The 144,179-nt window shown below is 33.9% G+C and overlaps 2 protein-coding genes across 6 annotated transcripts; one reads left to right on the plus strand and one right to left on the minus strand.

Annotated features, from left to right (window-relative positions):
• Window positions 1-29,765: 29,765 nt before the first annotated feature.
• Window positions 29,766-47,574, minus strand: LOC118189157 (small nuclear ribonucleoprotein Sm D3-like). Its single transcript, XM_035359705.2, has 2 exons — window positions 47,126-47,574; window positions 29,766-30,019 (listed from the first exon to the last, which is right to left on the minus strand). The coding sequence occupies exons 1-2, from the start codon at window positions 47,442-47,444 to the stop codon at window positions 29,970-29,972; spliced, it is 369 nt and encodes a 122-aa protein (XP_035215596.1). The 5' UTR covers window positions 47,445-47,574; the 3' UTR covers window positions 29,766-29,969.
• A 355-nt stretch (window positions 47,575-47,929) lies between these two features.
• On the plus strand, window positions 47,930-112,420 carry Rad17 (Rad17 checkpoint clamp loader component). Of its 5 annotated transcripts, none has more exons than XM_085817735.1 (16): window positions 47,930-48,225; window positions 48,544-48,627; window positions 52,197-52,338; window positions 61,543-61,664; window positions 63,259-63,311; window positions 71,377-71,502; window positions 75,617-75,680; window positions 75,788-75,899; window positions 78,649-78,786; window positions 79,845-79,930; window positions 80,006-80,152; window positions 86,919-87,050; window positions 101,670-101,709; window positions 101,799-101,879; window positions 101,997-102,051; window positions 111,832-112,420. In XM_085817735.1, exons 1-16 carry the CDS (start codon window positions 48,112-48,114, stop codon window positions 111,911-111,913), a joined length of 1,578 nt encoding a protein of 525 aa, XP_085673861.1. In that variant the 5' UTR covers window positions 47,930-48,111; the 3' UTR covers window positions 111,914-112,420. The 5 variants fall into 5 exon arrangements, with proteins under 5 accessions (XP_085673861.1, XP_085673859.1, XP_085673860.1 ...); XM_085817733.1 differs by lacking the exon at window positions 111,832-112,420 and adding an exon at window positions 110,116-110,631 and having other exon boundaries at window positions 47,932-48,225; XM_085817734.1 differs by lacking the exon at window positions 111,832-112,420 and adding an exon at window positions 110,116-110,631 and having other exon boundaries at window positions 47,932-48,225; window positions 75,617-75,662.
• Window positions 112,421-144,179: the final 31,759 nt, after the last annotated feature.

Below are 144,179 nucleotides of genomic sequence, written 5' to 3' on the forward strand. Positions count from 1 at the left end.
ATTGTAGATAATGGAGGAAAATATATAATTGACTAAAATGTTAAATTGTGTTTTTTTATATTATTCAAAAATTTACCAAAAAAGTGCACGAATTATGGACCAAAGACGTACAGTGATAATGCTCAGTGCATATTTCGAAACAAATGATCTGTCTTCTTCGAGTGCAAATTATTCTGCACAAGTACCTCAAAGTATTCGCTTGAACTGAGTGAAAATATAGATATTCTTTGGCATATATTGAATAAAATTGGAAAAAATGAAAATTATAATATACTTTACACAAATACTTCAAACATTAAACAACAGATTTAAAACCACTTTAATGCTTATTTGTAATACATATGATTTCGAAGGAATCTAGTTTATCAACTTGTAGATAGATTAGGTTATTTTGAAACAGGAGGCCTAAAAAATGTGCAGTGCCCTCACTGCGACTCCAACTTCCGACTTCTGGAATATGCCCCGAGTGTGCTGGCCATGAAGCCATGCAGAAACGCGGGAGAGAATACCTTATACACTCTCCCTTTTAAAGGGCGACTGGAGATTAGGAAACCCAGTCGCCAAATCCTGTTACCGTACCACCTTTAAGTTCAGGCCCCACTGTAAGAGACATCAGGATTTTGTAAGCAAGAGAGGTGAATAATGAGCAGTGCCATCTTCGGGATTCGAACCTGGAAACCTCGAATACTCGCCGAATGTGCTAACCATTGCACCACAAAGGCATGCTGGAAGGAGGGAGAAAATACCTTATAAATTAAAGAAACTTTTTTCAATAATTCTAAGCCATTTCTAGATGAATATGAAAATTAGTTTGAAAATATTACGTAATTTTCTGTATCTATATCTTCTACGTTTGAGTAACTTTTATAAAAGTTCTGGTTTGTTGTATAAATATTTTCATTTAAAATCTTGACTGTCGCAATTTCGGGACTAATAATTAAACATAAGTTTTTAAACTTTAATAAGTGGAAAAAGTAATTAAATTAATTGTATGATATTTATGTATGGCATCATAATTAATAATTAATTTTAAGTAAATTTCGAAAATATTTCAAATATTATCTTAATAGAATACTCGCAAAATGTTTCTGAACATGTAAGATGGAAGGCAATTTTCCATTATCTGATCGACAAACATGAAAAAGTGTAAGCAAAATGATATAAATGTTTCATATTTGGCTTTGTTAATAAAGAATCATGTCTAGCATTTCCTGAAGTTAAATTATCAACAAGTTTGTTTGATCAATTAGAAGAGAAAATTCGTGCAGGTCAGATCATAAGATAAATTATAAATACTAGTAATTTATTTTTATATTGTAAAGTTCCTTATTTATGGGAATTCAGGATTTGTTGCGTCACATTTTTAAATATCCAAAAGGATTTTTCATCATATTTCTCTCTAGGAGTTCCCTTCTCATTCGCATTTTTACAGGACAATTTCATTAGCTTTACTGGCCTGTACAGAAAATTTATATACAGAATACTGACAGTAATTATTGACTGTAGAAGAAGAGGATGGTTTCTTATTTAATCCAGCTGGAAAGGCTAAAAGACATGATCAGCTTCCTCAAAATTTCCTCCTTGCATCATAACTACAGCTTCTTCCAAAATTAATATAAATCTCTTTTTTTAGTCCAAAGGGGCAATTTACGCAGAAGGACTATTAATTTCGTTTTGGAATTTTGCTTTGATTCACTACAAGCGTTGTTTCACTTTTCAAATTGTTGCCACCAACTATTACAGCCGTGTATTATAGTTAAATAAATTAAATAATGAAGAATCTGCATGTTTCTCGCTCTGTGATAAAACAACGATATCTAGAGCCATCCAATTTTGAATAACGGAATCCTCCTCCGAATATGAGCATCTGGAAGCCCAAATTCGAAATTTGAAATTTGTTTCATTATCAATTTCATATTTTGTAAAACTTTAAGGAATTTTTGCTTAACAAACTCAAGGATTTCAAAGCAAGCAACGGCAATGTTGTACAGAAAAAACATTTTTATCTCCAGCGTGCGAGACTGTGTATCGTAAATTTTAAAGATATGCTCATTTTAAAATTATTTTGCGATACTGATGTTGAACTGAATTTCATGGTTTAAGTGCGAAGAACATGATATTTAATAAATTAAATAAAGGTAACACACAAAATGTTAAAAAAAAAAACGCCTCTTTGTACGTAATTTAAAATCTGAAACCTTTCAAATTTTTTTATTTTAATTTATTTATTTATTTCAATTTATAAAGGTTTAACTTTATAAATTGAAGTTCTTGCGAATGAAATATCGATTTCAGTAGTTAAACCTTAAACATTGTTAATCGTTAAAATTCGTTTTGTTAATTAAAATAGTCACCATTAAATTCAATATACCTTTTCAAAAAAAACTACAAGTGCATTTATGCAATCTCAAGTCCATTATTATGAAATTTCTTAAAGGCATTTTAATAATTTAATTATTTTTGAACTGTTTCCCCACCAAAACATTTTTTAAAAGGTTAAATGCATTATTCATAACTAATGACATATTAACAGGATCTCTGTTAACGGTGATGTATGAAAAAGTCTGAAACTGCAAGTTCTGTATTTTTTGGACAGTTGTTACTGACGCATATCATTCGCGCATCACTTAAGACGGTATAACGCCACTTTATTTGAGAAATCCCAGCAGCTTTACGCTGAGTTTCAGATGCATTTCATCCAGCCGAGTGCAAAACTTCTCAGTATTAATTGCTTCACCATATTTTAGTACAGAATACCAGTTGCATATTACCAAACAGTCGCCATGTCTTTCCTACAGGAAAGTTCAATTTGGGCACATGTTTTACAGCTTTATTGCATCTAGCCATTGAACAGATTTGCAGCGATTATAGTACAAAATCTATTTTCTATCGCGTCACGATCCTGATCGAAAAACTGAACATTTATACTCCAGGAAAGCAGACATCCATGCGATGCATCAAGTTTTTTAGAGTGTTTTGCATCAAGGCTGCTAGAATGAGTTCATGGCGAAACCATTTATCAAGATTTTTATCCTTTGCAAGTGCTTCCACAATAGAATAAGCTCAGTTGATTTATCATGAGCTGATGGCGAAACCATGAGCTCATGGCGAAACCATTTATCAAGATTTTTATCCCTTCCAAGTTCTTCCGCAATAGAATAAGCTCAGTTGATTTATCATGAGCTCATGGCTAAACCATTTATCAAGATTTTTATGCTTTCCAAATACTTTCACAATAGAATAAGCTCAGCTGATTTATCATGAGCTTATGGCGAAACCATTTATCAACATTTTTATCCTCTGCAAGTGCTTCCACAATAGAATAAGCTCAGTTGATTTATCATGAGCTCATGGAGAAACCATTTATCAAGATTTTTATCCTTTCCAAGTGCTTCCAGAATAGAATAAGCTCAGTTGATTTATCATGAGCTCATGGCGAAACCATTTATCAAGATTTTTATCCTTTCCAAATGCTTTCACAATAGAATAAGCTCAGTCGATTTATCATGAGCTCATGGCGAAACTATTTATCAAGATTTTTATCCTTTTTAAGTGCTTCTACAATAGAATAAGCTCAGTTGATTTGCCATCTCCTCTACTGTTTAGCGAGAGGCATTGTATAACCTGTCTTGAGTTCTATTAATTTAGCTGGCTCGATTTCTATCATATAAGCTTGTAATGTTCCTCAGTACGTTGTCTATGTTAAAATGTCGAGGAACTTAGTGAACTAAGTAGCGAATTATCGCTCAGTTCAAGTGTGACAGAATCTTGAGAAAGGATAAAATACCCTTTTATTCACTCAAGAATAATAATAACAGATAAAGAATAAGAAATAATAACAGATGGCCCCCTTCTCGGGCTTGCAGGAAAGCCTCCACTCGGGCTTTTAAATGAGGATAAGAAAATAACAAACTAATCTAATACTAAACTGAGCTGACTTAGCCGAAGCTAGACACAAATGCCTAACGTAGTTGGCCCCTAATTTAACCTAGCTGGCGATTATCAGCAGGCACGTACAATACGACTGAGCGTTGTAGATTTAATAACGAATTAGCCTGACGGCAGACAAGCGCCTCTAAGAACTCCTAAGAACTCTCTCTTAAAGTAAGTTGAACTTTCCTTAAATTTTCCTTCTAACTCATTTGCACAAAACGTGATACTAAAACCTCATTCTGTTAGCGAAACGATAATAGATAGTAAAGCATTTTTAAACTTAAAATAAGTGTTAGAAACTTAAAGTAACCTCTAGAAGGTGTTACGAAGAATTTGTGAGGTAAATTATTACCACCAGAATTTCTAGTCTCTTAAAACAAACAAACAAACACAGAAATATGGAACTTTAAATTTATTTGCCTCGTTACCTATGGGTGTTGAACTTAAAAAATACAGCACAAAACTGACAGTCACTTGGACCTGGCTGCTAAATATTTCTTCAGACTGCTAAAATATCGAATCAGAGGCTTCAAGCTTTGCCGAGATCGAGACAGAAAGTGAAACTTACATCTTACCAACAGAAACGTAGGCTTTCACTACAGCAAGTAATTCAAGATCAGCCAGCAGAGAGAAAAGTTTTAAACAGAGAGGCAGTTGGGTCTAGAAGGCCAAAAGTCTCGTGCACAGACAGCTATTCGCAATTCTTTTAAATTTATAATAAAACTGCTTAGCACTCATATCGACATAACTTCTGAAATGAGCTACCTTCCTGGAGAAATGAGGCTGAAAAGTAAGATGAACAGTAAATAATAATAATAATATGAATCGCAAATAAAACTGAAACATAACTATCGCAACAGACTCCACTGGAGTTGGCAACTCATCGTAGTCGATAGATGATACTAAGTGTCCATGCTAATAACTTTCAAGCATCATATAGCTAAACCCAATTTTTTTCTAATCTTCGCAGTACGGATAGTTCATTTAATGTATCAGCTCGAAATTATGTGTTGATGTTCTAGTTGCCTCTGTTGTATACTGCCCACGTTTTAAGCTCTTAAAAAGAAAATATTTGCTTTTGCCTCATTATCATGCTTTGTCTTTAAGTTCATATGATAGTCAAGAACTGAAATGATCCCATGAGAACCCAATACACTAGCGCCATTTGATATTGTTTCTCAAACTGAAAATCATATTTTTTTCAAAATCCGACATTTCCTGCGTAACATGTTAGAAACCGAAATGCGTATTCACACAGTAAAAAAAAAAAAAATCTAATGTGGACACCACATGACTTCCTTGTACGGCCTGTCAAATTACACACAATTTTTGCTGCATTTTATTTAAACTTATATCCTCAAATTTCATGAAAAATACGTTTCTCGTTCAATTAATTCAGTTCTTACTTCACGGCAAGGTAAAAATGCGTAAAAACTCAAAATATCTTCATTAAAAATTGAAAAATATGAAAAAACATAATACGCCACATAGTTAACATAATTAAAAAACAATTTTTACAATTAACTAATTCTAATGAGTAAATGAAACTCTAGTGAGTTTGCACGCAAACAAGCAATTCAGCCAGCGGGCAAGAAGGCGGATTTTTCGGTGCACAAAACTGAAAGGTTTACTTTTGGTCCCACTCGGCAAAAAGGCACTGAAGGTGCAGAAAGTGACATAATTCACCGTTTTTCTAAGCTTCAAATGTAAACAAATATGGCTGTTCCATTAGGCTTAGCCGCACTTAACCCTTTGACTACGGATTAAAAAACATTTTACCCCGTTTTCTATCCAGGTCAAAAATATATGTCAATAAGGTAAATTTAGTTGGACATATATGTCCTGTTAGTAGTCGAAGGGTTAAAGAAGAAACCTTGTATTTGGCTTAGATTTAGACAAAAATCCCAATCAATTTCGAGGATAAACAGTTTCCTCTTAGTGGGACGGTTACAGCCGAAAACATCGCGGACGAAAACGTCGCAGAGAAAACAGCGCAAGGCGAAAACATCGTAGTACAAAACATCACAGGAGAAAATAAAGCAAAGAACTATCGCAGTTCTAAAACATCGAGGTACAAAATATCGTCGTCGAAAACAGTTCAAAAACTTCGCAGTTTAAAAACATCGTCGTCGAAAATATCGTGGTAAAAAATAAAGTACCTACAAATCATTCATTGCCTGACGATAACATCGCAGACATGCGTTTTTCAGGCTTTAATAATTAAAAATGGATATTCGCATAATGATTTGTGAGCGCAAGATAAGAAGGATAATTTTTACTTTCATATTTTTTATTAAGTAATATTTTTTTAAAAAACAAGAAATTTAAACAAAACAAGAAATAATTTTCACTGTCAGAGTATCAGATTAACTAAAGTTTAATAATATCATAATTAACGTAGCAATTTTTTTATAGATATGGTCATGCAGTTACTTATCGTTCTTTTCTATTCTTTTTTAGGTTATACTTTTCATGAAAAATTACCTGTAAAACTTTATAAAAAATAATTTATTAATGAACATTGTTGGTTAATGATGTCAATTTAAAATTCTATTAAATGCTATAAGTTGCAGTAATTTTTTATGCTTATAAGTTTCCATTTTACATTTTTAGCAAATAAAATATTATGAAAGTAAAAATTATCTTAATTTCAATCTCGCGCTCACAAATCATTACGAAAGTTTTTACAATTATTAAAAATTATTGAATTTTACAATTATTAAAGGCTGAAAAACGTATCCTTGCGATGCTATCGTCATGCCATGATTTGTAAGAACTTTATTTTTTACCACGATATTTTCGACGACAATGTTTTCAAACTGCGAAGTTTTTGAACCGCTTTATTTTCGACGACGATGTTTTGTACCACGATGTTTTAGAACTGCGATGTTTTCTCTTTGCTTTATTTTCTCCCACGATGTTTTGTACCACGACGTTTTCTCCTTGCATTGTTTTCACCGCGACGTTTTCGTCCGTGATGTTTTCTGCGGACACCTAGTGCGACACATATGTGCCGTTAGTAGTGAGAGGGTTGAAAAACTTTAACTTGTTGATAATTCTACAACTATTGCATGCAGATTAACTAAAGGCATAAAAAAACGTAACTGGAACATAAGAACAACACAATTGAATCTTTTTTATTTTGTAATCTTCTATGTTTATTTCAGCTTTACTTTGAATTCGATTTCATAATGACAATTTCCAATGTTTAATTTTTACAAATAATATAGAACTCAAATGCATAAACATGAAGATGTCGGGGACGGTTACTCGGGTTATTTCGGATTTCTCTACAGAAATTGCTTTTTACTCCAAATTGAATTGACTAAAATGCTTCTTAAGAATAAGTTCTTTGAGTATCAGCATTGGTTCGTAATCCCTTCTATTCGCGGAAATATTTGGCCTGACTAGAATTGCCGGTTTGGCTTTAACTTATAACTCGAGTAAAGACGAAACACCTTCGTATTTACGTATTTTTATCAATTATTGTTCATTGAACGGGAGTTGGTTTGTTCCCCTTGAAAAGTCAACTAATTTCCGATCAATGACAATGATTACATGTTTTTAATTTTTCCTTTTACAATTGAAATTTTATTCATCATGATGATTTAACTCCAGTCCCCGTTAAAACATTATTAACATTTTGCTTTCAAATTACTTCAAAACATCTTTCAGAATATAACTTACCAGTATGGATTCACTCTTTTAAAATAATTCTACTTTAATTAAACTTAGGAGATAATATAATCAATTAATCAATATTGTTTAGGAAATAAATTATTATTAACTAACTTTGCAGCAATTGCGCAAGTAGTAGTAACTTGTTTTCGCACTAAATGAATTTAAGATCATACAACATTATATATATATATATATATATATATATGTCCTGTTAGTATATATATAAGAAAAATAAAAAATATGTAAAAGATTAAATTACCAGAGAAAATTAATTATGTTTTGAACATTATGAAATTTGTGATTATTCAAAATACGTAATGTGTGTGCAAAAATTTTTACAAATGTGATATTGTGTGCGAAGCCTTCCCTGAAGAAATCTAATTATGTGGGCTCTAAAACACAAAGACTTTTGGGCTGAAAAATTTTAACAGGACTCTAAAATCTTATCAAAGTTCATATTTTGCAACTATGGGAATAATTATTTTGCTCAAAATTTCAGGATTTGTATTTTTTCAAATTATCTCTCTTCATGTGCGAATGCTTTCTCTCTAATGCTTTTTCTTCCGCCCTGCTGTCCCAACCTTTCTTTTGAAGGAGGGAATATGTAAGAAAAATAAAGAATATGTAAAAGATTAAATTAGCAGAGAAAATTAATTCCCTTCTGTATTCTAAAAATAGAAACCTATATTTGCACTGCGTCGTTCGAGAAAAATCTATGTCATATGACTCTTACATAATTCTGATGATATAAATGAAACTAAAAAAGGGAGACGCACAACTACTTGTTATAATAGTTCAGTATACAAAATTTCAACGCACTGAGGCTACTCGTTTTTGAGTTATACGAGATACATATGTACGTATGTACAGACGTCACGAAAAAAACTTTTCTGAAATCATTTTTAAATCCATTTCACAATTCGTTTTGTGGAAAAGAGTTCTTTACTATGTCCTTATGTCCTCGCAAAAACATCGTTAAATTGCATTCGATAATAGTCAAAATGGATATTTTTGTTGAAATATGATACCCGAAATTTTTCGCGATTACAATGTTTCCCTTACTTCGTACAAAGAAGTAAATATACGAACGTCAACACTTGTCGGTGAATAAAGGTTGTGAGTTTTATAAAGTAAAATTTTCATAAAAAGATTTATAACACAATTATACTTTCATTTAACGATATTGATCTTCAATAACTTAATGTTTGATGAGGTATAATTAAAAATGGTGAAAACGTGTTATGAACGAAATGTACAAATAGTGCAAGACATGACTTGCACTCTGCGATTTCATTCCCTTATTGCTATTCCGAGGAAAGCTGTACAAATTCATTGGATTAAATTATCGTTTAAAAAAATTTAGATGAACAGCAAGCTGAAAAAAGCAATCGTAGATGGTAATTTGAATCACATATATCATAAAAATTACATATATTCTCACAACTAGGTGCATTAAAAAAAGGAAACTTACATAAAAACAATGAAATTAGCAATATGTTTCGCATTTTCTATAATAAAAGTGATGTATATTTTTAAGAAATTAAATACATTACAAATTTAGAATTTGGTATTTAAATCCTCTTCTTTTAAAATTATGCACAGTTAGAAAATGTAGAACACACTGAGTGGCTTTTTTCTGGCTTTGATTTGAAACTTTTATTTAAAACGAATTTTTCAAACAAAACATCTCTGGATAGATTTATTAGACATACAATGCTGATGTGTCTTACGCAAACATTTCTCGAACTTTCCTCTTTGTTCTTTCGAATTCATCCTTCCAAAAAAAGATACGATCAGCAATAAGAATTCCTTTTCCAGCCATTTACAGCATTCGAATTTGATGGAAATTACGACCAGTATGAATCTTTGATCTTACGTACGACAACGCAACGTCAGAAGGTAGTTTTATTTTCACAGATTAATTTCACGGAATAAAACGAGTAGAATTGCGTGGAATAAAAAAATTACGATCTCCAGCACTTACGCTTAAAATTGCAGCGGTCGCTGTAACTGTAACTTCATAATTCAGCAGAATCAGAAGATCCAATGCTGTTTGAGATCGACTGTGCAACATATCGAGCAAATATGGAAACCTCTTCAGACAAAAGAAAGTGCGGTTAATTTTTACCATTTTATCTTTTGAATCATTTCAGTGCCTTTAGCATTTATTTCAGGAGCAATGTGTTATGTTACATACATTGTCTTCGATGAGTCTATATAAACCTATTGGCTTCTGTTTTTCCCCTTATACAAATAAATAAATATTACTATTATCATTTTAATCAAATGAATAAATCAAATATTTAATTGAAATAATTAATAAAATTTCCTACAGGAAAATTGTCTGATTCAAGAACATTCTCAGGCTCAAAACTCTTAAAGAAAACTACATCACGTGGACCTTTTACCTCAAAATGAAGAATAGTTTGTTGAACTAACTCACTTTTATTTTTGTTTCTTTTACATTAATGCCATACATTTTATTCCACATGCTTAAGGCTTCAAATCTGAAGGCCGTGCAAAAGTTCACCAGAGTTGGAACACAGCTTTCACGCAACATCTATAAGCAACATCTAAAGCTACATCTAAAGCACAAGTATAGCCTTTTCGAATAAAATACTCTGAAGATTTTTAATTTAAAATATGTGAAATGTTTATGCATCATTTATCGCTTCCATGCTAATTACATTTTGCACGTTTCTATATTTTATTACTTAACTTTTTTTGGGTAAATATACTTAAATTAAACATGGAAAAGCTTAATAGTAGAAGAAATATCATTTACCTTTAGGAAGCTAATATTTTGTTCTCATGTCTTATTCTAAAATGTTTTTTCTCTACAACTTACTTAAAACTGATAGCACCTTATAGAATTCCTCTAAATGATCCACTATGGAATCTCACGATGTTGCGATACTCTATATCCTAATTTGTTTCCGATTCAATATTTTTGTATGAATAAAAATACTATGTAATAAGTTTGTTTAGTTGAATTCATTTCTTTTTACAGCGAATGTACCATAATCATATGTTCACAGGTGATCACATTTCATCTTTTTTGCAAGAATTTGCCATCTTAGAGTTACAGTGTAACACCTAGCTGGGGTTTAAATTAGTTTACTTAATTAAAAAGTGTTACTTAAAACACTTGGTTGAAATTTACCATGTAACATCTTTTCTTTCACATATTCTACATAAGCTGTACAAACAAACAGACCAAGATATTACATTAAATTAAAGTTAATTCTGCCTCACCACTTGTGACAGTTAACCTAAAAATATCACAACACAAAATTGCCAGTTACCTGAACCTTGTGGTAAACACAAAGTCTTACTTTAAATTTCTTATAAGTACAATATCTAACCACTTCTGACAGAGGCTGCAAGTTCACAGATGGCAATTGACAACAACTCAAAATCGGAACTTGCCAGCCAAATAATCTTGAAATTTCACTCTTACACAAGATAGCGGCTATTTGCCAAGTACAAGCTGGACAGCAGATAGCCATAATTAATCCAAAACTCTCACATAGGGTTACGAGCTGTTCCTCTAACATTACACTAAACTGTTTGCCACTCATATCCGCTTAAATTTCCGGAATGAGCGAGTCCGCAATGAAATGAGACAATTGGAAGGATTTAAACTAAAAAATCAGTTAGACTGGTGAAACTAAATATACTAGCGCAGCATCATAAATTTAAAATGCGTATGTAGTTTTTCCAATGATTCAGTATTAACATACACAATTTAAATATCTGCAGTAAAAAAAAAGTTAAATGCGAATCAGAACAAAACGTCTTTTCTTTCTGGATTTTCCGTTCTTCAGAACTCAGTATGTATGATCGATATTATGTCATAATTAAAATTAATTAAAATCTAATGATATATAAAACGATCATAGTTAAAGACTAGATATTTAGAGCTCAATAATCAAAGATCTCTTGGACTATACTCATATATATTTGATGTAAACATTTCTTTTCTTTTGGTTTCTAAAGTTTAAAATATATATAGATTTTCTCCTTTGTTATGAAAATGGTGGGTCATCTAATATGCAGAATCTCACTTGCGAAATAGCTATTTTGTGCAAATTCCAGGAAACTGAGCCTATAATTCAGAAATAATATATGTATACATATATTCCCCTTTGTTTGGAAAATAGTGAGACACCTAATATGCAGAAATTCACTTGAGAAAAAGCTATTTTGTGCAAATTCCAGTAAACTGACTCTATAATTAAGAAATAATATAAATACATATATATTGTTACGAATTTTGTATTTAGATAGATAATTTTAGTAGAATTCTAATTAAAATTGTTGCATTTCCCCGTGCAATGCAGCGCGAGATAAATTTTAAGAGAAAGCTATGCCGGAAAAGTAAAAATGCATTTTCACGTGCATTTTAACATTGAATAAATCTGCATCCCGTTAATTTGTTTTGAAATTAAATAAACGTAAATATTAACCACTATGTTAGCTGTAACCGTAAACACTTCACCGTTGCCGCAACGGTTGAAGTGTTTAATCTACCCCCTTTTTCTGGTCACTCTGACCAGGAAAGATTACAATAAAAAGATCTACAATCTTCAGTTTCTGCCAAGTATGAATATTCATACTGAACGATATAAAGGCCGTGCTGGACACCTGCTGTGTTACCACTGCCAGGAGTCTCATCATTCCCAATCACATTGTCATCATGATCTCAGATGTGTTAAATGTAGAGAAGCGCATCAATCTTATCAGTGTGTGAAAGATCCTGCCACTCCCCCGTTGTGTGCTAACTGCCAACAATCAGGACACACAGCAAATTTCAGAGGTTGCTTGCAGTTTCTTAAACCTAAATCTCATTCGCAACCAAAATCATTCAATGGCAGATTTATTACAAATAAATCGTACGCCCAAGGTCTGTCCGGAGATCTTGCTCCTGAAACTTTAACTGAAGCTAAAAACGTTTTATCTGAGCTGAAAATGCTCGTCTTTGTGATTAAAGAAGCTGGTCTCTCTATGTTATTCAAGTAATTAACAGAATACAAAAAATTTGCATCTCAAGAAATGACGCGCTTTGCCCCATCCCATGGAAACATTATAAAGTGCTCTACAGTCCCTATTTCTGTGTAGAATGCCTGCGGGCTTCCTACTCCTCTACAAGAACTCCAACATTTTATGATTGAAAATGACACGGATATCGCCAATTGTTTTAAAATTAGTAGTAATTATTAGTATTTAAATTTAAACTTTCATGTTCTAATATACGATTTTCTTGTGTAATTTTATTTCAGGACTGTTTTACTTTCAGCGCCATCAAGGCACAATTACTTCAACCGAGCCGGAACACAGATAGCAAATCTCGGCATAATAAAGTCATGTCGAGTTCGGTTGCTTAGTTAATGTTGTTGCTAGTTGTAGTTCGATAAACTGGATTGGTTTTCTCTTTAAATGCGCCGTGCATTGCGTTCTATTTAACGTTTCTACTAGTTTGAAGTATAACTAGTGATTATTACTGTGTGATACTGTGAACACTTGTACGAATATCGCTGAGGAAAATTCCAGAGTTCTGATATATTTCTTTTGATAAAAATAAATTGTATTAACCTATTATCGGACTTCTGCATTCAATTTATCCCGAACGAACGAACAATATTATTACGAACCCGTAAGCACGCAACAATATTTTTCTTTATTTTGTTTTGTGTGAGCGTATTTTTAAAGATACACAATCTGTGTTAATCTGTTTAATCTGTATTTTAATTGCTTGTCTGCGTCGGGTGTGCTGCGATGCCGATTATTATCTCGGCCAGGAAGGTTGCAGCATACTGGTAAACTAAACTAAACTCAACTATATACATGTATATTCAGTCACTGTTATAAGAAGATGTGGAAGCCTTGGCTATTGACTGGTTCTATGGTATCCTTCATGTCACGCATGGAATTCTTTTGCATTCCTTAATAATTACAATCTGATATTTCTTTTAGTGCCTCCCCTCATCCATCATCGGTCCAAATAGTTTAAGGGATAAAATAGATCAACGGGGTTATCGTTTGTTCCGTGAAATTCTAATGAAGTTATACTGTTCCTAACTACTTGGTCTCTGCTGAGTGAAGAGGAATCTATTGAACTGTGTAGCGACTTATAACTGAGTTCAAGTGTAACGACAAAGTCCAGAGAAGGGTTAAAATACCATTTTATTCACTCAAAGGAATAAAACAGTCGGCCCTTTTTCGGGCCTACAGGGAAGCCTTCACTCGGGCTTCAAATCAAGATAAGAAACTGATCTAATACTAAACTAAGTTGACTTAGCCAAAGGTAGATGCAAATACCTAACGTAGTTGGCGCTTAAGTAAATTAGCCAGCCATTATCAACAGCCACGTATAGAGTACGGCTAAGCGTAGTCGGTTTAATAACGAAATAACCTAACTTCATTAGCAAACACGCGCCACTAAGGACTCTGAAACTCTCCTACTGAAACTAGCTGAACCTTCCTTAAATACTCCTTCTACCTCATTTACATGCAACGCGAAACTAAAAACTCATTCTGGTAGGGAATTCTAAGTGGAAAACAAGAACTGAACGGAAAGGGCCGCGGAACCGGTATAGCGATTAACGTCGCTGACTGCTGTGCCGGAGACCCCAGGTCCGAATTCCGGAGAATGCATGGATGTTTGTAAATGTATAGTGTCCGTGCGGCATCCTATCGACCGTGGCTGAGACTGCCTAGGCCAGTAGCTTCGCAGAATTCTCTACCTCGACTCCCGGGGGGGGGGTGACAATAGGTCAGACAAGTGAGCATTAATTAACAATAACAAGGGAAAGGGTTTCAAAATTAAAAATAACTGTTTTTAAAATTAAAATACGCCTTGAAAAGCTCTTACACTTTATTAATGCTTTAAATGTTTGCCGTTGTCTCAACTTGTTTTGTTTGCTAATTGAAATTTAATTCCACAAACATTTCAGTTGTATTTTATTAACGAGGAAGAATAGGCAAAAATAGATCATTCGTCTTTCAATAAATGGCAATAATATGTAGCTTAAACTTTTATAAAGAATACCTTATTAGAGATGATTTAAATTCTAAATGTTAGACGTAGTTCATTTCCCTAAGCTGTGTAGATATTTTTAATTTATATGTGTCTTCGTCCGTTTAAATGTGTTGACAAGCAAGAAAGTGCAAAAATATTTCATTGAACATTAAATGATTAGTAGAACATTTTTGTAAAATGGATAACCTATTCCCTTTATAACACTCCCTAAAATTTGTGGTACATTTTAAACGTTTGGATTAGAAAGGACAGTTGAATATTTAGCAACTTCGAAGAATCGAAAAACTTAGCATGTGCGGTAAATCATAAGAAATTTGCTGTATTCCGCAGTAAAAAATATTGTTTTGTTCATGTAGGTAATTAGAAATTTTTATGGATAGCTTGAATGCGAGATGGTTACATTAAAATATTCTCCACAAAAGCATCTCTCCTAAAGAAGATAGCATCGCGTGCTTTACTAACCGCGTTATTAATTAACGAACTAGACTTATATTCGCACATCAGTCAAATGAACGCTTACTGCAAGAAATGCTTCTTTGATCTTCAGCAGATATCTCAGCTCAAATAAATATGTCAGCACATTATATGCCAAATAACCGTAATTTAAATATTTCAATAGAACTTTTGTCAGATAATATTTTTAGGCTATCGGTGTCATCACACCTCTACAATATTAGCGCAACTTTAAAATTAATAAGATTCAAATCAGAACAGAAACGCACCAAAGTGAAACTTAAATTTAGTCAATGAAACAATCTTGTATTTGGTATAGATTTCGAGAAAAAACGCAATCGCTTTCGAGGACAAACAGATCTCGCTTCATCAGAAGCAAAGGAATTTGCAAGACTGGGAAAGCAGTGGGTTTGACGGTTCTACTTATATCCTACTGCAGTAAAGCGAATAGGAAGGTAGCGTCATCTGTCGGTAAAATTAGTAACGAAAATTGAAAAATTAAATTAACAGAATTTTAAAAGCATTAGGAAGCACTGGATTGGACGTAAAGTCATTAACTAAACAAGATATATTTTTGCGAATGTGTAAAGTTTCAAGAAAATCTAATTTGCCAATGTGAGAAGATTTTTGGATAATAGTACATTTAATACACTTGGCTAAAAGCATATTTTGGATAAATCTAGAAGGAATGCAGATAGATGTTAACACATTTGCTGCAGAAATTCGCATTATGCGAATGTATATGCTGTTGATGTTCACGTCCAGCTAATGCATTACAAATTAGTTATATACACTGGGCTCATATCTGGTTCCGTATACTCGCCTTTTTTATTAGCGAAGAAACTTCTCCTCAATGAAGAACTAACTACAGACTTTTTTCCACATACTACACTGCAGTTTATCTAACTCAATACCTGGTTGTTATAAAACAAAATTATGTCCGAAATATTTCTTAAAATATAATTAGTCAGTAGTGCTGTAAACTAACGTACTCAGACATCTAAAACACATAGTTATTATTTGCTGTTGTTGCTTATGCTCGCTTGTCTGACGTAGTCCGCACAAGCTCACGAAATTCCTCGTGGCAAGGAGCGCTAGATTACGCCTGCCGTTGCAAACAGCTTTGAGCACCATTCAGGTGACAGTGCGATTTATCTCAGTTTCGCCCTCAGTTTTAATGGACAGCATCCGGGGGGGACGGGACTAAGGGTCTCCCCCCTTCTGCCCATCTACCAAACCACACGAGTGGACTTTCGAAGCGCCGCATATTTGGATTGTCACCATGCCACGGCACATTTTAAAAAATAACACTTTTTATCCCAAAGGGGCAATTTTCCCCCTACTAATTTCGTTTTGGCTTTGGCATTTTGCGTTGGTTCAATATAAACGGCGTTTGACTTTTCAAATTGTTGCCACCAAATATTAGAGCCCTGCATTATATTTAAAGAAATTAAATAATGAAGAACTTACATGAATGATTGTATGTTTCTCGCACTGTAAAAAAACAACGTAGTTAGAGGTATAAAATTTTGAATAACGTGGTCCTCCATTCGAATATGGGCATCTGGAAGCCCAGATCTGGAGTTTTTTTTATTAGCTATTTCATATATTGGAAAACTTTAACGAATTTTTGATTAACAAACTCAACGATTTCAAAGCGAGCAGTGGCAACACAATATTTAATCTTGGCATAAAAAAGCAAAAACTGACGGAAGACTATATATGCTTTTCGGAGAAGTCAAACAACAAGAATCATTGAAATATTTGTAAATTTTTCAGGACTGCAAAATTTACAAATATTACGCTGATTCTTGTTGTTTGACTTCTCTAATCATTATTATTTGGCGTGTTATTTTAACCTAAACAATATATGCTTCTCACGAATAAAATTCTGACATGTTTGCAATAATTCTAGTTGTATATTTGTAAATAAAGTCAATATACTTTTAAATTGTAAATATTATTTTCAAATCAAAAATTCCACTTAGCACTTTATTAACCACTGAGCATCAGACTTCAAAAGAGTTTCTATGTTAGGAGTTAGATGGCAGCACCACACAGAAGAATTAACACTTTTCTACAATATTCTTTTGGCAATGTGCAATACACTTCATTCTATTACAAGGAACACAAATATAAAATTTAAAATATTTATTATGTGCATAAAAAATTCCGTATTAAATTTATCTAATGAAAAAAAAATAAAATTTAAAGTAATAGATTTCAAATCACCTAAAGTAATTTCAGTGCTCATCCGAAATACTGTTTAATTATGATTGATAGTTTTACTCTTTAAACAAATGAAGAAGCAAAATTTAACACGCATAGGATAGCGTTAGTTGTATTTTATGGTGAGGTCTATTAATTTTTCTCAGTATCCAATTGTTAACTCAAAACTGTAAATTTAAATACGGTTCCACTATCTAGCACTAGATGGCAGCACATTCTAAATGTTTCATTAACAGGCTAATGGTCTTAATATTTCAGGATAAAACGATCCCGATATTAAGTTAACGAGACGTCTAACAAAAATATCCGTAAAATTACTTATACTATCAAACATATAAGTTGATTTCAAAATAATGGAAATAATATTTAGATGTTTCACAAAATAATAGATTCTTTAATGACTCTTAAAATTAAGAATATGAAAACCATGTATTAAATCTTCTAAGCTACAATTAAAAGTAGGGAGATCAAAAGATATTAGTGAACAAATTCGAGCAGCGTAATGTTTACGAGTAGGGAAAAAGAATGTTTCACAGAAATCGGAAAAAAAAATCTCGTTTCTGCGATGCCTTTGTCGCGCAATAATTTATAGTTGTTTTTTAAGGTAATTTTTCATGATACAGTATTTGGGAAATACGTACCATGCAGAGATCACTTGGCACGAGAGACCTCAGTGGCTTGGAGTATTGTAGTTGCTCAGAAAATAATGACCTTTGAAACAGTTATTGCTATTTTCGTGACTTTTCCTTAATTTTGGTGTGGTGTGGTGTGGTGTGGTGTGGTGTATTTAATTATGGCAAAGCACACGAGGGCTATCTGCCTAAGGGAAGGGATGCCTTAGTGGAGGACTTTCTAAGGGAAATTGGCTCGTATACACATTACACATGGGGAAAACCACGAAAACGCCCATGCAGCCAGCCCGTTCGCGGGATTCGCACCTCGGACCCAACTACCAGTGTTCAGCGACTTTACCGCTCGGCCGCTGGTGGGCCCCTTAATTTTTGGAAACCAGTGTATGCAGTTTTTTTTTTAATATTAATATAATAATTAGTTGGATATAGTGGCACTTAGAATATCTTTAGCTTTTCTTTTGCTGATAATAATCGACATCATAGTGCTCCATTAGTAGTAGTGCGTTGATTGTTGTAAAAATTTTGAGCCAGGTTAAAATAAAATTAGAGAGCTGCATAATATTTGATTTTTTAAAACCCTATCATTTATTATATACCATAGAGCATTTATAGTCTGTCGCAGGACGCAGTGCTGTGGAGTTTGCATGGCTTTGCGATTAGTTCTACATGCAAGGCAGGTATATATAGCATGGAATGTAGAATGGACTTATAAATGAATTACTTAAGATCAATAGATTGAACTCTTAAACTTATTGATAATAAATGTAACGTGTGGTATGACGAACCTGCATTTATCCATGGCGGCCCGTAGAGCAAGCACAAAACATCCGATGGTTCAGTTTTCTAATGCTATTTATTATTCGTTATATTTACATATTTACAACTGTCCTATTGTTAGGTGGACTACCTTCACAGAAATCATGTTGCCTAATCAAACGACATTTCGTTTCTACTTACATGCGTTGCGCTACTGCCAAGCAGCGCCCTCTACTTCTCTCTTTACAACACTCCCCACCTGTGAACTCTTTAAGTTCACACAAACCGAATACAAAATAAACCAGTATTTCTAAATCAAACACAACATTTGAATACTCTATAAACAACATAAAATTACAAATAACAATTAAGTAATGTTTAAACACGTTAAATCAACTTATAAAGTAATTATTAAATAAGAAACATTATACTAAATCAAAATTCGCAAGAATTATATAAACTAAACTACATTTAGCAACAATCAATAAAGATATTCAGAAGATGACATATGTGCAAACAATAAATCAGATTATTACACTGTAACTCTTTACTACTAATTATGCACTTCAAGGTTGTACAGCAATTGTACTGGTCTCTTTAGATTACCTGTTTGAGTTTTAATGAGACACGAGCGAACCTGACCATCTCTGCCAGGATAAGTTTCTATTATCTTACCTAGTGTCCACAAATTCCTAGGTAAACGGTCGTCATGTACAAGGACTACATCATTAACATTAAACTGACCAGACACTTTAGTAGGTGGACATAAATTCACAGATCTTAAAGAAAGCAAGTAATCCTTCCTCCACCTATTCCAAAAGTGGTTTAACAAGGTTTGTTGATGTTTATACCTTTTGATCAAGGAATGTCTAGACCCAATCAAGTCTTCTCTGCACACTCTTGTAACTGGAAGAGAAAGTAAACGTTTACCAATTAAAAAATGAGCAGGAGTTAGCGGTGAGGGTTCTGAAGGGTCATTGTACACATACGTTATGGGTCTTGAATTAATTATAGCTTCGATTTCTACGAAAACTGTTTCTAGCTCATTCAAACAGAGACTAGAACGTCCAACTATTTTCCTTAAACAAGTTTTGATCGTTCTAAAATGCCTTTCCCAGAACCCTCCCCACCATGCTCCTTTTTCCACAATAAACTTCCATGTTATACCGTGGGAAGAAAACAAATTTTGTACAGATAGGTGTTGAATACACTTCCAAATTTTTCGCAACTCTAGATCAGCACATTTGAATGTCTTGGCATTGTCAGAATATATCGTTGAGCACAATCCACGACGAGAAATAAACCTGCGAAACGCAAGCATGAAATTCTCCACGCTCATAGAAGGGACAAGTTCTAGATGTAAAGCTCGAGTTGTAGCACATGTAAACAAAAGCAGATAATGTTTATTCTTGCTGTCCCTTATAAAAAAGGGACCAGCATAATCCAGCCCTGTTACAGAAAATGGAGATAATTGAAGAACACGATCGGGTGGTAAAGGAGCGGTTTCCTGTGTACCGGCACGCACCTTGTATCGTTTACACAAAAAGCACTTACTTAACGTGGACTTGACGAATTGGCGTCCTTTTATAATCCAAAACTTTTCTCTAATATCGGCCAAGGTAGCTTCGACTCCAGCATGAAACAATTTGTTATGAGACTGAAAAATTACTAGTTCACTGTATCTATCCTTATAAGGTAACAGCCATGGGTGTTTTTCTTCGAAAGAAAACTCTGAGAATTGAAGTCTGCCCTTTAAACGCAGAAGATCATGGGTATCCAATTCTGGGTTAAGTGAATAAATCGACGATGTCTTTTCTAAGCATTTTCCACTTGATAGATCTAGAATCTCTTTCGCAAAGTATTTTCGCTGTGTAACTTTTACCCAATAGAACTCAGCTCGTGAAATCTCAACAGAGCTTAATGGACCTTTGACTTTCACTGAATTTCGTTTTATATTGTTGGTAAACCGCATAACATAAGCCGTAATTCGATACACCTTCAGCAGCCTGCTGAATCGCGTTAACTGTAGTAATGACGAATATTCTACGTCTTGAACAGAAACATGAAGAGATGTTTGCACCCTTGCTTCGTTCTGAACGCTCTCCTCGTCGATGTTGGTCTGTTCATTTACTGGCCAAACACTCTCAGGTTGAGACAGCCAGCTAGGTCCCTGTAACCAAAGGGAACTTCTCACAAGATTAAAGGCATTTTCTCCTCGAGATAAAAGGTCAGCAGGGTTTTCACTCCCACTGCAGTGAAACCAGTATTCAGGATCCGTGAGTGACTGAATATCAGAAACTCGGTTTGATACAAAGGGTTTCCAATTTCTTGCACATCCCTTTATCCAGTAGATAGTTATTTGGCTATCACTCCAAAGAAACTTTTGATGACACAGTTCAGGAAACAGCTTTGTCAAATACATAGACAATTTGGCGGCTACTAAAGCAGCCATCAACTCCAAACGAGGTAAAGTCATAGTCTTGAGTGGAGCTACGCGACCCTTTGCGGTAATGAAACTGGTGGAAATAATGTTTTCTGAATCAAGGTATCTAAAGTATGCTACTGCGCCGTACGCTTTAGGGCTAGCGTCAGCAAATACATGAAGACTAACATTTGATTTTTCACTACTACCAAAATATTTTCTCGGAAGAGAAAACTCCTCCAACACCTTTAATTCAGCTTGCCAGCGACTCCAGTCCTTAATTGTTTCTAATGGAAGGGTATCATCCCAGTCCACACCTAATGTCCAAATTTTTTGTAACAGAATTTTCATTTTCATCACAAAGGGTTGAAACACACCAATTGGATCGTAAACTTTGGCCACCCTTTGGAGAATAGTCCCTTTTGTGACCTCAGCACTGTCATGGGATAAATTTCCTAAAAATTCGCAATTCAACTTGATCTTATCTGCTTCAGAGTTCCAGATCATGCCCAAAAATTTTGACTCTTTAGCTGGTTTTATGTTATAACCTTTTCCAATCCACCAGGAATTAAGTTCCTCGGAATTTGACCTTAATTTTCTCAAATTCATCTCAGCGTCTTTAAAAATCTTAACCGCGTCTGAGGATAATCGACATGCATCTTCAATAGTGTCTGCACCGTAGTATAAATCGTCTACATATAACGAGGAATCTAACATATCATAACTCTCTGGATTTGTGCTTTTATATTTTTTAATGTGGAATTTTATCGTCATCGCTAAAATTGCTGGACTACAGCAAAGTCCGAATGGAAGACGTTTAAACCTTAAAACTTTATATTTTTCCTCACTATTCCCGAACCAAAGAAATTTTAAATATTCCCTATCCTTTTCTAAGATTCCTATCATTAAAAAGGCCTTAGCTAAATCTCCGCTGAAAGCAATTTCATATTTCCGAAATTTCAAAATTATGTCCAAAACCACGGGGATCAAACTAGGTCCAATGTCTAAAAAATCATTTAAGGACTTTACACCTTTAGTTCTAGAAGAGCTCGCGTCGTAAACAATCCTACAACTTGTGGTTTCCTTAGGTTTTATTATTTCCCTGTGCGGCATAAAATACGATGCCTCCGTTATTTCCTGTGAACACTTCTCAACTATACCCTCCTTCATTTGCTCTTCAATTACGGATTTATACTGCTGATAAATCTCAGGATTTCTAATAAGTCTATTTTTAAGACTTTCAAATCGTCTTAATGCGACTCCGAAATTATTTTCTAATTGCCCTGCTTCCGATTTCCATAATAAACTGACATAGTACCTATTACCTTCTACCCGTATTTCCTTTTCAAAGCTTTGAATCATTTCTCTCACCTCGTTAGAAATCGCTGAGTCATCGGTAAGGCCCATCAAATCTAAAGTCCATAACGATCTCAATGAATCAGTTACGCAAGAAGAAAGGTTTACTATTGCCGTGTTTTGAGATACTATTTCGCTCTCTTTATCTTGAAGGCCAACTGGGACCCATCCAAACATAGTAGAAATCGCATAAATTTCCTTTCCTAATTGAATCTTTTCCCCCCTTACCATCTTCCAGTAATAATCCACACCTATTAGAATTCCAACGCTTCCTTTACATAAACAAGCAATTCGCAATCCGCACTCATTCATCATTTTTAGTATTTGGTTTGACGGCGTGGTCATATGCGCAGCCGTAATGGCGTCAGTGACGAGACAGCTGATTTTTATTTTGTTCTTTTGCTTCGCATCCGAAACACAGAATTCGACAACCTTATATGTTTTAGGTACTGCGTATTTCATTCCGAAAGAATAAATAGACAATGTTTCTTCTCCAACAAATTTTAAGTTTAATTTCTTAACTACACTAATATGAACAAAACTTCGTGTAGCACCACAATCGAAAATTAAATTAGTTAACTCTGACTTTCCCTCATAATGAGCTAACACTGAACAGGTTTGCAATAAAGCATTTTTATTCAATGATTTATCACAAGGAACAACAGAAAGCGTGTGTGTTCTTTTGGGGAGTTTTGTGTTTCATCTACTGAATTGTCTCGCGAGCTTTCGCACAATTCTTTTATGTTTTGATTTGAAGCCGTTCGCGCTTTGTTACGATTTGAACTACTCGTACATAGTGACTCATGATGCGACTTAAACCCGCATTTTAAGCAGTTAGTTTTATTTCTGCACGATTTCCAAATGTGATATTTTCGAAAACAAATAAAGCATCTATTTTCAGTACGTAACTTACACAATTTTTCTTTAATGCTTTTATCACAAGAAAATGAATTATGGGACTTTTCGCAGAAGATGCATGCACGATTATCAACAGTATTGAAACTGGCAGCCGTAGGTACATTTCTGTGATTTTTTTTATAATCAGACTTAGCATGTTCGAAACGTGGAGGCAAGGTATTTCTTTTATCTCGCGTCAATAAACTCGACGCTTCACGACATTCAATTTCCCGCTTTATGAAGTCCAACAAGTCTGAAACATTAATTTCTTCATTTGGGTTTTTCCTTCGATTAAATTCCAGAACGAACTCTTCTGGAATAGCTTTTAACAACACAGGTATTAATAACTGACCAAATGAACCTTTCGTAACTCCTTGCGCTTCCAAATTCCGAACTGCAATTTCGATTTCATCATATAACCTACGTAAAGCTTTAATATTATTTGAATTCCTTACTGGTTCTAAATTTAACAGTTTGTTCATGAATTGACTAATTATTATTTCTTTTTTCCCGAATCTATCCTTTAAAGATTTTATACTCTCATCGTAATTTTTTGCATTTAATTCTAATGAAGATACTACATTACTCGCGGCACCTGTGAGTAATGTTTTCAAGTATGCGAATTTTTCTATCTTACTAAGACTTTCGTTTTTGTCTATAGTGCTTTCGTAACTGTTCCAAAACTCCATAAACTTTTCAGGATCACCTGAATATTTCTCTAAAATTAGTTTTGGAAGTTTTACCGTACTTTGTACATTTTGCAGTCTAACCAAGTTTTGTTCAGGATCTTTAATACTTATTTTATCCTCTTCCAACATTCGATTAATAGCTCGAGAACATTTTTCCTGATATTCCTCAGAACTAACTACATCCGCTTCTAGAGAATCTATCTCAATTACGGAATGAATTGCCTCGTCTAATTCTTTCAAATTACTTTTCTTTTCTATTAATAATTCAAGCACTTCGCATAATTCATCTGTATCTTTCTTTGCTACGCTATCCTCGACTTTCTTTAGTAGTTTAGATACTACCGTTCTCAATGCGGTTCTCTTTCGTTTTAATCTATCTAGTTCTGCCATTATTTCGCGTTAATACACAAATGTACCCAAGACTGCAAATTATCAAAATTCAAATCAAAGAAGTTCAAAATTTAGTAATAATCATGCTCTTACCTAGGGCATGGTCTGGACACATACTTCCTCGTGAAGTTCACTTTAACAAATCCAAACATTTCCGTAAGATGCACCATTGTGACGAAACTGCATTTATCCATGGCGGCCCGTAGAGCAAGCACAAAACATCCGATGGTTCAGTTTTCTAATGCTATTTATTATTCATTATATTTACATATTTACAACTGTCCTATTGTTAGGTGGATTACCTTCACAAATCATGTTGCCTAATCAAACGAAATTTCGTTTCTACTTACATGCGTTGCGCTACTGCCAAGCAGCGCCCTCTACTTCTCTCTTTACAACATGTGGCTCCATTTCAGCGAAATTTGTGAGTATCGCCCCTTAAGGTTACTCCGTCCCAGAAAAGTTCCGAAGAGTTTGAGATAATTGCTTAGTTTCTTTTTTTAGATGACCATTATCAAAAATGATTTCTCAATAGATTCAAGATTTCCTTTTTGCTATCGAAATCTCAAGTGTCTGAATATGAGTTTGTAAGTGTTGCGCTGAACTGCAAAATGAGTTTTGTGTCAGGATCACTATGCTGTCGATATACATTGCGTGTTTGGTGCCAATAAAATGCTGTTCACATAATTATTAAATAAAGTGGGTCTGAAGAGGGACCCTTGAGGAAGGCGGCTAAGATAGCTCGATGGGTAGAATATTTGCTACAAATGGGAGCTACAAAGTGTCTACCTGACAAGTAGGATTTAATTATTTTTGTGACATATCCTAGAAATCCCAAGATGAGTATTTTGTGTTTGACTCTGTCCAACCAGATGCAATCAAAAGCTTTGTCTGTATCGAGAAAAAGGTCTCCAGTGTATTTTTTCTTATGATGGCCCTCCCAAATTATTTCAGAAACACGGTAGAGATGGTTGACAATCGCTTTCTGAGTCCAAACTGATGCAAGATTAGTACATCATTTTGATTCAAGTGGTCTCTTATTCTCCTCATGATGACTGCTTCCATAAATTTGAATGACGAAGGAGAGAGGTTGATTGGTGTCTAAGATTCAGATGCACTAGGCACTTTGACTTCAGGAGCAGTGTTATCATTGCCGTCTTCAAATGTCACAGAAATGCAGGTGTTCTACAGTGATACTGAATATGTTCATCAGTTTAAATATCACTTTGGTTGAGAGCATTTATCATCTTATTCTTTAGGTAATTAGTTCCCGAGTTCTTTTTAACTTGTAGAGTTTTTACGTAGCCAAAGATTTCCAACACAGAGATTGTAATAATGTTGTTTGTGGGTAGCATTGTAAAGTATTCGGACATGAAATTCGAAACGCTGAGCTTTGTTGCAGTGACTGTTATTTCTGTGAAAGAGACATTTCAGATAAGGAGATAAAAGATCTGCTTTATCAGCTTCCGATTCCAGTAATGACTCCTTTGAAAGCCTATAAGAGGCAGAATTTTACAGTAGAATTTAGAAATTTCTTTCCAGACAGACGAATCATTTGCGGAACATGAATTGGTGTAACAGTCTTGCTGAGATGATCCTCGACGTTTGTTAGAGCTGAAAAAGTGTGCCCCTGATTCAGACGATGTTTGTTGTTTGGATGTCTTATACGTTGACAGTGCTTCCTGGCAGCACTTCTCTCCTTAACAAAGTTCTAAGTTCCTTGATTAGATTTTCAATGTTATTCTCTGAATATATTATATATATATATTATTGGCATTATACAGAATGTAGCAAATCTAATGGTCACAACTGTAAAGGGTGATAGAACTTTCCAAAACAAACAACTTTTACAACACAATCTGTGGTCGGAAAACAAACGCCAAGCTACCAGAGGGTGTCTGTTGGGGGAAAATGGAGAACACAGCAATAGAGACGAACAGTTAAAGGATAAGTAATCTTTATTACTGTAAATTTTACAACAAACACTTAAAGGAGGGACCACCAGCTGCAATATGAGCATCACGCCGGCGAGGAAGGATTTACACATATATTGGAAGTTTCCTGGCATTTTACGACCTTCTGCAGCTGTGACTCTAATTCGGGCGACAGAGTCTTCCGGTGTCTCGATCAACGTCTTTTTAGCTGCTTTTAAGAAAAAAATCTAGGCAGAACAGATTGGGAAACCCGAAAGAAAACGAACCGAATGAGACAAATTATCTGTTCGGTAAGCCAATTTATCTGTCCATGTTGTTTCGCACAAAACTGAAGAAATTTTGTGGCTCTCCATCTTGTTGGACCACATAATTTTTAAACATGTGCTGGCACATTTTGCAATAAATCAGGCCAACATCTGCTAAAGGAAGTGAGGTATTTCTGTCGGTCCAGGCGATCTGGTAAAAGGTATGGGTCAATTAAGTGATCGAGGATACTCATTGCTTGCTGGCACCATCTTGAACATGTAGCATGTGGAATTACTGTGACACACACGATTTTTGTGCGTATTAAATATGCCGCCACATATGAATGTAGCCTCGCTCATAAACTGGGAAGTTGCTCCAAAATATAGATACAGTATATGTTGCAGGAACCAACATGCAAATGTTACACGTTGTGGGAAATCCATTTCATTAAGGTCTAGATCCACTGGAGGTGGTAAGGGTGGAGCCTTTCTCCACGTCATACTTCACTTATATATATTGTCATACGACTGACACCTTTGTCATGAGCCATTGGTCTTGTGTTTCATTTAGGTTGTACCACTTTTATTTATTTATTTATTATCTATATGGCGTGATTAGACCGGTTATTCCCTGCCTTGAGAATTGTTTCTTTGACTGACCTGTGTCATGTATGGCCTCTAGAACGAGGCCGTCTCCAAGAGTTATCTGTGCAGGCATTAAAATAGTCTCTGATCGGGCAGTGCTCTATTCGGAAGTCACTCCTGGTAAAGTCTTGCGACTTGTCCTGCAACTGTAGCTCTGTATATAAGGTGCATAACAACCTTCTCCATATTTGAATATTGCTGCAACTCTGGCGACGATTAGCAGCTGAATGGTGGATTCTGCTAAAATTTCATCCACTATGGAGAAGCATCTTCTCGCAGCTCACCGCTTGCGTTTCAACCTTACATTGTAGGGTGAAACTTGTTCTGGAAAGTTCTATCACCCCTTGAAGTTCACCGCGGGGGGTCAACGCAAGAAAACCTGTGAAGCTACTGGTTAGGATCTGTACCTTGGCAGTCAATACTGTCCTGGAATATAGGTGGTTTCAGCCCTCCGAGTAGGCCAGCTCTTCGACTTTTCGCCCTGCGTAGCGCGTTGAGCTTTACGATCCCAGACCCCTAGCTGAAATGGGGAGTATTTATCTGGGAGAGCGTTATTATGCGTCCTTGAATGGATTGGGGTATAAGTAACCTTGAATTAGTTACCCTTTACAGTTGTTGCTATAAGTTTTGTTACAACCTGTATATCGAATGTTATCAAATAGTATTCGATCTACCGCTTTCATTCAATTGTTTTTTACCTAAATGGCGGGATTAAAATTGATTGTTATTTGAATCATTTCCTTTTCCCATTTTTTGCAAGCTCAAGTTTTAAAATTCTGTTTTAGTGAGGCCATCTAAGAAACGAATAATTAAATAAAAGCAGTAGATTGCATTCTACAGGATTACCCCGAGATTTAGACAGACTTCTTCTTTTATGGTGATAGGGGCCAATTGACCCTCCTCTTGGGAATATATTGCTTGAGGTGCAGTTCTCAAAGAAGGAACAAGATTGTTCATTTATACAAATATTTCAGCTTATTCATTTCTTTTGCTTTTTTGCAGTTAACAGCTTGTGTTTGTTTTCTAAATATTATTGCTCATTTGTTTTCATCTTGTCTGGTGTTTTATTATAATAGCATATTCATTTGAGTATTGTGAAGTATTTTTAATTTTGATCACTAAATGTATTTGTGTATATATGTTTAACCAATTTGTAATTCTATGTAAACAGACAGATTAAATCTAGTTTTATTAGACTATGACAAAGCACACCGGAGTTATCTGCCTGAAGCAGTTTTGTTTATGTGATTATGGCAAAGGCTCAGGAGCTATCTGCCTAAGGGAAGAGATACATTCATGGAGGACTTTCTAAGGAAAACTGGCTCGTATACCCGTTACACATGGGGAAAACCACAAAAACGCCTAGGCAGTCAGCCCGTTTGCAGGATTCAAACCCCGGATCGAACTACCAGTGCCCAGCGACTTTACCGCTCGGCCGCTGGTGGGACCCCCTGCCTCCACAGTCTTTCCAGGAAAAGTGCCTCATGTATACATTAAATATAGGGAAAATTATAGCACTCAGCCTGCTTCAAGGAATTTTAAACCATGCTGAACTACTAATTGTCAGCAGTCTCAGCCACAGCAGACACTGTAATCGCAAAAATGTTTTAAGGCATTGATGCACAACTTTTTAAGGGTAAATGCCAGCAAAATATAATTTTGCTTCTTTGTTAAAGGCATAATTTAAATGAATGAAAATAAAATTATTCTTTTGTGTTTTAATAGCTTTTTAATTGTAAATGATAAGTCAGCATACTATTAGTAATGTAAACAGAGCACAGAACATTATATTGTTAAAAATGCTGCAATTACAAAACAAAAGTATACAGAGAAAAGCTGCACCCACACAACGGGACAGTTTCTTACAAATAAGAAAAAGATTTGCATCTTTGAATAATTATCCCTTTCAAAATGATATCCAAAGGAAATCTACACAATTTTTCAAACAGTCATCGAAACATTATCATTTTTCATCAGGTCATCAAAACACTGTTTACAGTCATTAAAACTAATGCTTCTTACAATACGCACAACATTCGATCAGAGAAGTCTCCAAATCTCTGTTCTTTCATAACCATTGGAAAAAGGAAAAAATCATTTGGCGGTAAGTCAGGAGATTATGGTGAGTGGTTTATCCCTGAAACTAAATAAGCAACACACTGCTGTACAGACAATGCTTTATGATATTCAGCATTATCGTGTAAAAGAAACCATTGACCAGAATCCTTCGTAACTCACTTTATCCTATTCCTTAATAATAATAATAATAATAAACAATTCCTTGAAGAAATGCTAATTAAATGAATATTTTTTTAAATGCAAATTCATGATTAATAAGTCCTTTGCACTTTGCAACCAAAAAATGCAGTTAGCACTTCCTAACTCTTTAATTTCGATATCCGTGTTTTTTTTATGAAAAGAATTTTCAGAGTTTATTGAATCACAGTCTTGCAAACCAAAGTTTTACCATAATAATAGTAATTATTATTATATAAAGAATTTATTAATTCCCTTTTACAATCACAAGTGCAGTTAAACCTCATTAATCAGATGATGATAAAATGCACTTTAATGAAGAATTTACGTACAAAATGTTAAAATGAAAACTGAATAAAAAACACAGAAATAAGCTTCAATATCTTCCCCCAAAAATATGAAGATGTATCTACTTATGACGTTGGAATAATCCTCGGGCACGTCCTCGACCTCTTGCAGCTAAAAATAAAATATTCTTTATCAAAAACAACTCAAAATATATGTCAATAATTATACTAAATAATTTTTTTAAACAAATAAAATCTTACAATGCATAAAATATAAATTAACCGGGATAATACAGAGCAAAAACATGCACAGTTAAAACAAAATCATAGTTAATTTGACAGCAGTTTAAAATAACATAGAAATGAGAAATAAACCATAGTATAAGTAACACCGTTCTGCATGAACATGCCTCCTGCCAGACTAATGTGTTATTTCGATAGTTTCTGCCTATGTAACACTTACACTGACCTGTAAATTGTTGTATCATGTACCAAAATCTAGAGAACATCAACAATATGTTTTGATTGAATATACAACAAGTACAAAAGATGCACCTATGTGATATATAAAATGTTATAGCATACCAGGGTGCAACGTTGTCAAGTCTTTGTTTTCTCTAAGTTTAGGGAAATTGTACACAATCTGGCAATACAGTGACCAGTGACGGTGGACACGCGCACTTCCCTCTACCATAATGGTTAATCAGTAGAGTTCACTATAATCTAGAGAACCCCCTTAGACGGAACACACGGGTGGCTCACACAGCTGCCAAAAAATCTGACAATACAGAATTTATGTCATTGCTGCTGGTATTCTCAATACCCGATGTTTCTAGAAAACACCAGGTGTGCGAAATGGGTAAATAAGCAGTCAGTCAGTCAGTCATCGGAGGATCAGTATTGGATATGAGTGAAGTATAAAAGAACCAGTGAATAGTGATAATGTTGTAACAATGCTATTATTTTTGCTGTGCGTAAATGATGTTGTCACGATCCTGTGTCAACAACCTGAACAGTTTCTGTTATATATGCATATGGTGAAGTGACATTGAAAGCTCAACGAAAGACTGAACCCACTTGTAAGAAAAGCCTACGAGATATTTTGCGAGTTAAATTGACAATTAAGGGAAAACTCGGGTTCCCAAAATTTGCTGTCAGATTCACTCAAGAAACTTGACAGGATGGCTACATGTTACTCACAAATCTATGAAGTTGAGTGACAATGATTTGGCAGGAACCTCAGAATCAAGTTGATGACTGCTACTTTTGTGTAACAAAAATCCTGGAGTTTTTCACTAAAAGCAAACACAAAACTGAATATTGCAACATCCCCTCAGCCATGAAATTTCATGATGCTTCTAGCATACCTGTCCCAAAGCTTTCCCCAAATAAATACAAAATCGACTCGGAATCCGATGAATTAATAATTTTGAAACAAAAGCCAGTTCAAGTTTTCTATAGAAAGACGAATACAAATGTAGCAGAAATTAAATAGCCCCATTTTATGTCTCAGGAAGAACTAAACGATCTTATTCGTGATTTGGACTTTCCCAAAACAAATGCACAGCTGCTTGGATATTGTTTACAGAAGTGGAACTGTTACAAAAAGGAGTGAAAATTTCAAAGTTTCAGAAAAGGCAGTCTATACTGGCAGAATTTTTCAATGGCAAAAGATTTATTTTACTGTCATGTATTCCACATTTAATGAATAAACTTGGGCTTTTCTATAAATGTACAAAGCAACAACTGTTTTAACTCTTTGAAAACAAGTCTAAAGACAGTATTATTGTTTATGGAAACGAACTAACATCCATTCCCATGTCTCATACAGTAAATATGAAAGAACATGCGTATATTACTTCAAAGTATAAAATACGAAGATCATACATAGAATATCTATGCTCATCTAAAAGTTCCTGCATTACTTACAAGACTGCAGCGTAGCTATACCAAACATTGTTTTATGTGAATAGGACAGCAGACCCAGTAACATATCATTAAAGAATGGCCGTTATGTGAACACACAGTAATCGAAACACCTGGCAGCAAGAAGATTTATGCCCAAGAACATCTTGCTAACAAACATGCTCAGACATTACTGACTATTTTACATGAAAGATTTTGAAAGGGAAAAGGACTATCTAGAGTGTTATCACAGAATGCTTAAAATGTAAAAGGCAAAAGGTGAAACATCTTGAAGTACCTTTTCTGCCTCTTCCAAAAGATCAAACAGAAGTAGCAACAGTTTTTCCAGTATCGGGTGTAGACACACCTGGACCTCTGTTGACAAAATCTAAACAAAAGGTGTTGATAGTACTTTTTACTTGCAGCGTATTTAGTGCTGCCCATCTTGAACTAATACCTTCACTTACTACCAATGACTTCATCCAAGCTATGCATAGGTTTATAGCCAGAAGAGGACGGATTTCTGTGATGTATTCAGGCAATGGTAATAATTTTACAGGACTAAACAACACTCTGAAACAATTATATTGGACCCTAATTGAAAGTGAATTTAGAGTCAACAAAATTCATTGGAAGTTTAACCCACCATCCTCTCTATGGTGGGGAAGCTTCTGGGAACACTTGATTGGAATTTTGAAAAATCTTTTCCGAAAAAATCTTCAGCGCTCCCATTTGTCTTATGAGGAATTGCAGATTCTCGACTGTGAATGCGAATCTGTCATAAATAGCAGACCATTAACTTACGTATCCAAGGAACAAGAACTGAAGACCTTGACCCTCTCAACGTTTTTCAGGACATTCCAATTCAATGATAAGACTAATATAATTGAGAAGGAAGAGTGGAGATACATCACTGGGGCTCCAGGATCATGGCACTCGTCTCACCAAAAAGTTGATCTCCTGAAAGGCTAGGGTACCTCGAGATTGCCACACTTGTACTTACAAAAAGTGAGCCCCTGAGGGGTTGGATCAAATTGAAAAGACTAATATTGTTTTGAGATGGAGACATATTCAGAAGGGTTCAGAGGTGAAAATCTGAAATAAAGATTTAAAAGGGAGTATCTGGATTTCCTTCGTTCTTCAGTTACCAAAAGAGAAGATAAAATAAATGTACGTAACATAGTGTTAATTGTTACAGATGATGGAAAAAAGGCTCCATTGACTGCTATGGAGAGTACTGGAGAACTCTTTCCAGAGAAAGATGGAGTCATCAAAATTGTGAAACTACGAACTGAAAAGGGAAACATATTATGACCAATCCAATGACTGTACCTTGTACAACAAGAGCCCCGAACCCAGTTCTATCAACAACAGAATGATCAAAAGATTTCCTGTCAAAATTATTCTTTACCAAGATCATTAATAGCATCCTGCAATGGCAAACACTTTCCTGAGAAGTGGAAGGTAGCTAAAATCACTCCAATTCTCAAGCCTTGCAAGTCAGCCTGCCTGAGTCCTATCGAGCTATCAGCTTGCTGTCATCATTAAGTAAAATCATGGAAGCTGTCCTGCTGAAGAGAATTAATGAACACTTAGAACACAATGACATCATAATACCTTACCAGTTTGGATTTAGAAGCAAACATTCCACAGTCAAACAACTGTACACAGTTGTTGAATACCTCAGTGAAGGATTTCAGCAGAAAAAAAAAAAGGCCCAGGAGGACTATTTCTTGACATTGCGAAAGCTTTTGATCATGTATGCTAGACACACTAATCTACAAGTTACACAACCTAGGTTTCCCAGGTTACATCACAAACACAATTCCTACCTGGCAGATAGACACTTTCTCGTTCAAGTACCAAACACACTGTCTACACACAGAGCTATCCTTGCAGGCGTACGACAGTGTTCTTTGCTTGGACCCACTTTAAGCCTCTGAGCGGCCAGGGTTTTCGCTAAGAAAGCACAAATTATCCAAAACTACTGCAAGAACAATTTTTTTAATTTTATTATTATTATTTTTTTTATTTTAATGTAAAAACTCTGCTGGTATTTCATACCTGGATTCGCGTACTTTTGATATATTGCCTTAATTTCTTTGACATATTTTAATATACATGTATATATAGGTTCGTACAGATATTGCAAAAATAATCCAGCAAGAATCGGAACCTCTAAGCAGCAAGGCCATATGTATATGGCCTTGCCGCTTGGAGGGTTAATATATACGTGAACAACATTCCTATTACAGATAATACTACACTTACAATGTATGCTGATAATACTGCGATCCTTACTCAAAGTACATTTCTCAGCCCAGCAATACAACAGTTACAAGAATACATTAACATACTTGAGATTTGGCTGAAAAAACGGAAAATCAAAGTCAACATGGACAAGACACAGGCAACCGTGTCTACAAAAAAAGAACAAGTTCAATACAAAACTTCAATTTTACGGACAAGAAATCCCATGGGCCAAACAAGTCCTTTATCTAGGGGTGATCCTCTGTAAAACTCTCCCGTGGACCCCACACATTATAACTATCATCCAAAAGTTTTGAGTTTACTACTAAGTTACACTTCACCCACCAATTTCTCTAAACAGCTTACTTTCAATAGACAACATGTTGCTTATTTACAAAAACATTTTGCGTCCCATCCTATGCTATGCTTGCCCAGTCTGGGCCTACTCTACTACTAGAAAAAAGTTGCAACAAGTGCCAAACCTTATCTTAAGGCAAATTGCTAATGCACCCTGGTATGTCTGTAATCGGAAAATAGATGAGCAGTTAAGGCATTATTACTGCCGGCTTGCCCGGAAATTTTATGATAATCTTGATAACATTAACAACTCAGTTATCCGGGTTTACAATTATGATGTCAATAATGTAAACAATAGTAAGAGGCCAATGGCCATATTCAGCAATAATATTGATAAAATTTTTATCATTTTTCTGTCTGTGTTGTATGCTATATCTGCATATTCTTCTCAAAGCACCAAGAGATCCACACTTACTCTATGTTTTTGTTGTGCTTAGATATTAAGTGTCTTTTCAGGTTTGTCACCAGCTGTTTCCTCTTCACAGCTTTCCCAGTTTGCTTTTCCCATCTATGAATATCTGATATTCGGTATGTCCCAGTTTATTAGTATCAATGTTTAATTTCCCTTAGTATAAGAAAAAACTTATGTAAATATGTACACTGCTCAAAAAAAAAAATGGGACAGTGCTATATCTCCCGTTCTACTGGGCCGATTGACAAAATTCAAACTACGTTTTTCATGTCTCGAAAGCGCGACTTAGGATATATATTAGATTTATATATAGTACTATTCTAACATAGGTATTTTGACACAAAATCGGACTTTTTCTGAAATAACATACCAATTTTTTTACATATTTCGATTCTACGACTCAAATTATGCCAGAATACCAAGTTTTGTAAAAATCGTACGAATAGTTTTTAAAATATTAGCTCTCAAAATTTTAGCTCCTCAATGTTAATTGAATTTGGCAAATATTTATTAATATCTCTTTTTTTATTAAACTTTTTTGATTTTTTCTCTCACATTTCGAAATTTTGGTTCATTCCAAATAAAATTTACCCATTTTTTGCGTTTTATTTTTTAAATTTCTATTTTTAAATAATTTTTATAGATTTTTCGAAAAAAATTTTGAATTATAACCTATAAAATTTTTACCATCATCTTAAAGTAGGTGTATTTTTAAGCATATCTGCAAAAAATTAGACTTTTTTATTCAAAATTTTCTAAGATATACACGAATTTACATAACTTCGCGTTTTGAAATTTGGCACCTTTTTTTGGAGCGATAATAACGCCAAATGTGGTCTATGGATTTTTGTTACACTGAATTGCCACAGCTATTTTTAACCTTAAACTTCAAGTAAAATTTTACGGAGAATTAATTATATGACAATTTTTCCCTCAATGACACGTAATAAATATTTATTAATACTATATGAAAGGCTTTTTTTTAAATTATAGATGATATTATTCAAATTTTTAACTATTTCTTTTTAAATTTCTCTCGTATCTTTTCTTTTTTTAAAAAATTTACGAGTAAGTTTTTGTAAGAGTAAATTTTTACCTTCGGCGTTTTATCGTCTGCTACTTTACTTCGTTTAAATCGAATTGTCTAAAACTGAGAATTTTCGTTTGATGTTTTTATTTGAATTTTATGAAAATATTTTATGACATTAACTACATAATTTATTTCTAAAGAAACTGTTGCTTATGAAGTGGCTGAAAGAGCGGCTGATACTATCATCCATATTTTTAAAGCACAGCATATTTTTATAGAAACATAAGATTTAGAATAATCATTTTTATAAAAGTCAAATCAGCATATAAACATACAACCCTCTAGAGACTGAATTAATGGAATTTCAATGGTTATGTAGAAATGATTTGCAGCTACTTAATGGCTGGATAAGTCAGCAGCTTCTGTGGACAAGTAGGAATAATTATATAAACGACACACAACATTCTGGATTCAATTAACAACGAGGATACGATGTTTACTAAATGAATTTAAGAAGTTTTAAAACATAAAAAATCAACTCATTTTTTTCCTACAGTGTATTTTTGTGCGTAGCGTATTTTCATTATATCCTTAAAATTCTAATTTAGAATGTAATTAATTGTCAAGAACTGAATCCTAATCATCAGTAATATAATAAGTAATCATTACGGTTATTAATAAATCCTTCTTACAAAGTAATTGCAAATATTTCAAAAAACTTTCTGTCTGAATGCAAACATTTTTCTATGCAAATATTTTTAATTTTATATTAATCAAGATTGCACACCATATTACTTATTTCCACTTCAATTCTTACCGTCAGTTCTAGTAGAATTTACAAATCAATTATATTTAATTAAAGATTGGATTGGATTCTTTAATTATGGCAAAGCACACGAGGGCTATCTGCCTAAAGGGAGGGATGCCTTGGTGGAGGACTTTCTAAGGGAAACTGGCTCGTATACACGTTACACATGGGGAAAATCACGAAACCGCCCATGCGGCCAGCCGGTTCGCGGGATTTGAAACTCGAACTGAACTACCAGTGTTCAGCGTCTTTACCGCTCGGCCGTTGGTGGGCTATTTAATTAAGGAATGACAAATTGGTCATTCCTTAAGTTAAGAACTTAAGTTAAGTTCTTAAGTTAAGAACTTAAGTTAAGTTCTTAACTTATTCCTTAAGTTAAGAAACAGCGTACAGTAACAACATTTCAATTATTGGTTCCGTATCTTTCATGTTACTCCCGATTGGCTAGCTACATGATTTTTAATGAGTATTCGGATTTTACTAGTAACTTCACTTGGAAATCGCGCTTAAACTATGTTAGTTGGTTATTTGAACATAGAAAGAACATGGGAGCTATTTGATTAAGATGCTTTCATAGAGAATCTTTGTAAAGAGAACCTAAAAAACTACGAAAACCAACCATGCAGCCTGGGTTAGACTGAGTAGCAAATAATTAATATTTAACAATCTTTTCTTTTTCAAATGCTAGGCAACTGATGAGGCTCCAATTAAATCTCCAATTTAATATTTTATTTGTAAATATTTAAAATATTGTTGTATTCTTTGACACAAAAAGCAGAATTTAAGTTTTGTTAACTCGTTAGTAAACTACCAAGTCGTAGTGCAAATGAATATTCAATTTCTTTGGCAATAATTGTATTCACTTAATATTCTTGGAATATGAGCTAAAGAAGGAACGTTCTCGGAAGATTAAAGAAGTGTTTAAATCCAGTGATATTAGGTTTGTCTTACAAGCTCAGGATCAAAACGATTCTGCAATTGCCCGAGTAGTTGACTTGTAAATGGATGTGAATTAAGCATATGACTTTTAATCTTACGTTATTCAGCCAGAAAACGTATTCCAAATGTTTTGTATTGCATGACAATGCATCTTTTCATTATTCAATAACCAGTCGGAGAACCGCTTGTGTTCGGAAAATAAGTATGTATATTCAATCGTCCTGCATGTTCTTCAAATTTGTCTTCTTGTGATTTTTTTTCTTTCTCAAAAACTAAAGTTGCCTCTCAAAGGAAAGTTTTTTGACATTGAAGAGACAAAATTAATATGACATCTACTTTTAGAGGCATGTCAAAAACAGATCTCTACAAACCTTCTTTTCCATTACATGTTGTGCAGTCAGACAAAAGGTTACATCAGCGTAAATTCTATAATCTATTTTTATTACACTCTGATCACTTTATTAACATACAGTGAATATATACTAAATCTTTTACTTTAGCTTAAGTAATTCGGAATTTTTGACGGAATTGTTGTCGGAACTAGGACTTAGAAGATAAGTCAAATTAAATATTTCGATAACCCAGTAAATTCAAGTTCGAAATTTCAATATTTTATTTTCGGAGGGAGGGGAAATGTTTTCAGTTTTGGTCCATTATACTAAGTATATTTGCTTCGATTTTTTATTTTTCCATAAAAGCGAAAATTTTACGCATGGTATACATATAACGCATAGCTTCAAATTAAAATTTAATAATATACAGAGTGGTTATAATATTGAAACGGTCATAAAAGGAAAACTACTGGATCAAATGTTATCAAACTTGGAAATCGTGTAAAGGAGGTCATGGGAATTTATTTTCCACGAAAAAAAGGAAGTTCGAAACCTCACCACCAGGGGGGAAATGGCGCTGTATGCAATATCGTTAAACGAAATATGGGTCGGAATCTAACTTAACCTTTTGTTAAACGGGTTTAATATGTTGTATACCCTTAAGAAACTTTGAAGTAAGCAAATTACCATTTAAAGACGTTAAATTCGATAAATGTCGAGTGCGCCATCCCTGTAAGTGAAAATTTCGTCCGTGAAAACCACGAATTAGCGATTAGAAAATGTGAGATCGCAAATCACTCACACAAGTGCGTACAATCTGGAAATCGTTTTCTTACAGATCGCTAATTTGTAATTTTTTAAGCCTGAATTCGGCACTAAAACATGAAGATACTGATTCAAAACGCTTTTAATCGATTTGGGCCAAAGAAATCTCTCATGTTATCTATCTAGTTCCATTGCATTCTCCTACTGCATTCGATTGCATAACAGTCATTTCACACCGTTTACTGTTGAATGACAGCTAGTTTTATAACTGAACCATTTTTTTTCTGAAGAGCAGTCGACAGCTGGACCACTGCGATTGCAGCTCACTTAGAGCCAATATTAAAATGTTTCGTGATACATGAACTGCAGTAACGTGGCATTTTAGATACTACGATTTTTATGCAGGGCTGGGCACCACCTCAAGAGTGTCGCATAGTTACTTAGGCAACATTTCACGAATGAACATCTTATAGACCAACACTTCCCCTCTTCCCACCAGACCTCAACCTCTGTGACTTTTGTCTATGAGGTTATCTCAAAAGCACTGTTTATGGTGATAATCTAAACAATTTGGCAGAAATGAAAAATGTGATACACTGATAACATTCCTCCTGATATGCTATGTGTAACGTGTATACGAGCCAGTTTTCCTTAAAAAGCCCTCCACGAAGGCATCCCTCCCTTAAGGCAGATAGCCCTCGAGTGCTTTGCCGTAATCTAATAAACCAAACCAAAACCAAACCTGATATGCTAACAGCTGCTGTTGAGAATGCAGTAACATGATTTAACTTGCTTTCGGAAAATGCTGGACGCTACATTGAACATGCTTTGTAACACGTTTCGGAAAATATTAAACACATTTTAAACAGATGTTTTCGTGTCTTATTTCATTTAACAATATTGTATACAGCGCCATTTTTCCCCTGATGGTGAGTTTTTGAACTCTTTTTTTTTTTCCGCCGAAAATAAATTCTCATAACCTCCTTTACACGATTCCCAAGTTTGATAACATTTGGTCCGGTAGTTTTCCTTTTATGACCATTTCAAAGTGGAACTTTAATAATAACCACCATGTAAAATAAGCTTTAAAAGTCTGACAGTTTGGTTCAAGTCCCAACTTTAAAAAATATATATATAAATAAAAATTTTTATATTAATTCTCTTAGAAAGCATGTTTTAAGAAGATAATTTTTCTCTCGCGTTATAGATTGTATAAAAAAACATGATCTTTAATATGATTTAGATTGTTTCAGCCGATATAAGAATCGGGTTACTCTGTGGTACAGAATAAACCCTGCTGGACTGTTTTATTTCTTTGTCATTTAGCAAAAATCTTTTAATTAAAATATTTATCCTTTGGACTTCGCTTTAAACTTTATTTATAGCTAAAATGACTAGAAAATGAAAAGCTGTCTTTAGCTGAAACGCAATTCATATAATTGATATTTTAAAAAATTGACAAGAATGCAAATGTATGGAAGTCTAGCAGTCGAAAAATCTTAATTTTCTTGTGTGAGCACTGAAAATAACTGTAGAAGGAAAGAAGAAAATTAGGGAGAAAAGTAAGCAAAAATTTTCAGGGAAATTTGGCTGTCAGACGTACCAAGATGTTCAAAAAGTTGGACGCTTTCGAATATACTTTCAGGATACTTCAAAGAATTTAGGTGTTCAAAGAGAAAACACTTGGACGAGTACACCAGCAAATACCATCAATTGAGCTTGTGTTAAAACAGAAAAGACAAAACGATATCATTGCAGATTAAAGTGAAGAGCGACTGGTTTTAAACTATATGGTTGTGTAAATTACGTTATAGAACATCATATCGTATCATAAATGGTGAATCCCATGACTTCCTCAGTCGAATTATTTGAAGATTCAGGAGTTTATCCAGTGATGTATGTGGATGTCACTTAAAGATGTTTTTTTTTCCCTTCCTGATGAAACAGCGGCCGAGCGGTAAAGTCGCTGAACACTGGTAGTTCGGTCCGAATCCCGCGAACGGGCTGGCTGCATGGGCGTTTTTGTGGTTTTCCCCATGTGTAACGTGTATGCGAGACAGTTTCCCTTAGAAAGTCCTCCAGGAAGGCATCCCTCCCCTTAGGCAGATAGCCGTAGTGTGCTTTGTCATAATAAAATAAACCAAAACCTTTTGATGAAACCAGTCTTTCCTTTCATCTCACACCTTCAAAATGTTTAGCCTCTAAAGAGTGATAAAGGCTCTGACGAAATACTTCGTGAAGAACTTTCTAAAAGAAACCAGCTGTCATACGCGGTACACATGAGAAAATCCATGGAAACGTCCATGCAACCAGCCCGTTTACCGGGGTTCGAACCCCAGAGTGAACTACCAGTGTTCAGAAACTTCACCGCTCGGCCGTTTGTGGGCCTTTATGAAATGGAAGGCGATAACTTTATTTAAAATGATTGTCAGAACTACCCAAAATGTTTCGAAAAGTTGGATACTTTTCAATATACTTTCAGGATGCTTAAAGAAACAGAGAAGAAAAATAAATTTTTTCGTAAAATTTAGTATTCGTATTTTTTAAAATTTAAAACTTTTCAATCTTATGATATTTGATACTTGCGATTTCAAAAATAAAATATTTGACTAAAATATGAATAACATTTTAAGAAACCAAATGTAGGATAAAATTGTGTAAAGCAATGGGTACAATGATAAAACTGTTTAAAGCAGTGTATGCAAGTCATCCTAAGTTAAAATATCGGTTATACATCTCTCTTATTTATATATATTTTTTTCTGAACGGAACATTGAAAGGCGTGTAAAACTGTGCTTTACTGTATTTTCTCTTTTAATATAGTATGCAGTTTTCAAACGCATCGTAGTCTGGGTTACAAAGTATTCTTCCGAAAAAAACGCAGTTCAAACAAATAAAATCAAATTCTGGAAAATTGATATTAATAAATATATTTAAAATGCTCAGTTCGAAGGAATAAAAAGAAAATTTTAAAACAATTATCTGAAGAGACAATGCAACACAAACAATTAAAATAAAAGTATAAAAATTTAAAAATGACCTAAAATAATAGCTATGACGAAAAATGTATATAAAGAAAACTATCTGAAAAAAAAAAAATAAATAAACGCTGCACTTTTATTTACGCAGTTCGAGTAGGTAAATAGAAATTTTTAAAACAGTTATTCGAAGAAAAAAAAAAACAAAACAAAAAAAAAAAACGTGCAACTTAAACAATTAAAATGAAATTCGAAAAAGAAAAAATTACTTAAAATAATAAGTTATAATTAAAAATATAATATAAAGAATATTATTTGGAAAAAAGGAACGATGGTGACTTTTTTTCCTAAGGAAACTAGGTTGCAATATATTCAGAAGTTCGCCAAGTGAAGTATTCTTGGCGCAAACTGACAAAAAAGTGCCAACATAAATTTGTGAATTTCTCCGTAAATTTCGCTCCAAATTTTACAAAATTTCATATTTAGGCGTAATTTGAGTCGTAGAATCGAAATATGTAAAATAATTGGTATGTTACTTCAGAAAAAGTCCGATTTTGTGTCAAAATACCTATGTTAGAATAGTGCTATATATAAATCTAATATATATCCTAAGTCGCGCTTTCGAGACATGAAGAACGCAATTTGAATTTTGTCAATCGGCCCAGTAGATCGGGAGATATAGGACTGTCCCATTTTTTTTTTTGAGCAGTGTACATACATGTTATGCTTCTATATAAGTTATCTCTTTGACATAATTTACAGTTGCTTATTGTTCTACAAGCGGTAGGGTTCTTGTTTAATCCAGGCACCCTTGTGCTACACCATTTTCTTTTGTATCGTATTAATTTGAAGTTTCTGTACGATTTGGAAAGAGAGGGAAAAAGAGTATTACTTGACTGGTGTATAAAAGAAGGTTTACTTAGTAGCCATTATTAAGTGCCCTGTTTCTAAGAAGGAAATGCATATGGTTGGATAACACAGTGCTACGGAGGATATTTTTTACTCTTACTTTGTGAATTTATATGGCGATGCCAGTAAACAGATTATAGTTCAGATAATTTTAGGAAGTTTTTGGATGCTGTTAAGGAATTTTGTTTGATTGAAGACGTGTTAATTCGTAAGTGAGGTAAGAGGATATTTCCTTTGTGTAGAGCAAAGATAAATTCCCTTTGTTATGTTATTTCATTGTTTGATTTAAAATGTAGTTTACTGAGATTATGTTTTTTTTTTGGCTGCTCCTTTGACTTTTTAAGTAAATATAGTTCGATGTGTACATGAACAAAGTCAAGGGAGTGCGCAATGCCTAGTTTGTGCAATTCTATGATTTTTTTAACTGAAAATAGGTCGATGTATATACGGATAAAGTCAAGGAAGTACGCAATGCCAAGTTTGTGCAATTCTGGGATTTTTTTAAAGTGAAAATAGGTTGATGTGTACATGGATACCAAGTCTGTACAATTCTTTGTCTTGTTATTTTGGCTTTGTTTATTCAAAAATCAGCACTACACGAGCCAAAATCACAAGTCAAGGAATTGCACATGCTCGATATCCATGTACCACCAAGTTTCACCAAGGGGTACCCGTAAATATACTTACATAAAAAATTTAATATAAATTTGTATTTATTTTTTATCTACTATAGTATAGTAAGCAATTTATTTAAAATGAACAGCATATATAGTGGTGTATTTAATTACGGCAAAGCACACTAGGGCCATCTGCCAAAGGGGAGGGATGCCTTTCGTGGAGGACTTTCTAAGGAAAACTGGCTCGTATACATGTTACACATGGGGAAAACCACGAAAACACCCATGCAGCCAGCCCGTTCGCGGGATTCGAACCTCGGACCGAACTAGTGTTCAGCGACTTTACCGCACGGCCGCTGGTGGGCCTGAACAGCATATATAAGTGACGCAACTTTAGACTAGTTAATGAAAAATAGATGACTATGGCAATGAGAAATTTGCCGAGGTAGAAAACATCCTCAAAAGCAAAAAAGTTATCAACAGTTTAAGAATATACTTCTCAGTGAGCAGCTGAAATAACAGTTTATGGATTTAGATCAAAATCTTAAAAACTGCATGCAAATTCAGTGAATAATGAATGCTACAAGGAGGAAAAGTATGCAAGAAAGAGTAAATAAAAACATGTCCAAAGCACCTTAGAAATGATTACTTTCAGTAAGTTTCTGGCCAAAAAATTGTACCCCTAAAAATATTCATATTTCTTATTGTTTCATTTTCTTTTCTTTAGATAAGCAATTAAAAAGAAACAAAGAGAAAGACAGAGAGAACGGGAAAGAATTTAGGAAAAATTATAATATTTTTTCCTGAAAATTTATATTAGATTTAACACTCTTTCATTTAGCGGAACATTCTATCCATATAAATTAAGGGCTAATCTTTGGAATATGGTAACAGGTAATTTGGCGACATTTTGGTAAAGCAATAAACATTACTAGCTAGAACTTTACCAGTGTACATGGATAAAGTCAAGACTACGCGCAATGCCATTTTTGTGCAATTCTGGGATGTTTTTTTAAGTGAAAATAGGTCGATTGATGTGTACACGGACAAATTTAAGGCAGTGCGCAATGCCTAGTTTGTGCAATTCTAGGATTTTTTTTTTAAGTGAAAACCGATTGATGTGTACATGGGCACAAAGTTTGTGAAATTCTTTGACTTCTTATTTTGGTTTTGTATAGCGGTCATCTTGAGATTGTGCCTTCCTGGCGTCGATCTTGGCATCAAAAAAGAATCGCCAAAAAACAAGGGGCACCCTATTGTAAACTTTTACCCAAGTTATTATTAAAGGATAAGTAATTTTCACTCTTCACTCCTAATTATAACTTCCTTTAAATCAGATTCAAATAAACTACCTGACAGTAGCTGTTGAATTTGAAAAGTTACTATAACAATGCTATATAACAAATATAAATTCAATATGCTATATAACAAATATGTACAAATTCAGTTCTGTAAATGCTATTCTGCATATGAGTTTTGTTAGAATTTTACCTGTGTTTGTTGTATTTTAACGAAATAAAGTAAATTGTATACTCTGATGAGTTCGTATGAAATCCAAATTAAACTTGTGCATAATTCCACTTTATGATAGACATGTAAGTACATATACTCTTTTGAAATCGATGCACTTCTGTATACCTGATTTCGTGCTTAATACTTAATTTGGTTAATCTTTAGATTATGGTAACTTGGCGATTTTTTGGCGACAAACCCTGCTACAGCAACCTACTAGTTTTTGTTTGGATGCCATTTTGTTTTCACGAAGTAAAGGCATGTTTTCTTTTTTTTTTTTCCTACTCAACATTTTTTTTCCAACAATCTGCTAGCCGAATTATGCTTATGCTAGAACTTTTATGGAACAAAAGTGCTTAATCATGACGAAGATAAGGTGCAAAATTGGGAGAATGTGCAGAATCGCAAACTGCTTGCCGCGTTTTTAAGAATTGCACATGCATGGTACCCATGTACACGTTGACTTATTTTCACTTAAAGAAATGGAAGCACTTCCGCAGAGAACCCGGTAAATGTAAACATCGCCAACTTTGGCGATAATAGTTCAAAACCTGGTAACCTAGCTAATTCATCCTATTTGTTTCTACGAAGGTTGTTGTTGTTGTTCGCATTTGGAGATTTATATTATTCTTCTCTTATTTATTGTTATTTTTTCTGAGTTTTTTAACAACGAATAGATAGAAATATTTTCGCATAATTAAAGAAGTTTTTGTTGAAAGATGCCGGTTCTCGGCTCGTCAGTTCGGGATCAAAGGAAGAAAATATGGCGGGAGGGGTGAATGCTGATTTGTAACATGCTGTTCACATTATGTTCTTAATTATTAACAGCTGTAAGCAGGCAGAACCATGACGTTTCCAAATCCTAAAATAATTTTTAAATGTATAAAGTTCTAGTTTTATTAACAATGCTACTGAAAAAAATTTGATTACTGTTGAAGGTTATTTGTATTGTGAAATATATTATGAAAAAGGACAGGTATTTGTTTCAACGTAAAATGCTTTAAGCAAGTAACTTGAAAACAAATACTGAAAACTATGTAAAATGGATGTATTAAAGGTCATGCATTCATTAATTTATTACATGGGCATGGCTCTTACCGAAATACATCAATCAACAGGCAAAGTACTTGATAATGAAAAATGGGTACTTTTCCATTTCGCCGGCGCAAATCTCGCCAAGCAGACTTGGCGACAACATACAGTATACACATAAAAAATATTCAAAAAATTTTAGTTCTAAGAATTCTTTTTTTGAAGGCATAAACAACGAAAATCTAATGCTCTCAGTAATTATTTACATTAATTTCAAGTTAAATCCTAATTTGGAACACAAGTTTAAATGCAAGAAATATTTCACTGCATACGAATAGCTTACTCAGAAATTATGTAAAACTGCAGTGCTTTACTTCACTAATGCATTCTCATTAGAATTGATGAATTTAACCCTTGACTTTCCTTTTCTATATTTTCAGCTTCGGGTAAGAGCTGTGATTGCATCCTAATTGACTTAATAACCGAAAATGGCCTTAGACATAAAACTGAATTATCTGATAAAAATTATATGCCAGTATTGAAAGAAACAATCAATCTGGTAAGAAATGGTTGCGACTTGTTTTGAAAATGAGGCGTAAAAGGTTACCAGCGAGAATATTCCATCTGTCATCGGTTGTACCATTATTGGCGACTTTATTGCTTGCGCCGGCAAAACGGAAAAGTACCGAAAAATGACACTTGTAATAGAAATATTAGTATTCTATATGAATTAGAGAAAATACATTTATATGTATAATGTAAACGTAAGTATAAGAATACTAATATTTATTTTTTAAATGAATTTCTACTTCCCGTTATGCTTAATACATTGTTTTATGTGCTAACTTGAATTTAATACAAATTTATTTTCGTATATCACGTTTAACCTGTTAGTTTTACATCTACATACTTATTATCTGTGAATTTTTACTACCATTGTCTGCTAACTTGAATTTACATACACTAAAAACCACGTTTACAAAATATCACGTTTACAGCTCGCCTCATCCTGAGCTTGGCGAGTAAAAATGCAACGGCGCCAACGGGTTCTCTGCGGATGAAAACCCAAAAAAACATCCCAGAATTGCACAAAAATGGTATTGCGCATAGTCTTGACTATATCTATGTACACTGCTAAAGTTCTAGCTAGTAACCTTTATCGCCTTACCAAAATGTCGCCAAACTACCTGTTACCATATTCCAAAGATTAGCCATCTATTTTCATTTAAATAAAATCAGGAAGCTAAAACAAAGTTAAAACTATCATGGTAAACAGAACTGAGGTTTCATCGCAAAATTTAAAAAAAGTTGTCGCTAACCGAAGGGGCACCCAATTCTACACTAGAACAATAACCTATTCCCCAAATTAAACCATTATTGGTAAAATTGCATTTAAAAAAAGGAAAGAAAAGAAAAACTATGATATACTGACCCTGAGCACGTAAAATGGCTGATTTTCCACGACCACTAGCAGTGGCACTTGTTCTAGGTCCAGTTTTCTTAAACATTGGTGCATTTTTTAGCATGTCTGGTAGTATTAAAAACCGTATTTTGCTTCCTCTGATATAGATATTTTCTAACTGTGCAACTCGGCCGTCTCGGTATGTCACTGTGATTCCAGACATCTGACAATTCATATTATCTTCTGCTTCTACAAGTTTACCACGATACACTTCGCCCGTATTGGTCTCAAGAGTAACTATATGACCTTCTGCCTCGTGAAGAACTTTGACTGGCACCCCTAATGACATGTTCGTTCCTCTAAAAAAAGTGTAATTTATATGATACAAAGCAAAGAGATCTCTGCCTCAGAACCTAAAATCACGTTGTTTAAGCTACAGAAAATGAATTCGAACCTACAAACACTTCTTAAAACGTTATGCTGTTGCCAACCACGAAAGAATTATTTACAGGAAATTTTGGTCAGGAGGCTCAGCTCTGTTTTCAGGAGGTTGCTTCTGTTCCCTCATCCAAGATATTTTTATAAAAATCGCTTTAAAAAATAAAAGGAAATCGTGGTTATTATCTATAAATCTAAAATTTATCTTTTAAATTAAATATGAATATAAAAATATGAAATCATTCGACTGATGAGAAAATGCAGAATTGCTTTATAAGATGCCTTCTTTATTAGTATCATAAAGTTTTGCTTATTATTTAAAATTTTTAATAAAAATATTTTTAATTTGAAAAATGAAAATTGCTGCTGGCTGAAAAATATGATAAAACCTGTATAAACTCGCGCAGTGTGCCAAAAAATATCTTTTAATGTTGGTGACGATCTTTGCGCGGTTTAAATTAACTTAATAAATGAGTAACTGTGAAGAGTTATAATGTTTACAAGGTGGGATGATAGGTGTAATTTTATTCGAAACGCGTAATAAATATAGTCTCTCGCATTAGGAGAGACATTTACACATGGCAAGGAAAGGAGCAAATTGTAAAAGAAAATTTCCATTTAAAACTATAGATAAAATATTAACAACAGATTGTGATGTACCGTGGGTCGTAAAATTCGCACCTGAAACACTTGTACGTAAAATCAATTTTTAAAAGCTGCATAAATCTTATTTTAAAGAGTTTTTATTATTGTCTTATGTTGATTTTTATATCACACTTTAACAATCAACGTAAGAGTGTAATAAAAACAAGACCTCTATTTTTTTAAGCATATTTCTTCAGTGCTCGAGATTCGGTATTAACATTATTACTGAAATATTAACGCGTATAAAGTAATAACCACAGAAATTTTGTGTGTAACGTTTTATCTCTTCAACCCCTGAATTGTAACACTTTTTGTCTAATGAAACCTAAATTAGAGTTTCCTTAATGTATTTTAAATATTTGCAGGAGGATCTAGCTGTACATAAGAAGAAAGTGGCAGAAGTTGAAACCTGGTTTCAAGATTTTTTCTCCCAACATGAATCTTTCAAAGTAATTAATAAATACCAATCGAAAAAATTGGTACTTTTTCCTCCCTAGTACTATAATACTTAAAAAATATATTTCATCATTCTTCTCCCCCCCCCATAATTATGAGTAAAATTAATCATAAAACTTTAATCTTTCAATCCCAGTGTAAAAACTATATCCTTAGATATAGCGAAAAATGCAAATTTGAATATTTTTTTTTAAGTGTTTTCTTTTTAGATTCAAGAAAGTTTTGAGCATTGCTATATATAGTAACTTTTCAAATTCAACTGCTACTGTCAGGTAATTTATTTGAATCTGATTTAAAGGAAATAATAATGTAGACAAACTGTTTGATATTTAAGCATTTAGTTTGGTGAAAAAGAAATGCATATTTATCAATACTATTTGCAGGTGTCATTTTTGAAAACTTATGTTTGGCAAAAATATCTTTACATGTGCCCCTTGGCAAAAATTGGCAAGTTTTGGAGGTACATGGACACCAAGTTATTTTGGTTTTATGATTTTTGTGCCTTAAATTGCCACTACACAAAGTTAAAGTAACAATAAAAGAATTGCACAAGCTTGGTATCCATGTACACATTAACCTATCTTCACTTAAAAAAGCATCAGAGAATTGCACAAACTTAGCATTGCATACCCCCTTGGCTTTGTCCATGTACATATCGATCTGTTTTCACTTGAAAAGTCGGCCGAGCGGTAAAGTCGCTGAACACTGGTAGTTCAGTCTGAGGTTCAAATTCCACGAGCAGGCTGGCTGCATAGGCGTTTTCGTTATTTTCCTCATGTGTAACGTGTATACGAGCCAATTTCTCTTAGAAAGTCCTCCAGGAAGGCATTCCTTCCCTTAGGCAGATAGCCCTAGTGTGCTTTGCCATAGTTAAATAAACCAAATCTAAACCATCACTTGAAAAGTCAGAGGAACAGCCAATCTACACTAGAGCTAAACAAAAAATATATAATCTCAATAAGCCATGTTTCGAATCAAACAATGAAATAAAAAGGAAATTTATGTTACAGCATCTAAGCACTACACAAATGAAATATCCACTTACCTCATTTAGAAATTTCTGTGTCTTCAGTCAAACAAAATTCCTTAACAGCATCCAACAGCTTCTTAAAATTATCTTAACTAGCATCTGTTTATTGGCGTCACCATATAAATTCATAAAAATATCCTCCATAGTGCCAGTATCCTCTGACCTTGGACCATATGCATTTCCTTTGTACAAACAGGAAATTTATAAGGGCTACTAAATAAACCTTCATTTACACAAATCAATTAATGCTTTTTTTCCCCTTTCATTTCAAATCGTACAGAAAATTTAAATTAATCTTGCCACATTCACCCATTTTACTGTATAAACCACAAAATAAGCAACGTACTTTCTAACCAACACACAAACAAGCCCTTAGAAATCTTTTCCCCATCAGTCAAATTCATTGCAGTCATGCAACCAATTATGTCAGAATAGAGTTTCCATAATATTGAACTATTCGTGTTGCCGTAAATGAAACTTAACGATAATCCAAGGGCATCCTTAAATATAGTCTAACCCTTATATTAAAGTCCTCTCAGTGAAAAAAATCAAGAGAGATATCTAATGCAGAAAATAAACTCTGCATTATTATTATTATTGCAGTTGATTTGTATATTTCCTAGCATACTTTCCAATCGTTCATTTAAGTTTAAAGAAATTATCATTGCTTTTTTCTAATGTGGTAAGATGAAAGCTTAAAATTACTTTCCTAAAATCTTTATAAGCATGAAATTGATATTAGTTATCTGTGTTAAAAATTTCAGTATTTTTCGTGCAGAAAATTTCAAATAGAAGTAAGATATTTTTTAGTTTTGTAAATGCATCTCTTAATTAGCAAGTACTAGTAAATGTGGACAGGACATCATAATTTCTAACTGTGCAGCTCCATCTGAATTTTGATGGTTCCCTGGGAATGGATCTAAGGAACTCTCATCTTCCCTACCACTAAACCCCTTAGGATTTTTGGCACATCTGTATTTTAAGGATCTTCTAGCCATACAGACCCTATACTAGTGGTTTTTAACCTTTACTGCCCATGCACTTCTTTCAGCATTGCCAGAAGATCATTCTCCATTCTTTTTTAATATTGAAAAATGCCTATAAGTTTATTTAGATTTAGATTATTTTCTAATGTCTTCTAAAAATCAGAAAGTATCGGAAATTTCTCCCTTTAAACTGTTTCATTTTTAGAGTTCCAAATTATGGCTGAATAAGTCAACACAGTGTTTTTGTAAATACAAAGTAAGCTTTCTTGTCCACTTAGTTTGTCCACTTTCTTTTCTAAGAAGTGTAAATTCATGATATGAAAAGTTTGCATTTTTATTAAACTAAACTTGTCTTTGAAGTCATATATACAGAACCTTAAAGATGAAAAATCTTATTAGTTAATTGATAATTCTCTTGTCATCTGACTACAGATCTATCAGTATATGCATTGATACAGTCTTTACTCATGTTATCAGAAGGCAAAAGTTTCAGATTTCACCAGTTTTCACTTGATATAAACAAAGTTAGGAAAAAATATATTTCAGGGTATTATTAAAATATATTTCCCTTAGCGAAAATTGGCAATATTTTTTTAGCGCCATTCTTTTTTATGTGCAGTGCCTCCCCAAGTAAGATGGTGTCCAAAACATAACACAATAAAACATAATACATTAAAAATTTATAATCTCAATAAACTGCATTTTAAATCAAAATAAAACAAGGAAAATGCATAAAAACAGAAATACATGTTATCTAATCTGCACAGTAAAAAAAAAGGGAAATATTGACTCGCCTTATTTAAAAATTTCTGTGTCCTTGGTGAGGGGCAATTCTTAACAGCACCCAAAAACTGCTTAAAATTATCTGAACTAGAATCTGTATACTGCCGTCACTACATAAATTCACAAAAGTAAGAATCAAAATTATCCTCCGTAGTGCTGGACTGTTGGTGGCATTTCTTTGGAAAATCCCTTTTTATTACATCCCACATACTTTCGATAGTATCACAGGTGCAAAGCACAAAATAAGCAATGTACTTCCTAACTGACATCCAATGCAGAAATAAGCCCTGAGATATATTCAACAATGAAAATCAGCATCATGCATTGCAACCAATCATGTGATGATAGAGTTTCCAAAACATACACTGTAAAATACTCAGGTTATCATAAATGAAACAACAACTTGGCAATAAATGGAATAACAATTATGCGTTAATCTAAAGGGTACCCCAAAATATAGACTACCCTAAGATTATATCTAATTAATGAATTAAAACAATCCATATGCACATTTAAATACATAATACTGTGCATGTATATCTTCTGCCTGTTATATCCTTATTTATATGAAATTGCTCTGTTTTCATAGTATTTAATTTTGGTTTTAGAAATTTTAATTTTCTGTAATTAAAAATGTTTTTCCTTTCTTTTATATAAATACTGTCATTATTTTAGTTGTTTAATATCTGTGATTTTGCATTAAATAATTTCACAAATATATAATAATTATATATATATTGTATATAATATATAATAATTTCAGAAAGCTCCAATTTTGCTGTTGACTGGTCCTCCAGGTGCTGGAAAAACAACAACAATCAAAATCATTTCTAAAAAATTAAATGCTGAATTATTTACTTGGTCAAACTCTAAGCAAGAAAATTCTAAGGCTATTGCTTTTAATGGTAATATGACATCTTTAGTATTTCTTTTTCTTCTTATTGTATCACTAAAATTTGTATCTCCTTCTTAAAGCAACTATGGCATAAGCCTTTGGTGACGTTTAAAATTTGCGTATTACAAATTGGACAGTTAAGTATGCCAATTTTTAAAACTAAGTATGATGAACACTTTAACAAGAAAGTACCATAGAATTGTACGAGGACCAAAAAATTTATTCTTACAATAGCATAATTGCAACAGTATACACATTATATGTGTATTGCATATTTATTTCACATCTGTCAAATTAAACTTTTGTTTTTATGTTATAAATATTTTTTAAATTCAACTGAAATAGTATGATGACAATTTTGAAAATTAAAGACATTATTTATTTAATAATTTATTGTTTCCATATTATGAAGTTTAATCTAACTATTTAAAATTTTTATAAAATACTGAACTATTAAAATTGCCTTTAACTTTCTTATTTTAAACTTGAAATTTTTTAATTTGAAGAAATAATATTGTAGAGGTTTGTGATGAGCACTTGTGTGGATTTTCAGGTATTCAACACAGCTAACTGCACATTTATCTTTAATGTATACACCAACTATCTCATGTATGTACATTATATTTATTATTTTCATACTTGATTGTTACCTCTTCCCTGTAGCATAACATATTCATACATACTTTACTTATATTGACACCATCTCATAATCAGAATACATTATGTGCATTTTCCATTGAATGAGCATAATGAGAGAGCAATAAAATATCAACATTAAATAAGATACAAAGTGTATGAAAAATAAATACAATATATGAATGTGAATTGTATGGATTTAAAATAATTCTTGTATAAATGTGAAGTAATATTTTTTTTTTTTTTTTAATTTTAGTGTATTCTGTGCATAGGCAACTGGATTAATATTGCTACTAAAATCTTATAAATACTGCTAGAATTTAATTTCTATATTTATAAGAAGAAAATTTATCCATTCTTTATCATCTCGTTACTGTGTTTTCTATTTTTAATGCTCTTTAACATACTATTTTTAAGAATTCATCCCTATTTGCTCTCAGTGTAAACAAGCTTAATAGTTGTGTGAAATATAAACAAATCAGCTACAAGGTGCATTGAAGGTGGAACTGTCTGAAAAATTGAAGATAAATAAATTCTTTATATATCTTAATGGCAGAAATTCAAAAACTAATGGAACTTACATTAAAAAATAATACAATAAAACCCCGCTTAATGTGGAGATTATGTTCCATCAAAATAGAGCATTATATGAATAGCATTAAACAAGGTCATCTCATCATGTAAATAATGGGGTTAGGGGAAAACTGGTATAAAATTTTAAAGAAATTACCGTATTTGACGGCATATAAGACGCACCCTTATTTAGAAGGACACACACATGTAGATGTAGAAAAAGTTGTGTGTCTAGACCTTTATCCGGGCTAAAAATAGCATTCAGTATTGAAAGTTAACCTGTGTCCTTCACGTATAAGACGCAGGTAACTTTTTTTTAAACCAAATTTAGGAAAAAAAGTGCGTCTTATATGCCGTCAAATACAGTAAGTATTTATTTACTTAAGTTTATAAAATATGTTTTTTATAACAATACAAAATAAAAACTTATTTCTTACAAATATTGAAACATAACAAATGAATATATAGAAATAAATAAAATTTTAAGTCACCATTTATATTTTAGATCATTCAGATTTTTTTTTTTTTTTTTTTTTTTTTTTTTTTTTGTCAAGAAGGTATCTAATGTCATTTGCATCTTTTGTGCTCCATAAGAAGTTGTCGATAAGGTGACAAGGCATACATGACACCCCGTCTTGCCTTTGAACTCCTATGAAAATTTGTGTCATTTTCAATAAATAAACCCATAATTTCTGTTATGGAAGCTAAACTAGCTTTTAGAAATGCTGTTTAAATTTTTTGCTCTTCTTCAGAATCACTATTTTTAATAGTTTTTGTGTTCTTCCTGATCCGCTAATTCCTTGAGCTCATCATTAGAAAGACTTTCTGCTGTTTCTTGCAAAATTTCTTTGAGAACTTCCACATTTACTTAACCACATTACTTCCACTATTTCATTCATATCAATAACAGAATCTCTAGTGTCATCATCCTTGTTTAATTCTAGCCAATGTTTTTCCACACTCCTTTCAAACATTTTTCTGTTACATCATTCCAAGAAAGATTTATATTTTCTGTAGCATCCATGATATAATATTTTCTCCAAAAATCTCTTATTGATTGTTTATCATCTCCATCTGTTTTTTCAAACATTTCCCTAAATGTTCACTGCAGTTAATAAGCTTTAAAATCTGAAAAAAAACCTTGATCCATCGGTTGAGTTAATGCAGTTGGGTTAGGTGGCAAGAAAACCATTTTGACTGGAATGCATGTTATTAAGACAGATAAATTCATTGGGTGGCTTGGAGCATTATCCATTAAATGTAATGCTTTTGATTCAAGGTTTTTTTTTTTTTTTTTTTCTTCTTTTTTTATTTTGCAATAGCTTTTAAGAGGCAAGCAAAACTGTTCAGTGAACTAATTCTGGCATTTCATAGTTATCCATGATTTTTATTAGACTCCCAAATTGCAGGTAAAGTTGATTTTGATATTCCTTTCATTTCTGTTGGGGTTTTGGAATGATAAACAAGAAATAGCTTTAATTTGAAGTCTCCAATGGCATTAGCACCCAGGAGAAGGATTAAGCAATTTTTTGAAGCTTTAAATCCTCATGCATGTTTTTCTTCACAGAGTAGAAATGTATGTTTTGGTATTCTTTTCCAAAATAGGCCCGGTTCATCGACATTAAAAACAGGGCTGTGGAGTTGGAATCGGAGTCGGGTAGATTTTTGGGTAAAAAGAGTCGGAGTGGGGGGTCGCTAAAAAATGCATCAACTCCAACTCCAGTTTTTGTTAAACAGTTTGAATTTGAAATGAAATTAAAGTAAATTGAAAAAAAATTAATGACAAACTGAGTTAATATTTTTATTTATGGACTATATACATTAATAAATAGTTATTTTCTATTTTATTGACATATCAGTAAATAAATATAAGGAAGCAGGATGGATGTGATATTTGTCATTATTGATTAAACTGATTCATTTAGTTACTAATCTCATTGATGAATTGAGGTAAGCAGCAAGAACTCCCAAAATTGATGCCATTCTTAAGAAGCGAGCAGGAAAAGGAGCAACACAATGGAGAAGTACATATTTGATGATATAGTGGTTGTTAAAATTAAGAACTTTTTCAGAAGATGTAAATAACCCTAATATTTCACTAACATAAAGACTGTGGAATGATCTTGCAGAACTGGAAATCCTTCTTTCAACACCATATATAGCCACAAAAAAAGCTACAATCTGAAGAATTAATAGGAGACGAGAATGTTAAAAGATGTAGATAACCTTAATGTTTCACTAACAGAAAGCATGTGGAATTATCTTGCAGAATTGGAAATTCTTCTTTCTATACCATATATAGCCACCAAAAAGCTACAATCTGAAGAATTCACAAGAGGCAAGACTGGAAGAATGCAATGTCTGTTCTTTCTGAAATGGAAGGTTTATTGCAGAAGGAATCATTTTTTCAATGAAGAAAAGAGAAACTAGTTTGCTAGACAATGAAATCTTGCTGGGTTCGATATATGTAGATCCAAAATGCTGAATTTTGTTGGATGACAAACAAATTAAAAAAGCAAAGAAAGCCATCTATGAATTTTCATTACGAATGAAATTATTCTTAGAGCAACTGGAGTATTCAAATCAGGACAGTCAAACTGCAGATATTGCAACTGAGTCTGTATCATCTTCTTCCACTGATGAATTAGATTTTGAGAAATATTTGGATAATATTGAAAAGGCTAAGGCAAAGCGAATGAAAATAAAGAATCAAGAGCCTTTAGATATAAAAATGAAAAAATACAAACAAGATTTATGCACGGCCTTTGAAGAAATAATAGGGGGACCGGAAAGTAATGTTATTTCTGTGCATGTCGTCAACAACATGCTAAGGGCAGAAGTGGAAGCAAATCCATGTCAAACACTCTTAACCAACCTTGGTCGACCATCCAAGAACATTTAAAGCAGAAGGGAAAAATAAGCAAAGCAGGTGTTTGAGTCCCCCATAATCTGTCCGAAGACAACAAAGCCAACCGATCCATTACATGCAATGTATTGCTTCAATAGGACCATACAGAACTGTGTTTTGATCATTTAATTAGTGGACATAAAAAAATAAGTCCTATAAGATAATCCAAAACTCAAAAAGAAGTTTTAATAGGGGTTACAAAGGGTTTACATCCTGAAAAGGCGCTTCTGTGTGTTTGATGGAGTATTCGTGGAATTGTTCATTTTGAATTGCTGAAACCTGGACAAACTGTTAATGCAGTTTGTCCAGGTTTATTTATTGTGAGCAATTGGATGGAGTGAACGAATCCTTAATCGAAAAATATCAATTGTCAACAGAAAAGGCGTCATTCTGCAACACGACAATGCAAGACCACATTGTGCAAGAAGAACACTGGAAAAAATTAATGAATTGTGGTTGGAGGTACTGCCATACTCACCCACCATACTTGGTCAATATCACAGCATTGGATTTCCATTTATTCGGATCCCTACAACATTTTCTTAGTGGCAAAAAATTTGAAAATTTGGATGATGTCCAAAATGTCCTCTCGAGATATTTTACTCAAAAACCAATTAATTTTTATCGGTCCGGGATTGAAAATCTGGACATTAGAGGGCAAAAGGTTGTTGATAACGAGGGTGATTATATTATTGATTAAAAATAAAAACTTGTTAAAAATGTATTCGTTTGAATTTAATGTCAGAAAGCGAGATTACTTTTTGGTCCCCCTAATAGATAAATATGATTGCTCTTGCAAGACACCTCTTTTAGAACTTACAAAACTCTAACCTGAAAAGTTAAAGGAAGTAGCCTTAACAGTAACAGCTCTTCTTTCTACTCATGTCATTGTGGAAAGACTCTTCTCAATTCTGAAGGTTATCAAATCAGATCTATGGTCCTCTAACAAAGAAGATCTTGCCGAAGTTTTACTGTTTCTTAGAAATTACCAATGCTATTTTTTCCATTTCATAATAAATGCTAATTAATATAAAAAATTTGCTATGCATCAGTTTTTACCTGTAGCATCTACTATTTCTTTTATATTAAAAAAATAAGCTGTACCCATGTTTATATATTTATATATATATGAAGGAGTCGGAGTCATTAAAATTCCAGGAGTCTGAGTCGATGCCGGTCATTTTCCCTACCGACTCCACAGCCCTGATTAAAAACTAGTTCTGGAGGATAGCTTCCTTATTCAATTATTGTTCTTAATGTCGCTGGGAATTCTGCCTCCACTTTTATATCTCCACTTGCAGCTTCTCCTGTAATTTGTATGTTATGAAGATTATTTTGATGTTTAAATATATTAAACGATCCTCGAACTGCAGTGAAATGTTCAGTTGTGTCACCTGTTTCAATGTGAAAGTGATTAAAAATTCTTCTCACTTTTTCCATTATAATAGCTTGGCTTAATGACATATTGCATTCAATTTCATTGTCAATCCATATACAAAGTCATTTTTCCATCTCCTCTATCATATTATTTTTAAAACAGGTTATTCTAGTTGCAGAGGTTTTTGTAGTTGTAGTTGCTGATGGCACTATTTTTTCTTTATTCTTGAGAATTATCCTTATTGTTGAAATTGACAAATTCAATGTCACACCAATTTGACATTGACATTCACCGCTATCTAATCTTCTAAGCATTTGCATTTTAGTTTCTAGTGAAATGCTTTTTCTTTTTGCTTTATTTTCATGTTTCTTATTATCACCCATATTAAAAACTAAAAATTATAATATTTATCACTATAACAATCATCACATTACATAATTTATATTTACAATAACAGCAACAAATGTTTGAAATAATAATAATACATTTGTGTAACCTTACAGTGAAGAAGTAATGCAGATAAATTACTTTTGTTTTCGGGAGTGCCCAGTGCTGCGCACAATTTTCAGGGAATCTCACTATTCCAATAAAAACATGTTAAACCAAAACAGTGTTAAGCGGGATCTTACTGTAATTTATCTAAGATCAAAAATCTGTGAAATTATTATTCACATTTGCCATGAAAAGTGTTCTGACAAATATGTAGAAAATGTGGTACTATTCTGTTTTGAGGACCGTAAGTTCTATATTTCTTAAGATGCTATTGAAATACTAGTTTAATTTTGATTACTTTTTTGATTTTAAATCCTTTTTTGATGTCCTATGAATTTAACAATTTGGGAATTTCTCATGACGAAAAGTCTGTAATAGAATTTTGGGTAAAGTGCAGAATCACCCACTGCTTGACACATTTTTAAGAATTGCACATAATCTGTATCCATGTACACAGCGACCTATTTTCACTTTTTAAAAAATCACAGAATTGCACAAAAATGGAACTGTGCACACCCTTGATTTTATCTATGTACACATCAACCTATTTTCACTTAAAATGTAAAAGAAAATTGACAAAAATCCAATTGTTTTTACCCTTGTAAAAAGTGGCAAACAAATGAGTTGGTGATTCTGCATTTTACCGAGAATTTTTTCAAAGAAAAAGTATCATTCATTATAGAAAATTATGTTTGAACAACCAATGAGATGAAATTATGCTTTAGCGATAACTCAGTAGCGAAATAGCGATGCAGGCATCCATTCAGCTATGTTTAGCAATTTTTATGTAAATTATAATAATGATCTGAAATACTTATTTACTCTTATTTTTCCATTCAGCCTTTTTATATAAATTATAATAATAAAAAGTATTATAGGAAATTAACCTTTCATCTAAATTAAAACATCAGTCTTAAATAGGTATTTACTATTATATTAAATAGGTATTTACTATTATATATTATTATTATTCCTTTCTTGCAAATGTCGCAATTATTTTTGGCAGCACTGGCATCAATAGTTTGGCGATTTTTTACGGCCCTCAAAACCGAATGTTACCGAAAATGTTAATGAAAAAAATTCTATTCTTCAATCAAAATATGTTGTAATTTATTAATTTATTTGCATATTTGTTTAAAAAAATTGCCTTACTGGATTTTTTTTTAAATTGAAATTTTGTTTGCTTGTATCCAAAAATAAGTAGGGATAAACAAAGGCAAATTATTGCAATTCTGCTATACGTTACACTATTCCTGATGCAAAAATTGATTTGATTTCTTGAAAGCTGCCTCATTGTGTTTTCCCACAAAGACCAGAGTTGTTCACTTATGTTCATTTCTGATGATTGTGGAGGCCAATGAAAGTCATCTTCATATTCCATATATCAGGAGTAGACATTTTTGGTTGTATGAACTGGGATGTTATTCTTTTCAAAAGAAGTGGATAAAATATGTATTCCATAGTTGTCCTAGATACTGCAAAATCACATCTAGTCATCCATCATTTTAAGCTGTTAAAATCTGCAATATAATTGCTCAAAGCATACTGGAACCGTACAATGGGATGAAGCTGTCTGTATACTTCTGCCAACTTTCTCTAGAAGTAAATGCATCCTGAAATGAGGAAGTCATGTGCAAATTGATTAATCAGATCTTATTAAAAAAATTGCCTTATTTGTCATGCACAATGCTTCTTGATGCCTAGAACTCCTTTGTAACTGCTATTGCCAACTACACAGACATGTTTTACCTTGTAAGGTGTATTTTAATTTTGAAACACTTCCTTTCATTTCTGTTTCCCACTTACAACTCCCTGCCAGAATTAGTTTAGAATTACGTTGAATGCAAATGAGTAGAAAAGTATTAAAGGAAGTTCTACTTACTTCAAGAGAGAGTGCTTAGGAGTCCTTAGTGGTGACTGTTTTGCTCGGCCGTATTGTATGTGCCTGTTTATAATCGCTGGCTAGTTTAAATTAAGGGCCAACTATGTTAGGTATTTGTGTCTAGCTTTGACTAAGTCTATTTTAGTTAGTATTAGATTAGTTTCTTATTTTCTTATCCTGATTTGAAAGCCCAATTGAAGTCTTTCCTGTAAGCCCAAGAAGGGTCCAACTGTTATCATTTCTATGAATGAATAAAAGGGTATTTTACCCTTCTTGAGCTACATTGTCTACTTGAACTCAGCAATAAGTCACTACTTAGTTCACTAAATTCCTAGACATTTTAGCTTAGACAAAGAAGCGAGGAGTGTTATAACCTCTTTTCAGCTGTGTTGGACTGCTTATTTTATCTTTACCTTGAACTAATTTTTATAAACCCGAGTATATGAGTAATTATTCAGAAAGACATATAAAAACTTTTACATTTATTCTAATCAACAAAAGCAAAACTGGCATTTTTAAGCTAGTACTTTTTCATTATTTCTACAGCCTTTCTATTTTATAATAGGTGAGTATTAATATCATGTTTTATAATAATACTTATAATACTTTAAAATCCAGATCACCATGTTTCTAGATTAGAGATGTTAAGTGATCAAAAACATTTCAAATCGATGAGCTAAGAAAAATCACAACATATATATTTCATATTTTAATATTTTGCCCTTAATTTATTAAAAAATAAATAAAATATAATTAAAAAATCCAGAAAAATGTGAGGATGCAAATTGTTGAATCAAAAAGAAAAGTCAAGATTTTATTTCAGCCTGATTAAAATTATTTATTATTTATTGTGATTTAAGGCAATGTTATAAAATTATTATACCGATGTAATAAATTAAACACATACATAGCACACTGGCCCCAGTTTAAGATATCTTATCTGAAAAGAATGCAGTTCCATAAAGCAAAAAATTACGTAAAGGTATCATATAATTTGAGATTATTCTGTGCACAAATTTATTTTAAAACTGTTTCAAAGATAATTTTTCTTTTATAAATTTCTACATTATTTAAAAATTAACAAAAAATCATATTACATTTTAATATAAAGGATAATTATGTTTCAAGGAATGTATTGAAATAACTCTTTTTTTCAGTGATTAAAAAAATATTAGTAATTATATCCATCAGTTTCTTTTAATATTTAAATTTTGAACTACCATATTCATAAATATGTTTATCTTGCTTTTTAATTTTGTATAGTTTGTGTGCATGCATTTAAAAATTTCACAAGAAGATAAAACCATAGCTGCAAAAATTTGTAATCCAAACAAATATTTTTTAGAACTGATGGTTCAGAAAGATGCATGGAATGATAATGAAAGCCAAGTGTTGGTATTCAGCCGTTTCCTTCTTCGTTCTACTAAGTATTCTCTTTTTAATTCCAAAAGAATAGTTTTAGTGGAGGTAAGTTTTATGTTTTACACTCATGTGAAATTAAGAGAATTTGGGTATTATGTCAAACTTCTGAAAAATTAATAGACTGATTTTAATGAAATTGGTATGAATATGCATTTACAATACATAAAGAGGTGTACCATTCAGAAATTGTTTTATGTACATGAATATCAGTAAAGCTCATACTAATAATAACCCATGTTGTGACATCAAATTGAAAAGAGTAATATATGATGTGGTCCCCTCTCACAGTCGGTCATGCAGCGTGACAGGATGCTGGACATTAGGCACCTGAAGAGTCCCTGTGGCAGTCAATCCCACTTTTGCAACTACACAGTTTTTAAATGGGGTTGGTTCTTGAAAGGGAATGGCAAGATGAAATTGGCTTCCCAAGATGATACCAAAATCCTATCTAGGGTTAAGGTCAGCAAAAGGAGATATGGCCGACCAATCCATGCAGTGAATGAGCCCTATGTCGACAAGAGTTGTCGTCCATTAACGGGAACCCAAATTTCTGTTAATTAACTATTTCATGGACACGCCATGCCCCTGAAAAGTGGCACATAGGGCTCTAAGATCTTTTGTCTATACCTCATAGCAGTCAGTGAGCCTTTGTCAAACAAATGTAGATGTGCACACCTGTCTAATATAACGCCTCCCCATACCATTACCCTTCCATAATGATCCATTTACCTGATGAGGAAGAGATGGTATTGTGTTCCAGGCTGTCTCCAGATATAGGCACACCAAGAATCCCTGTCCATGCTGAGTCTTGATTCATCTGTTAAAAGCACGGTGCTCCAATGAAGTCTAGGCCAAAGTGCATGTTGTTTGCACCATCCTAAATGCACTGTCTTTTGTGCTGCAGTGAGTTTGTTGCCAACAGTGGGTCTTCTAACATTCAGCCCTATCTCATGAAGCCTTTGGGCAACTGTAGACCATAAACATGCGTTTCAATGACAGGCATCACAGCTCATGTGAGCTGTGAAGCTATAATAGTCCTGCATTACCATGTTGAACATTCAAAATAAGGATCTGCATTTGTCGTTGTAGATCTTGGTCAACCTTGTCCCGATCTTGTCTGTATAGATCTAGTGTCCTGAAACTGTTTCCACAAATCGCAGACAACACTTAGCATTGCACTAAGCTCTGTAGCTACCTGTGCTTGGAATTGGCCTGTCTCCAGTCTGCAAACAATTTTCCATCTCTTTCCATCATCCATATGCCTGTGACTTCTCATTTTACTTGATCTAACTCTTGCGAAAAACACGGCAAATGTTGTGAAGGTGCGCACAAATCACCAAAAACCCTTCATGTGCTTATATCCTCTCCACAATCACAGCTGTGCAGATATGCATGTGTATGGTTACATATTCAACTCTGAATATTTGCATAATTCTTCAGCAACATATAGTACCTTTTAGTTCAATCCTGCTCATAAAAATAGGCTTAATTTGCCAATTTCTTAATTTTGGATCCAAATATAATTATATGCATGCTGTAGCAATATAGCAGATGAAGCTAGCTTCATTTTTTTATATGTTCAAATGTTTTCATACATCCTGCACATGATACTAAATTGTTTTCATAATATATTTTACAGGAATTTCCTAATGCCCTTGTAAGAGATCCTTCCTCATTTCATAACATAATAAAGTAAGTAAAATTGTAATTTATCCTTGTTTTAGCATTGCTTGATGTCACTTTAGGTGAAATACTAAATTTATGTATAATCCTATGCTTATTTTTTATACACTGTGGGGACCACAAGAATACAAATAAAATGTGCTTTTTATTGAAATGATATTGCCAGTATTTTTATTGAGTTGATATTGCATGTTATTGCCAGTACCATATAGAGGATCTGTGGAGCTTGGTGCTGATTGTGACATGGTCACTAAAGCTTGGTATAAGAAAATCAACTTGATGGTCAATTACTTTTATGAAGGGATGCATGTTTGTTTTAACAAATAGTAGGAAAACATAAATAAAAATTGATGGTCATAAACCCCATAATTGGTACATTTCACTATTAAAAAATGAAATTTTTCCTCTTAAATGGCAAACAACAAAATATTTAAAAAGAAAGGATTAGAATATAATTATATATATATATATATATCCAGTTATGGGTCCTTGTTCTAAAACTCACTTTTATAAAGCAATTTTGATAATTACTTAAGAAACTGTATGCTGAAGAACCAAAACTTTATAACCACCTATTCTTGCGCTGTGTGACCTGTGGCCTACAAAACATCTGCAACTGACCTTGGTGTGGATATCATGAGTTCTTGGTAGATGACTGGAAGAAGGTTGTACCAAATGTCTAAACAGCAGTCACACAAAGTAAAAATATTCTGACATGGTAGTGTTTGAGCTCTGAGCTGCTGCCCCATGACATTCTAAATGCGCTCTGTCAGGTTAAAATCGGGTGAGTCAGGTAGCCAGGACATTAACTGGAATCCAACCTTATGCTTCTCGATATAACTAAAATATAATTCGAGCCTTGTGACATGGGTCATTGTCCTGCTGGAAGATTCCATTTCCGGTTGGAAAGACAGATGTAAGGGTGCAACTGATCCACAGTTATGTTCAGATAGTCTGCAGCTTTCATGGTCTCTTCTACCACAACTAAAGATCCCAGAGTTCCCCATGAGAGCATCCCCCAAATCATAATACTGCCACCACCAGCCCGTGTATGACCTGCTGTATAGGGAGGCAACAGTTTGTCTGGAAGATGGCATATCCTGGCACAACCATTCATGTGATGAATGAGTAATCAAGATTCATCTGACTAAACAACCATTTTCCGATTATCCATGGTCCAGTCTCGATGTTCCCGGGCTTACTGTAGCCATAGTTGACAATAATGCTGGGTCAGTAGAGGTATACCAGTGGGACGTCTGCTGTGCAATCCCATATACAACAGTGTCCGCTGTGTTCCAAAATACTTGCACGGACCGGCATTGTATTGGGCTGTCAGCTAAGGCATTGTTTGATGCTGATTTTGTTGTATGAAGCAGGATAATCTCCAAGGTAATTTTTCTTTGATGATGCATGAATGTCCAACACCTTAGCATCTGCTGATTTCACTGTCATTTACCCACCTTGCATAAATACTAAAAGCAACAGATGGTGAACAATCTACCAGTCATGCAGTTTCGGAGATACTCATTGCAAGTCTTCAGGCTATTACAAACACCCTCTATCAGATTCGCGTAGATCAGCAACTTTTCCCATCACTCGCAAAAGTAAGAGCAAGAATGATTCCTTACCTTCTCCAGCAGCAGTTAAATACCATTTTCACTTAATTACATGCCCTCCATGTCATTCAGACAACTTCGTTGAAAAATATAGGATGGTTATAATATTTTGGCTCATCGGTGTATTACATGTACAGCATGCATTTTCTGAAGAGCAAAATACGTTTCTGAATATTTTTTCTGTAAATTTTTTCCTAACTTTAATAGTAGCAAATAAATTCATAATTTCCAAAAGATAGTATTTTTTGATTAGTGCATTCATAATGCTATATATAGCAAAAATCAAATCCATTAAGTATAATCCATTATGTTGAGTGTAAACTAGTCTTAATTAACATAATCCTAACAAGGTTGCCATGCTACCTGAGAACCTGGAAAAAGTCAGGGAATTTAAATATTTTAGTCAAAATCTGAAAAGTTAGGGAATTTCATACGGCGATCCCAAAAAAAGCAAGTTTTGCGTCAGCATTGGAAGCGATCACTTTCTTGGTGAACTGTGTATGGTGTGAGCATCATTCAGGCAACTGACATAGAGCCAATTTTCTGATTGACATAGAGCCAATCAGATTGTGTTGTAGAAAAGCAAAGTAAATATCCAGCAACTTTGGCTTCCAGTAACCTCGAGAATCAAGAGACTCGCGTGTGCAGTGCATGTTGAACTAAAGAAAATGCCTTCCCATTCTCCTATAAAACAAAATCAGTTTAATCCTAGTAAACGGTACACACGGAATTTGGTGACATTATGATGAACAATAAGCGGGTCATTTTGGTATTGGTGACAGTTTTCAAAATCGTGCCAAGGCCTTTGCGTATGCTAAGATTTTACCGCAAAATCTTTTAAACCATTTTTTTTCTTTTTAATAAATGCCTTATTTGTCATTTTGCAGTAAAATAAAAATAAATAGTAATCAGTCATCTAGGCTAACCATTTATATAGCTATATTCACCAAGATATCATTGATTATTGTAATTCAATTTTTAAGTAATTAACTGTATTTTAATATTATTTATATCATTTAATATGGCTTCTTCCCTCTAAATTTAGTTATTATTGGTTAATAATACTTTTAAATTTCAGGCAATTTTCTCTGCCATAATACTGAAACTAATTCTAACAGTATGATGACACACTATCACGAAATTTAATACACATTTTTTTGTTTATGTATGCTGCTAAATAAATATAAAATATCTGAATTTATTTTAAAATACCATTAAATAGATTTCTTGTGTTTAGCTACAAAATGTCTGCAAAAAAAAAAAAAAAAAAAAAAAGACTTTTTTTAATTCAGATTGGGCAGATTCTAATCTCGATCTTTAGTGGAAAAAACAACTCCTATTATAGTTATAATAGTAATAGTAATGCTTTGGGGATTATATTACCTCTCAGCATAGTCAACGCACACTGCATGGATAGACTGGAATTTTTTTTAAATGCATCTGCAAAGTCAGGGAATTTTCATTCTCCTGTTCAAGTGGCAATCCTGTCCTAAATAATCTTTCAGCCCAAGCCATTGTTGCATACTTATATGCATGCAGAATTACCATGCATGCCAAACCATTGGATGCCAGATTATTGAACATACCTTACACGAAGCATGCTTACAACAAGAACAAGTCGTATAAATGTGCTTCCATTCTGTTTATGATTTCATGGCTAACACTTGCTGTAGTGCAAGCCTGTATTCCAAAATTCTTTATTCGGTTCTGTAATTATTATGCTAGTACATATGATGGTGAGATGGTCATCATCCTAGTATACACCTGATAGAGCAAAGGGGGTCAGGATAGGCTTCCTGATTAATAGTTATATCAGCTACTGTCAGATATTTTCCTTTCCAGAAAACAATATCACTTCCAAATTTGTGAGTCCATGCTATTAAATAACAATAACACTACCTTGTCTATTACTATATAATTTTCCAAAGAAAAACAACTTACAAATTTGCGAGTCCACGCCGCTAAATAATGACAATGCTACCTTGGCTATTACTATATATGTGGCTAGTGAACACAGTTCCTGTATTCATGAATTTGTAGCATGGATTTATACTGCTTGCTATATTGTGTAGCTAAAAGAGGGACCTGTATATGGTAACACAATTTTTGGGAGCATTTTGCATGAACAAAATTATATTATAGGAGTTAATTATATAGATGCTCAGAGTAGAATGAAAGATTAGGATATATTGGATTGTATCAAAGCTTACCAATGCTTATCTGCATAAGAGGAGGGATGCTTTTGTAGCATTCTCTACAAAGGTCATAAATCCTGAGAATTGGCTCATATTCATATTACAAAAAGAGCTCTAGCTCGAATTCACATCAAGCAGCCATGAATAAAATGTTATACATCCCACATTACTCATGGATAAACTATGAAAACACTCATGTAGCCAGTCCATCCTTTGAGATTTCATCGCAGGCCAAAGTACCAATCAGCCTTTCTATCCATTCATGTTATTGCTGAAGGCAAGAATCACAAAATGTTTAATTGTCATTCAAAATTGAATCACGGAAGAATTGTGTCTACAGTGGACAAAGTATTGAAAGAAATTATAATGGGCTTTTAACATCTTCATGTTCTGGCTTTTTGTTCACTGAAATTTTTGAATGACAAATGGAAATGTCAATTACATTACAATCACAATGACCTAAATCAGGAAGAATCCCTGACCAAGAGGAAAATATTTTAAGCTATTTCTATTACTGCTTACTTCCTATTAAATTTTATTTCTATTACTACTTGGGAAAATGAAACAGAAGTACAAAAAACTGCTTTAAATTTTTGCAGTTTATTTTGTAATAGGATCTCCAAAATGTAGCTCCAAATATTTTAATATTAATGCGTATTTCTCTCACAGTTTCTGTAATTGTTTGTTGCAAGAAGAATTTTTCTAAATACAAAGTGATTAAGAAATACCTATGACTTAAAAATGAGTGAGTTTCAGAGCAGCAACTGGAATAATGAAACAACTAGAATGTCGTTTATTTTAACAAAATAAAAATAAGTAAAAGAACAGTTCAAGATGTTAGAATTAAAGTTTATGTCAAAAATAAATACAGAACTTTTATTTATTATTCTATACATTGTTTTGATAGAAATTTTGATGTTCAGGCAAAATGGTCATTGACTACACCGAAATAACAAATATTATTTAAAGTACTAATGTGAAACTTATATGCAGTTTCCGAACCATGGAAACCTATGAAATGAAGTTGTCAGTAAATGGTACTTGTGCACAAAGAGGTCCATTAGTAGTATATTATCTCCCATTCTGCTGGGCCGATTAACAAAATTCAAATTGCACTTTGCATGTCTCGAAAGTGCGACTTAGAGATATATATTAGATTTATATATAGAATCATTCTAACATAGGTATTTTGACACAACATTGGACTTTTTCTGAAAAGACATGCCAATTTTTTCCATATTTTGATTCTACAACTCAAATTATGCCTAAATATTACATTTTGTAAAATTTGGTGTGAAATTTATGGAGAAATTCAAAAATTTATCTTGGCATAATTTTTTTCAGGTTTTGCCAAGAATAATTTACTTGGCTAACTTCTTAATTTATAGCAACCTATTTTCTTTTTCTTTTTTTCATTGTAGATGAGTGGAAAAAAAGTCATCATTCATACTTTCAAATGATTTTAACAAATTTTCTATTATCGCTCAAAGAAAAAGATGTGAAATTTCAAAATGCTCCAATATGTAAATTCATGTATATCTTACAAAATTTTGAATAAAAAACTTTAATTTTTTTCAGATGTGCCTAGAAATACATCTAATTTAAGATGATGTTAAAAATTTTATAGGTTATATTACATTTTTTTTTGAAAAATATATAAAAAATATTTAAAAGTACAAATTTTAAAAATAAAACATGAAAAATGTGTGAATTATATTTGGATTAAGCCTAAATTTCGAATTGTGGAAAAAGGAATCAAGTAAGTTTAATAAAAAAGATGTATTAATAAATATATATCAAATTCAATTATATCATTGATCAGCTAAAATTTTCAGAGCTAATTTTTTAAAAACTACTCGTGTGATTGTTATAAATCTTGGCAGTTTGGTATAATTTTTGTCGTAGAATCAAAATATGAAAAAAAATTGGCATTTCATTTAAAAAAAAGTCAGATTTGGTCTCAAAATACCTATATTAGAACAACGCTGTATATAAATCTAATACATATTCTAAGTCATGCTTTCGAAACAGGAAAAGCACAATTTGAATTTCATCACTCGGCCCAGTAGAACGGGAGATATAGAACTGTCTCCCCCCCCCATAGTGTACCTTAGCTTTAACGTTGTAACATGTCAGTTAGCTTTCATACCTCTTTTGGACTGTGAAATTCATTATCCATTATGTTTTGGGTCTGCTAATAAGTTCTGATGAGTGAAATACACCATTCATTTCCCAGGACTGTATTTCAAGCCACTGATACTCTCTGCAATGCCTGCTGCTAATGAAAACCACTAATATTAACACCCAAAAGCATGCCTTTCTTAGTAGTAACCTCAGTCATGCTTTGCTGTCTTCATTCATACTTCATTCAATTATACAGACCCACCAGCAGACGAGCAGTAAAGTAGCTGAACGCTGGTAGTTCGATCTGGGGTTCAAATCCTAGCAAACAGGTGGACTGCATAGACATTTTCATAACTTTTCCCAAAATGTATAATATTGGTATGAACCAGTTTCCCTAAGGACAAAGTCCTTTAGAAATCCCTCGAGAAAGAACCAGTGTTCCATAGAAAGTCCTCCATGCATCCCTTTACTTAGGCAGATAGTCTTCGAGTGCTTTGCTATAATCAAATAAACCAAACCAAACATTCAAATTGATAACTGAAAGTGATATGTGAAAGCTTGAAGCTTGTTTTTATACTTTCAGAGGGTATACCTATCAGTTGCGGGCTATGACATGCTTGCGCATTTGATTCCAAAGAGGTGTCCAGTGACATTTTGTTCATATGTTATACTAGGTGTACCCGCCCGGCGTTGCCCGTGCATTTAGAAAATGCAGATAAGTGAATAGCGCAGGAATAGTAGTGTAGGACATGTAGACTGTCTCTCTCTCTTCCCCCCCCCACAAGCTACAAAAAAGAAATGAATTGTAATTAATCGATTTAATGTATCGTCAAAACAGCAAACTAACGCTAGAATAAAGAAATCAATTGTTACAATCGAACGTTATTTGAAAACAAATAATAATATCAGTGAGTCAAAAAAACCGTGATTAATTAATTATAAATAATTTTTTTTAAATTTTTCTAATTCAAAAATCGAAAATCGGGCTTCGAGGTCTGGTGGCCAGCCCCTTTGTGCTTCCGTATAAAAAATTCCAGGTCCCTGCGTGCGATAGATTTGGCTGGAGAGCTCGGTCAGACAGACAGACAGACACATTACACTTGCTTTTATTATTATAGATACCAAGAATAGCTCGCAGATCAGTTGCTATCATCTGGTAATAAAAAAAAGGCACAATTTGAATTATTATTTAATAAGAATAATAAGAATAGCTCGCAGATCAGTTGCTATCATCTGGTAATAAAAAAAAGGCACAATTTGAATTATTATTTGAAATGTTTTTTTTTCTGCATTTCAGAAAATTTAAATTAATTTGTATAAAGTGACATAGCAGATCAGTTTAATTACATAGATTATAAAAAACATATTTATTATTACTATATTCTGTTTATTATACATATACAGCAATATTATATATATACATAAAACATGAAAGTTAATTGTTTATTACATCGCTGTTTTGACTTACAAATTTTAGATTCAGTTGTTTTATTATATTTTAATCTTATTCTCCAGCTAATTTGATTTTTGTAAAGGTAAATGCCTCATGAAATGAGCATAAAAGAAATTTTCCTTGTCACAGAGCTGTTTCAAGATACATTTGTGCAAAGCAGGTTCATTGGAATCTTCTAAAGAGCAGCTTAAATCTATATTTCTTAGAGCTGAAAAATTAAAACTTATCTATACTGGAATAGTAATATGTTTTTTCCAAGCATTTTTACTAGAAGGCTACATACGCAAAGGCAAATATTCCTAGAAGGCTACATACCAAAAATTATTTGTCGTTCTTCTATATCGATATATAGTGCATTAAATATATGGAAGCTAATCAGTGGTGTTCAGTTTTTCAGCATATAAAATGAATTGCAGTAATAGGCATATAAATACACAGTAACAGATGTTATATGTATGTATTGTAAATATATATATATGTAACATCTAATTTTATATATATAAAAAACATCTTTTTTTTTTTTTTTTCTCTTGCTATACTCAAATGTTTATTCTGCTACAATCTTAATAGCAAAACACTGTTCATTGTCATTCTGGTATTGATAATTGTAAACATGTATAAAATATTTTTAATTCTTGAACTTTCTCATTATTTCACTAATAAAAGTTTAATTAATTCTTTATCAGGAAATGCATAACTAGTACAAAATATCCAATTGTGTTCATCATCAGTGACAATGTTAAAGGTGAAAGTGTAGAAAATAGCCTATTTCCAAAAGATTTTCAGGTGTCATTGAAACTTTCAAATATCAGGTAAAAATATATAAAAAATATTTAAAGATCATCTTAGAGCAAGTCAATAAAAATATTCATATTTTCTGTTATATGTTATTTATAATATTAGGCTTTTTTTTTTTTTTTTTTTTTTTATTTTCCTAATATATTTGGTTGTTTCTGATTATCCACTCATCCCTCCTGAAAATTCTTCAGTCGATAGTGATTAAATTTTTGCCAATCTAAGAGGTGAAAGTCACCAGCCATTTTTAAAAATGATGCCACACTTGAATTGCATAAATCAGCAACCAATTAAGAAAATTAAAAACATAAACATCCATAATAAAGCACTTTTTTTTTTTTTTAACCTGCTCTCCCATGTGTACAGAGATCTGTTTTAGCTTCATTAAACACATCATAATACAGCAGAGACTTGCAGAATCTTTGCATTATGGAGAAACTTGGCACTTTGCAAATTCTGATTCTGTGCATGTAAACAGCAATCTGTTTTTCAGTTAAAATAACGTCAAAGAATTGCGATTGCACAAATGTGACAATGCACTTACTGATGTTTTCACATGTACGCAGCAGTCTGTTTTTGCTCTTTGGCATTGGCACATTTGATCCATCAAATTTGATTATTCATGGAATGTAAATTTTTGAAATCTTTACTACAATACAAAGTCAGAGATCTGGAATGGTCGAAACACTGGCAATTATAGATTATTAAAATTTCCAGATTATTGGTTTAAATGTAGTAAGATGATATATAGGATATGATAAAATTGGAGTTTTACTTATTGTTTAGGTCACTTTGCCCCCCCCCCCCAAAGGGCCAGTGCAAATTGGACAGAAGAATTTAGGAGATGGTAAAAGTCAGAATTTACAGTAGCAACAAGAATTTGGAATAGCAAAATTTTTAAAATTTAGAAGAGGTAATGAACAGCAAAATTTTTAGAATTTAAGGAGCTACTGGGCAACAGAATTTAGGACTTACAGCAGCAGAATACATTTTGTCAGCCCTGTCCCCTCACACCCACTCAATTATGGAAAGTGTGATCTTGGCCAACATCAATATTTGGACAATCAACATACTGTCTTTGGCCAGAGTGCCACAAATTTTATGGCGAGCAGGTGTTTAAAAATGAGATATAGAAATCTTAGTTGGGAGAAAAACTGCACCTACCAGCTTCATATTGTTGAATATTATATTCTTAATTCCTAGGCTTTGTAAGGAGGGAGATAGTTTATTTTACTTATTTTTTATTTGGGAGGGGGGAATCTAGTGCTCTGGAGATCTGGATTTCAGACTTTGTACTGTGTATGTAAAACTCTGTATTTTTGAAGAAATGCTAGGTCTTTCCTTTTTTCATCAGCTTGCAAACTCCACAGTTCCACTATGGTTCTTTATAAGTGAAAAAATGCATTCTAATCACCAGTGCTCATCTGCTACATGCACAAGCATGCCACATAAATGCATTTTGGCAACATTATGGGTTGCCTATTTTGCTGACATAACACATTAACTGGAGAGTTCTTTTCAAGGTTGAGCAAATAATCAGAAGTTACCATATATTTTTACATATTTCCAGGTGTAGTAATTTTCAGATAAATTAGACTCTCTAAAGAAAAATTTATTTCTTGCAAATGATGCAAAAATTATTGCCATAAAATATCAGTAAAATGCAAAACCATCTATGAAAATACAAAAGAAGAAAAATATATGTGATAATTACAGTATTAGTAGATAATGTCATGATATTTTGGAGTTGTTTTTACTTGCAATGCTTTATTGTTGCGTTTACACTTTGCATACATATGGGTTCGTAGTGGATTGGAGGCACACAGTACCAATGATGGCTTTAAAAATTTCTTTTTACCCCCCCCCCAAACACAGTTCTGAAACTTTAAAAAAAAAAAAAAAAAAAAAACTTGTACAGCTTGTCTGAGTATCTCAGGGTACAATAAGTAGTTACACTTCAAACTACTAAGAATGTTAACTCTCTTGCTGTATACCCTGTGATTTCTATGGGGAACATAGAAGTAGCAAAATTTGTCCGCTGCAATGCATTTTTACCATCTATTTAACTGTGCAACCCACTCTTTTTGCTGCTCGTGGATTTGTTTTATCTTTTCTGTAATGTTTATTCAGATCTGGTTTAACAACTGACATTAGTTGTTCATATTTCTGCGAAATACACAAGCATGTTTTCCACCATTTTGAATGCTCTTGTCAAAGTTCAAAGATATCTGTAGTTTGACTCTTAATCCCATGAGACTAACTGCTTGACATTTTGCTAGCCATATGCCCCCAAACCCAATCAAAAAAGATCCTCATAGACAGTGTGCTGTATATTGCTAAAAACTGAAACTGGCAAAAAAATTTGCAAAGAAAAGCAAATTTGGTGCAAAGATTATGAGGTAGGAGTTTGCCTCAAGCCTTGTTTCAAAGTTTATCATACTAAACTTCATTTCTAATAAATGTTTTGTAAGTATTTTGCATATTTTTATTAATGTGTACATTTTACCTTTGTATTTCATAAAATAAATCATAATTTAACCAAGATTAATTTTCAAAATTTTGCTTTTATATGATTATTCTTCAATTTCAGTCTTCTGATAACTTTTATTTATGGTCTAATTCTGTACTGAAAAAAAAAAAAAAAAAAAAAAAAAAAATGTTTTTACAAACTTTTTTACTTATTTATATTTTAACTTTAAACATTATATGGATTTGAAATATGTAATATAAAAATACGTGATTTTTGAACCTGTTTCCATAAAAAATGACGCAGTACAATGCAAAGCATCTGAAAAGGTCCCATGCCGATCTTTCAATACTGCTAATCTCATGCTAAACTAAACAACTGAGAGCTGGACCGTGGAACTTGATGGCAATGACTGGCGTTTAGTATTTTAATACTTTTTACCAGTTAACATGGCGAAGATATTGCCCTAAGGCTTCGGTTACAGTTTTTATCACAGCATAGCACGCTTCGCTGAAAAGCAAAATGCCAAAGTACTTCAAAGTACTCGTTTGATGGTGAGAAAATAGGAAAACTTGCTTTGATACGATGAAAAATATTCTAAGTTCGAAAGCCGTGGAGTTTGTGTGGAGAGAAAGCTGGTTCATTGAGGTCAGTCACATGGGTGGTCACCCTCCCAAGTACTGACCTCGAAATGAGCAGCCTGAGTGGAGATCGGGTGAAGTTCTGAAAAATAGTGAAAAACAAGTAATTAAGTGAAAATTTCTTCAGTTACTACTGAGAGCTGATGTTTTGTCAGGTCTTATATAGTTTTCCCCCAGCTTCCAAGAAATCTCTAGTACCTTTCATTTCTCAAAATTTCTGGAAGACATGTACAGTTAAAGTTACACATAAGTGCAGAATATGGTTACAGTTACATATAAAGATCAATCACAGTTATACAGAGACCGGACCAACTGTTGCTGAGTTTGGCAATTTATTGGCAAAACCATCGCAAACTTGCCAATTTAGCAAGATAGCCATTTATCTCCTTTAAATAGACTTGCCTCTGTATTCTTATTTTTTCGGCAGAGCTTCATCTCTTTCAAGCATTTCATGTTACATTATACAAAAAATAGTACAATTTTATATTTAATTTCACTAAAATTATTTACATATATATTCAAAATTCATAACAATATGATTTAATTATATATTATCTCAAATATACAAAATTATTAAATCATCTGTTAAAAATAAATCACGTGTACAGTCTATATCTTCTGTTTCACATTCATTTCAATTTAAATAAAAGGGTAAAGTAAATAAAAACATACATCTGTGTTCCTTTTATTTTTAATACTGGATTTATCTTGCGGATTAATTTTCGGTAAGCTCTTAATAGTTTTTTCTGCTAATTATAATATGGATTATTCCTTTTTCGAGTGGTTTTGAATTAACTGTTGACATCATCCGTGATAAATCAAGAGTTCACTGCATTCTCAAATTTACTATATTTATAAATGTATGCATTCTATTCTTCAAATGTTGTTTTCTGTTGACCCAAAGCAAGATATCTAATGTATATAGTATCAAAATTTGAATAAAATTATATGCTTAATGCTGATAAGTACATTTACCTTCTGACCTTTTTTTTTCTTTTTTTTTTTTTTTTTTCAATGGGTTAGCTTTAATCCTGTAGCTCCTACTATGATGATGAAAGTTCTTAACAGAGTAAGTGCTGATCTAAAGGTATTTAGTTTGAAAGTTTTATTAATTATTTAAATATGATTAAATCTTCTGTTCTCATTTGTTTAAAAAATGCAATTAATTGTTATAAAGTAAATTTTTTCAAATAGGTTGGAGCATGTTACCCAAAATTAAATAAATGTGATTTAGAAGCAATTGTTGTCGACAGTATGGGAGATATTAGAAATGCTATAAATTCCTTACAATTTTTGTGCATTTCTGGTGAGTGTTTTATACTAGTCCTATTTTATACTAATCTTGTTAAAAAATGTTTCAGGGTGTCTCTTCCCGAAAATTGATGATTGGCCAGCAGGGCACAATTTCAAGATGGCCGTTACACAAAACCAAAATAACAAATCAAAAAATTGCACAAACTCGGTGTCCATGTACACATCAATCTATTGTCACTTCAAAAAAAAAATCAGAGAATTGCACAAACTCGGCATTACACACTCCCTTGATTTTGTCCATGTACACATCGATCTATTTTCACTTTAAAAAAAAATCAAGGGAATGATGACAGCATATAATGTTAAAACGAAGTTACTCGTCACCAAAATTGAACAAAATGTGTATCCAATTGAAGCTCAATAAACTGCATTTTAAATCACACAATGAAGTAACATACAAAAGGAAATACATGTTATCACATATACACGCTGCAAAAACGAAATATCGACTTACCATATTTAGAAATTTCTGAGACTTCAGTCTGTGGCACACTAAATTCCTTAACAGCTTCCTTCCATCTAAAATGATCACAACTAGAATATGCATATTGCCGTCACCAAATAAATTAACAAAAATAAGACTAAAAAATATCATCTGTAGTGCCAGACTGTCGGTGGCATTTTTTGTGACAAACTCATTCAAAGCCATTTGAATGATCTTTACGTTCGACTGTATGCATTTCCTTCATACAAACAGGATACTTATAATGAGTACTAAGTAAATCTTCATTTACACACCAGTCAATTAATGCTTTTCCCCTTTCATTCCAAATCATACAGAAACTTCACATTAAATTTCTTTTATACATTGTTTTAGATTTATTATGGTATTTGAATATAATGTGTGGTAATTGTTCAGAGGATATAATTTTTGTGCACTCTGAGTTATTAAATGAATGAGATGTAATGCTGTGAAGTGAACCTAGCGCCGAAAGTGTGGCTATGGTAAATATAATGAACTTTAAAGAGTGCATTTATTTTATCTCTTTTATTTATCTCTTTTCGAATTAAATCTACTTTGTCAATAGTGCATAAACATGCACTATTGACAAAGTAGATTTAATTCGAAAAGAGATAAATAAAAGAGATAAAATAAATGCAGAAAATTGCATATAATTTAATATTCTGCACAAGGAAGTCATAGGGTGTACACATCAGATTTTTTATTTGTTTAATTTCTTTTATACATTGTTTTAGATTTATTATAGTATTTGAATTAAACATGTGGTAATTCTTGAGATGATATAATTTTTGTGCCATCTGAGTTATAAATGAATGAGATGTGATGCTGTTAAGTGAACCTAGCACCAAAATATCACTATGGTAAATAAATACTATATTGAACTTTAAAGAGTGCATTTATTCTGTTGTGGTTTATGTGCTATCAACACAACAGATTTAATTCAAAATTTGTTAACTATTAATTCAATATGTTTAAATGAAATGAAGGAAAATTGCGTATAATTTAATATTCCATACAAGGAAGTCATGTGTATACATCAGTTTTTTTTTATAATTTATTAATTTTCAGGCAGCGCAGTTTGTGAAAATTTGTGCATAGTCAACTTATATAAGAGCAGCACTCATAAATACAATATACTACATTAATGTTTCAGTATTAATTTAAAAACAGTTATTTTAAATTCAAAAAATATTTTGCAACTTTTGTGCTTGTAGAATTTTTTTAATTAAAAAAATAAATGCATAATCAATGAATTGAATAATAATATTTAGTTTATTTATATTTTCACATTAAACACTTAATTAATTTATATTGAACACTCACATAAAAGTTATATACATAAATATTGGGTAGTATAATTACTTTCCAGTTTGATCACATTCACATCTTTTACACACACATATAAAAAAAAAAAAAAAAAAAAAAAAGTGTGACATTTTGTTCTCTTCTTTAGTACCAGAAAAGAGAGCAGTCAATCAAAATATCTGTTTTTGAAGCTCTTAATAATGAGAAATATATGCCTGACTTTTTCACTCTGTTGCATCTAAAGGAAGCGATTTAAAGAGGGCATTGAAGGACATTAAAAATGTGTGAAGTGCATTGACCTCATATCAAATTAATAATTAATTTATGATCTCTTAGCATGTTGCAAAAACTTTCAACTGATTTCTTTATTAAAATTTAATTTAAAATCTGTCTTTTAATGTAAAATATAATTTTATTTTTTTGAGGAAATCAGTGAATTAAGCTAGCTAAAATTGAAAATCATAGTAAGGAAATTGTGCTTGCATATCAAAAAATAGAATTTATCCATGAGCCATTTCAACCTCAAATTCTGTTTAAACAAGTATATGAGAATTTTAATTTAAATTCCTCATTCCTTCAAATGACTTAAATATAGGTATCTATTTTTCTTAGTCTCATCTTCTATTGATATTTTTAATAATATAACCATTTAACATCATCAATTTATGTAATTAATAGTACAAAACGCGGCTAATTTTGTTACAGCTGCAATAAAATTATTGAATAGGTTAATATTGTTATGTGAATAGGTTAATATTGTTATGTAAATATGTATAGTATTTCAATTTCTTCCTAATCATGTTCTTTCTAATCCAAGTCATTGTTGAAATGAGTTTTTTCATTTGTTATTAGTATCAATAATTGTCTTTCCCCCTCCCTAATTTCAATACTTTTTTTTTTTTTTTTTTTCAAATTCTATGAGAGAAAGGTTTTAAAAAAGTAAATATATATATGTGTTTGATTTTTTAAACAGGTTCTACTAAGCAAAAGTCTTTACATGCAAAGAAAAAAAACTCTGGCCAAGATCCGCTGGAATCTCAAGAACATAGTCTTAAACGTGATAGTTCTCTTTTCTTATTTCATGCTCTAGGGAAAGTTTTATATTGTAAACGTAAGAACTTCTTCATTTTAAGTATATGAAATAAAGTGTATATTTTACTAAATTCAAAAGTCTTTAATCTGGACGTCCATATTCCAGAATGATCTATAGACCTCAAAGCTACAAACTTTCTGTGCATGCGTATAATACATTACATTAAACGCATGCACGTTTAATGTATAACGGACGGTATAAGCTAAGCTAAAATTATCTAATTATATCTTTCAGTTAATTGCATTGTTCCTTAATCTTTGAATTCAATCCGGCTTATTATTTTTTGCAGACTGTTAAAGCAATTTTATAAAAGTAAGCTTGACCTTTCGATTATGTCAAAAAGAATTTCCGATTCTGGAGCTGCCAAAGGATCTACAAAGTGAAAGCATGTATCGATGTCCATCAAACAAAAAGTGGAATTGCTGCAAAAAATGGATAAAGATTTTTGTTTCTCTAACCATTCCGAAATCTGTTTATCAATTTCACGCTGCTCTGCAGGGGAGATGGGGAAACGTCACGGCGCGCAGTGAACTGGAAGTTGATCTGTCAGCACTATCCTTATCTTCAGGGCAGATGTTTTTATTTTATTCGGCTTATAATTCCTTACTAAATGTAGTATTTCATCTCGATGTACTCTGTCTTTGATATGATTTAAATCAAATTCCTTGTCATTATAAATATCACGAATACACATCAAATAGTTTTCTGGTTGCAATTTTCTAATTTCGACTATGCATCGTGTATGTTTTATGCATGCACGAGTTGAAAGAAATGTTTAATAAAGTAAACAAATAAATAGTAAGCTTTTTTTTTTTTTTTTTTTTTTTTTTTTGTAAATTTTGATACCCTTTAGATCATAATTGCTCTTTATTTCATAAATTACGGTTTCATATTTTTAATTTTATAATTTCTGCATGCCATCTTACCAGATTTAAATTGAGGATCTATAATCCGGAAAAACGGATAATCCGAAATCGCCGAAGTCCCGACGAGTCTGGATTAAAGACTTTTGACTGTATATGCTTTTGATATATTTTACCTCAAAATCATTTATTGTTTTCATTCTTTTTTTACAGGTGATCCTTCATTAAAATCTGAGAAAGATATTCTTCCTGGTCATATGAAATGTTTTGAAAGGGATCCTTTATTGGCTAATGCTGAAGTATGATTCATGACTTAAAATATTCAACTGAATACTTTTTTTTTCACTATTTTAAAAACATATTTTTATTTGCAGGAAGTATATCAAAAAACTGCTATTTCAGCAGAAGGTTTTACTCTGTTTCTTCAAGAAAATTATGTAGTATTTACCGAAGATATTGATGTAGCATCCGACTGCTCACAGTGGTTAAGTGAAGCTGACGTTATTTCAAATGATTGGAATGTAGGTATTTATTTTCCTTATTTTCACATGAACCCACCAGCGGCAGAGTGTTAAACACTAATAGTTTCGTCTGAGGTTCGAATCCTGCGAACGGGCTGGCTGCATGGGCATTTTCGTGGTTTTCCCCATGTGTATACGAGCCAGTTTTCCTTAGAAAGTCCTCCACGAAGGCATCCCTTCCTTTAGGCAGATAGCCCTAGTGTGCTTTGCCATGATAAATAAACCAAGCCAATCCTTATTTTCACCTTTTATTGGTATTTTTAATAATATAACCATTAAACATCATAAATTTATTCTGTAACTGATATTATGAAACATGACTAATTTTGTTACAGCTGTAATAAAGCTATTGTGTAGGTTTTTATTCTTGTGTAAATATATATAAGCTTTCAGTTTCCTTATTATTCAAGGAACAAATGAGCTAATATTTACATTTGCATTATTATCAATATGTCTATTTTTTTCTCAATGACTGGACACTTTGCTAGTTAAGTATTTTTTTGGGAAAGGCTGAACTTGGTAGTCATTTAGTCATTTCATTGTCTAAAACATTGACAGGAGTGTACCACTAGGGGAAATTTATTGCACCTTTAGTAAAGGAGGTGTTCCATCCTTATTGCAATAAAGAATACTTGAGGAATGGATCCGAAGGCCTTCTACTTCTCTTTCCTGTCATCATCCTCTCAAAAGAAATTTTAACTCCACAATACTTTTAAGTGCCTTCCTGTCCCAAAGACTTTATACACTTTCAAATATCCATGGCTTCTCCAGGTTTCGATTCTGATCCAAAGGCTATGGCATCTGATTTTCTTAGCACCATGCCAATAGGGTGGCATATCACTAATCTGATAGTCTCGAGTAATGCTGCAAAACTGAAGGCATCTAAGCTGTTTACTAATTTTAACATGGATTCATAATGTAAGTTTGAGGAGGGAAACTGGAATGAAAAAAGTGTGTCTGTTGCACCATAGAATTTTCTTAAACTTGCCAGACATTACAGCAGACTATACAGCATTTGTATTTTTGTTCTATGTAAGCCTGTGAAGGAAAATTTGTGTGCTTAAATACATTTACATTAGCTGAAAAATTGTTTAATTGTAAGATTTTCACTATGACCTGACAGTATTTTAACTCATGAATTTTAACCAAAATATCAATATTGCTGATCATGTCATGAAGTTGTAAAAATCAATCTTATATGCAAAATCAAACTAGTTTGGGAATGATTATTCTATGTGAAATGTGCATTGCTATATAATTTCTTAAATCATTTGTGCATTAAATTATTATTGTTTTTGTATTTTCTTGTAGTAAAATGGAAGATATGTTCCCCAGTCTATCTTTTTCTCCCTTATATACAATACATATCTATATATATATATATATAAAGTTTTTTCTGATCATAATATAACTTCAGAAACTTATTTTCCATGATCAGAATTTATTTCTTCTCTGTGATATTTTTTCCTTTATAATTATTTTATTTTTTATCACATGAAGTTTTTAAATCTCCAAAGTTATCTTTAATCTAATATCAGAGATAATTTTTTGTTTCAGAAAGATTTTAGTATTTTAGCTTTTATTTCAATCAAAATTATTGATTGTTTGATATTGGTTTATATTCTTATAAAAATCAGTTTAGCCAGTAGTTTATAAAAGAATGTATATATTTTAATTTGAAATAAAAGTTTAACTGGTTGGGGATGGGCACCTCAGTTGCTGAACATCTCTTTTGGGATGGCACCTGAACCAGATGCATTATCTTCTAGAAATAGGCAATTTTCTCTGTTAATTGGGAAAATACTTTGGGAGGGAGGAATTGCTTAAATTGATTTGTCGTCCAATTGTTCCAGATTTTGGTACGTTATAAGAGAAGCACACAAGTAGTTATCTGAATTAATTTTAAAACTTATCATTATACTATCCTTAAGAAGTTTATAAAATAATCAGTTTTAGATAATATAATTTTTTACATGACCTCAAATAAATATATATGAAAAGATATCAAAACAATCACTGATTTATTTACCATAACACATAATAAAAAAATCAAAAACATTAAAACTCGCTTTCATAAAAAAACCAGCATGGAAACAAAGAAAAGAGAGCAAATTTTAAACAGGAGACAGTGTATAATATTCTTTGAAACATGAATATACAGTCATGCATATGTCACAAGAATGAAATGACTGCTGCTGTTTTCTGGATTTGTTTTACTATTTATGAGCCAACTATACATTGTCAGTGACACATTTTTATCACTTTTATTTAGATTTAAAGTAGGGAAGTGTCTCCTAGAAAGTCTTAATGGTATGGGTGATCATACAGTGAACTTCCTTTTTGGCCCTGTGATCTTCATACTTCTTAAAAATTTGTTCCATAACTTTCATTTTAAATTCCAAGATAGGTACTGACTTTAGTACTTTTCTTTCTTTTTTTGTAAACAACGTTGGCATTCATGAGCACAATGTCCATCAATCAAAAAAAACAGTTTTTTATACCAGTTTACAAATTTATAGTAGCAGATAGTGAGTCATGATTTAGTTGCCAAGGTCAATGCCTCTCACCCATTTATTGTAATCTAAAATATAAGTAGGCTTCAAAATATGTTCCTTGGGTTTTTCTACCTTTCTTTCCACATTTAGTTAAATCTCAAGCATATATTGTTGTCAATACAGATACATCTTCCTCTCCCTCCTCCTCGACACAGTCGCATTCAGATTTTTATGCTGCATAGCATCTAACTTTCCTTCTTTTAAATATTTTCTTGGAAAATTCCTCAGCGTATTTTTCCTGTTCTTCATCGCAGTTCCACACAAATTTGTCTTTATAGATTCTAAATAATATACAAGTGATAAAGAACTTTAAAAAAAAAAAAAAAAAACTTTCAACATACAAATTGTATTTTTTCTCAGATAATTCACTCAAGAATGTTCTTACCTCTTGTTCTCCCTATAAACTAGTGCCTCTGCTTCTAATTTCTTCTCAACAGTAAATTAAAAAGTTCCACATATACCCAAAACTCGATGGCATAATTTATAAATTTTTCCATAGAGAGACCTCTTGAAGGGTACTCTTGGCTCTTGGTGTCTAAATCTGAGCCATCAGCCATCCTCTCCATGCAAAAAGTGATTCATCTATACATATATTTTTATCTGACATATAGGTCATTTTAAATTTATTTGGCAGAATTTCAATGATTCCATTTTTCTAATTTCTTTATATTGTTATTAGAAGTATAATGTTAAAATATCAAAGTATTAAAAAAACATCTCATGAAATGACTTTGTTGAAAAAAAGAGTAGTGAGCATCTTGTTGCTGCTAAAATACATTTTTATATTAGGCTATTTGATTATTCTCATCAAAATAACCAAACGAAAAAACACTTTGATTTGCTGTGATGTCATACCTGAAAATTTTACCAGTTTTGAAGAAGATGGGTTCTGTTTAAGAAGATTTTGTGCGAAACTGTTCATTTATTTTTAAATGTATTTTATGGGATCTTCATATAAAAGAAATAGTAAGTAAATCAATTTCTCTGATAGCATTTATAGTGTTAATATTTGACACTTCTACAAAATTAAAATGTTTCAAGTCTTGAAGTGTCCTAATTCAAAATGGGTCTACTGAGGTGCTGCCATGAAATGCAGAAGGCACACATATTCTCAAAAAGCTGAAGATATAAAAAATTCTCATCCAAGGTAAATGCAAACATTTTGCCTATTTAAAGCAAACCCTTGATAAGCGAGGCTCTTCAGAGAGACAATATTACAGTGGAGTTGGAATTGACTGATTTTCAAAATGATTTATGTTTAAAATTGCTTTCTCCAAGCTGTGAAAATATTTGGCCTTTTGTTCCTGAAAAAGTACCCATTGTTGGTTCTGGTTGATCTAATGTTCAGCTTTACATTGGTGAGGTTATATACATAGGTTCAGCTTTATATAGCTTGTGAGGTTTCTTTATCCAGTGTGAAATTTATAAGAAACAAGTACAAAAACAGATTGACTGATGAACATTTGAACAACTGTATTCCAATAGCAGCCATTACCTACTCTCCCAACATTAAAAATACTTGTTGTTGACCAAAGATAATGCTATCCTTCTCATTAAAATTAACAAGTACAATGAAAAATCTGTTCTTACATTTATTATTAATGACTCTTTAATTTTTTTCTTATGTTCAGTTTGAGTTTCTTATATACAATTTTATTAAAATTGATTTTATATTTACTAGAAATGTGTGTTTACAGTCAATAAACATATATGAGATTTGCAAAAGTACTTATTTCTGTTCTGGTTTCTTTTAGTCACTCTCAGTAAGATTTTAAAATGATACTGTTGCTTAGAAGCTTCATAAGTGTGGCAACTACTGCTTTAGACGATCATCAGAAATCTTCATACCATTAAAGAGTTAAAAAAAATTTCACCATATATTTGTAACCAAGATGCCTTGGTTTTCTATATCATAATATAGCATAGCTGCCAGCTTTCCCAGTTCCTCATTTCTAGCTGTTATTTTGCTGTTTCCAGTGTGGCAGAACATTGATTCTTCTGGCTTTAATTTAGAGCCTTTTGTTTTGCCACTAACGGTACAGTTTGATCTTTTCTTCCATTAAACTATAGACTGAACCCGAATAGTTGATATGACAATGCCAGGCGTTAGGCAAAGAAAAGCATAAAAGCAGGGTTTTTTTTTTTTTTTTTTTTTTTTTTTTTTTTTTTTTTTTATATCAGATCCACATGCATGTGTAATTTGAAGTAAAGTGAAGGAATTATGACCTAACCATTGAAGTGAAAAGATTGTTTTGTGTTTTACTGCATTTGTCCACACTTGCCATAGGATTTTAAATTTGCTGTTAGTTATTAACTAATTAATAATATTATTTGCCACTAGTTTTATTTTCATCATGTTTAAAGTTCTTGATAAATAAAAGCTTTTCTTCCTTACCCTGGAATTTCTCAGTATAAAAATTTAAGAAAATTGCAAAATTAAATAAAATTAGTTAAAAACATAAAATTTAAAAAGTCTGATTGAATCGTAGCCTATTTTAAATTAAAATGACATCATAAGTTATTTAATAGTATGATTCATATATTATAAAACTAATTTAAATTTATTTGGCATGCTTTTGAAATTGCTTCATTGCACAGTATGAAAATCTCCCATTTTCTTTGTTTTTTGCTTGGCAACCACCTAAATTTTCAAATTTCATGGGTAAGTGAATCACAGTCAAATTGTCATTTTGAAAATATGTATGGTATGCACCAAATGAAAATCATATCTAGTTTTTAATACTTTTTTTTACACAATAACGCTTAAAAGAACACAGAACCGAATATTTTCCTTACAGAACAAAATACTAAAATATTAATCATTGTGGCCATCACTTAATACTACTGTTGCAACTTACTTTTAAATAATTGCATAAATTAAAATTATGCCTCAGCACCATTTCATTTGAAATAGTATTTAAAAGTTTTGACAATAAAGGGTGGGCTGTGATATGCACAAAATTCCTTGGACATATTTGCTATATATAGATGGATATTATCATACTCAAAGATGACCCGGCAGATGTGAAAACACTGCAAAAACAACACATTGCTGGATCTCATTAATGTAACATCACACCATTAAAAATGCTGCAATGGATCTCTAATTGCAATTATATATTAAAGCAGTGCTTCCTGAGCAGTGATACGAAGTGTAATAGACATGTTCCATTTCAGATTGACATAGAGTGAATAATATGGCTAGGAATCTTTCTCTTATAAATTCTGTAATCTTCCAATCTAAATAAAAGTAGTTACTGAACATACAATTCTAATCCAATGCATTTCGGGCTTCATAGTTATGACACTTATAAATGCTGTTTTTTAATATCTAGGAATTAGTAGTAAGTGTAATAAAGGAAACTGCAAAAAAAATTCCAAGTGTTTTGCAACAACTTCTTGACATTTTATGTTCATTAGATATGAAAAATTTGTGTTGAATTACAGATATCACTCATATCTTCCTCTACTGCCTGATTCTTCTAGAATGTTGTTACCTAGGCTTCCTGCTGCCATCATGATAGGCATGGGTACTCTGTTGGGAACCACTCGTAACAACATCACTCCAGCCTATATTTCAGGCAAATTCATCTTTATGGCAGACTATTTCCCTGTAATGTGTAATGTGACATTTTTCAGCTGAATCATTTGATGTTTGTCACATTTTCATATGCTACAGTATTACCACAAAAGCAATCTGAATTGACATAACAGTCAAATAATGTAACAATTAGATGCTTTAAAGTGGAAGTTTAATATATGGTTTTTGAACTATTTTGTGCATTCAATTGCTGTTCATTTTCTATCATGTGCATGTCTTGCTAAGAGTAATTTGCATAGTAAATTTCAAGAGTTAAAATGGTTTTTCCAAGTAAATGTATTTTTAATGTTTGCAGTATCAGAGCTGGTAGACAGTTATAAATTATTTACTTTATCTTAAATCTGGCTTTGCAAAAAATGTGTTTAAAAAATAAAGTAATTTTTTATAAATATTTACATATTTATTACATTAACATTATTTTGATGACATGTTATATATATATAAATATTTTTTTTCATCATAGCCATATTTATTCCAGTCTTCAAATCTAACTTCAAACTGTTGTAGCATATGCATTAGTACATTAAGTATTATTCAGTTATCAATATAAAAGAAATGCTTGTATAATATAAAGTGTTTGCATGTTTTCTGAAGTAATTCTAATTTTTAGAATCGAGAGGCTATGAATGAATATTTGGTTTCATTATCAGCACGAGGATTAATGTTTTGCATCAAGTCATGTAACACAGGGAAAAAATGGAGACCACTTCATAAACCCCAGCTGTATGATAATGTGAAAAAGGTATTCTTTTATCTACTGAAACATATACTTCACTTGTATACCTATGTCTTAAAAAAAGAAACTTTTTTGGATTTCCTGTTTGTTGTATTTCTGAAAATAGTTTTATAATCAAACTGATGCAAAATATGGTACTTTTTATGCTAGCAGGGTGCCACTTAGCACCAAACATAAACATTGGCATGAAATGTAACTATATAGCGATTTCCAAGTTTCATGCAGTGTTGTCAGAAATATTTCAACTAAAGTAGCAGAAGTATTGAAAAGTCACAAAAAATAGCGTATGACACCAGAGATCTCATGATTTTTGTTACGTAATGGTCATATATATGTTCACATGATCTGTGACATCATCACAAACTCAGTCTCTATTTGGTTCTGTAAGTTACAGACTATTCGATTCTTACTCATTTGAATTATGTATCACAGTTTTGGCGAAAATTTTAAAACTCTATTGCAAACTATCCATCGTTTAACATTCATTTTTTCTTTTAATCAATTCTCAGTTAATTTAGGTTTTTTTTTAAATTATTTTTTTCAAGTCCATTGTTAAGTGCTTCCTTACATTTGTAATGTTAGTGCTTTTGTACTAATTTATTTCAGTTCATTCTTCTAATTCATTATTTTTTGCTTTTCAATAAATTTTCCTTCCTGCTTGGTTGACTTATTTAACTTTATCATATTCTAATAAAATCCCTGTTGTTTCATTGTTAAGTTTCTTTATCTTGTTATTTAGAAAACAGATTTTTCTTTGATTTTTAAGTCACCTCAATTGCTTAGTTCTGAGCAATATTGTAAATCAGGAGAATGCATTTCATCCTTTCTGTATTTGAGTACCCAATAGACTTTACTAATAGAATAATGAAGACTTACAGTCGGAGCTGAGGAGCTCCGACTGTAAGTCTTCATTATCACCATAATATTGGGTGAGAAATTAACTCAAAAACAAAATTAGTATAGTAATAAAACCATAAATATTAGTGAAAAGTGTCATAACTCTGTTTCACACTTTTTTGCAATATTTTCCCTTTCAGTACTATTGTTTTTACTGAATTCTTCTATCTATAAATACAGTGCACTCCTTGCTCCATGAGTTCAATTTTTTTTAAATAATTGCCCTTTATGCAAAAGGCTAAGGACTCTAGTACATGCTGTTTTCTTAAAAATGTTTTTAGTATTAACTTTTTAAATTGTATGTATATACTTATATAAAATCTCCTTCTCTTCAGCAAAATTTTTTAGCATGGAAAAGAGAAAAATTACTGATGTATAGCTAAATAAATAAATGAAAGTCATTCATTGTGCTTAACGCTTTGGAGCGGTATTACAAGCTTTATCCAGTCATGACATTCATTTTGTCACTTGGTATATATACTAGCTTATAATTTAAGATATTTTGCTTTCTTGCTCTCTATAATAAATGAATGTAAGATTATGAAAATAGAGACTAAAATAAGTAATTATATAAGTAATTATACAAATTTAGCTAATAAATGTTTTTTTTAACTAAGATATTCATGACAGATTTAAAAACCTGCATTGGCTAGAGGGTTACTACTGAATTTTATTTATTTAGTTTTTTTTACTGAGTTTTAATGAAGAAAAATTCAGTGTTCCTGTGACATGGTCATTCATTTTAAGTATGAAATCTAGGAGTTCTAAACACATTTTGTTTTGATGTTTTGGTTTTAGTTGAAATAGTCTTAAAAATATCCTTTCTATAGCTGCATTGCTTTTTGCCAAACTTCAGAGATTAAATAAATAAATCAGTTAAGCATATGAAAACACTACACTGTCACTGAAAACTGTTGGCACCAGCTCTATGATCTCAGGTTTGGTGGCTGCGAGTCCAAAAACAGATCAAACTCATTTTGGATGTTCTGTGTAGAATGGAAGATAGCACCAGCAAGATGTAGCTGCAGGTGTGAAAAAAGGTTGAAGTCTGAAGTAGTGATGTGGGACCTATATGGTAGGTGTGGCAAAAGATCACATTCGAGTCTGTACAGAGTACAGCCGTTGAATGATCTTACATTATCTTTGTGTCACATGTGATCTTGCATTATTCTGGTTATATACAGAGACGTGTGGTTTTGTATTACCTTTCTGTGCTGGAACTCAGTTCAATGTTTTTCCTTGATAGCAGCGTCAACATAGACCAGCATTTCAGTGTACACCTTACTGTTGATGGTTTTACATTTGAAAATACCACAACAATCCTATCAGATACTAAGCTTGATCTTTTTGTTAGTCAAATTGTGCTTTGCGATGCTGCTGTGAGCTGATCAGGTGCAGACCAACCGGCTTTTCGGCCTGTGTTGTTGAAGTAAATCCCCACTTTTTATCACAAGTGACAATCCGGCCCAGAATTTTGTCCTTGCATTGACAACTGAGCAGGTCCGAACACTTCTGTCCTTATCTGCTTTAGTCAGCTCATGTGGCACCGAGTGATTGAACTTGTACGTCAAGTTTATGCAATGCATAGTGTGACTATGATATGAATATATTATGAACAATAGACCACTGATGTATGTGTCAGAAGAACCAGAGTTCAAAACTCTGACCACTTCTATTTTTTCATGTGAATGTTTCTGACATGATACTAATGTTAAACTCCTTAGCAAACTCTCAGGTGGTTGCATACTGATCTTCTTCCAGAATTTCTTGGAGGCGGACCTGATCAACATCAGTACGTTGGTCAGAGCACTGTGCTTCTTGAATGTCATAGTTCCTTGTTTTTGAACTTGATCCACACCAATTACAGTACAAAGTCCGTAATCCGGACGTCCATTATCCAGAATGATCTATAATCCAGACCTCAAAGCCACAAATTTTTTTGTATTCTTTACACATGTGCGTTTAATGTATAATGGACGGTATAAGTTAGGCTAAAATTATCTTTACTGATTCTAAGGCATTTCAGTTAATGTTGCAGATTGCACTGTTCCTTAATCTTCTAATTGGAACCGCCTTATTATTTTTAGCAGACTGTTAGAGCAATTTTATAAAAATAAAGCTTGAACTTTCGATTATGTCAAAAAGAGTTTCTGATTCTGGAGCTGCCAGAGGATTTGGAAACTGAAAGCAAATAAAAAGTAGCATTTTTAAAAATTATGTTAAATTTCTTGAACAATGGCTAGACTGTTCAAGACTTTTTGAAATTTTTTAGCATAAAATCTGCTGTGTGGTGCATCGCAAGATTGCGAGAGGATGTGTCTCCAAATATGTTAAAAAATGCTTGGCATAATTTATAGCCAGCTACCATATTTCATTGTGAGAACGAAGAAGATGATAGCTGCGAATTTGAAGGTTTTTGAATGCAAACTAAAGGTGAAATTTTCCAGTTATTGGATTTTGTAAAGAAATGTGGAGAAACAGTAATAAATGAAGATGATTAACAGAATTTTTTTATTGCGACGATAATGCCCCAATCATCAATCAATTAACGGACGGCAAAATCTGTAGTATGGTTCTAGATCCAGAAAATACCACTTCTGGTAGTGAAGAAAGTGACAGACAGGTTATTGAAAATGAAAAAATTTCAGTTAACAAGTTAGTCAGTATTCTCGACACAGCAATTACAGGACTTGAACAGTGGAACTTTGTAACTAAACAAGAAATTATGTCTATTAGAATTAAAGAGAAAGCATTAGCACAAAAAACGAAGCAACTTAAACAACTTACATTGAAAGAAATGTTTTATAAAGTAAACAAATGAATATTAAGCTTTTTTTTTTATAAATTTTGATACCCTTTAGATCATAATTGCTCTTTATTTCATAAATTATGGTTTCATGTTTTTAATTGTATAATTTCTGCATGCCATCTTACCAGATTTAAACTGATTATCTATAACCCAGAAAAATCCCTAATCCGGAATCGCTGAAGTCCCAACGAGTCCGGATTCCAGACTTTGTACTACGAGGGCCATCCAGGAAGTAGATTACGTTTCCGTCTGTGTCCGCTAGGGGCGAGGCTAGCGCGGCCATCTTGGGGTCAGAGCGTTGCGCAGCTCAGTCTGCATCTAGCCGTGCTAGTGAGAGGTTCGTGCTGTGCTCCGTTCAGATACTGTGACGGTTTGAAATGTCTGCGTTAATTGAAAATCCCGCGAGCTGCGAGGTGCGCTCAGTAATAAGGTTTCTGACTGCAAAAAACTGTAAACCGATAGAAATCTATCGGCAGCTTCGTGAAGTGTATGGGGACAACATTATCACTGAAGGTGGAGTGCGTCAGTGGGTCATAAGATTTCAAAATGGCCGAACCAATGTTCACGACGAAGATCGAAGTGGGAGACCCAGCATAGTGACCGCCGAACTTCTCGAAAAAGTCGATGCTAAAGTCCGTGAAAATCGAAATTTCACAATAACGGAACTTTCTTTGAGTTTTCCACAAATTTCGCGAAGTTTGTTGCACGAAATCATCAGCGAAAAGCTTGGTTACCACAAGTTTTGTGCAAGATGGAAGGCAAGAAGAGGTAACGAAGTGGTTGAAGGCGCAGGCGGCCGAATTTTTCGACGAAGGAATTTCCAAGCTCGTACATCGCTACGATAAATGCCTTAATTTGTATGGTGACTATGTAGAAAAGTAGTATTTGAGTGTGGCTTTCATCTGTATATAATAAAATTTGTTTCCTATACTTTGTTTATTTTTTTATTCCAAAACGTAATCTACTTTCTGGATAGCCCTCGTATAATAGGATATCTCCTATATTAATTTTATCACACCATTTGGAAACTGAGGAATGGTGGAAATCTAATTATTCTGTTCTAAACCTTTGTTTCAGTTGATATTATACTTTCTGAAGATATCTATATCATTTTAACAATACTGACCTTTTTTGATTTGCTCCAAATCAAAAACATTCACATGAAAAAACAGAAGTGGTCAGTGTTTTGAACTCTGGTTCTTCTGACACATACATCAGTGGTCTATTCGGTATCGATTTCTTTTATTATATTAAGAAAAAGTAAGAATAACACTGCTTTCCTAATCAAATATTCCTTTTTTCATTATGTTTATAATGGATTCAGTAAAAGTGTTTTACTTCTGCAAATGTCTTTATACTCGTTAAGCAGCAATCAACATAAAAAGATCTCATAGCTTTTTAGTACTGAGTATTGTTTTTCCCATGATTTTTTGGAGAAATGGTGATCAATAACTACCATTAGCAAAAACAGAATATAGGTGTGACAAAATAACTTTTGAAATCGTAATCATCATACCTTTTGAAATCGTAAAAAAAATCTCAGTTTCTTTCATCTAGTCCACGGATGTCTAAACTATGATTATTTGAGGGCTGCATTGCAAAGGGAAAACATTTGCGGGGCCACATTGCAAAGAAAACAAATTGCGGGGCTCACATACAATATTTTTTAACAAATTGAAATTAAAATTAGCTATATGTTGTTTATTAAAATAAATTAACTTCTTTTTATTATTAATTTTTTTAACTTGAATTAGATATGTATAGGTACACTGTACAAAAAAATATGGGACAGTTCTATATCTCCCATTCTACTGGACGATTGACGAAATTCAACTTGCTTTTTCATGTCTCGAAAGCACGACTTAGGATATGTATTAGATTTATATATAGCACTGTCCTAACATAGATATTTTAACACAAAATCAGACGTTTTCTGAAATAACATACCAATGTTTTTCCATATTTCAATTCTACGACTCAAATTACGCCTAACTACCAAGTTTTGTAAAAATCACACTAGTAGTTTTTAAAAAATTAGCTCTCAAAATTTTAGCTCCTCAATGTTAACTGAGTTTGGTATATATATTTATTAATCTCTTTTATTAAACTTATTTGATTCTTCCTTTGATATTTCATAATTAAGGTTCATTGCAAATAAAACTCACCTATTTTTTATGATTTGATTTTAAAATTTGTATTTTAAAATAATTTTTATAAATTTTTCAAAAAAATTTTTGAATTCTATGAAATTTTTACCATCATCTTAAAGTAGACATATTTCTAAGCATACCTGCAAAAAATAGTTTTTTATTCAAAATTTCCAAAGATATATGGGAATTTATATATATTGGAGCATTTTGAAATTTGGCATATTTGGTGAAAGTGATAAAACATCAAATATGGTTTAGACACTTTGCTAAAATTATTTGGAAGTAGAAACAATGTGATTTTTTTTCTGCTCATGCACAATGTAAAAAGGTAGGAACGAGGTGCCTTTTTTTCCACTCTGGCATAATGGAAAGGAAAGGATAATTGATTGCCACATATTAAGAAGAAAAACTGAAAAAATTGTGCCAAGATAAATTTTTGAATTTCTCCATAAATTTCGCACTAAATTTTACAAAATTTAATATCTAGGCATAATTTGAGTCTTAGAATCAAAATATGGAAAAAAATTGGTATGTCATTTCAGGAAAAGCCTGAATTTTTTTGTTAAAATACCTATGTTAGAACAATGCTATATATAAATCTAATATATATCCTAAGTCATGCTTTCGAGATATGAAAAATGCAATTTGAATTTTGTGAATCGACCCAGTAGAATGGGAGATATAGAGTTGTCCCCCCTTTTTTTTCTGCAGTGTACATATTTATCATTAATTTGTAAAAGTTTTGTTTCATTTAGTTTGGATTTCATAAAGATGGAAAAAATTCAAATTAATGAGATGGATGATTTTGCTTTTGTTGAACTAGCAAATCGATATTGGGTTCAGTAGACAAGGTTGCAATTCTTAATGCATTTTCAAGATGTTTGTCAGTGATCTTTGCCCTATTTTTGTTTTTTGTATGCCTCATTTTCGAAAATAATTGTTCACAAATATAGGTACTGCCAAAAGCTGAAGACATTAATAAAACATGATTGTCATAATTAGAATATTTAGCGTGGGGTAGGTAATCTTTATAAAACTCCAGTAAAGAAATATTTTCAAATTTTTCTTTCAGTTGAATGTCACTTTGCAGTTAATATATCATTACATACTAAGATGTTTTTATTTAATTTTTTTATTTTCACATTACTCGCGCGTACCTCAAGTCGATTATATATGAATCAAATTCAAACATTTATTTTTTTAAATAAAAATGTATAAATTTAAATACTTTCATAATTTGCATTTGGGTGGCATTTTAAAGACTTTTGGAGCCCCCTTTAGAGACCCATGATTTAGACATACCCGTAAAACTCTTCTAATGTCCAAAATTTCACCAGTTTCATATAAGCAAAATCTTGCTAGAATAGAAAGAATAGTTTTTAGTCAAATGGGAATCCCAATGTCTAAGTAGTCAGTTAAAGATGGCTGATTTGAAAATTTTGCTGAAGCATTGAAGAGTGTTTTTACTTCCTTATATGAAGTAGAGGAAGTATTGTAATCACAAAAAATTCCGGGTATCATATTTTAACAAAAAAAATCCATTTTGACTGCCATCGAATGCAATTTAACGATGTTTTTTTGTGACATCCGTATGTAAAGACAGAATAAATGGCTCTTTTTCCCCAAACGAATTATAAAACTGATTTCACATGAATTCAGAAACTATTTTCATGTACGTATGTATGTATCACATAATTCAAAAATGAGTAGCCTCAGAATGTTAAAATTTTGTATATAGGATTCCTAAAACATGTAATTATGCAACTCCCTTTTTGGTTGCAATCGGCCACATTCTTATATGTTAGTAAAATGTGCATTTTTTGCTTTAAAAAATGATTGAAATATGTTGTTCTTATCTTCCGGTTAACCCTTTGCAACAGGCACACCTAAAGATTTCCTTCTGTATGCAATTTATGAAGAAAAATTTATTGAAAAAGGGTTTATACTCTGAGCCTTCTTTATTTAAAGTAGATGGTAGCTGAACACAAACCCGTCCATATATTTTAGCATTTTTTTCCGTGTTTAGTTTTTTAAGAGCTTTATTTTTCAAAGATATCTTCCAAACTTTTTTTAGGGTATAAAAGGAATTGTTTGAAAAGAAATTTGTATGTTATTTTTTTGGCTATATGCTAATCGCCTCATTCTATATTAGTTTAAATTTTTGCCTTGAAATCTTGCCTAAAATCGAATGGCAAACCTCAGGTGTTCCCAGAATGGGCTCACCAAGAAGCTAGGACAACTCTGAGACTTTATTCTTTGTTTCTCCGCATCTCATCGATCAGTTCATTGACAACGGAAAGGTGGGTACAGATCTCTGTTTCATTTCCTGTTTTTCTCTTTCTTCTTTTACTCCTCCCCCCCTTTTTTTTTTTTTTTTTTTTTTTTTTTTTTTTAGAGAGAGAGAGAGAGAGCATTTGGTTATCAACTAACAAATTGTTGTGGTGATTTTCTGAAGGTCAAGGGTAATTTTATCAGTTAGCTGTTTGGTTCTTCACTGGGGCAGTTCTCTTTTGCTTTCGTTCAAATTGCTTTGAGATAGTGAATCTGATACGAATCCATGTACATATGCATAAAATGCAATATTGGGTAGTGCTTTTTAACAGGTGGTGTCACTTTCACCACCATGAAAAAAATAGGTTAAAGTGTAAATATAAAATGTAAATATCATATACCCAAGTTACTTTTTTTCCCATTCAAACGCATGTAATCATCATATAACAAACAAAAGAGCTTTTTAGGGGGGAGAGAGAAGCAGGTTTCCCCATGGCACACCCAGGGTAATGCTAAATCTGCTATGGTATTCAGAATCTAGTATTTTTAAATCACAGGCCAAAATATCTTACTCTTTGATGCACTTCTCAGCAATACTTGTTTCTGCACTCTTTTAGAAGCTCTATTCAGTAAGTGAGTAAGTGTGCCCGCTTCAAACACACCCACAGAATTAAAACGATAAGTGCTATCTTCACAAAATTTTTCTTATATACTACTCTAGACCTAATTATATACTACTCTAGACCTAATTAGATTGCTTACCTTTTTTTTTTTTTTTTTTTTTTTTTTTCTTTCCGAAATTCCAACTTTAACCCTCTCACTGCGTACTTTTTTTATCAAAAGAGGTTCAAAAATTGCATATTTTCTTTTATTACATATTTCAAATCTACATATATTTTAGAGTTAAAATATAAAAAAAAATTTTGTAAAAGCATTGTTTTTTCAATATAGAATTAGATCATAGAAAAAGCTTGTCAGACTACCGAAATTGAAGAAGAATAATATAAAGGAAAATTTTGAAAATTAATATTGGTTAAATTATGATTTATTTTATAAAATACAAAGGTAAAACATATATACTAATGAAAATATTTGCATAATGTAATATTTTGCATATCAATTCATTGTCGAACGTTTTTAAGAGAAACTGAATTTTCAGATTCATCATTATCTGCAGAGGAATCCGAGAAATTCTCATCAGTTTGGCTATAACTATCTTCAATATACTTGAAATCAGAGTCAAAACTACTATCAGTGTCAGAAATATCGTCAGGAATATAGATTATATCACTCGCAAAACGCTTCCGGCCAGACATCTTTGAACTCTGAAAAGCGTGCGCAAAATGCTACATTACGTATTCTTGTATATTTGGGAGAAATGTGGACAACTAACGCCATCCGTTAGCCCACATCTAAATAAACAATTAAACATCACAGAAAAGCCAAAAGGAAACCTTGAAAGGGGAAAGAGCGGGTTGCACTGTTAAATAGACGGCAAAAATTCACACAAATTTTGCTACTTTCACGTTGCTTGTGGAAATAGTGGGATGCACTGCAAGAGGGTTAAAAGGGAGTGTGCTGGAAAGGGTTAAGGTTTTTATGCCTTTAGTTAATCTGCATGCAATAGTTGTAAATTTATCAACAATTTAAAAGTTGTTTAAGTTCTGCTAATCCTAATATTTTGAAAATAGCAGCCATATTTGTTTACATTTGAAACTTAGCAGAATAGTGAATTAAGTCTTCAGTGTCTTTTTACCGAGTGGGACCAAAAAGAAACTTGGTTTTGTGCACCGAAAAATCTGCCTTCATCCCTGCTGGTCGAATTCTTGTTTTTGTGTAGAAACTGTAATTTTAATTGTAAAAATAGTTTGTTTAATTGTTTTAACTGTATTTGCTGTTTTATGTTTTTCTACATCTTTCAATTTTTAATGAAGATAATGTGAGTTTTATGTAGTTTTGCTTTTCCGCAAAATGAGAATTGAATGAGAGATATATCTCTAAGGAAATACGAGGAAATAAGTTGAGATGAAATGAAGGGAAAAGTGTGTATAATTTAATATTCCATACATGGAAGTCATGTGGTGTACACATCAGATTTTTTTCATGGAAGATATTAAGGATGTTCTTTAATGACTGTATGATATTGGATGCAGTGGATAAGTTCAACTCTTCTTGGGAAACTTCGTCTATCACTCCTTTCTGTAGCCATTAATAAATCCTTTACGTCACTTATCATGCCGCCTGATTTTCTCCAACTTTTTTGTAGTAGATTAGACTCTTTTCAAAGACAGGTCATAATTAGGTCTGAGACAGGTCACAGATAATAGTGCATGCTCAGTTTTCCAAGGCATATTAACCTCGTATGTGCTATTTTATGTTTGACAAACCATTTCTTGAAAATGAATCGTAGCAAGTCTTCTTGACTCTTCTTTAATTTCTTGTTCAGCAGGGTCTTGTATACCTAATACAATACAAAGTCCATAATCCAGACTAGCCGGGTAGTAGGCAATTCCGGATTAGGGATTTTTCCAGATTATAGATCATCAATTTAAATCTGGTAAGGTGGCATACATTATTATACAATTAAAAATATGACATACACAAATTATACAATTAAAAATATGAAACTGTAATTTATGATATAAAGAGCAATTATGATCTAAAGGGTATCAAAATTTACAAAAAAAAAAGCTTAATATTTATTTATTTACTTTATTAAACATTTCTTTCAATGTAAGTTGTTTAAGTTGTTTTGTTTTTTGTGCTAATACTCTCTCTTTAATTCTATAAACAGACATAATTTCTTGTTCAGTTACAAAGTTCCACTATTCAAGTCCTGTAATTGCTGTGTCGAAAATACTGACTAGCTTTTCAATCAAAATTTTTGCATTTTAAATAACCTCTCTTTACTATCGGAAGCAGTATTTTCTGGATCTAGAACCATACTACAGATTTCGCCATCCGTTAATTGATTGATGATTGGGGCATTGTCATCGCAATGAAAAATGTGCCTTCGCTTTGTAGATCCTTTAGCAGCTCCAGAACTGGAAACTCTTTTTGATATAATCAAAAGTTCAAGCTTAATTTTTATAAAATTGCTCTAACAGTCTGCAAAATATAATAAGCCGGATCCAATGAGAAGATTAAGGAACAACGCAATCTGCAACATTAACTGAAATGCCTTAGAATCAGTAAAGATAATTTTAGCCTAGCTTATACCATCCATTATACATTAAACGTGCATGCGTAAAGCATACAAAAAAGTTTGTGGCTTTGAGGTCCGGATTATAAATCATTCCAGATAATGGACATCCAGATTACGAACTTTGTACTGTAATTTGAAATCCTACAACTATGAAGTTGGTAGATCTTCTTGAGACAACATACAAACAACAGCCATGCTTATTCTTCGCTGATGTTCGGGTTGAGGTACTGTAACCAACCCACTTCTGTTTCATTAGCAGTGGTTTTCAGTCAGAGATGAATTTCATATGACTTCAGGGGGAGGAATGCAGTCTGCCTTTTATTTACCTGTTACAGATTTAGTTTCAGTTTATGAATACAAAATCAACTTTGATATTTATCAGCATTTTCTATTCTTCTTATTTAATTTATGAAACACATTAAAAATAATTTTGATTTAAATAAATGTACATGTATTTTTTTTTTAATTTTGGAAAGGAAGGTGGGAATTATTATCTAGCAATGGTGAAAGTTGTGCATGCAGGAAAAATGGTTGAGAACCACCATTCTGTAGCCATTATGCCTGTTCTTAGTTGTTCTTGTTTCCCAGCAAATAACTTCCTGACAATGTCTGTTCCTGTCAGTACTTCAATAGGGCCTACATTCTCTTGGTTATCAATTATACACATTTCTTTATTTCCTAACACACAAATCCAAGAAATGTATCTTATGTTTGAAATATTATTACAAATGACATCATGATCTACAGCACCTTATTTACAAGAATGATTACCATCAGTGCTACTCAAAAAAATCTTGTAACATTTATGTTAATAAATTTTATTTCTCAGTACACCAAATAAAGAGTGACTAAATTCTTCCTCGTATTGTAAGTCAAAATCTATTTCTTAGTCGTAGACCTTAAAAAATTATTTTTTTTAGCTTCCTGTATCAGTTATTAATTTAACTGTACACTTTTTATTCTTACCCTGTACGTGTACAGTCACAGTCTGAAGGAAAATTTCATTCATAGCTTCAAATGCAAAGAATCAATTGTTGTCTCTTTTCTCTAACCATTTTCTGCGTGTTCATTTCACTAGACTTATTACATTCAAGATTAGGACACAAAAATTTCAAATGCTTTTTTGAATAGGTCTGACACATTCATCAACACATTGATAACATTTGTTCAACACTGAGTACTGAGGTGACCCTTAATCATGTATATTCTTCATAAACTTTTCTTTTTTACCACAGACATTTTTTTCATCTAACAGAATAAAAGATGGTTTTTCACAACTATGCATTTCATAATCTCTCAAACAAAATGAACAAAAAGGAATTGCTTCATGATTCATCAAATCCTATGCTAAAGGAATATTTCGGTCATCTGTCAAGTGCTTGCAATCAGAAAAGGAATAAATATTCCTTCTGCTTAATTTTTATTTTTTCTTCTGACTGAGCTTTGCTTTTCAGAAATTCAGTTATTGCATCAAGCCTTGAAATTCTCTATTTAGATTCAATAATTTTCATTTCTTTTCAAATGATTGCAATATTGTTCCACACTGATCAGTTTTTACACCTAAATTGCTCAGTGCTGTAAGTTGTGTCTAAAGTTTACACACAACAGACTAATCAAATAATATTATACAAATGTTATACAAATTAATCAAAGAATCATATTGCTTTTTGTCATGTTATCCAAAACAAGTTTTATTAACTCTTGAACATGAAAAATAATTTGAGAGTTCTTTACAGCCAAATATCTCAATGAGGCTTTCTGTAGCCAAACTATGATTTTCATTCATCACAGGGAAAGGTTCTACAATATCCCTAGCTTCTGAATTTCAGAATGTAAGGCATTTTTTTTTTAATCACTTGTGAACTTATTAAGTTCTACTTTTTGTGTTGGTGCAAAGACTTACATTTCCATCAACAACTAACTTGTGACTACTCTGTGATGGCATGTGGTTGGTTTTAATTTATTTTATTTTAATATTATCTGGACAGCATTCCAATCCTAATTGAACCCTAGTAACCTTTCCTTGATATTCTTCTTCTATTTCAAATTTTGATTTGAATTCTTTATCATAAGTTACACTATCTAAATAAGCATTGTATGTCAATTCTGTTATTTCCCCCTTCCTTTCAAACAAACAAAAACACATTTCTATTCCTTCACTATCTACATTAAGATCACATAAAATGTTCCGTAGTCATTTTATATGCTTTTATAAGAGCACAACATTATGAAGTTTTATTTCTTTTCATCACTTCCATTTTGTCTTAAAAGTTTAAAATATCCCAGAAAAAAATTGGTTAAGAATAATATAGAAAATTCAGTAAAACAATTAATAATCAATAGCTCGAAAATGGAAGTATAAGATAAATTGTTTTACCTTACCTAGTCTTTCAACCAGTATGTTCTCAGCAAACTAGCAAACCTGAAAGCTCAAAAGTGTGAAATCATTGTCTAATCTAATTTAATCAAATAAATGAGCGGCTTGCTAAAAATATGAGGAGTTGAATGATCTTTTTGATTTTAAATATATTTTAATTTCGTTTGGCACAGTATTTCATACATTCGTTCATAATATATTATATCCATTTGCTTGAATCAAAATAATCATCTTACAGTCTTTTGAACAATAGCTATGTTGCCATCCTGTCACAATTAAAAAAGCATTGTTTACCTCTTTCTTATTTGTGAATCAATGGATGATGCAAAAAATCCACGATTACTAACTTTACAGCAACCTAGCTAACAGAAAAGCACCTAAAATTTTAATAACTGTAGGAAGTGTTCATTTCTTATGAAGTCACACAAGAATAAAATTTTCTATTGCAAAAGGCAGCTTATAAAAATTTCTCCTCTATTTGGTTTTGTCGTTTGCTATTAATTTCATATTTTGATATCAAGATGTGTTTATTAAGGTAAATAAAAATGTTTATATTTGTATTTGAATTTTGATAATTTTTATTTTGATATGATAATATTCATATAAAAACAAAATTACTTAATCAATTTCATTCTCATATTAAGCTGAAATAGGGCAAAATAAGAGTTGCCATTCAGAAATTTAAAAGAATAGCTTCTGTTTGTACTAAAAGATGAATTACTTAATTGAAGAAAGTAGTGTTTTAACTAGTGCAAAGATGTTTGAAAATCGTGATGTTTTGATTTATTTCAACTCTATATCATTATATATAAAAATTCTGAATTACATATTTTATTATAATGAGAGAAAAATACCTGAAAACGTGGCTGCTATATGTTTTAAAACATGTTTGTTGATATAATTTTTTGTATTCTAGATAAATCACACTATGACAGCTTTGAAAAATGTATTTAAAGGTTAGTTGAACTTTGTTTATAATTAACTTAGATTTAACATAATTTTTAAATGAAGCTTTAAAATTGAACAAACTTTTGATATATTGCAGAAAAAAGTCTTACTATGCGTGAATTGCAAGTTGATTTAGTCCCATTTATTCCCAAGTTAAAAGGTGACTTCTTTACATATGGTATGTATTAAATAAGAAGGCTTTATAAATAGTGTATAATAATTAAATATATATTGCTATAGTAATTACATACAATGCTTATGTTTGTGTTGTGTACTATTTGTTGTGTTTCTTTAGAAAAAGTAAAACTCGCAAGAGAACTTGGAGATATGAATGTGAGAAAAGCAATAAGGTAATATTTTTAATCTCATGTAATCATAAATTGCTATATGAGAAATATAGGCATTTCAAATTTTGGTATGAATTTCCAGTACTTTATAAGAAGTACAGAGTGCTTCATAAGAAACCTAGATGAAAAAAGAGATAAATGATTTTATCTTAGTTTAGCTTCCCATATGCATTCCAGGCCCACCAGGAGCCGAGCAGCGGTAAAATTGCTGAACACTGGTAGTTCCAACCAGGGCTCGATTCCAAGTGAACAGGCTGGCTGCATGCATATTTTCATGGTTTTCCCCATGTGTAAAGTGTATATGAGCCAGTTTCCCTTAGAAAGTCCTCCGCAAAAGCATCCCTCTCCTTAGACAGATAGCTTTAGTATGCTTTGCCATAATCAACTAAAACAAACCCATATGCATTCCATCCAATGCTGTATATTTCTTGGTAGGTTCATAGTGCTCCTTGATGTCTATAGAGGTATATATGGTCTGTTAAAATAGCCTTTAGTATCCTTTTTTCTCTGGGTCCATCAGTGACTGAACAGTAAATGGTAGTTCAATCCAGGGTTTGAATCCTGGTGAGTGGGCTGGCTGCATGGTCGTTTTCGTGATTTTCCTAGTGTATATCTCAGAGCTAATTACTCTGAGAAAGTCCTCCACGAAGGTATCCCTCCTCTTAGGCAGATAGCCCTCGAGTGCTTTGCTACAACTAATAACCCAAATCTTTTTTTCTCCCCCTTTCTTAACTACTGTTAGAATGTTACCTTTCAAAGTGACAGCAGCAAGGTCTTAATTAAGACTTTTGAAACCAGATTTCTGTAGCCAAGAAGAGTTTTCTGCCAGCTATGTAGATAAAAGATTGTCATTGTACCTTTGAGTCATAATAAAACATCAGGGTTCATCCTTGTATAATATTTGTTTGAATTTTTTTTAATCAGATCTACTTGTATTCAAATTTTTAATGCAGCAATTCAATCATTTTTCTTTTCTACTGTCATTGCATATGATTTTTCCCATTAAGCAAGTTACAGATACACTCACTTCCAAAAGTTAAGCACGGAGTGGAAAATGCTAATTTCCGGAAGCCAATCAGAATTGAAGAGAATGCAATTCGCTGCAGAGGTAGATGGAAGTATGCAAATATGTTAGGTAAGATAAGATATAAGCTGGCTAGGATAAGATATAAGTTGGCTAAGATAAGATATAAGCTGGCTTCTTATAAGATACGTCTTATAAGAAATCTTTATGAAGGGTTATAGAAGTTGATTGTAAGTGCTGATAGATGTTTAAAAATTTCGTACAATTTGTTTTCAAGACATACGTGTTTCTATCACTTCCAGAAGACGAATGGAAGATTCTGAGCGCTGGCGTGGTGTGGGGTGCATTGAAGCAGGACAATCGATTACAGATGTTGCTCTTTTCTTCGGTATTCATCATTCTGTAATTTTACGTTTATGGAAACAATTCCAAACCACACAGACAGTTGTCCAAAGGCCTGTAGCTGGTCGCCGAAGGGTTACAACCCCCGCGAAAGATCGATATACAGTCAAAAGTCGTTAATCCGGACACATCGGGACTTCGATTCCGGATTATAGATCATCAGTTTAAATCTCGTAAGATGGTATGCAGAAATTTTAAAATTAAAAATATGAAACCATAACTTATGAAATAAAGAACAATTATGATCTAAAGGGTATCAAAATTTACAAAAAAAAAAAAAAGCTTAATATTTATTTGTTTACTTTATTAAACATTTCTTTCAATGTAAGTTGTTTAAGTTGCTTCATTTTATGTGATAATACTTTCTCTTTAATTCTATAAACAGACATAATTTCTTGTTCAGTTACAAAGTTCCGCTGTTCAAGTCCCGTAATTGCTGTGCCGAGAATACCGACTAATTTGTCAATCGAAATTTTTTCGTTTTCACTAACCTCTCTGTCACTTTCTTCATGTCTTCATCCATTTTTTGCAGCAATTCCACTTTTTGTTTCACGGACATCGAAACATACTTTCGTTTTGTAGATCCTTTGGGAGCTCCAGCATAGGAAATTCTATTTGACATAATCGAAAGTTCAAGTTTACTTTTATAAAATTGCTCTTACAGTCTGCAAAAAATAATAAACCGGATCCAATTCGAAGAACAACGCAATCATCGACATTAACTGAAATAGATAATTAGATAATTTTAGCTTATACCGTCCGTTATACATTAAACGCGCACACGAAAACATATTCTGCGCTTGCGCACATGCATATGCGCAGTCGTAAAGGTCTTACACACTCGTGTAAACGCCTATGCGCATGTGTCAAAGCGGCGCATGCGCAGAAAGTTTTTAGCTTTGAGGTACGGATTATAGATCATTCCAGATTATGGGTGTCCGAATTAACGACTTTTGAATGTATTGCTATTGTAGCCAAGCATAATTGCAGAGCGACCTCCACACGTGTGACGTATGTGGTTACAGTGTCCATTGGTAAGGCAATTATTTCTGCAGCTACTGTATGCCGAAGATTACATATGAGTGGACTGTACGCCCGGGTACCTCGAGTTTGTGTTCCTCTATCCTTCCAATCAAGAGGGGCACGATTATATTGGTGCCAGGAACATGTCAGTTAGAATGTGTCTGACTGGGGCAATGTTTATTGATGAATCAAGATTTGCTCTGGAGCCACATGACAAGCATATAAGGATATGGCGGGAACAACAAACATGCAGTCAGTCTCAAAACATCACTCATTCCGAGGCGGAAGCATTATGGTGTGTGCAGGGATTTCATTAGGATACTGCACCAACCTACACATCTTTAAACGGGGTTCTTTGACAGCTATCTGGTATCGAGATGAAGTCCTAGAACCCATTGTGAGATTGTACGCTGCAGCAGTTGGCCCTACTTTTGTTTTAATGGACGATAACGCACATCTCCATAGAGCTGACATTATCGATGACTACCTGGAGAGTGAAGGGATTGCGTGTATAGTGTGGCCAACATATTCGCCTGACCTTAATTCTATTGAAAATCTTTGGGATGCTCTCGGCTGTGCTGTATCTTCACGTTTCTCACCTCCAGCCACTCTTATTGAGCTGGAAACTGCTCTACAAGAAGAATGGCAATTGCTTAATTCTGCGGTGGTTGATGACCACCTAATTGAAACATGGTCACAAAATGTAAACTTTGTATACAGATGAGGGAAGGATCACATACCCTATTAATGTCCCTTTTTTTTTTTTTTTTTTTTCATTTTATGCTGTTTATTTTCACTTTATACATAATTTTGTTTAAGTCTCCAGTATGTCATTATCTGATAACTTACAAAAATTTCATTTCTGTATATAATTATTGGTTTTGTTTTATGCATAAATATATATGCTACTTTCCTGCCGAATTTTGTGTCAATCAAAGCAGTATTTGCTGATTTTTTTTTTTTTTTTTTTCTCATTTTACATCTTTGTGCTTAACTTTTGGAAGTGAGTGTATAAAGCAGTTATAAATAAATTCATAACAAACCAACATCAGTTCATCAGCAATAAAAAACTAAATTATTAATTAGGCTAGGAGATTTTCTTTTTCTAAAAGATTAAGGAAGTTTATCTATGCCTGGCTATTGTGTATATGAGCCAACACCCTGTGCTTGATGTTGTAGATCAAATTACTCATTATCCATTAAAAAATAAGTAATTTTTATTCTCTGGGAAAAGAGGAAAGCATATTCAATGAAAGTTTATTATAATGAACCATCATGTTACAATGGATTTAATAGTTCAAATTAGGCATACTGATGTATCATTGTCACACAATACTAAAATTTTCCAATTTTCATTTTTCAAGGTTGGTAACTATGTTGTGCATTTATTGCTGCATTAGCTTCTAGGATATGAAGATTTTCTTCCTATCTTCTTCACATCAAATAGTGTAAGAAAAAAAATTGACTTATTAGTATGCAAAACTCTGAACTGTTTCACTGAATATATGCAGCTACATTTCAAATTAGCATCAACCATTTCCTACAAATGATCATTATTGAGAGTCAGGGGTTGGCTGCTGTACCAGGCATTCAGATTTGGGAATAAAAGTACATATTCTCTTTTGAAATAATATTTAGTATTTGCATTTTTAATAATCAAACATGATATTTCAAAACCATAATGCAAAACTTTTCTGTAAAGTTGAATAGAACAAGAAAGATTTTTAATCTCATAGCAGTGAGCTGCTCAGGTAATTTATCAAAGGGGAGAAAAGAGCAGTAGTGCTAAAAAATAAAACTGATGGTATGTGATAGATGCATTTTTTCCCCACAGTGTATGAGTGATTAAGACCACTGAATACTGGAATTTTGACCTGGTATGTTTCCAGGTGAGCAAACTAGCTGCTTGGTTGGTTTTCATGGATTTCCTCGTGTGTCGTATGAATACGAGCTAGTCCTCCAGGAAGACATTGTTCTCCTTGGCGTATAGTTCTTGTACGCTTTACCATACACCAACAGCCAACTACGCTAGTCGAACATTATCTGTTAAATGTTTTTGGGAAGTTAATCTTAATTTTAACTTGGAAGTAATTGCTAAGCTGTGCCTAATGAAAAGTAATGAAACTGTTCAGCATAATGAAAATAAGTCAAGCATTTTCAGATTCTAGTAGAAATTTGTTATTTTAACTTGCAGAGGAAAATGACAGCCCGTAAATTAAATAAATATAAATATTTATCAAAACCATACAATGTTTTTATTTGTTGTTATAATTAGCATTTGATTCATAATCAAATTACAATTTAAAGTAATTATTTGTATATTTAAGCATATAAGAAGCATATTTGTTATATGCTTTATTTGTAATATACAATATAAAGTCCGAAATCCGGACGTCCATTATCTGGAATGATCTAAAATCCAGACCTCAAAAACACCAACAGCGTTTCAGTTGTAGCCTTTATGCATGCACATTTGATTCCCTCCTCCGTGCATAATAAAACATCTGGAGAGTCATGGTTCTTAATTTCACTTCGAAACTAAATAAAATATCTTGTTATTGAGGAAACAATCATTTTAACATAAATTTATATGATCAGTAATTTGGCTCCGTTGCTGTGTATCTGCTTAGCAAACATCTCAAACTGAAACATTGCACATAGATACATCGTTGATCTGATGCCAACCTGGCAAATCATTACTTATTTATTATACTTTCCTTTCATCATCGCATGTTTATTAACATATGACAACTTGAGTAATGACTCCTGCAGCGATGCCTGTTTCGTCTCGATTAGAATATTTCTGTCGATTAGTACTGGGCTCTCGCCGCTGACATTATGTGGCGCTGCAAACGTTAAGCCAGTAAAAATGGGCAGAAATATTCTAACCGAGACGGAACATTAATGTTCCATCTCGGTTAGAATCCTCCGTCTATTTGAATTAAGAATAACTGATTTGTTATTCACATAAACCCAGAACCAGTGCCAGGGCTCGTATGGCCACACTGTGTCGCAGAATTTAGAACCCACAGAGCCTGCATCAGGCGGTAAGATATCAATCGCCGGCCCTCAATATGGCTCAAGTACAGGGTAATCTTTTTTAAAGTGACAGTGTTTGGAGTGCCCTGTAGCGCGGTCTAATAGCTGAAATGGCATCAAACTTGGTATTTAGACTAATCAAGACATACAATCGTACAGTTAAATTATTAATGTTTATTTACTACCTTAGCTTCCCCGGTGAGGAATTAGACCACATTCAATGTGAGAACCGTTCTCAGAAATAACACCATGCATTCTGTGCACAACGTTCTCCACAGACGTATGTAACATATCACGAAGAATATTCAGCACTGTCTTTGTTATGTTGTCCTTGAGAATAGACAAATTCGATACTCCACCAACATAAAGAGATTTCAAATAACCCCAGAGCCAAAAATCGCATGGCGTGAGGTCAGGGGAACAAGGCGGCCATGCAACTGGAAAACTGCGACTTATGACTCTATCATCAGTGAAGTTTTGGCGCAACATCTGCTTTACCTTATTACTAAAGGATCAATGTGTGGCGGAGCATCATTCTGCATAAAGATTGTCTGTTGGAGACAGTTTCATTCCTGAAGTTGTGGAATAACAAGCGTTTGCAGCATTTCGTGATATCTTTCTGCCTTTATGGTGCATATTTGGAGTCCTGTCGGAGTGCTGGTCTCAAAAAAGAATGTCTCAATTACAAATTCGGCTGTGAAACCACACCAAATAGTGACTTTTGGCAAATTTAATGGGATTTCATGCAAGGTGTGGGGCTGCTTAGAAGCCCAAATTCGAGTATTTTTGTGTTTACGGACCCATTGAGATAAAAATGGCACTCATCTCTCCACAGAATGTGCCATGGAAAAGCATCGTCAATTTCTACCCTGGCAAGAAACGATAGAGCGAATGTCACTCGCTTATCATAATCACTTGGTTTCAGTTCGTGCAAGCGGCTGATTTTGTAGGGTAAAATCCAATAACGCGCCACAAAACTCTCCATACCGTGGAATAATTCATGTCCAATTGTCGAGCTACACCCCAGGCGCTGCTAGTACCAGCAATGGTTCCTTGCGATCCTTTGACAATTGCAGTTGCCACATCAGTTATTATATCTTCTGATACTGGTTTACGTCCTCTCCCAGCGCGAATGGTCATTGACCCCATTTCCTCGAACTTCTTAATCATTTTCTTAATACCATTCAGAGATAAAGGCCCCTTTCGTAATTTTTTTCTGGTTCGAAATTCCCAAAGAGCTGCAGATGCATTACATTGATTCATGTAATACAGCTTCACCAGTAACGCATGTACAGGTAATGTGAGAGGTATGTCCACTGGAGCTCGTTTACTTCAGCTGAGATTATTTGTCGGAGCTGTCTACTACCTGCTTTTATAGTCCTTATTACTGGCGCTGTCATCGCACAACATTTGCATTTTTCTTTGATACCCGTGTTTTATGCTAATTCTCGTTATTGTAAGCTACAGCGGTGCCACAAAATGCCCTAGCGGCGATTTTTGGAACTAAAATCTTTTTCACAGAATCCTTTTTCCCATGTCTTGATTAGTCTAATACCAAGTTTGGTGCCATTTCGGCTATTAGATCGTGCTACAGAGCGCTCCAAACACTGTCACTTTAAAAAAGATCACCCTGCATATGTGGGAATTTTATTATTCAGAACTCTGATAAGCCTTAAGCATGTGCAAAAAATAGACATAAGTATAATAAATAACTAAACTAATACAATTCCTTAATTGTCTCAGTGTGCGATAGAAGCAAGATAAATTTTAACGGAACAACTTGTCATTAGTCACCAAGCTCATGCATAGCCAGATATGTACGGTGAAGGATAGCTAAATTTGAGGATGATAGCTGCCAATTTTAAAGATTTTCGGATATCGCAAAACAAAAGTGAAATTTTCCATTTAACAGATTTTGTAAAGAAATTTGGAGAATCAGTAATAAATGAAGGTGATATAAAAGAAGTTTTTCATTGTGATGACAATGCTTTTCAATCATCAATCTATTAATGAATGGTGAAATCTGTAGTATGGTTCTAGATCCAGGAATTACCACTACCGATAGTGAAAAAAGGGACAGAGATATTACTGAAAACGAGAAAATTTCGATTGGCAAGTTAGTCGGAATTCTCGAAACAGCAGTTACAGGACTTCAACAATGTAACTCAACAAGAGATTATGTCTGTCTACAGAATTAAATAGAAAGTATTAGCACAAAAAATGAAGCAACTTGCATTGAAAGAAATGTTTACCAAAGAAATGTTAAGAAGGTAACCAAATACGTACTAAGCTTTTTTTTTATACCTTTTAGATCATAAATACTTCATTATTTCATAAATCACGATTTCATATTTTTTAATTTCTACATGCCATCTGACTATATTTAAACTGATGATCTAATATCCGGAAAAATCCCAAATCCTGAATCGCCAAAGTCCCCACAAGTCCAGATTTCATTGTATTGATTCACTTTGTACTGTACTAATCTTTATTTTTATAAATTTCAAGATTTAAAAACTGTATTATTATTTATTACTTATTCTTTACATGTTCCTGTTTGTGCATTTTTAATTAAATAGGCCAGTAATTAAGCCTTTAGATGAAAAAGATTGTTTTCAAATGGATGAAATTGACACTAATCTGGAAAGCACAAGTAACATACAGCATGATGATAAAAATTTACCAGATCTTGAACCACCTCAGCTGTCAGATGAAGAAATAGTAATAGAAGAATATGACTTTTGAAGAAAAAAATTACTTTTAAAAATTTTAATGTGAAAATATTTTCTACTTTAAATTATTTTATAACTCATGTAATTTTTTGGAGATAATTAAAATATTTAAATTTCTAATCTAGTGCAAAACAAATTTGTTTTTGAAATGCAGAAACAAAAATTTTCAGTTTCATGTTTTTATGAGTTTTAAAAGACATTTGTTTTCCTACAGCAATGAATTAATAAAAAATATTCCTTCTTCTTCTATTTTAAGAAACTAACAGGTAATTAGGTTGGAGGAATTGTTTCTTCATATACAACCTTTTTCTCGGCTTCCCCTTTATTGAATGTAAATCTTATAAATATCAGATTCTTTTATGAGCTCAATGTATTCATTCTTTTAAATTCTGAAAATTTAATTCCCAATTATTATGCTTCAATAATTTCAAGCATTCTTTCTGCAATTATGAATTTATTTTTAAAATATCCAGTGTTATTCTTGCTGATTAAAGAGAGTTTCCTAAGCCTCATTATCCTCTGGCACTGCACATAACTGTTTGCTAAGTAGTCTGAGTCATACTGTCTATTAATGTAACAGTTTGACCATGAAATAGCAGGGCAAGCCTTATATTGATTTGTAGCCAATGAAACAGCCTGTCAGATAATGTTGGGAAAAAAATTTTGTCTTTCATTGGTATCTTGAGCTTGAGTGTAAAAAAACACATGGTGGCCTTAAATGATTAAGTATTTCAAGGCTTTTCATACTAAAACTAAATTTCTATAAGATTTGTATGTTATCATATCATATGGCATTATTCCTTCAGGAATTATATGTGTAAAATAGTATTTCTGATTTAGAAAAAATAGTACTTTTAGTATTTTAAGCTCAGTTATGAATTTTTGTATTCAGAATAATCGTTTTGTTTGGGAATAGATTAGTATGCAAAAAGCCTTTTTTCACAGTTCAAAATTTATAAGAAAATAACTTCATTATAATAAGAAAAGGACTTCATTTATTAATAAGCTTGTATAATCTGCAATGAATTTCTAGAAATTTCTCTCAAAGGTTTCAAATTTGATCAAAATCTAAATGTTGTCAAATATTAAGATTTAGTAAGAGATAAAGAAATATATAACATTTTACATACAAACACATGTATTTTTATTTATGCATAAAAGAAAAAATTTAATAAGAGAAAGATTGTTATTTATGTACATATTCTCAAGTTTTACCTCACTTGGTAAATTTTTTCTGAAAACTTAGAAAGTTTTCATAATTTGTTTATTTTAGTTAAAATTAAAGTTATTTGATGACTAATTAAACATGTTAGAATTATTTAAAAGAAATATAAGTTTAAGAATTTAATATTTAGCTGTCAATATATTTGAATTAGAAAGTGTAGTCACCAAGAAATGTCTTACAGGTGCCAAACTTTAGATTTCAGATAAAATATAAATATAAATTTTAATTTTTCGTTGTTATTATTATTTATGTATGTATGTTTTAATAAACATTTATTGGGCAAAATTTATTTAAAATAAAAAGTTTCTTATTTTTTTCCATTTTGTAAAAAAAAAAAGAAAAGAAAAGAAAAGAAAAGAAAAGAAAAAAAAAGAAAGAAAGAAAGAAAGAAAAGAACAAAAAATTGAAACCACTGATTAACAGGATTTCTGCAATTGGTTCAATTTTATTTTCATATTAAAATTTCTGTCATCTGTTAATTTTGTAACAGGAGGAACATAAAAACCTTCTTGATTATATTGTGAAACATATTTTTTTCAATGTTTACTTTTAATTTTTTCTCTGAATATCATTTATTGAAATCACTTTTTGGTTTAATGGGATCTTTTAACTTTTCCAGTTCTTTTACATTTTACATCTATAGTATCTTTAATTTTTAAACAGTTATCATCTTTACATTCCAAAAGAAATTCTTTATTTGTGACATCCTTTTCATTTTTCGGATTTCCACAGTTGGTTAAGGTTTTATTTTCCATATCATAATTTCTGTCGCTTATCAAACATTGTTTTCCTCTATTTCTCTTACTAAAGGGATAATGCACTGTCATTTATGTAAGAATAAAAATTTGTCATCTTCCCGAAGAGGATTTCATAAAAATTTGTATAGAAATCATATTAATTTTACAGGTTCTTCTCTGTTACAAAACGAAATAAAATCTAAGAGAGCCATTTGGAGCATGTCTGAGTTCATAGTGAAAATTATTGTTTAATCTATTTAACTATTTAACTCAAAATAATCTTCATGATATGAGAGATTAAAACAAAACATCAGATACAGACTTTCTTTAGGGCTAATTAAACAACATGTTTCCAGGGACGTTTTAAGACTTCTTGAGGCCCTGGTGCCTATGCAAAAGTAGGCTCCCCTGCATTCCTTTTATTTCATTTAATGTAAGGTTTATTAAAAGCAAACCATAAAAAGTGAAGTTTTATTAGAAAATCCCCTTTCTTCATTTTAAATTTGTAAAATCATTAATTATCGCTTCAAAATCAACTCCTAATAATATTTCAATTTCAATACTCATCAAACTTAAATTATTCAAGTGAGATTGAATCATAGGATTTCTCAATTCATTTTTGACCAGTTTGAGTTTTGGAAACGAATGCTCACCACTCGCATTAGTAATATCATCATCGACAATAAAATTCTCATTACTATTTCAATATTTGGGAACACTGTGAATAGTCTTTCATTACACATGTATGTATAGAGTGTGTTGATACCAATCCCAGTCTTCTCCAATTTAACAACTATTCTTCATTGCCATCTGCATTTGTAAAATCATATTTCTTTTGAATCTTCCATGTTTTTCCATGTTTTGTCTTTGTTTTTTCTTCAGCTTTTCGCCATCAGTGTTAGACGTAACTTGTATTGTTTACATTCTATTCAGTTCCTCTCCGTGAATATCTTTATCATAAAATTTTGATATTTTCTCACATGCTGTTTTAATTTCATTCTAATCCAAATTACAAATATTTTCAAAATATCCAAACAGTTGAAATACTCTCTCATATTTTTACTGCGTTTTTGTATGTTGTAAATTAGACAATCAATTATTGATTTAAAAAAAAAAAAAAAAAAGGTTTCTACTTTAAATTTCTGGCTGCGATTGCCTTCAAATGTTACGCCTGTGTGCTTTATCGTCTTCAAGAAAAGTTACCCTAGCACTGCATTGTTTTACATGCTTGTGAACACTTTGATACTCTTTTATAAAGAATATTCTCATGGCTTTTGACTCATCCATATGAAAAGCGTGTCTTTTGGTTTTTATTATACATCACTAAAGATTTTAACAATTTCACTGCTTTCGACAAATCCATATTTTCACGCTGGACGAATACGAGTCAAAATGCCATTCAAAAAGATAGTTAAAAAAGTAGTTTCCAACTCATTCATCTTGTTTTTCAAGTTTTTTGCAGAAAGCAGAATATCCAGTCTCTGTGATTCATCATTAATTAAACAGTAAAGGCTTATGACAATTTCTATATATCCTTCACATAAATTGCTTTATTTAAATCTGCGTGTTTTTGATAAGCTTTTCAATATATTTTTATTTTTATCAGAATTCAAATTTAAAATCAGTACATTCCAACGATGCGTTGACGATGAGAAAAAATTGTAGAGATATTGGACTAAATTGAAGTAAATCATGACATTACAGTTATATTCCACTGCTTGAACTCCAATTGAACATGGTACGTATACAGCGTATTTATTTGTTTCCTGAAGTCGAGCTTGCAATTCTGAGTACCGAATTTTAAGAAAGTTTCCTGCCAACACCCAAATATTGTCTGCGCAAACAGTTCGCGTTGCCGTGTTTAATCATATTTAGTCAAACGATTTTTGGCGTTTAAAAGAAACAGATTTGCTTTAGAACACTGTATTGTGAAATTTGTAAAAACTTTATCGTTATTGTGGAGACATCATTTGCGTTACTGCCGCGCCATCTATGAATCTCTTCGCGTGTGATTTTTCTTTCGCCAGAGTGGCAACATTAAGCCTCCGAGAATCAAAAGAATGATGACTGATTTTCTATCTGTGTGATTCGATATGCGAAAAATGTAAATAAATATTAATTTTATCGGAATCAGAACAGTGTTTAACATTTTCCTACGTTCCAGACTTCCACACTGGTTTTCCCGGATGTTATCCAATTCTATTTATGAAGTTTAAGATGGAAAAAGAATGTACGATGTTTCCGTAAGAACGAGATGTCACTGACATTATACGCACGTTATAAATAATTCACCTGTTATCGAAGACATGTTATGGACAGCGGCGTATGCAGCTACTTACCCATTGCAAAATTTCATAGTGTTTTTTTTTTCCCCCGAATTCGACAGTGGATTAAGAGACAGTTTCGATTTCGCAGTGCTTCTGTGTGCGCTTGGATTACATTAAAAACTGATGGTTCGAATGTTTTTATGCGTTTGAGAAATATAAATTCCGAGCGGATTAAGTGACAGTTTCGATTTCGCAGTGCTTCTGTGTGCGCTTGGATTACATTAAAAACTGATGGTTCGAATGTTTTTATGCGTTTGAGAAGTATAAATTCCGAGCGGATTAAGTGACAGTTTCGATTTCGCAGTGCTTCTGTGTGCGCTTGGATTACATTAAAAACTGATGGTTCGAATGTTTTTATGCGTTTGGGAAGTATAAATTCCGAGCGGATTAAGTGACAGTTTCGATTTCGCAGTGCTTCTGTGTGCGCTTGGATTACATTAAGAACTGATGGTTCGAATGTTTTTATGCGTTTGAGAAGTATAAATTCCGAGCGTACATGGGACTGAAATACTTCTAAAAGCGTAAGTCAACTTTAAAAATTTTAATTTTGTTCTATATTGGAATCGCTTCAGCGGTAATTAGGCTGTAAATTTATTGAAAACTTTTAGAATGCATAAAATGTGTTTTACTAAGCAAACTTTAACTGGAGAAGCTTAAACTGATTCGATTGTATGCAGGTACATCTCTTAAGCCTAATTCTACTATTGCAGAAGCAGATGAAAGTAAACAAACCGAAACTAATGCAAGAACTGCAACTGTCGCCAGGGTCAACACCAAAATTTCTTCTTTTTAGAAACTCGATCTCAAAATATGGTTTCTTCTGATCGAAGCCCAATTCCGCAATGCTGGAGTTACGAATGATCAAACAAAATACTATTATATAGTCAGTTCTGCTGAAGCAGGGACATTGCCACAAATCTACCAAACCACCAGACAATGGCAAATCTTCAGACACATGAAGCTGATAACTCCAAAATCTCACCCCCATTTCCTAGGGACAGTGATCCTTCCAAAGACATTCATCCTAGAACCACAAAAACTAGACGAAGAGTGAGATTTCCTGCATATCTGAAAGATTACGAGGTATAACGCTATCACTGGGAAGGTGGGGTGTGGCGTAATCATTTGAGTTACTGAAGCGCCATCTGTGAATCTCTTCGCATGTGATTTTTCTTTCGCCAGAGTGGCAACATTAAGCCACCGAGAATCAAAAAAGTAATGTCTGATTTTCTGTCTGCGTCATTCGATATAATGCGAAAAATTTAAATAAATATTAATCTTATTGGAGTCAGAACAGGATTTAACATTTTCCTATGTTCCGGACTTTCACAGTTATCGTTAAGTACAAGGTGTTTGAAATGCTATCAGATTGGAACCATCATTTACTTGCAGTTCTGTTATAAAATGTCAGCTACAGAATGTCACCAAATCTTGTTTACAGCTTTAGGTACTAATGTTGTATCATATGACACTGTGAAGGTTTGTTACCGAAAGTTCAAAAACAAAGACTATGACATTCAAGAAGCAGATCGCTGTGGCCGACCTGCTGCGAGAACTTGTGGAAGAAGATCAGTACTCAATCACTCCAGAGCTTGCTAAGAAGTTCGATGTTAGTGCCATGTGTATTAGTCACTCTCTGTATCGCATAAACTTGACGTACAAGTTCAATCGCTTTGTGCCGCATGGCTGACTCAGGCAGATAAGGACAGACGTTTTCGGACCTGCACAATCTGCTCAAATACTACCTCAAGGACAAAATCTGAACATGTTTATCACTTGTGATAAAAGTGTTACTTCAAGAACACAGGCCGAAAAGGAGGTTGGTCTGTGCCCGTCGGCAACGTCGCAGAGCACAATTTGACTAATAAAAAGATCATGCTTTGTATCTGATGGGGTGGCCGTGGTATTATCCACAAAGAGTATCTGGAATAAGGTGTACAGCGAGATGCTAGTTCGTGCTGACGCTGCTATCATGGAAAAACGTTGAACTGAATTCTGGCGAAATAAGGTAATACAAGATCACATGTGTCTGCATTCACCGGCTGGACTCTGTACGGACTCGAATTTAATCTTTTGCCACACCCACCATACAACCCCAATATCACTACTTCGGACTTCTACATTTTTGACACCTGCAACTACACCTTGCTGGTGCTATATTCCATTCTGCACAGAACGTTCGAAATGAGGTTTATCTGTTTTTGGACTCGCCGCCACCAAGTTTCTCGGCTGAAGACATTGGAAAACTACCAAAATGTTGGCAGACAAATCATAGCTTTGGGTGGTGATTACTATCCTCACTTAAGTTACTGCTTTCGTGTTTTTTTCTTTTTCTTTTTTCTAACTTTACTAAGAACGTTTTTTTGGAGGAAAACCTTCATTACAACCAGATATTTTTGTCGTATGATTGACCTCTACAATCACCGAGTGAAGCGTTGTTATTTTCCAAAAACGAAATCACAAAATCCGTCGGATACTCCAAGTATGTCCATAAATGTGAATAAACTGCAAAAAATCTCTCAGTTTGTGCTTTATTTTGGGCATATCGTACAATAAATGTTAATTGGTCAGCATGAATAGCATCTGGGATAGAATCAACATAGACAGACTAATACTTAGCTTTCTGTATTTGTGACGATAGTTGCTAGGACTTCAATTCCTTACGAATTGCAGCAGATAGTTAAGAGTTATTACCTTTTCCAGAATTCCTGTACTTTTTTAATGTTCATCTAAAAATGGATCAAACTTACTTAATTCCAAAGTACCTAAATATTTTCCGTTTTACACTGAATCACTAGTTTCATTTACCCTTCTGAAAGGGCAGTCCTGTTGATGCTAAGAACTTTATAACGGCGGTTATTCTCCTTCAGCACTTCTTTCCAGTAATGACGTTGATCATTGAATTTTATGGTAAATTGGCTATTTACACGACTAGATAACTGTAAATGACTGTGGTATCTGATCATACACTTTCTGTGTTTAGGTGAGTTTTCATGTTGTGAAGGAGCTGTATTTGCATGCTTCCAGTCATTGAATCTGCTAGTGTTGAATGTAGAATTGCTAGATGGTACACTACTAATTAATCCGCGGTGTTGTACGAAACAGCCTTTTCTTTGTGATGGAGAATATATACTCTTTTGCAAAAACATCGAAGTACCATGAAGGAAGTGGTTGTTTTTTGATAAATATGTGTATAGCTCATACACAGATAATAAAATGATTAAAAAAATCAAGGTCATAGTACCTGTTCACGGCTCACAATCACCCAATGAGTGTTCAAATTAGTAGTTGGTCGAACTGCTCCTGGTGGCAATGCGTGCTTGAATTCGTTGAGGCAAGGAGTGGTAGAGGTTCCTAATGTCATCCCGCGACACATTCTGCCAGGCATTCATCAGTTGTGCTCCAGATCTGCGATATTTTGTGGTGACCTTGCTGGCCAATGAAGAGTGTCAACCGCATGGAGACAGTCCAAAGATATGCGGCTTGGTATTGTGTTGTTGGAAAATGGCCTCAAGATGACGTGCCATGAAGAGTAATACAACTGGCCGCAAGAAGGTATCAACATATCGTTGAGCTGTTAAAAATGTACCGAGGCTGACTAAAAAGGTGACCTGTTGTCATAAGAAATAGCTCCGTACACCATCACACCAGGGGTTATGGCTGTATGCCTTTGTAAAGCAAAGGCTGATTGGGACCGCCTCTGTGTGCGTAAGCCCGCCTCAGACAAGCGCCTTGAGATGGTGGAAGGTACCATGGTGGCTGTAGTGCGTTGAATAGTCAACAATGCTACCGTTGGGGCGGTTCGAGCATGGCGAACAATCATCCTATCTTGCCTCGCATTTGTGCTTCTTGGCCTTCCAGAGCCTTCATTTCGTCGGCAATTTTCTTGTACCAACCATTGCTGCCAACATCTATGCACAGCAGTGTCTGGCCGCGTCCCCTCCAGACACGAACACGGTGGTCATCTGCTTCAAGAGTGAAGCGGAATTCATCGCTGAACACTATACGATGCCAGTCTTATGGCAGCAATGATGATCGGCTGCGACACCATTCCAGATGACTCGGCCGATGTTGAGGGGTCAAAGGCAAACGTCTTATAGGCCTCTGTGTGCGTAACTCCGCCTCAGACAAGCGCCGTGAGATGGTGGAAGGTACCATGGTGGCTGTAGTGCGTTGAATAGTCGACAATGCGGTTCGAGCCTGGCGAACAATCATCCTATCTTGCCTCGCATTTGTGCTCCTTGGCCCTCCAGAGTCTTCATTTCGTCGGCAATTTCCTTGAACCATTGCTGCCAACATCTTTGCACAGCAGTGTCTATACGTTGCAAGTGGTGGCCTATTTATTTCTCGGTATTACCACCCAGCTTCACGCAACTCTACAATGCGACCACGTTCGAAGTTGTTTAGTTGTCTGTAAAGTCTTCGATATCGTCGTAATGGCATTGTTAGTTGCTTCTTTACGGAATTACAGTAGCAGCAACAAAAAGTGATAAATTTTCCCCTCTGTTACTGGTTTTATACTTTGCGAATTGCGCGCTATGATCGCAATTATGTTCATTTGCCTTGAAACTTTGATCGTTTGCATGCCCGATCAAGATGTTTTTGCATACTAAATTTCGTCACGATTGCAAAAGTCCTTCTTGGTGCTTCGATTTTTTTTGCAAAAGATTGCCTTTCGCAGTCTACAACCTCACCATTACGTAACTCTTGAACAATATTGCAGAAAGGTATCTTGTTTTAGTTTTATCATTTCGTTCGTTGTATATACGTGCTGATTTTTCAAATTCAGTATGGTTGTTGGAATAAATTAACGGACCTTTCTCAACCTAATTACGACTATAAATTCTTGTCGGTATAAGAAGGCCACACAACCCTGGTTCTGTTACTGTCAGGAAAAATATTTCCAAACGTCCATAACTTCATCAGTTATTGTACTTATTTCAGTAGGTTTTATTATTTCTTCTTGAAGACTTAAACAGCCGGTTTCTCTCTTCCCCTGTCCTTCAAATTCAGATATATTGTTCGATATACTGGTAGAAGTGGTAGATATAGATGGAGAATTTGTATTAATAAAAAGTTTTATCAGCTTCTGGGTAATTAATTTATCGGTAGTTTTTTTTCTTTTCCATCTATTTTTTACCTTTCGCATCTGCACTCCCAAAACTTTTCATTCTGGATTGTCCTAAATCTGAAATAATAAACATAAATGTTGAAAGTAATTGTGATGGTTTAAAATAGGTACTTACAACTTTGTTCTTACCTATAGATTTTAAGTAGACAATATTATACGCTGTTAAATACTCATACAAACACTAAATCTGCGCGACTCGCAATCTCACAAACCTAGGCACAAAACCGACTCGACTGACTGCAGCTTTTTGACTAAATGAGTAATGATCGAGTATGGATGTAGGACTACACCTAGACACGGACGATGAACATAATAATTCAATCTTGCCACTGTGGCTAATTAGTATATAGCTGGAAATTGGAGAAAATGTCCGAAAATAACATCTGCCGATTAAAATTACTCGCATTATGATCTTATTGAAGCGAGTCAAGAACGAGACTAGGCCCTTTTGAGGGTGATGCCCTGGGCCTAGTTGCCCGATGTCTTAAAACATCCCTGCATGTTTTTCATGTTAATATGATTAAGTCCTTCTTTTAAAAAAGGCCCAATACGACTGATTATATTTTTTACATGATTCATTTGGAATATTTATACCGTTGTTCATTGTTAACCAACAAGCAATCATATCTAAATTATCAAAGTCATATTGTTCATTTTTATGTTATTTTCCTCTTTTAACATGCCGTGGAATCATATAGACATTTAACACTTCATCTAATGATGATTCGACTTCACACATACCATCCCTGTTTTCATTCCAATTGATTTTAATTTTTTTTTGGGGGGGGGGAATTATAAGATTTTTATTTCATTATCTGTTGTGAACGTAACAAGTGGAAGAACCATCAGATTCACTTCTTCTATAGCAACTTTAATAGTCATTATTATCAATTGTGTGTAACATGTTCACATCTTTATTCCTTTCAACTTTAGAACCTGTATTCGTTAAAGAAGTTACTTGGTATTTCTCACGCCTTCCTGTGTAGTGGTTAACACACTGAGTCGGTATTTCAGAGGTCCGTGGTTCGATACCCGGCGAAGGCGGTTGATAATTTTTCATCTCTCCGGTTTCCAAAAAATACCTAATGTTTCAATAGTGGCGCACGAACTAAAAGAGTCATGGATGATGAACATATTGTTACGAATTTGGTATTTAAAAAGCTAATGTTAGTTCAATTAGAAATTAAATGGTTTTATTTCTCGCGCAGTGCAGCGCGTGACGAATATTAAAAGAAAGCTAAGCCGGAAAATTGAAAATACAAGAGCGCGTGCATTAAATAAATAAATATCTCTTTTTGATTTCGAGAAAGTACTGGAAAATTCTAGCGCGTGATTTTAAAATCTTATAAAAGGAGGAAAACATCTCAGTTTGTAGTAGTTGCTTAGTTTGTTGTTGTTTAGAAAACTACTGTTGTTGATTGTAGCGAATTCGCGGATTAGCGTTCTTTAGCTGTTTTGAATTACGTTCTATTGACATTTGAGTAGTTAAAAGAAAACTACTGTGAGATATTGTAATACTGCATGATAATTTGAGAAAATTTAAGCATTTTTGTTGTGATAATAATAAATTTTTGTTCATTTTTCATCGGACTTGTGCATTCATTTCATAACGAACCCGTACGCACGCAACAATTTTTGGTGTCAGGAGTGGGGTTCGTTCACTCTTTCTAGATACTCTTTCTGGAAGCAAGTGGTTCTCAACACTTGATTTAACGAGTGGGTATTGGCAGGTAGAAATCCATCCTGATGACCGAGAAAAGACGGCATTTACTACGGGACAAGGACTTTGGCAGTTCAAAGTGATGCCGTTTGGACTGTGTAATGCGCCGGCAACATTCGAACGTCTTATGGAGACTGTTTTGAAAGGCCTTTCTTACGAAGCCTGTCTGATATACCTGGACGATATCATCATCGTCGGAAAGAGTTTTGAAGAGCATCTAGAAAATCTTAGAAAGGTGCTTCAGAAACTGAAAGAGGCCAATCTGAAGCTGACTCCCGCTAAATGCAAATTGTTTCGAAAGGAAGTGACTTACCTGGGACATGTCATCTCTGCAGAAGGTGTGCGCACGGATCCTGAAAAGGTATCAGCGGTTAAATCCTGGACGCGTCCCGAAAATGTCCATCAGCTGAGAAGCTTCCTAGGGCTTTGCACCTACTATAGGAGATTCGTGAAGAACTTTTCTTCCATCGCAAGACCACTTCACAAGCTGACAGAGAGCAAGCAAAGATTCTTGTGGACAAAGGAATGCGAGGATGCATTTAACAACTTAAAGGAAGCTTTAACATCTGCTCCAATCCTGACGTAACCTCAGCTCGACAGACCATTTATTCTCGACACCGACGCGAGCAATGAAAGTGTTGGTGCTGTTTTGTCCCAAGAAATAGACGGCCAAGAACGTGTAGTAGCTTACTGGAGCAAGTGCCTGTCTAAACCGGAGAGGAATTACTGTGTCACAAGGAAAGAGTTGCTCGCCATAGTCAAAGCTGTAGAACATTTCCATCATTATCTATACGGGAGAAAATTCCTCCTCCGCACGGACCATGCCTCATTGGCGTGGCTTTTAAATTTCAAAAATCCTGAGGGTCAAATAGCCAGGTGGATACAGAGACTCCAAGAATATGACATCACTATCCGTCATCGTAAGGGATCATCACACGGAAACGCCGACGCCCTGTCTAGAAGACCTTGCCAAGAAAACTGCCGATATTGTTCCAGGGTGGAAGCGAAATACGAACTGCTGACTCCGGTCGCAAGACAAATTACAACATCAACATCGGCTGCTCGAGACCCGTGGAGTGATGATGAAGTCAGGAAAGACCAGCTGGAAGACCGCGACATTAAACCCATACTTGATTTAATAGAGTCATCAAACAGAAAACCTACATGGCAGGACATTTCTATCTGTAGTCCTACAACAAAACAATACTGGGCACTCTGGGATTCACTTCACATTCGAAACGGCGTCTTATACCGGAAATTCGAGTCGGATGATGGGAAGACGTTCCGATGGCAACTGATACTTCCGAGATCCCGGATTCCTGATGTCCTCAAAGAACTACATAACAGCCCTACAGGAGGTCACTTTGGAATTATGAAGACCTTACAGAGAGTTCGTGAGCGCTTTTACTGGAATAATGCAAAGAATGACGTGCAAAAGTGGTGCCGATCTTGCGATGCCTGTGCAGGTCGGAAAGGACCGAGGAAACGCAGCCGAGGCAGACTGCAACGTTACAACGTAGGTGCGCCTTTTGAACGTATCGCCTTTGACATCCTGGGACCTCTGCCACGAACTGCTGATGGCAACAAATACATACTCGTTGTCATTGATTACTTCACCAAGTGGCCTGAAGCTTATCCTATTCCTGATCAAGAGGCAGTCACAGTAGCTGAGGTAATGATACAGCACTGGATTTCCAGGTTCGGAATGCCTCTTCAGTTACATTCCGATCAGGGAAGGAATTTTGCCTCGGCAGTAATCAAAGAACTATGCAAACTACTTGGCATTGACAAAACTCAAACGACGCCATTGCATCCCCAGTCGGATGGCATGGTAGAGAGGTTCAATCGAACCATCCTTAATAACCTCTCATTAGTGGTTTCCAGAAACCAACAGGACTGAGACAAGAAATTACCACTCTTTTTACTGGCTTACCGCAGTGCTGTCCACGAGACTACCGGCTATTCTCCATCACAGATGCTCTTCGGTCTTGACCTTCGTCTGCCTTGTGATCTATTGTTTGGCCGCCCTCCGGATGCTCCTTCATCGTCTGAGGAATATATTCAAGATCTCCAGGCCCGGTTTGAAGTGATGCACAATTTTGCACGAGAGCGAGTCAACTTGGCGACGGAGAAGATGAAGACCCGATACGACACAAGAGCTACTGAACATCAATTCCACGAAGGAGACAAGGTGTGGTTGTGGAATCCGACTCGACGGAAAGGACTTTGTCCGAAATTACAGTCACCTTGGGATGGGCCGTACACAGTCCTAAACAGGCTGAATGACGTCGTGGTTCGGATTCGTAAGTCTTCGAACTCTAAACCTAAAGTCGTTCATTACGACAGGTTAGCTCATTACTATGGCCATAGTACATAATGTAAATAATTGTAAATAGTATAAGACCATGGTCCATTTTTGGTTTTAAATGTGTATTTGATTTGTATTTGATAGCATTTGATTTGTTTTATGTATTGCATTTATTGTTCATGTTGTTTATTATTGTAATGTAATGCTTATTAATGCATTTATGCCACAGTTGTAAGTTTTGCTTCCTGTCCAGGGATTGTACTGCCCGGGACGTGCAGTCCTTGGGAAGGGGGCAGTGTTACGAATTTGGTGTTTAAAAAGCTAATGTTAGTTCAATTAGAAATTAAATGGTTTTATTTCTCGCGCAGTGCAGCGCGTGACGAATATTAAAAGAAAGCTAAGCCGGAAAATTGAAAATACAAGAGCGCGTGCATTAAATAAATAAATATCTCTTTTTGATTTCGAGAAAGTACTGGAAAATTCTAGCGCGTGATTTTAAAATCTTATAAAAGGAGGAAAACATCTCAGTTTGTAGTAGTTGCTTAGTTTGTTGTTGTTTAGAAAACTACTGTTGTTGATTGTAGCGAATTCACGGATTAGCGTTCTTTAGCTGTTTTGAATTACGTTCTATTGACATTTGAGTAGTTAAAAGAAAACTACTGTGAGATATTGTAATACTGCATGATAATTTGAGAAAATTTAAGCATTTTTGTTGTGATAATAATAAATTTTTGTTCATTTTTCATCGGACTTGTGCATTCATTTCATAACGAACCCGTACGCACGCGACAATATCCACACCCAATATTTGGGGATTAGGTCACCTAAAAACCTCAGTCGCTCTTCAAAAGAGGAAGTATATAAGGTATTTCTCCCGGCTTCCTAGCGTGCCTTCGTGGTGTATTGGTTAGCACACTGAACCGGTATTTCAGAGGCCCGTGATTCGATTCCCGGTGAAGGCGATTGCTAATTTTTCATCTCTCCGGCTTCCAAAAAATACCTAATGTCTCTGCAAAGTTAAATATATGTCTTGACTGTCTTTTGTAATGTGGAGTCTTTCTGCGAATACTTGTTATATTCTTTTTTCAGTAACATATGATATTTTATTGACATCTTCCTCAGTCCCAAAATAACTTTGAAAATGAGTGTCTGCGTAATAGGATATATTTTTATAGAAAGACACATTGGTTGGTTCAGAATTAGAATAATCAATGGTAAAGTCTTTATTAGCTGAGGGCTTATTACATGAGGCTGTATTTTGATGATTTTCCTCAATGGTAGGTCCTCTATTTATAAACACTTGTTGTCAATCAAACCCATTCCATTGCCAAATATTGCATGGCCATTCCTAATGGAAGAATTGTCTGATTTTACAATTTTAAGTCTCTGATAAAGAAAACTGTTTGAAAAGAGAAAAACAATCATCCTGACTATGGCTATTTGTACACTTGATGGAACACGTGACTTTGTTCTGGAAGTAACTGAGGGACCAATTTTGTTACTTGCTGCTGCAATGCAATGAAACTGTAGTTTAATTCTCGAGCAATTTCATCTTTAAAGTAATTTTCGTCTGATCGTCGTGGACTAAGCATTCCAAAATCTTGGCTTCTTCCCCACCTTTGTCGAAATCTTGTTTTCAATTATGATTAGTGCTTCGTTATGGATGTGCTCATTAAAAGTCATATGTGTATGTACTCGCTGCAGTCGCCACAAAATATCTTCCACCATGTCCTTCTTGTACTTATCCCATAAAGTTTGAGGAAAGGCCACAAGATGATATAAAGGTTGATTAAAGTTCCCTGGTTTTATATGGTGATCGACATTGTACAGCTTCTTCAATAGTTTCGTTCCAATGGTTATCATTCTCTACCAGTCCCTGAGCTTCACATGCTTATCTATAAGTTCGACATTCTAGACTATTAACAATTTTAAGCTCTTTCAAGCTAGTTGGACCTCGAACATGATACAATAAAATGCGCAGACAGGTGACAGATGACAGTAGGGTCCGGACACCCGGGCGGCTTTCACTGACTATTCGGGTATCGTCCGAATCCCGCAACTGTCCAGAAAAAGAATATTGCAAACAGGGGCAGATGGTGGAAGACAGACGTATTGCGGATTCCTACAATACCAATGCTTATTATAAAATAAAGAGATACATAAAAAAGTCCCATTACCACATAGTAATACATCGTTTTACATTATACATTCATAGTGCACTATTATAATAGTCGACGCAGAGACGATAAATTAACACATACATTAATAATATTTCCTGAACTCTACAGACACTGCAGTGCGGTATCAGTGCGCGTTGCATAACGTATAACTAGACTGGTGTGCAAAAATTAAGCACGAGACGGTTTTTCCAATATAACTTTGTACAAAAGCTTTCCAAATCAACACATTTAATACCGTAAGATCCCCAATACGTAAGGACATGAGTAAAGTAAGCAACACTTACTAAAAGAGAAATCAGAGGGATAAAAAAGAATCTTTATTGAAAAAGTAGCATGGAGCGCAATGCGACTGAAGGCTGAAACATCCCTGTGATGGGTGTCCAGCAAGAAACATCTGGTCTTTAATAGGGGATATGATCACCCCTGACTGCTAGGCAGGTTTGACAGCGTCTGCCCATGCTGAGAATGATGGTGTCGATGAGTTGTTGAGGCATTGCTGCCCATTCGTCTTGCAGCGCCAATCGAAGCTCCGGAATCGTTACTAGTGGTAAGGTACGAGCTGCCAAGCGTCTGCCTAGAAAATCCCATACATGCTCGATGGGATTGAGATCCGGAGATCGTGCCGGCCAATCCATACGTTCAGTATCCTCACTCTGTAAGAGCTGTTCGGCAGCTACTGTGCGATGACATGGTGCATTGTCGTCCATGAAAAGGAACTGCGGACCCATAGCGCCTCTAAAAAGACGCACATATGGAAGAAGAATCTCGTTACAACAACGGGTCCCGTTGACTGAATCTGCGTCGAAGATATGAAGGTCTATACGACTACCAAGCATGATGCCTCCCCAACCGAGAACACCGCCACCTCCATACCTGTCCCTTTCAATGATGTTCGAGGGATGATTGCGGCTTCCCCGCTTTCTCCAGATGAGTATGCGATGAGAATCGCTACTCAGACTGAATCTGCTCTCATCTGTAAAGAGTACTCGTCCCCATTCATTGTCTCTCCAATTCCGGTGTTCCCGGCACCACAGAGAACGCCTTCTCCGATGGGCAGGCGTTAGAGGTACACACCGTACGGGGCGTCGTGCAAACAGACCACCACCGTGCAGTCTTCTGGCCACAGTAAAACGCGATATCGGTCGTCCTGTCGCCTGTGTCGTGTGTCTAGCAATTTCTCCCGCTGTCTGCCACCTGTTTCTTCTGGCCTGTAAGGCAATATATCGGTCATCTGCGGGTGTGGTTCCTCGTGGACGACCACTACTGACCCCCCGGATAGCTGTTCCTGTAGTTTGAAATTGTCTCCAAAGTCGTGAAACGATGCTGTGAGCAATTCCGAACTCTGCAGCCACACTTGTCACACTGCGGCCTTCCTCCAACTTGCCAATGATTCGACCTCGGGTAAAAGCATCCAGATGTCGTCTAACAGATTGATTATTCGCCATTTCTCGCTGAGGCAGCAACTCGGTGTGATTTTAACTGCTATACGGCGTGCAATCTCTTTGCCAGAAGTACTGATCTTACACCGACAACATGCTTTATATTACTCAGACACTCCCCCATTACGTCTACCTGCATATCTGCGCATGTGCTACCGTACATCACCTTACTTAATCTCCTGATTGGTCTTTCTGTCCGCTCTGCCTCTTCGTTCAGCTGATATGCTAATTTTTCGACTTCGTCCTTAATTTTTGCACACCAGTGTATATATATTGTACATTAATATTACATACATACATACAATACATTAATACATACATAACATAAAAGGTGCCTTCGATATATTAATACATTATTCATTAATAGTGCACTCGATTTATTAAAACATATGATAATAAAAGTACCTAAACTCTACACATATATTGAAGAGCAATACCAGTGCGCATTATGCAACTTATAGCTATATACATTATATATTAATAACACATGCATACGTCCATTACATTGATACATGCATAACATAAAAGGTGCAATCTCTATATTAATACATTATATATTAATAGTGCACTCGATATATTAATACATACAATAATAAAAATTTCCTAAACTCTACAGACATATTGCAGAGCAATACCAGCGCAAATTGTGCAACGTATAACTATATACATAGTTATACATTATACAGTAATAATACATGCATACATACATTACATTAATACATAAATGAGATAAAATGTGCATTCCCCTATTCGATTAGATTGAGAATTAAAGTTATACATTAACATTGCATCAACTGGCATAAAGATATTAATATCTATGTAATATTATAAGTTAGGTCTCGTATGGCTAAAACGGACCGTGTTTCGCACTGCAGAGTTCAGTGCCTTTTAGTGCTTCGAATTTTATCATCATTAGACGTATTTTCCTCTGTAATGAAGGTTGCTTGACCATAAATCTTTTGTATGGTGGAAGTTTCGTGTGAGTGGGCATGATATCAGATAATGATCAATCTTGCCTACATCTCTACATACACAGACGTTACTAGTTGTTAGATGCCTATCATAAAAGTAACTGGGAAATGGCCCGTGTCCAGTTACGAAGCGCGTTATATGCGGGTCTGAAATTAACCTGTCCGTACTGACCCCGTGGAAGAACTCGTACGTGCGTCTGCGCTGTGGGATGGAATCCCAGTCTTCTTGCCAGTGGATTAGAGCATCCTTCCACGTTGTTCTTTTAATACTGCTCTTGAGGAGCATCACCTCTATTTGTTGCGCATCTATGTTCTGCGCCGCTTCCCCATTTCCTTTTTGCCCAATCTAGGATATGTGGAGTGGAGATGCCGATGAATTAGCTCTCAGGAGTGCTTGGATTTCTGCAATAAGTGGGCTGGAATGATAGGTATTCCTTATTGCAAAGATGGCCGATTGGCTGTCAGTGTAAATGCGAAAAGAATTTTGACTGTTAGCGGCTGCATAAGCCAGCACTTTTCTCAGGGCTGCTGCTTCTGCCTGGAAAACGGAGTTGTTTCCTTACAGGTTTCCTTTCCATGCTGCGAGGGTATCCCCCTTGCCTCTTGGCAATGAAGCTGCACACCACCTGGTTGTCAAGCTTCAAGCCATTTGTATAAATGCATACTTCTTCTGAGTTATTCTCTCTGCCAGCGATGGGTATGCGCATGCACTCCTCTGCCATATTCTTCAGGATGAACTAGTCGTTGTGTTCTTTTTTCTTCAAAGTGTGCAGGAATATAATGCTGCCCCCTGTAGGAAGACAATAAAGTTACTTGAGTTATCACTGCCTCTTGTTCCGCTTTTATGTGAAGGGGCATTATGCTCGCGAGCTTATGGTGTTTAGGACTTTAAATTTCCTGGAGTTCATTGAAGTTGCCCAGACTTCTGCTACGTAAGTTGCTATTTTTTCAATTACCATGCAGTGCAGAATCTTCAAGATGTGCTGTCGGAGACTCCAATCTACTCCTTGCATCCTCTTCAGATTTTTGGCGATAGCGTGGGTCTTCAGTCTCACCTCCTTTAGGTGCGGGATCCAAGTGAGTTTCTCGTCTTTTGTGAGGCCCAGAAGCCTCAGTTCTTTTACTATTTTAATTGTGATCTCCCTGAGTTTTATCACCGGATTTCGGATGATCGTCTGTCTCGGGTTGTGGATTGCGAGGTATTTTGATTTAGTGTCCGAGATGGTAAGGCGCTTGGTACTGCATAATATGTCAAAGAGCTCCACCGTTTCATTGCTGTTTCACTGAAGCTCATCACGCGTTCTTCCACGGACTACGAATGTGGCGTCGTCGCAAATGCTATCACTTTGGTATGATCTGACCACTTTGCATTGCGCAGGAATTAAACGTGAGGTTCCAGAGGTTCGAGCTTTCGCAGGACCCTGGGGGCGGACCCTGGTCTTCTTCTCGACGACGCCGCCGTCATGCACAGCCACGAAGGTGCGGTCCCAGAGATAACTCTTCCACACCTGCAGCAGATTGTTCGGAATTTGTGCGTCGCGAAGGGCCTCCAGGATGGCCGGCCATCATAAAGAGTCGAAAGCGCTTTTAATGTCCAGACTTACAGCTGCCACGTAGATTCTGGATTCTTTGGCTGATCCAATTTCCCGTTTAATGGTGTTCAGCGCGTGTGTAGTCGTGCGGTTTTCCCTAAATCCAAATTGCGCATCTGTGATGACGCCATTAGCTTCCAGTTGGTGTTTCAATCTCTGGTTCTCGTAGGTTTTTCCCATGGCTGAAAGCAAGCAAATGGGCCTAAACGAAGCCGGTTCATTGGGATCTTTCTTCTTAAAGAGGATGACTTGGCCAGCAGATCTGACAGATAAAATGCGCAGACAAAAAATTCGAAATTCGTTACAGTGACGGTGTAAACACGACCAAGAGCGTCAAATGATTTAACCCCTGGCCAGTTTTCAACAGGCGTAACTTTCCATTCTTTTTTCTTTTTTTTTTTTTTAGGTTGTTCCATGTATAATAACGGGGAACTTCGAAATACAATAAGCTTTTCGCAGAAGTATCTGTTTGACAAAGCTGGAAAAAAGCGGTCAGTGTGGTTTTAGGAGGAGAGAAAATTCTTTCTTGAAAATTATTTTCATTAAAAAAGCACGCTGTCAATTTTCTAAATGTTCGGCAAGATGTGTAACAGTCGGATATCTTTTATGTAATGGCAAACCAAGGAACCACCACGGTGCCTCATTACTACTGACATATCGCCCTGCTTGATAGGTTTATATTTCATTCATAGGCTATAACACACCTTCGTTGCGCAGATTGGAGATCGGCTGGTAGCTCCCTTTATTGATATATTTACAAATATATTTAATCGCACGAACAGTTTCAGGCTTCAAGATTAATGTGATCATTAAATAATTTACATAGAACGGGTGAATATAGCACAACCCAGCTATTATCAAAAGTCTTGACTACCACTGCAAGTTTCCCTCAGGGGAAGTTATTGGCTATTATTGCGATTGAAATTGATTATTAAAGCGAATATTAGAATATTATATTTACAGATTTAAGCCAATAATAAAACTTCCCAAGAGTCTGGTACCTTGACGTGGTCTGAGGGCTCCTCCTCACAAAGGGAGAGGTCAAAATCCAGGCTCCAAGTTCAACTCGGGAAACCCCAGGTCCTAGTTGAATTAGAATGACAATAAATCAAATTACTCAAACTGAGATAGTGCCTCAAAATGAACTGATTGAGGAGGCAAGACTTTTGATTAGTGATATAGAGACGAGTTTGGAGGAAGCTTCAAGAGTTACTATTCCTTTAAGGAAGAAAATATTCAAAGCGCAAGAAGCGTTGTTTAATTTAATTGTCTTACAAGCTCTGGAATATGAAAGTTAAATTGGAAAGTACTCAAAAAACATCTACTGAAAAAACTTTTTCAGAAATAGTAAAAGAACAGAAAATAGAAAAACGTTCAATTCCAAAGAAGGATAAAGTAAAAAAATAAATAAATAAATAAATAAATAATGAACATGTAGCATTGATATTTCCAAAAGTTAAAGGAATTTCCTCAGAAGAGGTTAAAATGAAAATCGTGGAAACAATTGATCCTGTAAAATTAAAAAATTGGAATTAGGAATGTAAGAAAAATTAATAACGGAAGCATAGCGGTCGAATGTTTAAATAATGAAGAAATTATTAAATTAGAAGAAGAGATCAAAACAAACATATTATTAAAGGAAGATGTTGAAATGAGAGTTCCTATAAAGAAAAACCCAAAGATTATTTTGTATAATATTGATTCTGAAATTAAGAAAGATGAATTGCAGGAGGCAATTTTAAAACAAAATCTAGTTTTTGAAGAAGGAGGATTTAATCCCCTATTTCAGATTAAAAGTAAAAATTACAAAGTACATTGGGTGGCTGAAGTTCATCCTCAGAAATTCAAGATAATAATGAATCAAGGAAAATTTAATTTTAAGTGGTTTAGAATAACAATTAAAGAATACTTAAACATCGTAAGATGTTACAAGCGCCAAGAATTTGGACATTTTCATAAAAGATGCACTAAGGAAATGGTATGTGCAAAATGTGCGTAGAAAGGTCACAACCACTGGGACTGTAATAATAATTCCACATGTGTTAATTGTTCTATAGCCAAAAATAAATATAAATTGGGATTGGATGTGAGATACTCGAGCTTAGATAAAAATAGTTGTTCAAATTTAAAAAGACAATTCGAACTATTAATCAAAAGAACAAATTATGGTTCTTAGTTCTTTTAAAGGATTAAAAGGGGTTCAGATCAATTTACATCATTCACGAGCTGCGGTGTCTCAGTTAAAACAACGTTTTAATGAACAAAACTATTCCTTTGCGCTCATACAAGAGCCTTACCCTTTAAATAATAAAATAAAAGGATTTTAAACACTTCACAGAGGGTATTATTTTGATAAGGAAGTTCCTTTGGCAGAAAGTGTTATTTTTGATAATGCTATTTCAGTGGTAAAAGTTTTTACTTCAAATTGTATGGTTATACTGAAAGTGAACTTTGGTTATAATGACTTATTGTTAATTTCTGCTTATTGTTCCCCAAATGCAGACTTGGCCAAATTTCTGAGTGAACTTTCTATGATTTTAGATAAAGATATGACTAAAAATATCTTAATTGGAGCAGATTTTAATGCTAAGAGTGATGTTTGGGGTATCCAAGAAAAAGATTCTCGAGGAAAATTGATTTTAGAATTTGTTAATACATATGAATTATATACACTGGTGTGCAAAAATTAAGGACGAGACGGTTTTTTTAATATAACTTTGTACAAAAGCTTTCCAAATCAACACATTTAATACCGTAAGATCCCCAATACCTAAGGACATGAGTAAAGTAAGCAACACTTACTAAAAGAGAAATCAGAGAGATAAAAAAGAAGCTTTATTGAAAAAGTAGTATGGAGCGCAATGCGACTGAAGGCCGAAACATCCCTGTGATGGGTGTCCAGCAAGAAACATCCGGTCTTTAATAGGGTATATGATCTCCACTGACTGCTAGGCAGGTTTCACAGCGTCTGCCCATGCTGAGAATGAGGGTGTCAATGAGTTGTTCAGGCATTGCTGCCCATTCGTCTTGCAGCGCCAATCGAAGCTCCGGAATCGTTACTGGTGGTAAGGTACGAGCTGCCAAGCGTCTGCCTAGAAAATCCCATACATGCTCGATGGGATTGAGATCCGGAGATCGTGCCGGCCAATCCATACGTTCAGTATCCTCACTCTGTAAGAGCTGTTCGGCAACTACTGTGCGATGACACGGTGCATTGTCCTCCATGAAAAGGAACTGCGGACCCATAGCGCCTCTAAAAAGACGCACATATGGAAGAAGAATCTCGTTACAATAACGGGTCCCGTTGACTGAACCTGCGTCGAAGATGTGAAGGTCTGTACGACTACCAAGCATGATGCCTCCCCAAACGAGAACACCGCCACCTCCATACCTATCCCTTTCAATGATGTTCGAGGAATGATTGCGGCTTCCCCGCTCTCTCCAAATGAGTATGCGATGAGAATCGCTACTCAGACTGAATCTGCTCTCATCTGTAAAGAGTCCTCGTCTCCATTCATTGTCTCTCCAATTCCGGTGTTCCCGTCACCACAGAGAACGCCTTCTCCGATGGGCAGGCGTTAGAGGTACACACCGTACAGGGCGTCGTGCAAACAGACCACCACCGTGCAGTCTTCTGGCCACAGTAAAACGCGATATCGGTCGTCCTGTCGCCTGTGTCGTGTGTCTAGCAATTTCTCCCGCTGTCTGCCACCTGTTTCTTCTGGCCTGTAAGGCAATATATCGGTCATCTGCGGGTGTGGTTCCTCGTGGACGACCACTACTGACCCCCCGGATAGCTGTTCCTGTAGTTTGAAATTGTCTCCAAAGTCGTGAAACGATGCTGTGAGCAATTCCGAACTCTGCAGCCACACTTGTCACACTGCGGCCTTCCTCCAACTTGCCAATGATTCGACCTCGGGTAAAAGCATCCAGATGTCGTCTAACAGATTGATTATTCGCCATTTCTCGCTGAGGCAGCAACTCGGTGTGATTTTAACTGCTATACGGCGTGCAATCTCTTTGCCAGAAGTACTGATCTTACACCGACAACATGCTTTATATTACTCAGACACTCCCCCATTACGTCTACCTGCATATCTGCGCATGTGCTACCGTACATCACCTTACTTAATCTCCTGATTGGTCTTTCTGTCCGCTCTGCCTCTTCGTTCAGCTGATATGCTAATTTTTCGACTTCGTCCTTAATTTTTGCACACCAGTGTATATATATTGTACATTAATATTACATACATACATACAATACATTAATACATACATAACATAAAAGGTGCCTTCGATATATTAATACATTATTCATTAATAGTGCACTCGATTTATTAAAACATATGATAATAAAAGTACCTAAACTCTACACATATATTGAAGAGCAATACCAGTGCGCATTATGCAACTTATAGCTATATACATTATATATTAATAACACATGCATACGTCCATTACATTGATACATGCATAACATAAAAGGTGCAATCTCTATATTAATACATTATATATTAATAGTGCACTCGATATATTAATACATACAATAATAAAAATTTCCTAAACTCTACAGACATATTGCAGAGCAATACCAGCGCAAATTGTGCAACGTATAACTATATACATAGTTATACATTATACAGTAATAATACATGCATACATACATTACATTAATACATAAATGAGATAAAATGTGCATTCCCCTATTCGATTAGATTGAGAATTAAAGTTATACATTAACATTGCATCAACTGGCATAAAGATATTAATATCTATGTAATATTATAAGTTAGGTCTCGTATGGCTAAAACGGACCGTGTTTCGCACTGCAGAGTTCAGTGCCTTTTAGTGCTTCGAATTTTATCATCATTAGACGTATTTTCCTCTGTAATGAAGGTTGCTTGACCATAAATCTTTTGTATGGTGGAAGTTTCGTGTGAGTGGGCATGATATCAGATAATGATCAATCTTGCCTACATCTCCACATACACAGACGTTACTAGTTGTTAGATGCCTATCATAAAAGTAACTGGGAAATGGCCCGTGTCCAGTTACGAAGCGCGTTATATGCGGGTCTGAAATTAACCTGTCCGTACTGACCCCGTGGAAGAACTCGTACGTGCGTCTGCGCTGTGGGATGGAATCCCAGTCTTCTTGCCAGTGGATTAGAGCATCCTTCCACGTTGTTCTTTTAATACTGCTCTTGAGGAGCATCACCTCTATTTGTTGCGCATCTATGTTCTGCGCCGCTTCCCCATTTCCTTTTTGCCCAATCTAGGATATGTGGAGTGGAGATGCCGATGAATTAGCTCTCAGGAGTGCTTGGATTTCTGCAATAAGTGGGCTGGAATGATAGGTATTCCTTATTGCAAAGATGGCCGATTGGCTGTCAGTGTAAATGCGAAAAGAATTTTGACTGTTAGCGGCTGCATAAGCCAGCACTTTTCTCAGGGCTGCTGCTTCTGCCTGGAAAACGGAGTTGTTTCCTTACAGGTTTCCTTTCCATGCTGCGAGGGTATCCCCCTTGCCTCTTGGCAATGAAGCTGCACACCACCTGGTTGTCAAGCTTCAAGCCATTTGTATAAATGCATACTTCTTCTGAGTTATTCTCTCTGCCAGCGATGGGTATGCGCATGCACTCCTCTGCCATATTCTTCAGGATGAACTAGTCGTTGTGTTCTTTTTTCTTCAAAGTGTGCAGGAATATAATGCTGCCCCCTGTAGGAAGACAATAAAGTTACTTGAGTTATCACTGCCTCTTGTTCCGCTTTTATGTGAAGGGGCATTATGCTCGCGAGCTTATGGTGTTTAGGACTTTAAATTTCCTGGAGTTCATTGAAGTTGCCCAGACTTCTGCTACGTAAGTTGCTATTTTTTCAATTACCATGCAGTGCAGAATCTTCAAGATGTGCTGTCGGAGACTCCAATCTACTCCTTGCATCCTCTTCAGATTTTTGGCGATAGCGTGGGTCTTCAGTCTCACCTCCTTTAGGTGCGGGATCCAAGTGAGTTTCTCGTCTTTTGTGAGGCCCAGAAGCCTCAGTTCTTTTACTATTTTAATTGTGATCTCCCTGAGTTTTATCACCGGATTTCGGATGATCGTCTGTCTCGGGTTGTGGATTGCGAGGTATTTTGATTTAGTGTCCGAGATGGTAAGGCGCTTGGTACTGCATAATATGTCAAAGAGCTCCACCGTTTCATTGCTGTTTCACTGAAGCTCATCACGCGTTCTTCCACGGACTACGAATGTGGCGTCGTCGCAAATGCTATCACTTTGGTATGATCTGACCACTTTGCATTGCGCAGGAATTAAACGTGAGGTTCCAGAGGTTCGAGCTTTCGCAGGACCCTGGGGGCGGACCCTGGTCTTCTTCTCGACGACGCCGCCGTCATGCACAGCCACGAAGGTGCGGTCCCAGAGATAACTCTTCCACACCTGCAGCAGATTGTTCGGAATTTGTGCGTCGCGAAGGGCCTCCAGGATGGCCGGCCATCATAAAGAGTCGAAAGCGCTTTTAATGTCCAGACTTACAGCTGCCACGTAGATTCTGGATTCTTTGGCTGATCCAATTTCCCGTTTAATGGTGTTCAGCGCGTGTGTAGTCGTGCGGTTTTCCCTAAATCCAAATTGCGCATCTGTGATGACGCCATTAGCTTCCAGTTGGTGTTTCAATCTCTGGTTCTCGTAGGTTTTTCCCATGGCTGAAAGCAAGCAAATGGGCCTAAACGAAGCCGGTTCATTGGGATCTTTCTTCTTAAAGAGGATGACTTGGCCAGCAGATCTGACAGATAAAATGCGCAGACAAAAAATTCGAAATTCGTTACAGTGACGGTGTAAACACGACCAAGAGCGTCAAATGATTTAACCCCTGGCCAGTTTTCAACAGGCGTAACTTTCCATTCTTTTTTTCTTTTTTTTTTTTTTTAGGTTGTTCCATGTATAATAACGGGGAACTTCGAAATACAATAAGCTTTTCGCAGAAGTATCTGTTTGACAAAGCTGGAAAAAAGCGGTCAGTGTGGTTTTAGGAGGAGAGAAAATTCTTTCTTGAAAATTATTTTCATTAAAAAAGCACGCTGTCAATTTTCTAAATGTTCGGCAAGATGTGTAACAGTCGGATATCTTTTATGTAATGGCAAACCAAGGAACCACCACGGTGCCTCATTACTACTGACATATCGCCCTGCTTGATAGGTTTATATTTCATTCATAGGCTATAACACACCTTCGTTGCGCAGATTGGAGATCGGCTGGTAGCTCCCTTTATTGATATATTTACAAATATATTTAATCGCACGAACAGTTTCAGGCTTCAAGATTAATGTGATCATTAAATAATTTACATAGAACGGGTGAATATAGCACAACCCAGCTATTATCAAAAGTCTTGACTACCACTGCAAGTTTCCCTCAGGGGAAGTTATTGGCTATTATTGCGATTGAAATTGATTATTAAAGCGAATATTAGAATATTATATTTACAGATTTAAGCCAATAATAAAACTTCCCAAGAGTCTGGTACCTTGACGTGGTCTGAGGGCTCCTCCTCACAAAGGGAGAGGTCAAAATCCAGGCTCCAAGTTCAACTCGGGAAACCCCAGGTCCTAGTTGAATTAGAATGACAATAAATCAAATTACTCAAACTGAGATAGTGCCTCAAAATGAACTGATTGAGGAGGCAAGACTTTTGATTAGTGATATAGAGACGAGTTTGGAGGAAGCTTCAAGAGTTACTATTCCTTTAAGGAAGAAAATATTCAAAGCGCAAGAAGCGTTGTTTAATTTAATTGTCTTACAAGCTCTGGAATATGAAAGTTAAATTGGAAAGTACTCAAAAAACATCTACTGAAAAAACTTTTTCAGAAATAGTAAAAGAACAGAAAATAGAAAAACGTTCAATTCCAAAGAAGGATAAAGTAAAAAAATAAATAAATAAATAAATAAATAATGAACATGTAGCATTGATATTTCCAAAAGTTAAAGGAATTTCCTCAGAAGAGGTTAAAATGAAAATCGTGGAAACAATTGATCCTGTAAAATTAAAAAATTGGAATTAGGAATGTAAGAAAAATTAATAACGGAAGCATAGCGGTCGAATGTTTAAATAATGAAGAAATTATTAAATTAGAAGAAGAGATCAAAACAAACATATTATTAAAGGAAGATGTTGAAATGAGAGTTCCTATAAAGAAAAACCCAAAGATTATTTTGTATAATATTGATTCTGAAATTAAGAAAGATGAATTGCAGGAGGCAATTTTAAAACAAAATCTAGTTTTTGAAGAAGGAGGATTTAATCCCCTATTTCAGATTAAAAGTAAAAATTACAAAGTACATTGGGTGGCTGAAGTTCATCCTCAGAAATTCAAGATAATAATGAATCAAGGAAAATTTAATTTTAAGTGGTTTAGAATAACAATTAAAGAATACTTAAACATCGTAAGATGTTACAAGCGCCAAGAATTTGGACATTTTCATAAAAGATGCACTAAGGAAATGGTATGTGCAAAATGTGCGTAGAAAGGTCACAACCACTGGGACTGTAATAATAATTCCACATGTGTTAATTGTTCTATAGCCAAAAATAAATATAAATTGGGATTGGATGTGAGATACTCGAGCTTAGATAAAAATAGTTGTTCAAATTTAAAAAGACAATTCGAACTATTAATCAAAAGAACAAATTATGGTTCTTAGTTCTTTTAAAGGATTAAAAGGGGTTCAGATCAATTTACATCATTCACGAGCTGCGGTGTCTCAGTTAAAACAACGTTTTAATGAACAAAACTATTCCTTTGCGCTCATACAAGAGCCTTACCCTTTAAATAATAAAATAAAAGGATTTTAAACACTTCACAGAGGGTATTATTTTGATAAGGAAGTTCCTTTGGCAGAAAGTGTTATTTTTGATAATGCTATTTCAGTGGTAAAAGTTTTTACTTCAAATTGTATGGTTATACTGAAAGTGAACTTTGGTTATAATGACTTATTGTTAATTTCTGCTTATTGTTCCCCAAATGCAGACTTGGCCAAATTTCTGAGTGAACTTTCTATGATTTTAGATAAAGATATGACTAAAAATATCTTAATTGGAGCAGATTTTAATGCTAAGAGTGATGTTTGGGGTATCCAAGAAAAAGATTCTCGAGGAAAATTGATTTTAGAATTTGTTAATACATATGAATTATATACACTGGTGTGCAAAAATTAAGGACGAGACGGTTTTTTTAATATAACTTTGTACAAAAGCTTTCCAAATCAACACATTTAATACCGTAAGATCCCCAATACCTAAGGACATGAGTAAAGTAAGCAACACTTACTAAAAGAGAAATCAGAGAGATAAAAAAGAAGCTTTATTGAAAAAGTAGTATGGAGCGCAATGCGACTGAAGGCCGAAACATCCCTGTGATGGGTGTCCAGCAAGAAACATCCGGTCTTTAATAGGGTATATGATCTCCACTGACTGCTAGGCAGGTTTCACAGCGTCTGCCCATGCTGAGAATGAGGGTGTCAATGAGTTGTTCAGGCATTGCTGCCCATTCGTCTTGCAGCGCCAATCGAAGCTCCGGAATCGTTACTGGTGGTAAGGTACGAGCTGCCAAGCGTCTGCCTAGAAAATCCCATACATGCTCGATGGGATTGAGATCCGGAGATCGTGCCGGCCAATCCATACGTTCAGTATCCTCACTCTGTAAGAGCTGTTCGGCAACTACTGTGCGATGACACGGTGCATTGTCCTCCATGAAAAGGAACTGCGGACCCATAGCGCCTCTAAAAAGACGCACATATGGAAGAAGAATCTCGTTACAATAACGGGTCCCGTTGACTGAACCTGCGTCGAAGATGTGAAGGTCTGTACGACTACCAAGCATGATGCCTCCCCAAACGAGAACACCGCCACCTCCATACCTATCCCTTTCAATGATGTTCGAGGAATGATTGCGGCTTCCCCGCTCTCTCCAAATGAGTATGCGATGAGAATCGCTACTCAGACTGAATCTGCTCTCATCTGTAAAGAGTCCTCGTCTCCATTCATTGTCTCTCCAATTCCGGTGTTCCCGTCACCACAGAGAACGCCTTCTCCGATGGGCAGGCGTTAGAGGTACACACCGTACAGGGCGTCGTGCAAACAGACCACCACCGTGCAGTCTTCTGGCCACAGTAAAACGCGATATCGGTCGTCCTGTCGCCTGTGTCGTGTGTCTAGCAATTTCTCCCGCTGTCTGCCACCTGTTTCTTCTGGCCTGTAAGGCAATATATCGGTCATCTGCGGGTGTGGTTCCTCGTGGACGACCACTACTGACCCCCCGGATAGCTGTTCCTGTAGTTTGAAATTGTCTCCAAAGTCGTGAAACGATGCTGTGAGCAATTCCGAACTCTGCAGCCACACTTGTCACACTGCGGCCTTCCTCCAACTTGCCAATGATTCGACCTCGGGTAAAAGCATCCAGATGTCGTCTAACAGATTGATTATTCGCCATTTCTCGCTGAGGCAGCAACTCGGTGTGATTTTAACTGCTATACGGCGTGCAATCTCTTTGCCAGAAGTACTGATCTTACACCGACAACATGCTTTATACTACTCAGACACTCCCCCATTACGTCTACCTACATATCTGCGCATGTGCTACCGTACATCACCTTACTTAATCTTCTGATTGGTCTTTCTGTCCGCTCTGCCTCTTCGTTCAGCTGATATGCTAATTTTTCGACTTCGTCCTTAATTTTTGCACACCAGTGTATATTGAATAATCCGGATTCAATTCCCATCTTTGAGGGAAGTAGAGGCTCTTCTTGGATAGATTTGACATTGACTCATTCTGCTTATAGTATTGATTGTAAAGTCGTTTCTGACATTTCTTGTATTTATCATAATTACATTGAAATAGATATCAAAGAGACAAGAAGTTTATCAAATATTAAGAAGAGAGATAATCTTAATAAACTAAATTGGATTGATTTTAAGAAGGACCTGGTGTATCTAATGGAACAGTTTAATACTAAGGAAGTGAATGAAGAAAACCTTGAAGAAATTATTGAAAGTTTTACAAAAGAGATTACTCTTTTATGTGAAAAGAACTTGTTAAAAAAGAGCTGGCACTCTGTAAAGAAAAAGCAATATGGTGGACAAACAACAATTTGGATCTATTGAGATCTAAATTACGTCTTGCTAGAAGAAAATTCCTTCGTACTTCTAATGCCAATGATAAAAAGTTCTTGGAAAAAAATTTTAAACGGCTAAGAGGCAGTTATAAAAGAGAAATTAATTTAGCTAAAAATCGTTCATGGAACGATTTATGTTCCCAAACTAGCTTAAATCAGCCATTTGGCATTCCTTATAAAGTTACTACTGATAAATATAAGTCTGCTTCAATATTGAGCCAGCTTAAAAAGATGATGGCTCGTTTACTAGTTCTATTCAAGATACCTTGGATTTTCTGGTCAAGTATTATTTTCCAGAGGATTTGGATGTTGATGATACGGAATTTCAGAAAGAAATAAGACAAAGTTCTTTAAGTTATGAAAATAATCTTAATGATTTAAGTTTTTCAAAGGATGAAATTCAAGAAGTAGTGGATTCCATGGATAAAAGTCGTGCTCCAGGACTGGATAGCATTTGTTTAGATATCATAGAGGAAATTTTAAGAATTGATTCTACCTTTATGTCTAGAATTTATAATGTAAGTTTAAATCATGGAATTTTTCCGAAGGTCTGGAAAATTGCCTCTTTGATTCTTTTTAATAAAGATGGTCAGGAGAAGAGTGATCCTTCCTCTTATAGGCCGATTTGTTTATTGTCTATTTTTGGAAAAATCTTGGATAAACTCATGACTAAAAGATTATCGCTCCATTTGAATTCCTGTCATGCATTCAATCCTTCCCAATATGGTTTTATGGAAGGTAAAAGCACCACACTTGCTATTCAAGATCTTTTGGAAAAAGTAAAAGGAAATAAAAAGAGCAATCTACATACTGCATTGGTTTCTCTTGATGACTCTTTTAATAATGTGTGGTGGCCGTTTGTTCTTCATCAATTAAAGAGATTTAAATGTCCAATGAATTTATTTAAATTGTTTTCAAATTATTTATGTGATCGTACAGTAATTTTTCAAGAAGGTAACTTTTGCATTTCAAGAAAGTACAGTAAAGGTTGTCCTCAAGGATCCAATTCAGGTCCTTTGTTATGGAATCTACTTTGTGATTCATTATTTGAACTACATTTTAAAGTTAATGTTCTAATCCAAGCATACGCAGATGATATAATTGTGATAGTTTCTGCGAGTGGTCGCCATACAATCGACCAAGATATTGACCATACTTTGGACTTGATCAATGAATGGTCCAAAAAAGTTCCAAAAAAGTGGAATTCGATCACAGAAAATGTACGATAATGGGTATTGCAAAGAAAGGTAAAATGATTACATTACCTAGAGGAAGACTTAACGGACATTCGTTAAAATGTGTTCGGCAAATTAAATATCTTGGAGTTTTGATCGATGATCAACTTTCTTTCTTGCCTCATCTAAAGATGATGAAACTACAATGTGCTGCAATTTTGAATAAACTTTATGCTATAAAAGGACTTAGCAGTGATGTCAAGAAAATTTTCTATAAAAGAGGAATTGAGAGAATAATTTTGTATGCTTGTCCTGCTTGGTACACAAATAATGTCAGGATTAATAATATGTTGATACAAATTCAAAGACTTGCTATGCTTAGCATTACTAAATGTTTTAGAACTGTTTCCAGTGCTTGAGTGGCTGTGAGCCTATTTATTTGATAGGACAAAGGGAATGTGTTATTTTTAATTTAAAGAACGGTAGAAGTTCTGAAATTGAAATTGATTTTCCTGTAGATATAACTAATGTTGAAATTTTAAGTTTAAAGAATGTTAAACGTCCCGCATTATATTTAAATTTGGAATGGGATAAGAATGTTCCTACAGGTGAAGGCAAGGCCTTGAAATCATCACCGATGGCTCAAAGATTGCAGGAAGAATTGGATGCTCTTTTGTTGCATTCTCAAGTGGAAAATTAAGTATTGTTCAAAAATTTCGTTTAAATAATAATTCTTCAGTTTTTCAAGCGGAAGTTTATGCTATTTTAAAGTCCTTGGAGTGGATTATGGGAAAGAATTCTCAAGAAGATATTAATATTTATTCAGACAGTCAAAGTGCGATCCAAGCTATTGTTGCTTCTAAGATTTATTTGGATTTGGTTTTTAAGACTTATAATTTATTATTGGAAGTTTCTAAGAAAAGAAATATTTATTTTCATTGCATCTGTGGATATATTGGTCATTTAGAGAATGAATTAGCAGATTTTCATGCAAAGCAGTCTTCCAAAAAAGAGGATATAGATGCTATTCTCCCAACTTCGTTTATTTCATTTAAGAATTCATTAAGGATTAAAATCTTACAAGTTTGGCAATCGTCATGGGATAAAGATTCAAAAGGTAGATTTACTTATAAGTTCATAAAAGAAATTAAAACAAAAAGATGTTTTGGAAACAATTATCTTAACCAATTCCTTACAAATCACGCTCATGTTCCGTTTTATTACAATAGATTTAATATTAAATCTATTATGTGTCAATGTGGATCTAAAGAAGCAGATGTTGAACATGTTCTTAATTGTGCTTTATTAAAGGAAAGATGGTATAAGTTCTTACCAAAATTGAGAACCGAATCGGATTTAGTTAAAATTTACAAGGATGAAAAATCAAGAAAAGGTATAAAAAATATAATGAAAATTATTACAGAAACAGAAGATTTGTTTCTAAGATCTCAGTAAAGTTAATGAATTGAAAAGACTTAATTTGTAAAATAGTTTAAAATTGTAATACAGTCTCCTTAAAATATTATGTAAAAGAAAATTGTAAATGATATATAATTATAACTAAAAATTGTAATTAAGTTTTTGTATTATTATCCTAGTTGGATTGTTTCTGTATTGCAAAAGTTAATCGAGATAATTGTAATATTTTGTTTATGTAATTTAGTTTTAAATAAAGATATTTGCTGGCGAGGCCAGCGAATTTTCTATTCAGGGACGGGTACAGTATGGTGGTTGAATTAATAAATTAATAAATGAGTAATAATTAGTTCCACTAATCCCTGCATATACCGCAAGGTTCGCAGGAGTTAATAGCCAGTCTTACCACTGCAAGTTTGAATCGTAACTCTTCTACCACCATCTTCGGGTGCTCTTCGTCTGTATAAAGGGTAACCCTTATCATTGTGCACTGTTTCCTTTACTAGCTCCCGGGGGAGCTTTT

Source organism: Stegodyphus dumicola, chromosome 5 (assembly GCF_044657685.1).
Source record: "Stegodyphus dumicola isolate Sdum_Otavi_A_Nest chromosome 5, ASM4465768v1".
NCBI classification, from domain to species: domain Eukaryota; kingdom Metazoa; phylum Arthropoda; class Arachnida; order Araneae; family Eresidae; genus Stegodyphus; species Stegodyphus dumicola.

Bases quoted from the DNA above. Each gene is read 5' to 3' on its own strand.
- Rad17 (XM_085817733.1), top strand. From the start codon at position 48,112: ATGGCAAGGAAAGGAGCAAATTGTAAAAGAAAATTTCCATTTAAAACT. The intron at 78,787-79,844 runs GTAAGAACTTCT...CTTTTTTTACAG, and splicing joins GAAAGTTTTATATTGTAAAC to GTGATCCTTCATTAAAATCT. The intron at 87,051-101,669 runs GTATTCTTTTAT...TTTGTATTCTAG, and splicing joins TGTATGATAATGTGAAAAAG to ATAAATCACACTATGACAGC.
- LOC118189157 (XM_035359705.2), bottom strand. From the start codon at position 47,444: ATGTCATTAGGGGTGCCAGTCAAAGTTCTTCACGAGGCAGAAGGTCAT. The intron at 30,020-47,125 runs GTCAGTATATCA...TTTTATTTTTAG, and splicing joins AGCCATTTTACGTGCTCAGG to CTGCAAGAGGTCGAGGACGT.